The following is a 130619-nucleotide window of genomic DNA, read 5'->3' as shown; positions in this document are numbered from 1 at the left end:
TAGGCCATGTTTACTACAGTATGTACTGTAGACCATGTTTACTACAGTATGTACTGTCGGCCATGTTTACTACAGTATGTACTGTAGGCCATGTTTACTATGTACTGTAGGCCATGTTTACTACAGTATGTACTGTAGGCCATGTTTACTACAGAATGTACTGTAGGCCATGTTTACTACAGTATGTACTGTAGGCCATGTTTACTACAGTATGTACTGTAGACCATGTTTACTAGAGTATGTACTGTAGGCCATGTTTACTACAGTATGTACTGTAGGCCATGTTTACTACAGTATGTACTGTAGGCCATGTTTACTACAGTATGTACTGTAGGCCATGTTTACTACAGTATGTACTGTAGGCCATTTTTACTACAGTATGTACTGTAGACCATGTTTACTACAATATGTCCTGTAGGCCATGTTTACTACAGTATGTCCTGTAGGCCATGTTTACTACAGTATGTCCTGTAGGCCATGTTTACTACAGTATGTCCTGTAGGCCATGTTTACTACAGTATGTACTGTAGGCCATGTTTACTACAGTATGTACTGTAGGCCATGTTTACTACAGTATGTACTGTAGGCCATGTTTACTATGTACTGTAGGCCTGGTTTACTACAGTATGTACTGTAGGCCATGTTTACCACAGTATGTACTGTAGACCATGTTTACTATGTACTGTAGGACATGTTTACTACAGTTTGTACTGTAGACTGTTTACTACAGTATGTACTGTAGGCTCTGTTTACTATGTACTGTAGGCCATGTTTACTACAGTATGTACTGTAGACCATGTTTACTACAGTATGTACTGTAGGCCATGTTTACTACAGTATGTAATATAGGCCATGTTTACTACAGTATGTACTGTAGACCATGTTTACTACAGTATATACTGTAGGCCATGTGTACTACAGTATGTGCTGTAGGCCATGTTTACTACAGAATGTACTGTAGGCCATGTTTACTACAGTATGTACTGTAGGCCATGTTTACTACAGTATGTACTGTAGACCATGTTTACTACAGTATGTACTGTAGGCCATGTTTACTACAGTATGTACTGTAGGCCATGTTTACTACAGTATGTACTGTAGACCATGTTTACTACAGTATGTCCTGTAGGCCATGTTTACTACAGTATGTCCTGTAGGCCATGTTTACTACAGTATGTCCTGTATGCCATGTTTACTACAGTATGTACTGTAGGCCATGTTTACTACAGTATGTACTGTAGGCCATGTTTACTACAGTATGTACTGTAGGCCATGTTTACTATGTACTGTAGGCCATGTTTACTACAGTATGTACTGTAGGCCATGTTTACCACAGTATGTACTGTAGGCCATGTTTACTACAGTATGTACTGTAGGCCATGTTTACTATGTACTGTAGGCCATGTTTACTACAGTATGTACTGTAGGCCATGTTTACCACAGTATGTACTGTAGACCATGTTTACTATGTACTGTAGGCCATGTTTACTACAGTATGTACTGTAGACCATGTTTACTACAGTATGTAATATAGGCCATGTTTACTACAGTATGTACTGTAGACCATGTTTACTACAGTATATACTGTAGGCTCTGTTTACTATGTACTGTAGGCCATGTTTACTACAGTATGTACTGTAGGCCATGTTTACTACAGTATGTACTGTAGGCCATGTTTACTACAGTATGTACTGTAGGCCATGTTTACTACAGTATGTACTGTAGGCCATGTTTACTACAGTATGTACTGTAGGCCATGTTTACTACAGTATGTACTGTAGGCCATGTTTACTATGTACTGTAGGCCACGTTTACTACAGTATGTACTGTAGGCCACGTGTACTACAGTATGTACTGTAGGCCACGTTTACTACAGTATGTACTGTAGGCCACGTTTACTACAGTATGTACTGTAGGCCACGTTTACCACAGTATGTACTGTAGGCCATGTTTACTACAGTATGTACTGTAGGCTCTGTTTACTACAGTATGTACTGTAGGCCATGTTTACTATGTACTGTAGGCCATGTGTACCACAGTATGTACTGTAGGCCATGTGTACCACAGTATGTACTGTAGGCCATGTTTACCACAGTATGTACTGTAGGCCATGTTTACCACAGTATGTACTGTAGGCCATGTGTACTACAGTATGTACTGTAGGCCATGTTTACTACAGTATGTACTATAGGCCATGTTTACTACAGTATGTACTGTAGGCCATGTGTACTACAGTATGTACTGTAGGCCATGTTTACTACAGTATGTACTTTAGACTCTGTTTACTACAGTATGTACTGTAGGCCATGTGTACTACAGTATGTACTGTAGGCCATGTTTACTACAGTATGTACTTTAGACTCTGTTTACTACAGTATGTACTGTAGGCCATGTTTACTACAGTATGTACTGTAGGCCATGTTTACTATGTAATGTAGGCCATGTTTACTATGTACTGTAGGCCATGTTTACTACAGTACATACTGTAGGCCATGTTTACTAGAGTATGTACTGTAGGCCATGTTTACTAGAGTATGTCCTGTAGGCCATGTTTACTAGAGTATGTCCTGTAGGCCATGTTTACTAGAGTATGTCCTGTAGGCCATGTTTACTAGAGTATGTCCTGTAGGCCATGTTTACTAGAGTATGTCCTGTAGGCCATGTTTACTACAGTATGTACTGTAGGCCATGTTTACTACAGTATGTACTGTAGGCCATGTTTACTATGTACTGTAGGCCATGTTTACTACAGTATGTCCTGTAGGCCATGTTTACTACAGTATCTACTGTAGGCCATGTTTACTACAGTATGTACTGTAGGCCATGTTTACTACAATATGTCCTGTAGGCCATGTTTACTACAGTATGTACTGTAGGCCATGTTTACTACAGTATGTACTGTAGGCCATGTTTACTACAGTATGTACTGTAGGCCATGTTTACTACAGTATGTACTGTAGGCCATGTTTACTATGTACTGTAGGCCATGTTTACTACAGTATGTACTGTAGGCCATGTTTACTATGTACTGTAGGCCATGTTTACTACAGTATGTACTGTAGGCCATGTTTACTATGTACTGTAGGCCATGTGTACTACAGTATGTACTGTAGGCCATGTGTACCACAGTATGTACTGTAGGCCATGTGTACTACAGTATGTACTGTAGGCCATGTGTACCACAGTATGTACTGTAGGCCATGTGTACCACAGTATGTACTGTAGGCCATGTGTACCACAGTATGTACTGTAGGCCATGTTTACCACAGTATGTACTGTAGGCCATGTTTACTATAGTATGTACTGTAGGCCACGTGTACTACAGTATGTACTGTAGGCCACGTGTACTACAGTATGTACTGTAGGCCACGTTTACTACAGTATGTACTGTAGGCCACGTTTACTACAGTATGTACTGTAGGCCACGTTTACCACAGTATTTACTGTAGGCCATGTTTACTACAGTATGTACTGTAGGCTCAGTTTACTACAGTATGTACTGTAGGCCATGTTTACTATGTACTGTAGGCCATGTGTACCACAGTATGTACTGTAGGCCATGTGTACCAGAGTATGTACTGTAGGCCATGGTTACCACAGTATGTACTGTAGGCCATGTGTACTACAGTATGTACTGTAGGCCATGTGTACTACAGTATGTACTGTAGGCCATGTTTACTACAGTATGTACTGTAGGCCATGTTTACCACAGTATGTACTGTAGACCATGTTTACTATGTACTGTAGGCCATGTTTACTACAGTATGTACTGTAGACCATGTTTACTACAGTATGTAATATAGGCCATGTTTACTACAGTATGTACTGTAGACCATGTTTACTACAGTATATACTGTAGGCTCTGTTTACTATGTACTGTAGGCCATGTTTACTACAGTATGTACTGTAGGCCATGTTTACTACAGTATGTACTGTAGGCCATGTTTACTACAGTATGTACTGTAGGCCATGTTTACTATGTACTGTAGGCCATGTTTACTATGTACTGTAGGCCATGTTTAGTATGTACTGTAGGCCATGTTTACTACAGTATGTACTGTAGGCCATGTTTACTACAGTATGTACTGTAGGCCATGTTTACTATGTACTGTAGGCCACGTTTACTACAGTATGTACTGTAGGCCACGTGTACTACAGTATGTACTGTAGGCCACGTTTACTACAGTATGTACTGTAGGCCACGTTTACTACAGTATGTACTGTAGGCCACGTTTACCACAGTATGTACTGTAGGCCATGTTTACTACAGTATGTACTGTAGGCTCTGTTTACTACAGTATGTACTGTAGGCCATGTTTACTATGTACTGTAGGCCATGTGTACCACAGTATGTACTGTAGGCCATGTGTACCACAGTATGTACTGTAGGCCATGTTTACCACAGTATGTACTGTAGGCCATGTTTACCACAGTATGTACTGTAGGCCATGTGTACTACAGTATGTACTGTAGGCCATGTTTACTACAGTATGTACTGTAGGCCATGTTTACTACAGTATGTACTGTAGGCCATGTGTACTACAGTATGTACTGTAGGCCATGTTTACTACAGTATGTACTTTAGACTCTGTTTACTACAGTATGTACTGTAGGCCATGTGTACTACAGTATGTACTGTAGGCCATGTTTACTACAGTATGTACTTTAGACTCTGTTTACTACAGTATGTACTGTAGGCCATGTTTACTACAGTATGTACTGTAGGCCATGTTTACTATGTAATGTAGGCCATGTTTACTATGTACTGTAGGCCATGTTTACTACAGTACATACTGTAGGCCATGTTTACTAGAGTATGTACTGTAGGCCATGTTTACTAGAGTATGTCCTGTAGACCATGTTTACTAGAGTATGTCCTGTAGGCCATGTTTACTAGAGTATGTCCTGTAGGCCATGTTTACTAGAGTATGTCCTGTAGGCCATGTTTACTAGAGTATGTCCTGTAGGCCATGTTTACTAGAGTATGTCCTGTAGGCCATGTTTACTACAGTATGTACTGTAGGCCATGTTTACTATGTACTGTAGGCCATGTTTACTACAGTATGTCCTGTAGGCCATGTTTACTACAGTATGTCCTGTAGGCCATGTTTACTACAGTATGTACTGTAGGCCATGTTCACTACAGTATGTACTGTAGGCCATGTTTACTACAGTATGTACTGTAGGCCATGTTTACTACAGTATGTACTGTAGGCCATGTTTACTACAGTATGTACTGTAGGCCATGTTTACTATGTACTGTAGGCCATGTTTACTACAGTATGTACTGTAGGCCATGTTTACTATGTACTGTAGGCCATGTTTACTACAGTATGTACTGTAGGCCATGTTTACTATGTACTGTAGGCCATGTGTACTACAGTATGTACTGTAGGCCATGTGTACCACAGTATGTACTGTAGGCCATGTGTACTACAGTATGTACTGTAGGCCATGTGTACCACAGTATGTACTGTAGGCCATGTGTACCACAGTATGTACTGTAGGCCATGTGTACCACAGTATGTACTGTAGGCCATGTTTACCACAGTATGTACTGTAGGCCACGTTTACTACAGTATGTACTGTAGGCCACGTTTACTACAGTATGTACTGTAGGCCACGTTTACCACAGTATTTACTGTAGGCCATGTTTACTACAGTATGTACTGTAGGCTCTGTTTACTACAGTATGTACTGTAGGCCATGTTTACTATGTACTGTAGGCCATGTGTACCACAGTATGTACTGTAGGCCATGTGTACCAGAGTATGTACTGTAGGCCATGTTTACCACAGTATGTACTGTAGGCCATGTGTACTACAGTATGTACTGTAGGCCATGTGTACTACAGTATGTACTGTAGGCCATGTTTACTACAGTATGTACTGTAGGCCATGTTTACTACAGTATGTACTGTAGGCCATGTGTACTACAGTATGTACTGTAGGCCATGTGTACTACAGTATGTACTTTAGACTCTGTTTACTACAGTATGTACTGTAGGCCATGTGTACTACAGTATGTACTGTAGGCCATGTTTACTATGTACTGTAGGCCATGTTTACTATGTACTGTAGGCCATGTTTACTAGAGTATGTCCTGTAGACCATGTTTACTAGAGTATGTCCTGTAGGCCATGTTTACTAGAGTATGTCCTGTAGGCCATGTTTACTAGAGTATGTCCTGTAGGCCATGTTTACTAGAGTATGTCCTGTAGGCCATGTTTACTAGAGTATGTCCTGTAGGCCATGTTTACTACAGTATGTACTGTGGGCCATGTTTACTACAGTATGTACTGTAGGCCATGTTTACTAGAGTATGTCCTGTAGGCCATGTTTACTAGAGTATGTACTGTGGGCCATGTTTACTACAGTATGTACTGTAGGCCATGTTTACTACAGTATGTACTGTAGGCCATGTTTACTACAGTATCTACTGTAGGCCATGTTTACTACAGCATGTACTGTAGGCCATGTTTACTACAATATGTCCTGTAGGCCATGTTTACTACAGTATGTACTGTAGGCCATGTTTACTACAGTATGTACTGTAGGCCATGTTTACTACAGTATGTACTGTAGGCCATGTTTACTACAGTATGTACTGTAGGCCATGTTTACTATGTACTGTAGGCCATGTTTACTACAGTATGTACTGTAGGCCATGTTTACTATGTACTGTAGGCCATGTTTACTACAGTATGTACTGTAGGCCATGTTTACTATGTACTGTAGGCCATGTGTACTACAGTATGTACTGTAGGCCATGTGTACCACAGTATGTACTGTAGGCCATGTGTACTACAGTATGTACTGTAGGCCATGTGTACTACAGTATGTACTGTAGGCCATGTGTACCACAGTATGTACTGTAGGCCATGTGTACCACAGTATGTACTGTAGGCCATGTTTACTACAGTATGTACTGTAGGCCATGTGTACTACAGTATGTACTGTAGGCCATGTGTACTACAGTATGTACTGTAGGCCATGTTTACTACAGTATGTACTGTAGACTCTGTTTACTACAGTATGTACTGTAGGCCATGTTTACTATGTACTGTAGGCCATGTTTACTATGTACTGTAGGCCATGTTTACTATGTACTGTAGGCCATGTTTACTACAGTATGTACTGTAGGCCATGTTTACTACAGTATGTACTGTAGGCCATGTTTACTACAGTATGTCCTGTAGGCCATGTTTACTACAGTATGTCCTGTAGGCCATGTTTACTAGAGTATGTCCTGTAGGCCTTGTTTACTACAGTATGTCCTGTGGGCCATGTTTACTACAGTATGTACTGTAGGCCATGTTTACTACAGTATGTCCTGTAGGCCATGTTTACTACAGTATGTCCTGTAGGCCATGTTTACTAGAGTATGTCCTGTAGGCCATGTTTACTAGAGTATGTCCTGTAGGCCATGTTTACTAGAGTATGTACTGTAGGCCATGTTTACTAGAGTATGTACTGTAGGCCATGTTTACTACAGTATGTACTGTAGGCCATGTTTACTACACTATGTACTGTAGGGCATGTTTACTACAATATGTACTGTAGGCTGTAGGCTATGTTTACTACAATATGTACTGTAGGCCATGTTTACTACAGTATGTAATGTAGGCCATGTTTACTATGTACTGTAGACTGTGTGTACTACAGTATGTACTGTAGGCCATGTTTACTACAGTATGTGCTGTAGGCTGTGTTTTGAACCTCTGGGTGTTCATCATTAATACTGTGTCTCAGAAGTTTCTGTCCATGACTGATGGAGCCCAGAAAAATAATTGAAGACAGAGTTAATGAGTACTTGAGGTCAGAGATAAAGTCTGGACATGGCTTGCTCTCCCTTATGTAAGGAATTTAGCATGTTACCATGTTTACTATGTACTGTTGGCTATGTTAACTTGTTTACATGTCAGACGGCACAGTAGCTCAATAAACATACTGCATGCAGGAGGCTTTATCTTCAATATGATTTAAATGCTTTCACAATGTTTAAGGTGCTTGTGGGAAACCTCATGCAACTGCTAAATGTTGGATAAAGCACATATACATATACAGTACAGTAAAGCAGTGTACAGTATTTCTTCAACATCTTTATGCTTTCACCATAATATGAATCAAATTAATTAAGCTAAATTTGGTGCAGTGGTCTATAACACTGCACCTCAGTGCTTGAGGCGTCACTGCAGTTCAATTCCAGGCTGTATCACAACCGGCCGTGATTGGGAGCCCCATAGGGTGGCGCACAATTTTTAAAAATCTAATTCAATAATATAGTTGTCCTATTGTAAAGTGTAGCCTAACGGCCAAATGGGCCACGTATTTGATGCTTAATTAAGTACTCTAAAAGCAGATTTGCCCCAACAAAAAGATGCATCAACTAATATATTAATGTATTACTAACCCTTACTAACCCTGCATTATAATTGGATATGAATTTAGAATCCTCTAAATGTAATTTGATCTAGCTGTCCATCACTACTGAAAATAAAAACACAGAATACCTAAGGGGCTTTTATATAATTATAATGCAGGGTTAATAATAATAATAATAATAGTTGGGATAACAGATGGGGCACTATGACAATATTACAAACTTTAATAAAATCGCTTTAGTGCAGTTCATCTGATGGAGGAGCACATGGGCCTATTTATATAATGAATATGAGATCGGAGGGCAGAAATTATTTAAATATTATTACATTTTAAACAGCCACCACTAACATTGAGTGGCTGCTGCCAACACACTGACTCAACTCCAGCTAACTTTAATAATGGAAATTGATGGAAATGGATGTAAAAAAAAAAAGTATCACTACCTACTTTAAACTATGCCACTTAATATGTTTACATACCCTACATTTACTCATCTCATATGTATATACTGTACTCTATATCATCTACTGCATCTTGCCTATTCCGTTCTGTTCCATCACTCATTCATATATCTTTATGTACATATTCTTTATCCCTTTACACTTGTGTGTATAAGGTAGTAGTTTTGGAATTGTTAGGTTAGATTACTCGTTGGTTATTACTGCATTGTCGGAACTAGAAGCACAAGCATTTCGCTACACTCGCATTGACATCTGCTAACCATGTGTATGTGACAAATAAAATTTGATTTGATTTGATTTAAGTGTCAGCCATTGTTACTTTTAGTTAGTGCTAGTGTCACCACAAGAGGACATCTTTGAGAAGCAGTAGATTTTTTTAAATATTGTCTGTACTAGAGAATTTAAAACCTTTTTTTGTAAGAACATAGTATATGGGAATGATTTTAAGAAATGTAGCTTAATTCATTTGATTAATATTATGGTGATATTCTATTCCAAGAAAACAAAAATGAAACCTGCAGGGTTTCAAAACCCCTATGGCGCTGTACAACGTGACGGTCGGGAGTAGGCTACAGTACTAAGAGTAAAATAATCCTAACATTTCCACACCCTAATTGTAGTCTAACCAATACCTCAACAGAGATTAAGTGACAAATAAAATCTCATTTATTTATCAAGACCAGTCCCCCCATGCTTGTCTCAGAGCAGAGTGAAACGGCGGTGAAATAGTTGGCCACATGCCTTAAATGACATAATGTCACTAATAATTGAACACAGACCATTCTTTAAACTCTGGGAAGGGTGGTGATCTGCATAGTAAACTGCCATTCTTATTGCTACATTCCACACATTACTGTGTGTGTTTTGATACTCTCTCAGCTCACATGCAGCTCTCTCTCTCTCTCTCTCTGTCTCTCTTTCACTCACTTGCTGTCTTGAACTCTGAATGCTCGGCTATGAAAAGCCAACTGACATTTACTCCTAAGGTGCTGACCGGTTGCACCCTCTACAACCACTGTTTATATTATTAGACCCTGCTGGTCATCTATGAATGTTTGAACAGCTTGAAAAATGAATCTGGCCTTTATGGCCATGTACTCTTATAATCTCCTTTATGGCCATGTACTCTTATAATCTCCTTTATGGCCTTGTACTCTTATAATCTCCTTTATGGCCTTGTACTCTTATAATCTCCAACCAGTTCGGATTTAAGTTTACCTTTTGTATGACTGAAGCCTTTAGTGTGAGGTCTAATGCTTTAATAGTCTGATGGCCTTGAGATAGAAGCTGTTTTTCAGTCTCTTGGTACCTGCTTTGAAGCACCTGTACTGACCTCGCCTTCTGGATGATAGCGGGGTGAACAGGCAGTGGCTCGGGTGGTTGTTTTCCTTGATGATCTTTATGTCCTTCCTGTGACATCGGGTGGTGTAGGTGTCCTGGAGGGCAGGTAGTTTGCCCCCGGTGATGCATTGTGCAGACCTCACCACCCTCTGGAGAGCCTTACGGTTGTGGGCGGAGCAGTTGCCGTACCAGGCGGTGATACAGCCCAACAGGATGCTCTCGATTGTGCATCTGTAGAAGTTTGTGAGTGCTTTTGGTGACAAGCCAAATTTCTTCAGCCTCCTGAGGTTGAAGAGGCGCTGCTGCGCCTTCTTCACAATGCTGTCTGTGTGGGTGGACCAATTCAGTTTGTCTGTAATGTGTACGCAGAGGAACTTAAAACATACTAAATAATGAAATAACGTGCCATAGAATTCTGAGGCAGCCTGCAAGGTGTGCTGCAGTTCGACACAACGTTTACTGGAAGAACCACTGTAGCAAGCTTGGTAGCTGACCTAGCAAGCTTGGTAGCTGTCCTAACAAGCTTGGTAGCTGTCCTAGCAAGCTTGGTAGCTGTCCTAACAAGCTTGGTAGCCTGAACTTAGCATTCAGTCCTTATAAAGTAAAATATATCATTGTAATGTATTTTCTTTAAGATTTAATAGTAGCTTCAGACTAAACATGACTCACTCAGCTCCAGGTTGGACTTCAGACTAAACATGACTCACTCAGTTCCAGGTTGGACTTCAGACTAAACATGACTCACTCAGCTCCAGGTTGGACTTCAGACTAAACATGACTCACTCAGTTCCAGGTTGGACTTTAGACTAAACATGACTCACTCAGTTCCAGGTTGGACTTCAGACTAAACATGACTCACTCAGTTCCAGGTTGGACTTCAGACTAAACATGACTCACTCAGTTCCAGGTTGGGCTTCAGACTAAACATGACTCACTCAGTTCCAGGTTGGACTTCAGACTAAACTAAACTGGTGACATAGTGAATTTTATGTTGTGGAGGGTATGTCCTTGTGGAAAATGTCATGTTTATCTAACTCTAAATCTATCTTTTTGTAAAAACATGCTGAAAATGCTCACATGCAGCTGTGTCTCTTTGTCTTCATCTCTCTCTCTCTCTCTCTTTCCCCTCTCACATCTCAATTCAATGGGCTTTATTGGCATGGGAAACATATGTTAACATTGCCAAAGCAATTGAGGTAGATAATATACAAAAGTGAAATAAACAATAAAGATGAACAGTAAACATTACATTACACTCACAGAATTTCCAAAATAATAAAGACATCTCTCTCTCTCCTTCTCAAGAGGAAGTGTAGATGGGTAGAGAGGAGAGGTGGGTGGGGGGATGGACAGGCTACAAGTCACTAGAGTTTAGATACAGTTAGTGATCGACACATTGAGATGGAACGAGCATGTCTTCAACTCTGTGAGTTGAATACTATCTAAATGGATTGATATATATATGTGGTTTAAAATCTATATGTTTTTATATCTATATGGTTTAATATCTATATATAGTTTAATATCTATATAGTTTAATATCAATATAGTTTAATATCTATATAGTTTAATATCAATATAGTTTAATATCTATATGGTTTAATATCTATATAGTTTAATATCTATATAGTTTAATATCTATATGGTTTAATATCTATATGGTTTAATATCTATATGGTTTAATAACAATATAGTTTAATATCTATATAGTTTAATATCAATATAGTTTAATATCTATATGGTTTAATATCTATATAGTTTAATATCTATATAGTTTAATATCTATATAGTTTAATATCTATATGGTTTTGGAGAGTCTATCCTCTCCGAGTTATAAGAAAACGAAGGAAATATATTTGTATATTCCATTTATTACATGGGTAATAATTTACCTTCAGACGAGTCCCTTTAGTTTGTATCTGAGTATCCTCTTTCCATAGTGGGTCATATTAGTTTGTAGCTGAGAGTCTCCCTTTTCCATAGTGGGGTCATATTAGTTTGTAGCTGAGAGTCTCCCCTTTCCATAGTGGGGTCATATTAGTTTGTATTTGAGAGTCTCCTCTTTCCATAGTGGGGTCATATTAGTTTGTATCTGAGTCTCCTCTTTCCATAGTGGGGTCATATTAGTTTGTATCTGAGAGTCTCCCCTTTCCATAGTGGGGTCATATTAGTTTGTAGCTGAGAGTCTCCCCTTTCCATAGTGGGGTCATATTAGTTTGTAGCTGAGTCTCCTCTTTCCATAGTGGGTCATATTAGTTTGTATCTGAGAGTCTCCCCTTTCCATAGTGGGGTCATATTAGTTTGTAGCTGAGTCTCCTCTTTCCATGGTGGGGTCATATTAGTTTGTAGCTGAGAGTCTCCCCTTTCCATAGTGGGGTCATATTAGTTTGTAGCTGAGAGTCTCATCTTTCCATAGTGGGGTCATATTAGTTTGTAGCTGAGAGTCTCCTCTTTCCATAGTGGGGTCATATTAGTTTGTAGCTGAGTCTCCTCTTTCCATAGTGGGTCATATTAGTTTGTATCTGAGTCTCCTCTTTCCATAGTGTGGTCATATTAGTTTGTATCTGAGTCTCCTCTTTCCATGGTGGGGTCATATTAGTTTGTATCTGAGTCTCCTCTTTCCATAGTGGGGTCATATTAGTTTGTAGCTGAGTCTCCTCTTTCCATGGTGGGGTCATATTAGTTTGTATCTGAGTCTCCTCTTTCCATGGTGGGGTCATATTAGTTTGTATCTGAGTCTCCTCTTTCCATGGTGGGGTCATATTAGTTTGTATCTGAGAGTCTCCTCTTTCCATAGTGGGGTCATATTAGTTTGTAGCCCAAACAGTTCTGACTGAACAGCTGACTGACTTCAGACGAAAACCTTGACACTTTGGGGGTTGTCGAGCAAAATGCACTTTCCACTGCAGATGGAGTCCAACAGATTCTTACTAACTCTGACTACTAAGGAAATTAATATCTGTGGTCCAGCACTCTGTGTTTACATCATGTAGTTCTCTCTGTGTGTTTCAGTGCTGTTGAGTACATTGGTATACTGTAGCCTCGGACAAGGTGGAGGTGAGTACATTTCTCTATATTCATCACCTGTTCTATAATAGTAACATTTCTCTATATTCATCACCTGTTCTATAATAGTAACATTTATCTATATTCATCACCTGTTCTATAATAGTAACATTTATCTATATTCATCACTTGTTCTATAATAGTAACATTTCTCTATATTCATCACCTGTTCTATAATAGTAACATTTCTCTACATTCATCACCTGTTCTATAATAGTCACATTTCTCTATAATCATCACCTATTCTATAATAGTAACATTTCTCTATAATCATCACCTGTTCTATAATAGTAACATTTCTCTATATTCATCACCTGTTCTATAATAGTAACATTTATCTATATTCATCACCTGTTCTATAATAGTAACATTTCTCTATATTCATCACCTGTTCTATAATAGTAACATTTCTCTATATTCATCACCTGTTCTATAATAGTAACATTTATCTATATTCATCACCTGTTCTATAATAGTAACATTTCTCTATATTCATCACCTGTTCTATAATAGTAATATTTCTCTATATTCATCACCTGTTCTATAATAGTAACATGTCTTCCTGGTCTCGTCATTGGTTGTGACTTCATGTCAGTCTCCAGTCCTTATTCTCTTAGTAAAGAAGGTTCCATAATGGATCTCCACCTGTTCTAACTTTTTGACTATCTATGTTGACTATCACTCTGTGGGGAGTTTTACTAATCAGGTCTGCAGAATCTTAGATTCCATACTACAATAGGACAGTCTGACACCAACTGGCTCTCCCTCCCTCCCTCCCTCCCTCCCTCCCTCCCTCCCTCCCTCCCTCCCTCCCTCCCTCCCTCCCTCCCTCCCTCCCTCCCTCCCTCCCTCCCTCCCTCCCTCCCTCTCTGTCTCCCTGTTTCCCTCTCTCCCTCCCTCCCTCCCTGTCTCCCTCCCTGTCTCCCTCCCTGTCTCTCTGTCTGGAGATAGATCTATTGTCTCTATTATATTATGACAGACCAACTAGATCTACTGTCTCTGTTACATTATGACAGACCAGCTAGATCTACTGTCTCTATTATATTATGACAGACCAGCTAGATCTACTGTCTCTATTATATTTTGACAGAACAGCTAGATCGACTGTCTCTATTATATTATGACAGACCAGCTAGATCTACTGTCTCTACTATATTATGACAGACCAGCTAGATATACTGTCTCTATTATATTATGACAGACCAGCTAGATCTACTGTCTCTATTATATTATGACAGACCAGCTAGATTTACTGTCTCTATTATATTATGACAGACCAGCTAGATCTACTGTCTCTATTATATTATGACAGACCAGCTAGATTTACTGTCTCTATGTTTTCATCAAACGAAATGCAGATTTTCTCCTGAACAGGTTGTTTAAGATTTTTTTCAAATTATCTTTTTAAAATGTGTATTACATTTCAGGAGATAAATACCTCTGAGTCATATTTGGAGAACGAAGTCCTGCTCAGTCTCTAGTCACCTGAACCAAAGTGTTTCTCTGACCCTCCATGTTGTTCTATGATGTCCTGCACACTTATATAAAATGGTTCCAAAAGGTTTCTCCTTTGGTTTGGTTCCAGGTAGAACCGTTTTTGGTTCCAGGTAGAACCCTTTTTGGTTCCAGGTAGAACCCTTTTTGGTTCCAGGTAGAACCCTTTTTGGTTCCAGGTAGAACCCTTTTTGGTTCCAGGTAGAACCTTCTGTGGAAATGGAAATTGTCCCAATAATTACAGAGAACACCACATATACCATAATATCTACCCTAAACTACCTCCTATCTACCCCACACTAACCTTACCTACCCCATACTAACCCTACCAACCCCACACTAACCCGACCTACCCCAAACTAACCTTAAAGAGCCCACACTAACCCTACCAACCCCACACTAACCCGACCTACCCCAAACTAACCTTAAAGAGCCCACACTAACCCTACCTACCCCACACTAACCCTACCTACCCCAAACTAACCTTAAATAGCCCACACTAACCCTACCTACCCCACACTACCCCTACCTACCCCACACTAACCCTTCCTACACCTACACTAACCCCACCTACCTTACACTAATCCTACCTAACCCTACACTAACCCTACCTTCCTCAACATTAACCATACCTACCCCTACACTACCCCTACCTACCCCACACTAACCCTTCCTACACCTACACTAACCCCACCTACCCTAAACTACCTCCTACCTACTGCGCACTAAACCTACCAACCCTTCACTGTCCCAGTAATTACAGAGGACCCTGTATATACCACAGAATCTATGAACTACCCTAAACTACCTCCTACCTACCTACTCCTACGACAGAGATGTCAGTCCTTATTCTACTCTCCTACCTACCCTTCACTGTCCCAATAATTACAGAGGACACTGTATATTGGGGTGGCAGGTATCCTCCCCTCATCACTAGGTTAAACAGCTAGAGAATAGCCTCTCTGCTGTGTTTCAGTATCTCTGTTAGAATATAAAGCCTTGTCTCAGGATAGTATCCTACCCTCATCACCAGGTTAAACAGCTAGAGAATAGCCTCTCTGCTGTGTTTCAGTATCTCTGTTAGGGTATTTTAAAATTGACTTTAGACAATGAAACTCTCTCTCTCTCTCTCTCTCTGTCTCAGATCTCTCTCTTCCTGCCTCTCTGATCATCAGTCCTGACAGATCTCAGTTCTTTGAATTTGAGTCTGTCTCTCTGAGCTGTGAGGTTCAGGGGAACTCTGCTGGATGGAGAGTGGTGAGGACCACAGAGAGAGGGAACCATACAGAGTGTAATACTGACTGGGGAAAACCACAAGGGTCTTCATGCATCGTGTCACCAATACCATCAGACAGTGGAGTGTACTGGTGTGAGTCTGGGTCTGGAGAACACAGCAATGCTGTCAACATCACAGTACATGGTATGTCCACAAACACCATCTACTAACATTATAGTGTTTAGTGGTTCATCTGGTTTCAGATAGCTGATGTTATGTTTATATATGATGTTTATATATTATATACAGCTGGAGCTGTGATCCTGGAGAGACCTGTTTATATATGATGTTTATATATTATATACAGCTGGAGCTGTGATCCTGGAGAGACCTGTTTATATATTATATACAGCTGGAGCTGTGATCCTGGAGAGACCTGTTTATATATGATGTTTATATATTATATACAGCTGGGGCTGTGATCCTGGAGAGACCTGTTTATATATGATGTTTATATATTATATACAGCTGGAGCTGTGATCCTGGAGAGACCTGTTTATATATTATATACAGCTGGAGCTGTGATCCTGGAGAGACCTGTTTATATATGATGTTTATATATTATATACAGCTGGAGCTGTGATCCTGGAGAGACCTGTTTATATATGATGTTTATATATTATATACAGCTGGTGCTGTGATCCTGGAGAGACCTGTTTATATATTATATACAGCTGGAGCTGTGATCCTGGAGAGACCTGTCTATATATTATTTACAGCTGGAGCTGTGATCCTGGAGAGACCTGTTTATATATTATATACAGCTGGAGCTGTGATCCTGGAGAGACCTGTTTATATATGATGTTTATATATTATATACAGATGGAGCTGTGATCCTGGAGAGCCCTGCCCTTCCTGTGACTGAGGGAGATACTGTGACTCTGCGCTGCAGATATCAGGGAACTCTCTCTAACCTCACAGCTGATTTCTACAAAGATGGATCCCTCATCAGGACTGAGATTACAGGAGAGATGACCATCCCTGCAGTATCCAAGTCAGATGAAGGACTCTACAAGTGTACCAACTCCAGCTCTGAAGGAGAATCACCAGAGAGCTGGATGACAGTGACAGGTGAGAATATATATCTTGATATCTTGACACTGTTAAGAGGTGCTGAAACCTGCATTATAAACTGGGTGGTTCTTCTTTACACTGTTAAGAGGTGCTGAAACCTGCATTATAAACTGGGTGGTTCTTCTTTACACTGTTAAGAGATGCTGAAACCTGCATTATAAACTGGGTGGTTCTTTACACTGTTAAGAGGTGCTGAAACCTGCATTATAAACTGGGGGGTTCTTCTTTACACTGTTAAGAGGTGCTGAAACCTGCATTATAAACTGGGTGGTTCTTCTTTACACTGTTAAGAGGTGCTGAAACCTGCATTATAAACTGGGTGGTTCTTCTTTACACTGTTAAGAGGTGCTGAAACCTGCATTATAAACTGGGTGGTTCTTCTTTACACTGTTAAGAGGTGCTGAAACCTGCATTATAAACTGGGTGGTTCTTCTTTACACTGTAAAGAGGTGCTGAAACCTGCATTATAAACTGGGTGGTTCTTCTTTACACTGTTAAGAGGTGCTGAAACCTGCATTATAAACTGGGGGGTTCTTCTTTACACTGTTAAGAGATGCTGAAACCTGCATTACAGTCTCATTGAAGATCTTCTTCCCAAGATGGCATAGCAGTTCAGACTTATTTTTGTCCTCGTCTTGTCGTGTATATAAATATATAGATATATTTACAACTTTTTTTTTTTCACATACATTTTTAATTTTCCAAAAACTTTTCCAAAAACTCATCTTTAGAACACTCTCCTGCAATCCGTTTCACCAATTTATATTTATATAAAAAAGTATTATTTACCTCAGATCTGTAATCCTCCGAGAGGCTAGCCAGAAATTAGCCAGAAGCTAGCCGGGAGCTAGCCAGAAGCTGGTCCAGAAGCTACTCTGAAGCTGGTTCAGAAGCTAGTTAGCTTATTTACTGGCTAATCGTTAGTACTCAGCTAACCACGGTTTGTGGTCATCGGCTGTCCTTTGGCTCGAGAATCTATCGCCAGTTTTGTAAGGCGCGGTGCAGCGCAGCGCGGCTCGGAACGGAACATACCGGATTTCGGCCGCTGGCTCTGGACATCCATACCTGGATCTCACAGCTAGCTAGCTGCTATCCGTGTGACTATCGGCTTTCGTCGATTCCGGAGCTAACATCAATTGTTCCGGAGCTAGCCAGCTGAAGAGTTCCATCAATCACTCCTGGGCTGCAGTCACCTATCCGGACCCGTTTTGCTGCCTACGCGGAGCCCCACCGGGCCTTCACAGTTGGACTGCCGACGTTGTCTACCCGAGGGAATTGTCCGGCTGGCTCCTCCGGCGCAACGTTGCCTGGGCGCCCATCTGCGGCCTGCTAGCCGACCCAAAAAAACGACTCCGAAAGAGAGGGAAACGAGGCGGTCTTCTGGTCAGACTCCGGAGACGGGCACAGCGCGCACCACTCCCTAGCATTCTTCTTGCCAATGTCCAGTCTCTTGACAACAAGGTTGATGAAATCCGAGCAAGGGCAGCATTCCAGAGGGACATCAGAGACTGTAACGTCCTTTGCTTCACTGAAACATGGCTCACTGGAGAGACTCTATCCGAAGCGGTGCAGCCAACGGGTTTCTCCACGCATCGCGCTGACAGAAACAAACATCTTTCTGGTAAGAAGAGGGGCGGGGGCGTATGCCTCATGGCCAACGTGACATGGTGTGATGAAAGAAACATACAGGAACTCAAATCCTTCTGTTCACCTGATTTAGAATTCCTCACAATCAAATGTAGACCGCATTATCTACCAAGAGAATTCTCTTCGATTATAATCACAGCCGTATATATCTCCCCCCAAGCAGACACATCGATGGCTCTGAACAAACTTTATTTAACTCTCTGCAAACTGGAAACGATTTATCCGGAGGCTGCATTCATTGTAGCTGGGGATTTTAACAAGGCTAATCTGAAAACAAGACTCCCCAAATTTTATCAGCATATCGATTGCGCAACCAGGGGAGGAAAGACCTTGGATCATTGTTACTCTAACTTCCGCGACGCATATAAGGCCCTGCCCCGCCCCCCTTTCGGAAAAGCTGACCACGACTCCATTTTGTTGATCCCTGCCTACAGACAGAAACTAAAACAAGAGGCTCCCACGCTGAGGTCTGTCCAACGCTGGTCCGACCAAGCTGACTCCACACTCCAAGACTGCTTCCATCACGTGGACTGGGAGATGTTTCGTATTGCGTCAGATAACAACATTGACGAATACGCTGATTCGGTGTGCGAGTTCATTAGAACGTGCGTTGAAGATGTCGTTCCCATAGCAACGATTAAAACATTCCCTAACCAGAAACCGTGGATTGATGGCAGCATTCGTGTGAAACTGAAAGCGCGAACCACTGCTTTTAATCAGGGCAAGGTGTCTGGTAACATGACCGAATACAAACAGTGCAGCTATTCCATCCGCAAGGCTATCAAACAAGCTAAGCGCCAGTACAGAGACAAAGTAGAATCTCAATTCAACGGCTCAGACACAAGAGGCATGTGGCAGGGTCTACAGTCAATCACGGACTACAGGAAGAAATCCAGCCCAGTCACGGACCAGGATGTCTTGCTCCCAGGCAGACTAAATAACTTTTTTGCCCGCTTTGAGGACAATACAGTGCCACTGACACGGCCTGCAACAAAAACATGCGGTCTCTCCTTCACTGCAGCCGAGGTGAGTAAGACATTTAAACGTGTTAACCCTCGCAAGGCTGCAGGCCCAGACGGCATCCCCAGCCGCGCCCTCAGAACATGCGCAGACCAGCTGGCCGGTGTGTTTACGGACATATTCAATCAATCCCTATAACAGTCTGCTGTTCCCACATGCTTCAAGAGGGCCACCATTGTTCCTGTTCCCAAGAAAGCTAAGGTAACTGAGCTAAACGACTACCGCCCCGTAGCACTCACATCCGTCATCATGAAGTGCTTTGAGAGACTAGTCAAGAACCATATCACCTCCACCCTACCTGACACCCTAGACCCACTCCAATTTGCTTACCGCCCAAATAGGTCCACAGACGATGCAATCTCAACCACACTGCACACTGCCCTAACCCATCTGGACAAGAGGAATACCTATGCGAGAATGCTGTTCATCGACTACAGCTCGGCATTCAACACCATAGTACCCTCCAAGCTCGTCATCAAGCTCGAGACCCTGGGTCTCGACCCCGCCCTGTGCAACTGGGTACTGGACTTCCTGACGGGCCGCCCCCAGGTGGTGAGGGTAGGCAACAACATCTCCTCCCCGCTGATCCTCAACACTGGGGCCCCACAAGGGTGCGTTCTGAGCCCTCTCCTGTACTCCCTGTTCACCCACGACTGCGTGGCCACGCACGCCTCCAACTCAATCATCAAGTTTGCGGACGACACAACAGTGGTAGGCTTGATTACCAACAACGACGAGACGGCCTACAGGGAGGAGGTGAGGGCCCTCGGAGTGTGGTGTCAGGAAAATAACCTCACACTCAACGTCAACAAAACTAAGGAGATGTTTGTGGACTTCAGGAAACAGCAGAGGGAACACCCCCCTATCCACATCGATGGAACAGTAGTGGAGAGGGTAGCAAGTTTTAAGTTCCTCGGCATACACATCACAGACAAACTGAATTGGTCCACTCACACAGACAGCATCAACCTCAGGAGGCTGAAGAAATTCGGCTTGTCACCAAAAGCACTCACAAACTTCTAAAGATGCACAATCGAGAGCATCCTGGCGGGCTGTATCACCGCCTGGTATGGCAACTGCACCGCCCTCAACCGTAAGGCTCTCCAGAGGGTAGTGAGGTCTGCACAACGCATCACCGGGGGCAAACTACCTGCCCTCCAGGACACCTACACCACCCGATGTCACAGGAAGGCCATAAAGATCATCAAGGACATCAACCACCCAAGCCACTGCCTGTTCACCCCTCTATCATCCAGAAGGCGAGGTCAGTACAGGTGCATCAAAGCTGGGACCGAGAGACTGAAAAACAGCTTCTATCTCAAGGCCATCAGACTGTTAAACAGCCACCACTAACACTGAGTGGCTGCTGCCAACACACTGACACTGACTCAACTCCAGCCACTTTAATAATGGGAATTGATGGGAAATGATGTAAATATATCACTAGCAACGGCAAAAAATGCTACCTTATATAATGTTACTTACCCTATATTATACATCTCATATGCATACGTATATACTGTACTCTATATCATCGACTGTATCCTTATGTAATACATGTATCACTAGCCACTTTAAACTATGCCACTTTGTTTACATACTCATCTCATTTGTACATACTGTACTCGATACCATCTACTGTATCTTGCCTATGCTGCTCTGTACCATCACTCATTCATATATCCTTATGTACATATTCTTTATCCCCTTACACTGTGTACAAGACAGTAGTTTTGGAATTGTTAGTTAGATTACTTGTTATTACTGCATTGTCGGAACTAGAAGCACAAGCATTTCGCTACACTCGCATTAACATCTGCTAACCATGTGTATGTGACAAATAACATTTGATTGATTTGATTTGATTTGAACGCAAGAGTTGGCTAATAACAGACCTCCATTCTTTGCTAGCTTGCTCCTACGCTAGCTTGCTACCGATTTAGCTGTCTAAATCGCCGTGACCCCCAACCAACCTCTCCACTCACTGGACCCTTTTGATCACTCGACTGAGCATGCCTCTCCTTAATGTCAATATGCCTTGTCCATTGCTGTTCTGGTTAGTGTTTATTGGCTTATTTCACTGTAGAGCCTCTAGTCCTGCTCATTATACCTTATCCAACCTATTAGTTCCACCACCCACACATGCAATGACATCTCCTGGTTTCAATGATGTTTCTAGAGACAATATCTCTCTCTTCATCACTCAATACCTAGGTTTACCTCCACTGTATTCACATCCTACCTTACCTTTGTCTGTACATTATACCTTGATGCTATTTTATCACCCCCAGAAACCTCCTTTTACTCTCTGTTCCAGACGTTCTAAACGACCAATTCTTATTGCTTTTAGCCGCACCCTTATTCTACTCCTACTCTGTTCCTCTGGCGATGTAGAGGTGAATCCAGGCCCTGCAGTGCCTAGCTCCACTCCTATTCCCCAGGCGCTCTCTTTTGACGACTTCTGTAACCGTAATAGCCTTGGTTTCATGGATGTTAACATTAGAAGCCTCCTCCCTAAGTTTGTTCTATTCACTGCTTTAGCACACTCTGCCAACCCGGATGTTCTAGCTGTGTCTGAATCCTGGCTTAGGAAGACCACCAAAAATTCAGACATTTTAATTCCAAACTACAACATTTTCAGACAAGATAGAACTGCCAAAGGGGGCGGTGTTGCAATCTACTGCAAAGAGAGCCTGCAGAGTTCTGTCCTACTATCCAGGTCTGTACCCAAACAATTTGAACTTCTACTTTTAAAAATCCACCTCTCTAAAAACAAGTCTCTCACCGTTGCCGCCTGCTATGGACCACCCTCTGCCCCCAGCTGTGCTCTGGACACCATATGTGAACTGATTGCCCCCCATCTATCTTCAGGGCTTGTGCTGCTAGGCGACCTAAACTGGAACATGCTTAACACCCCAGCCATCCTACAATCTAAACTTGATGCCCTCAACCTCACACAAATTATCAATGAACCTACCAGGTACCTCCCCAAAGCCTTAAACACGGGCACCCTCATAGATATCATCCTAACCAACTTGCCCTCTAAATACACCTCTGCTGTTTTCAACCAGGATCTCAGCGATCACTGCCTCATTGCCTGCATCCGTAATGGGTCAGCGGTCAAACGACCTCCACTCATCACTGTAAAACGCTCCCTGAAACACTTCAGCGAGCAGGCCTTTCTAATCGACCTGGCCGGGGTATCCTGGAAGGATATTGATCTCATCCCGTCAGAAGAGGATGCCTGGATATTTTTTTTAAAATGCCTTCCTAACCATCTTAAATAAACATGCCCCATTCAAGAAATTTAGAACCAGGAACAGATATAGCCCTTGGTTCTTCTCCCCAGACCTGACTGCCCTTAACCAACACAAAAACATCCTATGGCGTTCTGCATTAGCATCGAACAGCCCCCGTGATATGCAGCTGTTCAGGGAAGCTAGAAACCATTATACACAGGCAGTTAGAAAAGCCAAGGTTAGCTTTTTCAAGCAGAAATTTGCTTCCTGCAACACTAACTCAAAAAAGTTCTGGGACACTGTAAAGTCCATGGAGAATAAGAACACCTCCTCCCAGCTGCCCACTGCACTGAAGATAGGAAACACTGTCACCACTGATAAATCCACCATAATTGAGAATTTCAATAAGCATTTTTCTACGGCTGGCCATGCTTTCCACCTGGCTACTCCTACCCCGTTCAACAGCACTGCACCCCCCACAACAACTCGCCCAAGCCTTCCCCATTTCTCCTTCTCCCAAATCTGCTCAGCTGATGTTCTGAATGAGCTGCAAAATCTGGACCCCTACAAATCAGCCGGGCTAGACAATCTGGACCCTTTCTTTCTAAAATTATCTGCCAAAATTGTTGCCACCCCTATTACTAGCCTGTTCAACCTCTCTTTCGTGTCGTCTGAGATTCCCAAAGATTGGAAAGCAGCTGCGGTCATCCCCCTCTTGAAAGGGGGTGACACTCTTGACCCAAACTGCTACAGACCTATATCTATCCTACCATGCCTTTCTAAGGTCTTCGAAAGCCAAGTCAACAAACAGATTACCGACCATTTAGAATCTCACCATACCTTCTCTGCTATGCAATCTGGTTTCAGAGCTGGTCATGGGTGCACCTCAGCCATGCTCAAGGTCCTAAATGATATCTTAACCGCCATCGATAAGAAACATTACTGTGCAGCCGTATTCATTGATCTGGCCAAGGCTTTCGACTCTGTCAATCACCACATCCTCATCGGCAGACTCGACAGCCTTGGTTTCTCAAATGATTGCCTCGCCTGGTTCACCAACTACTTCTCTGATAGAGTTCAGTGTGTCAAATCGGAGGGTCTGCTGTCCGGTCCTCTGGCAGTCTCTATGGGGGTGCCACAGGGTTCAATTCTTGGACCGATTCTCTTCTCTGTATACATCAATGAGGTCGCAGACGACACCATTCTGTATACTTCTGGCCCTTCTTTGGACACTGTGTTAACAACCCTCCAGGCAAGCTTCAATGCCATACAACTCTCCTTCCGTGGCCTCCAATTGCTCTTAAATACAAGTAAAACTAAATGCATGCTCTTCAACCGATCGCTACCTGTTCCTACCCGCCTGTCCAACATTACTACTCTGGACGGCTCTGACTTAGAATACGTGGACAACTACAAATACTTAGGTGTCTGGTTAGACTGTAAACTCTCCTTCCAGACCCATATCAAACATCTCCAATCCAAAGTTAAATCTAGAATTGGCTTCCTATTTCGCAACTAAGCATCCTTCACTCATGCTGCCAAACATACCCTTGTAAAACTGACCAACCTACCAATCCTCGACTTTGGCGATGTCATTTACAAAATAGCCTCCAATATCCTACTCAACAAATTGGATGCAGTCTATCACAGTGCAATCCGTTTTGTCACCAAAGCCCCATATACTATCCACCATTGCGACCTGTACGCTCTCGTTGGCTGGCCCTCGCTTCATACTCGTCGCCAAACCCACTGGCTCCATGTCATCTACAAGACCCTGCTACGTAAAGTCCCCCCTTATCTCAGCTCGCTGGTCACCATTGCATCTCCCACTTGTAGCACACGCTCCAGCAGGTATATCTCTCTAGTCACCCCCAAAACCAATTCTTTCTTTGGCCGCCTCTCCTTCCAGTTCTCTGCTGCCAATGACTGGAACGAACTACAAAAATCTCTGAAACTGGAAACACTTATCTCCCTCACTAGCTTTAAGCACCAACTGTCAGAGCAGCTCACAGATTACTGCACCTGTACATAGCCCACCTATAATCTAGCCCAAACAACTACCTCTTTCCCTACTGTATTTTATTTATTTATTTATTTTGCTCCTTTGCACCCCATTATTTTTATTTCTACTTTGCACATTCTCCCATTGCAAATCTACCATTCCAGTGTTTTACTTGCTATATTGTATTTACTTTGCCACCATGGCCTTTTTGCCTTTACCTCCCTTATCTCACCTCATTTGCTCACATCGTATATAGACTTGTTTATACTGTATTATTGACTGTATGTTTGTTTTACTCCATGGGTAACTCTGTGTCGTTGTATGTGTCGAACTGCTTTGCTTTATCTTGGCCAGGTCGCAATTGTAAATGAGAACTTGTTCTCAACTTGCCTCCCTGGTTAAATAAAGGTGAAATAAATAAAATAAAAAAAATAAACTGGGGGGTTCCTGAAAAGCTGATTGGCTGGAAGCCGTGGTATATCACAAGTATGACAAAGCATGTATTTTTAATTAAAATAAATTAAAATAAAATGTTATTAGTCACATGATGCTGCCACCACCATGCTTCAAGACAAATCAAACTGTATTTTTCTTTTTTTTTTTACGAATACAGTAGTAGACCTCCCAGTGAAATACTGACTGACCAGCCCTTAACCAACAGGTGTAGACCTCACAGTGAAATGCTGACTGACCAGCCCTTAACCAACAGGTGTAGACCTCACATTGAAATGCTGACTGACCAGCCCTTAACCAACAGGTGTAGACCTCACAGTGAAATGCTGACTGACCAGCCCTTAACCAACAGGTGTAGACCTCACAGTGAAATGCTGACTGACCAGCCCTTAACCAACAGGTTTAGACCTCACAGTGAAATGCTGACTGACCAGCCCTTAACCAGCAATGCATTTAAATAAATTAAATTATTAAAGAGCAGCAGTAAAATAACAATAACGGGACTATATACAGGGTATTACGGTACAAAGTCAATGTGGAGGCTAGCTTCTTCAGGCAGAAGTTTGCATCCTGTAGCTCCAACTCCAAAAAGTTCTGGGACACTGTGAAGTCAATGGAGAACAAGAGCACCTCCTCCCAGCTGCCCACTGCACTGAGGCTAGGTAACACGGTCACCACCGATAAATCCATGATTATCGAAAACTTCAATGAGCATTTCTCAACGGCTGGCCATGCCTTCCGCCTGGCTACTTCAACCTCGGCCTACAGCCCCGCCCCCCCCGCTGCTCCTCGCCCAAGCCTCTCCAGGTTCTCCTTTACCCAAATCCAGATAGCAGATGTTCTGAAAGAGCTGCAAAACCTGGACCCGTACAAATCAGCTGGGCTTGACAATCTGGACCCTCTATTTCTGAAACTATCCGCCACCATTGTCGCAACCCCTATTACCAGCCTGTTCAACCTCTCTTCCATATCGTCTGAGATCCCCAAGGATTGGAAAGCTGCCGCAGTTATCCCCCTCTTCAAAGGGGGAGACACCCTGGACCCAAACTGTTACAGACCTATATCCATCCTGCCCTGCCTATCTAAGGTCTTCGAAAGCCAAGTCAACAAACAGGTCACTGACCATCTTGAATCCCACTGTACCTTCTCCGCTGTGCAATCTGGTTTCCGAGCCGATCACGGGTGCACCTCAGCCACACTCAAGGTACTAAACGATATCATAACCGCCATTGATAAAAGACAGTACTGTGCAGCCGTCTTCATCGACCTTGCCAAGGCTTTCGACTCTGTCAATCACCATATTCTTATCGGCAGACTCAGTAGCCTCGGTTTTTCGGATGACTGCCTTGCCTGGTTCACCAATTACTTTGCAGACAGAGTTCAGTGTGTCAAATCGGAGGGCATGCTGTCCGGTCCTCTGGCAGTCTCTATGGGGGTGCCACAGGGTTCAATTCTCGGGCCGACTCTTTTCTCTGTATACATCAATGATGTTGCTCTTGCTGCGGGCGATTCCCTGATCCACCTCTACGCAGACGACACCATTTTATATACTTTCGGCCCGTCATTGGACACTGTGCTATCTAACCTCCAAACAAGCTTCAATGCCATACAACACTCCTTCCGTGGCCTCCGACTGCTCTTAAACGCTAGTAAAACCAAATGCATGCTTTTCAACCGATCGCTGCCTGCACCCGCATCCCCGCCTAGCATCACCACCCTGGATGGTTCCGACCTAGAATATGTGGACATCTATAAGTACCTAGGTGTCTGGCTAGACTGCAAACTCTCCTTCCAGACTCATATCAAACATCTCCAATCGAAAATCAAATCAAGAGTCGGCTTTCTATTCCGCAACAAAGCCTCCTTCACTCACGCCGCCAAGCTTACCCTAGTAAAACTGACTATCCTACCGATCCTCGACTTCGGCGATGTCATCTACAAAATGGCTTCCAACACTCTACTCAGCAAACTGGATGCAGTCTATCACAGTGCCATCCGTTTTGTCACTAAAGCACCTTATACCACCCACCACTGCGACTTGTATGCTCTAGTCGGCTGGCCCTCGCTACATATTCGTCGCCAGACCCACTGGCTCCAGGTCATCTACAAGTCCATGCTAGGTAAAGCTCCGCCTTATCTCAGCTCACTGGTCACGATGGCAACACCCACCCGTAGCACGCGCTCCAGCAGGTGTATCTCACTGATCATCCCTAAAGCCAACACCTCATTTGGCCGCCTTTCGTTCCAGTACTCTGCTGCCTGTGACTGGAACGAATTGCAAAAATCGCTGAAGTTGGAGACTTTTATCTCCCTCACCAACTTCAAACATCAGCTATCTGAGCAGCTAACCGATCGCTGCAGCTGTACATAGTCTATTGGTAAATAGCCCACCCATTTTCACCTACCTCATCCCATACTGTTTTTATTTATTTATTTTTCTGCTCTTTTGCACACCAATATCTCTACCTGTACATGACCATCTGATCATTTATCACTCCAGTGTTAATCTGCAAAATTGTAATTATTCGCCTACCTCATGCCTTTTGCACACATTGTATATAGACTCCCCCTTTGTTTTCTACTGTGTTATTGACTTGTTAATTGTTTACTCCATGTGTAACTCTGTGTTGTCTGCTCATACTGCTATGCTTTATCTTGGCCAGGTCGCAGTTGCAAATGAGAACTTGTTCTCAACTAGCCTACCTGGTTAAATAAAGGTGAAATAAAAAAATAAAAAAAATAAAAAAAAAATATACAGGGTATTACGGTACAGAGTCAATGTGGAGGCTATATACAGGGGGTACCAGTACAGAGTCAATGTGGAGGCTAAATACAGGGTATTACGGTACAGAGTCAATGTGGAGGCTATATACAGGGGGTACCAGTACAGAGTCAATGTGGAGGCTATATACAGGGTATTACGGTACAGAGTCAATGTGGAGGCTATATACAGGGGGTACTGGTACAAAGTCAATGTGGAGGCTATATACAGGGGGTACCGGTACAGAGTCAATGTGGAGGCTATATACATCGGGTACTGGTACAGAGTCAATGTGGAGGCTATATACAGGGGGTACCGGTACAGAGTCAATGTGGAGGCTATATACATCGGGTACTGGTACAGAGTCAATGTGGAGGCTATATACAGGGAGTACCGGTACAGAGTCAATGTGGAGGCTATATACAGGGGGTACCGGTACAGAGTCAATGTGGAGGCTTTATACAGGGGGTACCGGTACAGAGTCAATGTGGAGGCTATATACAGGGTATTACGGTAGAGAGTCAATGTGGAGGCTATATACAGGGGTAGTACGGTACAGAGTCAATGTGGAGGCTATATACAGGGGGTACCGGTACAGAGTCAATAAGGAGGCTATATACATGGGGTACCGGTACAGAGTTAATGTGGAGGCTATCCGGTACAGAGTCAATGTGGAGGCTATATACAGGGGGTACCGGTACAGAGTCAATGTGGAAGCTATATACAGGGGGTACTGGTACAGAGTCAATGTGGAGGCTATATACAGGTTGGTACTGGTACAGAGTAATTGTGGAGGCTATATACAGGGTATTACAGTACAGAGTCAATGTGGAGGCTATATACAGGTTGGTACTGGTACAGAGTAATTGTGGAGGCTATATACAGGGTATTACAGTACAGAGTCAATGTGGAGGCTATATACATGGGGTACCGGTACAGAGTCAATGTGGAGACTATATACAGGGGGTACCGGTACAGAGTCAATGTGGAAGCTATATACAGGGGGTACTGGTACAGAGTCAATGTGGAGGCTATATACAGGTTGGTACTGGTACAGAGTCAATGTGGAGGCTATATACAGGTTGGTACTGGTACAGAGTAATTGTGGAGGCTATATACAGGGTATTACAGTACAGAGTCAATGTGGAGGCTATATACATGGGGTACCGGTACAGAGTCATTGTGGAGACTATATACAGGAGGTACCGGTACAGAGACGACAATGTGGAGGCTATATACAGGGGGTACCGGTACAGAGTCAATGTGGAAGCTATATACAGGGGGTACCAGTACAGAGTCAATGTGGAGGCTATATACAGGGGGTACTGGTACATAGTTAATGTGGAGGCTATATACAGGGGGTACCGGTACAGAGTCAATGTGGAGGCTATATACAGGGGGTACTGGTACATAGTTAATGTGGAGGCTATATACAGGGGGTACCGGTACAGAGTCAATGTGGAGGCTATATACAGGGGGTACCGGTACAGAGTCAATGTGGAGGCTATATACAGGGGGTACCGGTACAGATTAAATGTGAAGGCTATATACAGGGGGTACCGGTACAGAGTAAATGTGAAGGCTATATACAGGTTAATATGGTACAGGGTCAATGTAGAGGCTATATACAGGGGGTACCGGTACAGAGTCAATAAGGAGGCTATATACAGGGGGTACCGGTACAGAGTCATTTTGGAGGCTATATACAGGGGGTACCAGTACAGAGTCAAGGTGGATACTATAAACAGGGGGAACCAGTATAGAGTCAATGTGGAGGCTATATACAGGGGGTTCCGGTACAGAGTCAATGTGCAGGCTATATACATCGGGTACCGGTACAGAGTCAATGTGGAGGCTATATACAGGTGGTACCGGTACAGAGTCAATGTGGAGGATATATACAGGTTATTATGGTACAGAGTCAATGTGGAGGCTATATACAGGGTGTACCGGTACAGAGTCAATGTGGAGGCTATATACAGGGGGTACTGGTACAGAGTCAGTGTGGAGGCTATATACAGGGGATACCGGTACAGAGTCAATGTGGAGGCTATATACAGGGGGTACCGGTACAGAGTCAATGTGGAGGCTATATACATATATATATCGGTCTATGCTGGCATGTAGACAGATACAGATGTAAACTCCCCCTAGGTAGATAGTGTGGTCTACAGCTTATCATGAGATACTCTACCTCAGGCGAGCAAAACCTTGAGACTTCCTTAGATATCGTACACCAGCTGTTGTTTACAAATATACATAGTCCGACCCCTCCCCCCTTGTCTTACCAGAACCTGCTGTTCTATCCTGCTGATACAGCATATAACGATCCCGCTGTATGTTGGTAATGTCGTCGTTCAGCCACGACTCAATGAAGGATGAGATATTACAGTTTTAATGTCCCGTTGGTAGTTTCATCTTCCTCGTAGGTCGTCAATTTTATTTTCCATTGATTGCATGTTAGCTGATTGCACTGGGGGTTTATTCAATCTTCCTCCAACTGCAGTTCCAACTCCCATTCCATCTCCAGCAGTCCCAGTGTTGTCCATGTCTCTCTCCAGCACCATCTTTAGTGTTGGCCATGTCTCCCCCCAGCACCATCCCCAGTGTTGTCCATCTCTCTGCCCAGCACCATCCCAGTGTTGTCCATATCTCTGCCCAGCACCATCCCAGTGTTGTCCATATCTCTGCCCAGCACCATCCCAGTGTTGTCCATCTCTCTGCCCAGCACCATCCCAGTGTTGTCCATCTCTCTGCCCAGCACCATCCCAGTGTTGTTCATGTCTCTCTCCAGCACCATCCCAGTGTTGTTCATGTCTCTCTCCAGCACCATCTCCAGTGTTGTCCATGTCTCTACCAGCACCATCTCCAGTGTTGTTCATGTCTCTCTCCAGCACCATCTCCAGTGTTGTCCATGTCTCTACCAGCACCATCTCCAGTGTTGTCCATGTCTCCCCCCAGCACCATCCCAGTGTTGTCCATGTCTCTACCCAGCACCATCCCAGTGTTGTCCATGTCTCTACCCAGCACCATCCCAGTGTTGTCCATGTCTCTGCCCAGCACCATCCCAGTGTTTTCCATGTCTCTACCAATACCATCTCCAGTGTTGTCCATGTCTCTACCAGCACCATCTCCACTGTTGTCCATGTCTCTGCCCAGCACCATCCCAGTGTTGTCTATGTCTCTCTCCAGCACCATCTCCAGTGTTGTCCATGTCTCTCTCCAGCACCATCTCCAGTGTTGTCCATGTCTCTGCCCAGCACCATCCCAGTGTTGTCCATCTCTCTGCCCAGCAACATCCCAGTGTTGTCCATGTCTTTGCCCAGCACCATCCCTGTGTTGTCCATCTCTCTGCCCAGCACCATCTCCAGTGTTGTCCATGTCTCTGCCCAGCACCATCCCAGTGTTGTCCATGTCTCTGCCCAGCACCATCCCAGTGTTGTCCATGTCTCTGCCCAGCACCATCCCATTGTTGTCCATGTCTCTGCCCAGCACCATCCCAGTGTTGTCCATGTCTCTGGCCAGCGTCATCCCAGTGTTGTCCATGTCTCTGCCCAGCACCATCCCATTGTTGTCCATCTCTCTGCCCAGCACCATCCCAGTGTTGTCCATCTCTCTGCCCAGCACCATCTCCAGTGTTGTCCATGTCTCTGCCCAGCACCATCCCAGTGTTGTCCATGTCTCTACCAGCACCATCTCCAGTGTTGTCCATGTCTCTGCCCAGCACCATCCCAGTGTTGTCCATGTCTCTACCAGCACCATCTCCAGTGTTGTCCATGTCTCTACCCAGCACCATCCCAGTGTTGTCCATCTCTCTGCCCAGCACCATCTCCAGTGTTGTCCATGTCTCTACCCAGCACCATCCCAGTGGTGTCCATGTCTCTACCCAGCACCATCCCAGTGTTGTCCATCTCTCTGCCCAGCACCATCTCCAGTGTTGTCCATGTCTCTACCCAGCACCATCCCAGTGTTGTCCATCTCTCTGCCCAGCACCATCCCAGTGTTGTCCATGTCTCTACCAGCACCATCCCAGTGTTGTCCATGTCTCTGCCCAGCACCATCCCAGTGTTGTCCATCTCTCTGCCCAGCACCATCCCAGTGTTGTCCATGTCTCTGCCCAGCACCATCTCCAGTGTTGTCCATCTCTCTGCCCAGCACCATCTCCAGTGTTAAATTGTTTTCTTTCTCCAACTGCAGTTCCAACTCCCATTCCATCTCCAGCAGTCCCAGTGTTGTCCATGTCTCTGCCCAGCACCATCCCAGTGTTGTCCATCTCTCTGCCCAGCAACATCCCAGTGTTGTCCATGTCTTTGCCCAGCACCATCCCTGTGTTGTCCATCTCTCTGCCCAGCACCATCTCCAGTGTTGTCCATGTCTCTGCCCAGCACCATCCCAGTGTTGTCCATGTCTCTGCCCAGCACCATCCCAGTGTTGTCCATGTCTCTGCCCAGCACCATCCCATTGTTGTCCATGTCTCTGCCCAGCACCATCCCAGTGTTGTCCATGTCTCTGGCCAGCGTCATCCCAGTGTTGTCCATGTCTCTGCCCAGCACCATCCCATTGTTGTCCATCTCTCTGCCCAGCACCATCCCAGTGTTGTCCATCTCTCTGCCCAGCACCATCTCCAGTGTTGTCCATGTCTCTGCCCAGCACCATCCCAGTGTTGTCCATGTCTCTACCAGCACCATCTCCAGTGTTGTCCATGTCTCTGCCCAGCACCATCCCAGTGTTGTCCATGTCTCTACCAGCACCATCTCCAGTGTTGTCCATGTCTCTACCCAGCACCATCCCAGTGTTGTCCATCTCTCTGCCCAGCACCATCTCCAGTGTTGTCCATGTCTCTACCCAGCACCATCCCAGTGGTGTCCATGTCTCTACCCAGCACCATCCCAGTGTTGTCCATCTCTCTGCCCAGCACCATCTCCAGTGTTGTCCATGTCTCTACCCAGCACCATCCCAGTGTTGTCCATCTCTCTGCCCAGCACCATCCCAGTGTTGTCCATGTCTCTACCAGCACCATCCCAGTGTTGTCCATGTCTCTGCCCAGCACCATCCCAGTGTTGTCCATCTCTCTGCCCAGCACCATCCCAGTGTTGTCCATGTCTCTGCCCAGCACCATCTCCAGTGTTGTCCATCTCTCTGCCCAGCACCATCTCCAGTGTTAAATTGTTTTCTTTCTCCAACTGCAGTTCCAACTCCCATTCCATCTCCAGCAGTCCCAGTGTTGTCCATGTCTCTACCCAGGCTGCTGTGTAGTCTACTGGTGGGGTCTCCCTACCTGCTGGTGACCATCATACTGCTGGTGAAAGGCTGCAGGAGCAGTGCTCAAGGTGAGATCCTGAGTTTATACAGGATTGCCTCATTTGTAAATCAGAATTATATTATTATGGCCATTGAAATGCTGGCTATTAAAATTAGATCCAACAAGAACAACAAGGGAAATCCAGGGGGAAAAACAAAAGTGTCAATGCATGTTGATGAGTCTAGTCTGGATCCCTGCAGAGTCTCAATGTATGTTGATGAGTCTAGTCTGGATCCCTGCAGAGTCTCAATGTATGTTGATGAGTCTAGTCTGGATCCCTGCAGAGTCTCAATGTATGTTTATGAGTCTAGTCTGGATCCCTGCAGAGTCTCAATGTATGTTTATGAGTCTAGTCTGGATCCCTGCAGAGTCTCAATGTATGTTGATGAGTCTGGATCCCTGCAGAGTCTCAATGTATGTTGATGACTCTAGTCTGGATCCCTGCAGAGTCTCAATGTATGTTGATGACTCTAGGCTGGATCCCTGCAGAGTCTCAATGTATGTTGATGACTCTAGTCTGGATCCCTGCAGAGTCTCAATGTATGTTGATGAGTCTAGTCCCCAATCTGGATCCCTGCACAGTCTCATTGAAGATCTTGGTCACTTTTCTAGCCTCTCTGGACTAAAACCTAATTATGACAAGTATGTATTGTATTGTGTATTGTATGTATTGGATCGTATTATGTATTGGATCATTAAAATACAGTGTTTACACCACCTTGTAGTTTACCAATAAAATGGGTGGATGGTGAAGTAGACATACTTGGTATTCACACCTACAAAAATTAAATTAACTGACCACAATTCATTTAAATCGATAGTTAACAAAAATAGAAACAATTCTGCAACCATGGAGAGGAAAATACTTGTCTATTTATGGAAAAATCACATTGATTAACTCTTTGGTCCTATCAATGTTAACTGACTAATGGTCCTATCAATGTTGACTGACTAATGGTCCTATCAATGTTGACTGACTAATGGTCATATCAATGTTGACTGACTAATGGTCCTATCAATGTTAACTGACTAATGGTCCTATCAATGTTGACTGTCTAATGGTCCTATCACTGTTGACTGACTAATGGTCCTATCACTGTTGACTGACTAATGGTCCTATCAATGTTGACTGACTAATGGTCCTATCAATGTTAACTGACTAATGGTCCTATCAATGTTGACTGACTAATGGTCCTATCAATGTTGACTGACTAATGGTCCTATCAATGTTAACTGACTAATGGTCCTATCAATGTTGACTGACTAATGGTCCTATCAATGTTGACTGACTAATGGTCCTATCAATGTTGACTGACTAATGGTCCTATCAATGTTGACTGACTAATGGTCCTATCAATGTTGACTGACTAATGGTCCTATCAATGTTGACTGACTAATGGTCCTATCAATGTTGACTGACTAATGGTCCTATCACTGTTGACTGACTAATGGTCCTATCAATGTTGACTGACTAATGGTCCTATCAATGTTGACTGACTAATGGTCCTATCAATGTTGACTGACTAATGGTCCTATCACTGTTGACTGACTAATGGTCCTATCAATGTTGACTGACTAATGGTCCTATCAATGTTGACTGACTAATGGTCCTATCAATGTTGACTGACTGATGGTCATATCAATGTTGACTGACTAATGGTCATATCAATGTTGACTGACTAATGGTCCTATCAATGTTGACTGACTAATGGTCATATCAATGTTGTATGACTAATGGTCCTATCAATGTTGACTGACTAATGGACCTATCAATGTTGACTGACTAATGGTCCTATCAATGTTGACTGTCTAATGGTCCTATCAATGTTGACTGACTAATGGTCCTATCAATGTTGACTGACTAATGGTCCTATCAATGTTGACTTACTCATGGTCCTATCAATGTTGACTGACTAATGGTCCTATCAATGTTGACTGACTAATGGTCCTATCACAGTTGACTGACTAATGGTCCTATCAATGTTGACTTACTCATGGTCCTATCAATGTTGACTGACTAATGGTCCTATCAATGTTGACTTACTCATGGTCCTATCAATGTTGACTGACTAATGGTCCTATCAATGTTGACTTACTCATGGTCCTATCAATGTTGACTGACTAATGGTCCTATCAATGTTGACTGACTAATGGTCCTATCAATGTTGACTGACTAATGGTCCTATCACAGTTGACTTACTCATGGTCCTATCAATGTTGACTGATAACTGTAGCTCTGATTGAACCATGTTGTAAAGTGTTGATAACTGTATCTCTGATTGAACCATGTTGTAAAGTGTTGATAACTGTATCTCTGATTGAACCATGTTTAAAGTGTTGATAACTGTATCTCTGATTGAACCATGTTGTAAAGTGTTGATAACTGTATCTCTGATTGAACCATGTTTAAAGTGTTGATAACTGTATCTCTGATTGAACCATGCTGTATCTCTGATTGAACCATGTTGTAAAGTGTTGATAACTGTATCTCTGATTGAACCATGCTGATAACTGTATCTCTGATAGAACCATGTTGATAACTGTATCTCTGATTGAACCATGTTGATAACTGTATCTCTGATTGAACCATGTTGTAGAGTGTTGATAACTGTATCTCTGATTGAACCATGTTGTAATGTGTTGATAACTGTATCTCTGATTGAACCATGTTTTAAAGTGTTGATAACTGTATCTCTGATTGAACCATGTTGTAGAGTGTTGATAACTGTATCTCTGATTGAACCATGTTGTAAAGTGTTGATAACTGTAGCTCTGATTGAACCATGTTGTAAAGTGTTGATAACTGTATCTCTGATTGAACCATGTTGTAGAGTGTTGATAACTGTAGCTCTGATTGAACCATGTTGTAATGTGTAGATAACTGTATCTCTGATTGAACCATGTTGTAAAGTGTTGATAACTGTATCTCTGATTGAACCATGTTGTAAAGTGTTGATAACTGTATCTCTGATTGAACCATGTTGTAATGTGTTGATAACTGTATCTCTGATTGAACCATGTTGTAAAGTGTTGATAACTGTATCTCTGATTGAACCATGTTTAAAGTGGTGATAACTGTAGCTCTGATTGAACCATGTTGTGAAGTGTTGATAACTGTATCTCTGATTGAACCATGTTTAGTGTTGATAACTGTACTCCCTGGTATTGATAAATAGTAAATAGTCCTGGTATTCATAAATAGTAAATGGCCCTGGTATTGATAAATGGTAAATAGCCCTGGTATTGATAAATAGTTAATTCCCCTGTTATTGATAAATGTTAAATAGCCCTGCTATTGATAATTCGTCATTTGCCCTGGTATTGACAAGGAGTAAATTGCCCAGGTATTGATACATAGTAAATATCCCTGGTATTGATAAATGGTAAATGCCCTGATATTGATAATTAGTAAATTGCCCTGGTATTGATAACGGAGAACTGGACATAAGCAGGACCCCCATTGGAAGAGATTTTGATTGAATTCTAAGTAACACAGTATCGACTAGTAAATCATTATATATGATTTAAATATCTAAATGTTACTGTATTGGAGAAGTAAATACATGGCCACACTGATGAACTACTTCTGTGTTGAACAGGTGATCGTGTTGAAGAAGAGTGAGGCTGAGATCACCTGATCACCATAACAACCATCAGAACGGAACTCATGGAATTCTAATATAGAACTGTGAGTCACAATGCTGTATGTTGTTACATTGTAGCTCCACCTGCTGGAACAATAGTGGCATTTGATCAAATGTGATCTATTAACTGATACATGTATTATTCTGATTGGAATGTGTTTTAATATAATGTGTGTTGTATTATTCATTCAGCAGCTGTCCTTTAACATCAGTCATATACTGGTCATATACTCTATAGCCTTATGGTTGATACATTGTAAATGCCTTAACTTTTCATGTCTATACAGATCAACTGATAGGTGTTGAGGTTCAGGCATTATTGTTACAGGTTCAGTATAATGTTATACCTTTACATGTTACAGAGATAGAAAACATACAGGAGAGGAGAATTCAATTATTACAATTATTTACTTTATTTTGTTTAAACATAACTAATGTAGGCTTTTGTTTTATAGTGCAAAATCATTATTTTTCAATGAATAATCCTGGTAAGATATTGCTTTTGTCTTTGTAGCATATAGAATTAAAATAATGATTTTCCTCAATCATGTAGTCTGTTTTTTTAATTAGTTCTGAATGACATCACAACCACTCTGTTTTTAATTTCACTCACTTCCCTTTATTTATCTTCTAAATACTCCATTCCAGGTTCCCCTACAGCCCCCAGGGCCTTGAGTATCTTCTAAATGCTCCATTCCAGGATTCCCAACAGCACCCAGGGCCTTGAGTATCTTCTAAATACTCCATTCCAGGTTTCCCCTACAGCCCCCAGGGCCTTGAGTATCTTCTAAATACTCCATTCCAGGTTTCCCCTACAGCCCCCAGGGCCTTGAGTATCTTCTAAATGCTCCATTCCAGGTTCCCCCTACAGCCCCCAGGGCCTTGAGTATCTTCTAAATACTCCATTCCAGGTTTCCCCTACAGCCCCCGGGGCCTTGAGTATCTTCTAAATGATCCATTCCAGGTTTCCCCTACAGCCCCCAGGGCCTTGAGTATCTTCTAAATACTCCATTCCAGGTTTCCCCTACAGCCCCCAGGGCCTTGAGTATATTCTAAATGATCCATTCCAGGTTTCCCCTACAGCCCCCAGGGCATTCTAAATACTCCATTCCAGGTTTCACCTACAGCCCCCAGTCATTTGTGCCATACTGCTCAACTATCTAGCTAATCCACAACATTTATTTTATATGATCAATTGTTACTTTCCCCAGTTTCTGTGTTTTGGGTTTGTAGTTTTTGTGTATCTGTGCGTTTCAGGAAATGGCTTTCTGGATTCCAAGCAGCTGATTGGTTCACCCCATTGATTGTAGCTCTGACCCCGCCCTCTCGCTAGGAGAGTTTCTATTACAATGAGGACTCCTTCTGCAGCTTGAAAAGCCAGTGTTCCTTTGTTAGGAGAGAGAGCTTCTTGGTACTGGGGGCATACATATATGTCCTGTGTTTTGTTGTTGGTCTGTAAGTGATTTTGTAGCAGGTCCTTCTGAGGTATGTGTGTGCCAATAGGACTGTTTGTTTTTGATTATCGAAATTGTTCACTCTAAGTGTGTATTATTCCGTTTCATTTGTTCCCGAAGGGGAAGGCACCTTGGGAGTGCTTAGGCAAGAGGCCTGCGGGCATACATATACCCGTAGTATGTACTCTGCCACAAGGTAAGACCTGGGCGGACCCTCCTCTGTATTTTGGTTAGCGCGTCAGGTGGTGCTAAGATAGGTAAGTAGTGGGTAGATAGGTAGGACCCTCCCCTGTATTTTGGCTAGCGTGCCAGGTGGTGCTAAGATAGGTCAGTAATGGGTAGATAGGTAGGACCCTCCCCTGTATTTTGGCTAGCGCGCCAGGTGGTGCTAAGATAGGTCAGTAGTGGGTAGATAGGTAGGACCCTCCTCTGTATTTTGGCTAGTGCGCCAGGTGGTGCTAAGATAGGTCAGTAGTGGGTAGATAGGTAGGAGGGGATTCCTTCACTTTTACTCTCTTTGCTTTGGTCCAGCCCCTTTTCCCCCAAATTACTGTGTGAAGGAAATAAATACCGGGTTAACGGTAATATATTCTGCCTCTGTCATCCTTACCCGCACATACAGTCCCATACCTCTATACCTCCACCTCCAACCACAGTCACCTACCTCTACCTACAGTCCCATACCTCTCTACCTCCACCTACAGTCCCATACCTCTATACCTCCACCTACAGTTCCATACCTCTATACCTCCACCTACAGTCCCATAACTCTATACCTCCACCTACAGTCCCATAACTCTATACCTCCACCTACAGTCCCATACCTCTATACCTCCACCTACAGTTCCATACCTAATTACCTTCAACCTACAGTCATATACCTCTTTACCTCCACCTACAGTCACATACCTCTATGTAGGGCGCTCTTACAGTATTCTCCCTAGTCACATACCTCTATGTAGGGCGCTCTTACAGTATTCTCCCTAGTCACACACCTCTATGTAGGCCGCTCTTACAGTATTCTCCCTAGTCACATACCTATATGTAGGGCGCTCTTACAGTATTCTCCCTAGTCACATACCTCTATGTAGGCCGCTCTTACAGTATTCTCCCTAGTCACATACCTCTATGTAGGCCGCTCTTACAGTATTCTCCCTAGTCACATACCTCTATGTAGGCCGCTCTTACAGTATTCTCCCTAGTCACATACCTCTATGTAGGCCGCTCTTACAGTATTCTCCCTGCACACCAAGTCTTAGAATAAAACGGGGGCATATAAGCAGACAATGAAAGCTCTTACTATATTTGATGATGACATTTCTCTTAAACAGGCTATAGGCTACATGTGCACCACCAAGTCAGAACAGTAGGATAAGAAAAGGGAGCATATAAGCAGACAATGAAAGCTCTTACTATATTTGATGATGACATTTCTCTTAAACAGGCTATAGGCTACATGTGCACCACCAAGTCAGAACAGTAGGCTACATTATGAGGGGGATATAGAACAAATTATTTGGGTGAGGAACAACTTATTACCCAACATACACGTAGGATGACTTTCTTAGCTACAGTATACATATCTAGTACCTGGCATGTTACATCATTTATGCAGCAGCATACAAAACAGTTTTGGAGGTGGCACGGCAGTCCTTCTTGGGGGCAAATTTTCTCATCAAAGTAATGGTGCTTTCAAGACAACTGGGAATTCTGAAAAAAAACAAGGTTGAATCATGACATAAGTTATCTTCAGGTCGGAGCTCTAGAAAGAGGCAGTAGATCCCGACTTGGAATGATCAGTGCAGCCAAAGCTATGGTAGATGTAACATGATTTGATGTCATTATATCTGTGGTCAATGACCTTGAGCCTTCTTGGATGGCACTTCTAATGTAACTCTATGGTAGCACCCAAGGGGCTTGAATTTTTGAGCTCTCCCTGTAGATTTTGCTGTGACGTTGTGTCCCTATGAGTGACAGAACACTGAGCCAATCACGGCGCAACTACAGAACATTACCAACCCCTACGCTATGTATTTTCTGCTGGCTGCCTCACCACCACCACAGAAAGCACTGAGCTGAAACACTTGCATTTTGGAGCTGCCTTATAGAAAGAAAAACATAGATATGTGGTTTTATTGACTGACTTTAATAACCTTTTGTGACTAGGGGGCAGTATTTTGATTTTTGGAAAAATAACGTGCCCGTAGTAAATGGGATATTTTGTCAGGACAAGATGCTAGAATATGCATATAATTGACAGTTTAGGATAGAAAACACTCTAAAGTTTCCAAAACTGTAAAGAAACTGTCTGTGAGTATAACAGAACTGATGTTGCAGGCGAAAGCCTGAGAAAAATCCACCCGGAAGTGCCTCATGTTTTGAAAGCTGCATTCCAATGTGTCCCTATTGAGCAGTGAATGGGCTATCAACCAGATTACTTTTTCTCTGTATTCCCCAAGGTGTCTACAGCATTGTGACGTAGTGTTACGCATTTATGTTGAAGAATACCCGTAAGGGGCGACATTGCGCAAGTGGTCACCTGATGCTCCCAGAGAGATTCTTGCGTAAAATACAGAGGTAGCCATTATTCCAATCGGTCCTACTGAAAAGCTAATTGTCCCGGTGGATATATTATCGAATAGATATTTGAAAAACACCTTGAGGATTGTTATAAACAACGTTTGCCATGTTTCTGACGATATTATGGAGCTAATTTGAAATATTTTTCGGCGTTTTTGTGACTGCAATTTCCGGTTGATTTCTCAGCCAAACGTGAAGAACAAACGGAGCTATTTCGCCTACAAAAATAATATTTTTGGAAGAAAGGAACATTGGCTATCTAACTGGGAGTCTCGTGAGTGAAAAAATCCGAAGCTCATCAAAGGTAAACGATTTAATTTGATTGCTTTTCTGATATCCGTGACCAAGTTACCTGCTGCTAGCTGGACAAAATGCTATGCTAGGCTATCGATAAACTTACACAAATGCTTGTCTAGCTTTGGCTGTAAAGCATATTTTGAAAATCTGAGATGACGGGGTGATTAACAAAAGGCTAAGCTGTGTCTCAATATATTTCACTTGTGATTTTCATGAATAGGAATATTTTCTAGGAATATGTACGTCCGTTGCGTTATGCTAATTAGTGTCAGTCGATGATTACGCTCCCTCATGCGTGATGGGGAGTCACTAGAGGTTTTAATGTCTTCAAGTAATGATGGACTGTTGTTTATTTTTGCTTATTTGAGCTGTTCTTTCCATAATATGGACTTGGTCTTTTACCAGACAGGGATATCTTCTGTATACCACCCCTACCTTGTCACAACACAACAATCAACACTGTTTCCATAAACACTGAGCAGACACTGTTGTCGGTGTCAAGATAGGAGAGGAGAATGGCTGCCGTTTTACAGTCCCCTAACCAATTGTGCTATTGTGTGTTTTTGTACATCCTCTCCTTGACCATGTCTGTAATACCCACGTTTCAAGCAGACCACCATCGTCCCTGTGCCCAAGAATGCGAAGGTAACCTGCCTAAAAGACTACCGCCCAGTAGCACTCATGTAGCCATGAAGTGCTTTGAAAGGCTGGTCATGGCTCACATCAACACCATCATCCCGGAAACCCTATACCTACCCAAATTGGAATATCGCCCCAACAGATCCACAGATGACGCAATCTCAATCGCACACCACACTGCCCTTTCCCACCTGGACAAAAGGAACACCTATGTGAGAATGCTGTTCATTGACTACAGCTCAGTGTTCAACACCATAGTGCCGCGCGTGGCAGATGTGTTGTTGCCTACCCTTACCACCTGGGTGTGGCCCCTCAGGAAGTCCAGGATCCAGTTTTAGAGGGAAGTGTTTAGTCCCCGGGTCCTTAGCTTAGTGATCCTCAACCCCGGGAACCCACAGCGGTGCATGCTTAGTCCCCTCCTGTACTCCCTGTTCACCCACAACTGATTGTCCAAGCAGGTCTCCAACACCATCATTAAGTTTGCTGACGACACAACGGTGGTAGGCCTGATCACCGACGACGATGAGACAGCCTATAGGGAAGAGGTCAGAGACCTGCAGTATAGTGCCAAGACAACAAGCTCCCCTCAATGTGAGCAAGACAAAGGAGAGGATCGTAGACTACAGGAAAAGTAGGGCAGAACAGGCCCTCATTAACATCGACGGGGCTGTAGTGCAGCGGGTGCATCCTGACTGGTTGCATCATTACCTAGTATGGCAGCTGATCGGCCTGCGACAGCAAGGCACTACAGAGGGTAGTGCGTATGGCGCAGTACATCACTGGGGAAGCAAGCTTCCTGCCATCCAGGACCTATATACCAGCCGTTGTCAGAGGAAAGCCCATAAAATGGGTTGAGACTCCAGTCATCAAGTCTTAGACTGTTCTCCATGTTACCACATGACAAGCAGTACCGGAGCACCAAGTCTGGGTCCAAAAGGCTTCTTTTAACAGCTTTTACCCCCAAGCTATGACTGCTGAAAAATTTATAAAATTGCCACCCGGACATTTACATTTGTTTTGCACTGCTGCTATTCACTGTTTATCATCTATATCATAGTCTCTTTACCCCTACCTACATGTACAAATTACCTGGTCTAACCTGTACTACTGTTTATTATCTATATCATAGTATCTTTACCCCTAGCTACAGTATAAATTACCTGGTCTAACCTGTACTACTGTTTATTATCTATATCATATTATCTTTACCCCTACCTACAGTACAAATTACCTGGTCTAACCTGTACTACTGTTTATTATCTATATCATAGTCTCTTTACCCCTACCTACAGTATAAATTACCTGGTCTAACCTGTACCACTGTATATTATCTATATATCATAGTCACTTTACCCCTACCTACAGTACAAATTACCTGGTCTAACCTGTACTACTGTTTATTATCTATATCATAGTCACTTTACCCCTACCTACAGTATAAATTACCTGGTCTAACCTCTATCTCCACATATTGACTTGGTACCGGCACCCCCTGCCTCGTTATTGTTATGTAATTTTATTGTGTTACTTTATATTTTCTTTTTTACTTTAGTTTATTTAGTAAATATTTTCTTAACTCTATTTCTTGAACTACATTGTTGGTTAGGGGCTTGTAAGTAAACTTTTCACGGTCAAGGTCGACACCTGTTGTATTCGGAGCATGTGACAAATACACTGTTATTTGATTTGATAGCATGGCATCGGGATTGTAGGTAGAGTAATCTGATCCTAGATCTGTGGTTAGGCACAACTTCTATTTAAAGTTTCATTCATGTCTGCAGCCAGGGAATGTAATAGATGCATCACAGTGTTCAGCATCACACCATTACAACACGTGGAACACTGCTATCTAGTGGACACATGGAGCACTGCCAACTAGTGGACATATCAGGATACAACACGTGGAACACTGCCATCTAGTGGACACATGGAACACTGCCATCTAGTGGACAGATCAGGATACAACACATGGAGCACTGCCATCTAGTGGACAAGTCAGAACACATGGAGCACTGCCATATAGTGGACATATCAGGATACAACACATGGAGCACTGTCATATAGTGGACATATCAGGATACAACACATGGAGCACTGCCATCTAGTGGACACATCAGGATACAACAAATGGAGCACTGCCATCTAGTGGACAAGTCAGGATACAACACATGGAGCACTGCCATCTAGTGGACAGATCATGATACAACACATGGAGCACTGCCATCTCGTTTTCGAATCCAAGATGGCGTAGCAGTCAGACGTCTTTTTCCTGTCGTGTCCCTTGTATATTTCGTTTTACATCAATTTTGTCTTATGTCCTTTAAAATATTTCCATAAACCTCAAAATCTAAATACTCTCCTGCATCCCGCCTCACCCAATGTGGTGTGGATCTGCTTTTTTTTCCTAAAGTATTTATATTTAAAGATACTTCGGATCTGGAATCCCTCAACTGAAGCTAGCCAGCTAACTACCAGCTATCAGTCAGCAAAACATTGCCAGCGGTCTTCAGCTAACCTTCAGCTCGGAAAGCTCTCGTCAGTTCGAACAACGTGACTCTAACCAGAGCATAACGGACCTGTTATTTTTATCCCCGGATTCCTACCGCAAACTGACCATTTTCATCTGGGTCTTCACAACTAGCTAACCGCAATACCGGATGACGACTCCTGGCTAGCGTTTCCATCCCAGAGCAAGCACCAATTAGCTTGAAGCTAGCCCGGCCAGGGCTCCTGTGCTACCACCGAAGTATACTCCTGGGCTACCACCGAAGTATACTCCTGGTCTACAATATCCGGGCCCCTTCTACAGCCGGTACGGGGCATGGAACCCCGCAGGTCCCCTACGACGGGAATACCGACATAGTCTGCCCAAGGACTCCCAACAGGCCCCTCAGGCGCGACGCCCGCTGAAGGCCCATTATGCTAACCAGCTAGGCCTGCTAGCTACCTAGAGCTACTTGGAACCCTACTAATTCCACGACTGGTCTATCGACGTCACCGCACGAAGAGGCAAAAACAGACTTACCCCCATCGCGACGTCCACCAAAGGCTAACTTTCTAGCCCCTGCTATCTGCTTGCTTGCTAACCTTGGTTGGCTAACTGCTAGCTTGCCTCCCCGGTCTGCTAACTGCCAGCCCTTGCTAACTGCTTGCTTGCTTGCTAAACCGGTCTGCTAACTGCTAGCCCCTGCTAACTGCTTGCCCCTGCTAACTGCTTCCTAACCCGGCCTGCTAACTGCTAGCTTGCCCCGGTCTACTAACTGCTAGCTGCCGTCCTGGCCTGCTAACTGCTAGCTTACCTGCCCGGTCTGTAACTGCTAGCCCATGCTAACTGCTTGCTTGCTAACCTGGCCTGCTAACTGCTAGCTTGCCCCGGTCTACTAGCTGCTAGCTTGTTTAGCCCCGGCCTACTAACTGTTAGCTTGTTAGCATCGGCCTGCTAACTGTCTGAATCGCTGTGTCCCCAGCCAGCCCAACCACTCACTGGACCCATATGTTCACTTGGCTACGCATGCGCCGCTCTAATATCAATATGCCTCGTCCATTACTGTCCATTACTGATTACTGTCTTATTTCACTGTAGAGCCTCTAGCCCTGCTCAATATGCCTTAACCAACCATGTTGTTCCACCTCCTACATATGCGATGACATCACCTGGTTTAAACATCTCCAGAGACTAAATCTCTCTCTTCATTACTCAATGCCTAGGTTTACCTCCAATGTACTCACATCCTACCTTACCTTTGTCTGTATACTATGCCTTGAATCTATGCTATTGTGCCCAGAAACCTGCTCCTTTTACTCTCTGTTCTGAACGTGCTAGACGGCCAGTTCGTATAGTCTTTAGCCGTACCCTTATCCTACTCCTCCTCTGTTCCTCTGGTGATGTGGAGGTTAATCCAGGTCCTGCAGTGCCTAGCTCCACTCCCATCCCCCAGGCTCTCTCATTTGTTGACTTCTGTAGACGTAAAAGCCTTGGTTTCATGCATGTTAACATTAGAAGCCTACTCCCTAAGTTTGTTTTACTCACTGCTTTAGCACACTCGGCCAACCCAGATGTCTGAAATCTGGTTTAGGAAAACCACCAAAAACGTTGAAATATCCATTCCTAACTATCCGCCAAGATAGAACTGCCAAAGGGGGCGGTGTTGCAATCCACTGCAAAGATAGCCTGCAGAGTTCTATATTACTATCTAAGTCTGTACCCAAACAATTTGAGCTTCTACTTCTAAAAATTCACCTTTCCAGAAACAAGTCTCTCACTGTTGCCACTTGCTATAGACCTCCCTCTGCCCCCAGCTGTGCCCTCGATACCATATGTGAATTGTTGCCCCCCATCTATCTTCTGAGCTTGTGCTACTAGGTGACCTAAACTGGGACATGCTTAACACCCCGGCCATCCTACAGACTAAGCTTGATGCCCTCAATCTCACACAAATTGTCAATGAACCTACCAGGTACAACCCCAAATCAGTAAACACGGCACCCTCATAGATGTCATCCTAACTAATTCGCCCTCCAAATACACCTCTGCTGTTTTCAATCGAGATCTCAGCGATCACTGCCTCATTGCCTGCAGTGGGTCTGCGATCAAACGACCACCCCTCATCACTGTCAAACGCTCCCTGAAACACTTCTGTGAGCAAGCCTTTCTAATCGACCTGGCCGGGGTATCCTGGAATGACATTGACCTCATCCCGTTAGTAGATGGCGCCTGGCTATTCTTTAAAAGTGCCTTCTTCACCATCTTAAATAAGCATGCCCCTCTCAAAATTTTTGGAACTAGGAATAGATATATTCCTTGGTTCACTCCAGACCGGTCTGCCCTTGACCAGCACAAAAACATCCTGTGGCGTTCTGCATTAGCATTGAATAGACCCCATGATATGCAACTTTTCAGGGAAGTTAGGAACAAATATACACAGGCAGTTAGGAAAGCTAAGGCAAGCTTTTTCAAACAGAAATTTGCATCCTGTAGTGCTAACGCAAAAAAGTTCTGGGACACTGTAAAGTCCATGGAGAATAAGAGCACCTCCTCCCAGCTGCCCACTGCTCTGAGGCTAGGAAACACTGTCACCACCGATAAATAAGCATTTCTCTATGGCTGGCCATGCTTTCCACTTGGCTACCCCTACCCCGGTCAACTGCCCGGCACCCTCCACAGCAACACGCCAAAGCCCCCACCATTTCTCCTTTACCCAAATCCAGATAGCTGATGTTGTGAAAGAGCTGCAAAATCTGGACCCCTACAAATCAGCCGGGCTAGACAATCTGGACCCTCTCTTTCTGAAAATTATCTGCCGAAATTGTTGCAACCCCTATTACTAGCCTGTTCAACCTCTCTTTCGTATCATCTGAGATTCCCAAAGATTGGAAAGCTGCCGCGGTCATCCCCCTCTTCAGAGGGGGTGATACTCTAGACCCAAACCGCTACAGACCTATATCTATCCTACCCTGTCTTTCTAAGGTCTTCGAAAGCCAAGTTAACCAACAGATTACTGACCATTTCGAATCCCACCATACCTTCTCCACTATCCGCTATGCAATCTGGTTACAGAGCTGGTCATGGGTGCACCTCAGCCACGCTCAAGGTTCTAAACGACATCATAACCACCATCGATGAGACATTACTGAGCAGCCGTATTCATCGACCTGGCCAAGCCTTTCGACTCTGTAAATCACAACATTCTTATTGGCAGACTCGACAGCAACTACTTCTCTGATAGAGTTCATTGTGTCAAATCGGAGGGCCTGTTGTCTGGACCTCTGACAGTCTCTATGGGGGTGCCCCATGGTTCAATCCTTGGGCCGACTCTTTTCTCTGTATACATCAATGACGTTGCTCTTGCTGCTGGTGATTCTCTGATCCACCTCTACGCAGATGACACCATTCTGTATACTTCTGGCCCCTCCTTGGACACTGTGTTAACTAACCTCCAGACGAACTTCAATGCCATACAACTCTCCTTCCGTTGCTTCCAACTGCTCTTAAACGCAAGTAAAACTAAATACATGCTATTCAATCGATCATTGCCCGCACCTGCTCGCCCGTCCAGCATCACTACTCTGGACGGCTCTGACTTAGAATACGTGGACAACTACAAATACCTGGGTGTCTGGTTAGACTGTAAACTCTCCTTCCAGACTCACATTAAGCATCTCCAATCCAAAATTAAATCTAGAATCGGCTTCCTATATCGCAACAAAGCATCCTTCACTTATGCTGCCAAACAAACCCTCGTAAAACTGATCATCCTACTGATCTTCGACTTCGGTGATGTCATCTATAAAATAGCCTCCAACACTCTACTCAACAAACTGGATGCAGTCTATCACAGTGCCATCCGTTTTGTCACCAAAGCCCCATACACTATCCACCATTGCGACCTGTACGCTCTCGTTGGTTGGCCCTCGCTTCATTCTCGTCGCCAAATCCACTGGCTACAGGTTATCTACAAGTCTCTGCTAGGTAAAGCCCCGCCTTATCTCAGCTCGCTGGTCACCAAAGCCAATTTCCTTCCAGTTCTCTGCTGCCCATGACTGGAACGAATTGCAAAAATCTCTGAATCTGGAGACTCAAATCTCCCTCACTAGCTTTAAGCACCAGCTGTCAGAGCAGCTTACAGATCACTGCACCTGTACATAGCCCATCTGTAAACAGCCCATCTATCTACCTACCTCATCCCCATACTGGTATTTATTTATATATGTATTTTGTTCCTTTGCAACCCAGTATCCCTACCTGCACATTCATCTTCTGCCGATCTACCATTCCAGTGTTGCAGTATTGTAATTACTTCGCCACCATGGCCTCTTTATTTCCTTAACTTACCTTATTTGCAGTCACTGTATATAGACTTTTTGTTTTATTTTGTTCTACTGTATTTTTGACTGTATGTTTTGTTTATTCTACGTGGAACTCTGTGTTGTTGTATGTGTCGAATTGCTAAGCTTTATCTTGGCCAGGTCACAGTTGCAAATGAGAACTTGTTCTCAACTAGCCTACCTGGTTAAATAAAGGTGAAATAAATAAATACATAAAATAGTGGACACATGGAGCACTGCCATCTAGTGGACAGATCAGGATACAACATATGGAGCACTGCCATCTAGTGGACAAATCAGGATAAAACACATGGAACACTGCCATCTAGTGGACAAATCAGGATAAAACACATCTTGGACACATCTTGGTCTTGGAAGCTATATTTGGCAAGTTGGCACCTATAAACTGGTGCTGCTCAAGATAATTGGTTCCATAGAAAAATGGTTCCAGTCAGTGGTGTCTATGTTCTCATGATAAACTAACTCATGTTGTTGATAGTTCCAGTCAGTGGTGTCTGTATGTTCTCATGATAAACTAACTCATGTTGTTGATAGTTCCAGTCAGTGGTGTCTGTATGTTCTCATGATAAACTAACTATTGTTGTTGATAGTTCCAGTTAGTGGTGTCTGTATTTATCATGATAAACTAACTCTTGTTGTTGATAGTTCCAGTCAGTGGTGTCTGTATTTATCATGATAAACTAACTCTTGTTGTTGATAGTTCCAGTTAGTGGTGTCTATGTTCTCATGATAAACTAACTCATGTTGTTGATAGTTCCAGTCAGTGGTGTCTGTATGTTCTCATGATAAACTAACTCATGTTGTTGATAGTTCCAGTCAGTGGTGTCTGTATGTTCTCATGATAAACTAACTATTGTTGTTGATAGTTCCAGTCAGTGGTGTCTGTATTTATCATGATAAACTAACTCTTGTTGTTGATAGTTCCAGTCAGTGGTGTCTGTATTTATCATGATAAACTAACTCTTGTTGTTGATAGTTCCAGTCAGTGGTGTCTGTATTTATCATGATAAACTAACTCTTGTTGTTGATAGTTCCAGTTAGTGGTGTCTGTATTTATCATGATAAACTAACTCTTGTTGTTGATAGTTCCAGTCAGTGGTGTCTGTATTTATCATGATAAACTAACTCTTGTTGTTGATAGTTCCAGTTAGTGGTGTCTGTATTTATCATGATAAACTAACTCTTGTTGTTGATAGTTCCAGTCAGTGGTGTCTGTATTTATCATGATAAACTAACTCTTGTTGTTGATAGTTCCAGTTAGTGGTGTATGTATGTTCTCATGATAAACTAACTCTTGTTGTTGATAGTTCCAGTTAGTGGTGTCTGTATTTATCATGATAAACTAACTCTTGTTGTTGATAGTTCCAGTCAGTGGTGTCTGTATTTATCATGATAAACTAACTCTTGTTGTTGATAGTTCCAGTTAGTGGTGTCTATGTTCTCATGATAAACTAACTCGAGGACAAGGCTGCAGCGTCTAAAGAGAAGTGCATGAAAAATTAGCTCTGTTGTGGAAATTTCACACCTCTCAGTTGCTGATGCTGTTGATGGCGGCCGCAGAGTCTAAAGATAAGTCCGTTGGTGTGAAAAGGGAAGGAGGGAGAGAGAAGAGAAAGGAGAAGTACAGAGATGGACTGACAGGGTTGTGGTTATTCACCACAGCTGAAGAGAGCATATTTTTCCTTCCACCATGACGTTCTGAGGAACAGGGTCACTAGGTAAAGAGAGAGGAGAAAGATGAGAGAGGGACAGTGGAGCTGATCCAGTCTACTACAATGAAGACCTCCAACACCACAGGAACAGTTATAGACCCCAACAGGTCTCAGTGTTTAATGTGTAGTTACAGTGCCTTGCGAAAGTATTCGGCCCCCTTGAACTTTGCGACCTTTTGCCACATTTCAGGCTTCAAACATAAAGATATAAAACTGTATTTTTTTTGTGAAGAATCAACAAAAAGTGGGACACAATCATGAAGTGGAACGACATTTATTGGATATTTCAAACTTTTTTAACAAATCAAAAACTGAAAAATTGGGCGTGCAAAATGATTCAGCCCCTTTACTTTCAGTGCAGAAAACTCTCTCCAGAAGTTCAGTGAGGATCTCTGAATGATCCAATGTTGACCTTAATGACTAATGATGATAAATACAATCCACCTGTGTGTAATCAAGTCTCCGTATAAATGCACCTGCACTGTGATAGTCTCAGAGGTCCGTTGAAAGCGCAGAGAGCATCATGAAGAACAAGGAACACACCAGGCAGGTCCGAGATACTGTTGTGAAGAAGTTTAAAGCCGGATTTGGATACAAAAAGATTTCCCAAGCTTTAAACATCCCAAGGAGCACTGTGCAAGCGATAATGTTGAAATGGAAGGAGTATCAGACCACTGAAAATCTACCAAGACCTGGCCGTCCCTCTAAACTTTCAGCTCATACAAGGAGAAGACTGATCAGAGATGCAGCCAAGAGGTCCATGATCACTCTGGATGAACTGCAGAGATCTACAGCTGAGGTGGGAGACTCTGTCCATAGGACAACAATCAGTCGTATATTGCACAAATCTGGCCTTTATGGAAGAGTGGCAAGAAGAAAGCCATTTCTTAAAGATATCCATAAAAAGTGTTGTTTAAAGTTTGCCACAAGCCACCTGGGAGACACACCAAACATGTGGAAGAAGGTGCTCTGGTCAGATGAAACCAAAATTGAACTTTTTGGCAACAATGCAAAACGTTATGTTTGGCGTAAAAGCAACACAGCTCATCACCCTGAACACTGTCAAACATGGTGTTGGCAGCATCATGGTTTGGGCCTGCTTTTCTTCAGCAGGGACAGGGAAGATGGTTAAAATTGATATGGAGATGGATGGAGCCAAATACAGGACCATTCTGGAAGAAAACCTGATGGAGTCTGCAAAAGACCTGAGACTGGGACGGAGATTTGTCTTCCAACAAGATAATGATCCAAAACATAAAGCAAAATCTACAATGGAATGGTTCAAAAATAAACTTATCCAGGTGTTAGAATGGCCAAGTCAAAGTCCAGACCTGAATCCAATCGAGAATCTGTGGAAAGAACTGAAAACTGCTGTTCACAAATGCTCTCCATCCAACCTCACTGAGCTCAAGCTTTTTTGCAAGGAGGAATGGTAAAAAATTTCAGTCACTCGATGTGCAAAACAGATAGAGACATACCCCAAGCGACTTACAGCTGTAATCGCAGCAAAAGGTGGCGCTACAAAGTATTAACTTAAGGGGGCTGAATAATTTTGCACGCCCAATTTTTCAGTTTTTGATTTGTTAAAAAAGTTTGAAATATCCAATAAATGTCTTTCCACTTCATGATTGTGTCCCACTTGTTGTTGATTCTTCACAAAAAAATACAGTTTTAAATCTTTATGTTTGAAGCCTGAAATGTGGCAAAAGGTCGCAAAGTTCAAGGGGGCCGAATACTTTCGCAAGGCACTGTAGATGCATTTATACACCCCAATCTGTCTGTGTGTGTTTGTGTGTTCGTCTGATTTCAGTGTGGCTCAGTTGGGTTTGATTCCCACGGGGACCAGTACAGGACAAAGTACAATAATGTATCAACTCACTACTGTAAGTTGCTCTGGACAAGAGTTAAATGACCAAAAATATATGTGAAATGTGTGACAGAGGAACAGAGGTGTTTAACAATGGGTGATGTTGTTCACATACAGCTACAACCTCACACAGACACAGATCTACTGCTCTGATACGTCTATGTGTGGGGTGGAGACAGCCTCTATTTTTAGTAATGCTATCAGTAAGGACATTTGGCATGATGGCTTTGGGTGTTCTGAGCATCATGCTATACTGTTTAAACGTCAGCAACTAGACCAGAGCATCATGTTATACTGTTTAAATGTCAGCCACCAGAACAGAGCATCATGTTAGACTGTTTAAATGTCAGCCTCCAGACCAGCTACTCTGGACCTGGTTATTACCAAGTGGCTTTCTACTGTGCCCACCCATAACCACAGCCATACTCTGGACCTGGTTATTACCAAGGGGCTTTCTACTGGGCCCACCCATAACCACAGCCATACTCTGGACCTGGTTATTACCAAGGGGCTTTCTACTGGGCCCACCCATAACCACAGCCATACTCTGGACCTGGTTATTACCAAGGGGCTTTCTATTGACATATCCTCTATTGTTGATGTTGCTTAATCTGATCACCACTTTTTACTAACTTTTTGCCAGTACAAACATTAATTAAATAAAAACACTGTAAATCAATGGCAAACATTGGTGCCTTAGTTGCAGTAAAGTTGAACAAGGTCACATCCAAATGGAGAGTCCCTTAGATGAGTGAGGAAACTAATACATTAAAGAGAAATTGCAGAAAGGCAGAGGGAAAGTGGGAGTCAAAGTTGCAGGTTCATTTTGATATTCTGGCCATTATAAATGCCAGATGGGCTCATTTTACTAACCTGATCACTAATAATCTGTCACTCCCTGACTGTAGAGAGCTTTTTATGTCTCTATTTTGGTTTGGTCAGGGTGTGATTTGGGTGGGCATTCTATGTTCATTTTCTATGTTTGTATTTCTTTGTGTTTGGCCGGATATGGTTCTCAATCAGAGGCAGCTGTCTATCATTGTCTCTGATTGAAAACCATACTTAGGTAGCTTTTTCCCACCTGGTTTTTGTGGGTAGTTGTTTTCTGTTTTGTGTTTGCACCAGACAGAACTGTTTCATTTTGATCTACTTTGTTATTTTGTTTCAGTGTTTCAGGTTTAATAAATTATTATGAACACGTACCACGTACCACTCCTTCATCAGACAAGCGTTACAGAACTACCCACCACAAATGGACCAAGCAGCGTGGTAACGAGGAGCAGAGGGTTCAGGACTCCTGGACTTGCGAGGAGATATTGGACGGACAGGGACCCTGGAGACTGGCTGGGGAATATCGCCGCTCGAAGGAAGAACTAGAGGCAGCGAAAGCTGAGGCGACGATAAGAGGTAAGGCAGCGCAGAGAGGCAGCAGGGAGATTGGCGGAGTCAGCAGACCTGCTTAACGGAAGCTGCGTAGTGAGCAAGGTGTCTCCAGTGTGCGCTCATAGCCCGGAGCGCTATATGCCAACCCCCCGCAAGTGCCATGCGAGAGTGGGCATCCAGCTAGGGCGGATTGTGCCAGCTCAGCGTGTTTGGTCTCCGGTGCGCCGTTTCGGCCTAGGGTATCCTCCACCGGCTCTGCGTACTGTGTCTCCGGGGCGTTGGGAGGGTTCAGTTCGTCCTATGCCTGCGCTCCGCCGGTGCTGGGCGAAAGTGGGCATTGAGCCTAATGGAGAGGTGCGAGTGTTAAGCACCAGATCTCCAGTGCTCTCCCACAGCCCGGTTCGACCTGTGCCTGCACTCTGGAGGGGCCGGGCTAAAGTGGTCATTCAGCCTGGAGGAGTGGTGCCAAGGCTGCGCACCAGAGCTCCAGTGCTCCCCCACAGCCCTGTTCATCCTGTGCCTCCTCTACACACCAGGCCTCCTGTAGTTCTCCCCAGCCTGGTGGGCCCTGTGGCAGCCCCACGCTCCAGGCTGTCTCGGCGTCTCCCCCCTCCAGAGTCCTCCTCCAGTTCGGACCCTCCAGAGTCGCCCTCCAGCCCGGATCCTCCAGCAACGCCCTCCAGTCCGGACCCTCCAGCGACGCCCTCCAGTCCACTACAAGGGTCCCCAATCCGGCCCCCGCAATGAGGGTCCCCAGTCCGAGGCCCGCTACGAGGGTTCGGCGGCGTGGGTCCCCGCCACCTAAGTGGGCCGAGCCAGAGGTGGAGCGGGGTCTACGTACCTCACCAGAGCTGCCACCGCTGAGAAATGCCCTATGGGTTCTGGTTGTTACATCATTCATAACAAACAACATGTTACATCATTCATAACATAACATGTTACACCATTCATAACATAACATGCCGCATCGTTCATAACAAACAAAACACACGACATGTTTTTTTTTCTCTCATTTTTTTTCTTTCACCTTTATTTAACCAGGTAGGCTAGTTAAGAACAAGTTCTCATTTGCAACTGCGACCTGGCCAAGATAAAGCTTAGCAATTCGACATACAACACCACAGAGTTACACATGGAGTAAACAAAACATACAGTCAATAACAATAATAAATGAGGTGAGTTAAGTTAAGGAAATAAATAGGCCACGGTGGCGAAGTAATTACAATATAGCAATTAAACACTGGAATGGTAGACCGGCAGAAGATGAACGTGCAGGTAGAGATACGGAGGTGCAAAGGAGCAAAATAATAAATACCAGTATTTACCAGTATGGGGATGAGGTAGGTAGATAGATAGGCTGTTTACAGATAGGCTAAGTACAGGTGATCTGGAAACTGCTCTGACAGCTGGTGCTTTAAGCTAGTGAGGGAGATGTGAGTCTCCAGCTTCAGAGATTTTTGCAATTCATTCCAGTCATGGGCAGCAGAGAACTGGAATGAAAGACTACCAAAGGAGGAATTGGCTTTGGGGGTGACCAGTGAGATATACCTGTTGGAGCGCGTGCTACGAGTGGGTGCTGCTATGGTGACCAGTGAACTGAGATAAGGCGGGCTATACCTAGCAGAGACTTGTAGATAACCTGTAGCCAGTGGGTTTGGCGACGAGTATGAAGCGAGGGCCAACCAACGAGTGCTTACGGGTCGCAATGGTGGGTAGTGTATGGGGCTTTGGTGAAAAAACGGATGGCACAGTGATAGACTGCATCCAGTTTGTTGAGTAGAGTGTTGGAGGATATTTTATAGATGACATCACCGAAGTCGAGGATCGGTAGGATGGTCAGTTTTACGAGGGTATGTTTGGCAGCATGAGTGAAGGATGCTTTGTTGCGATATAGGACGCCGATTCTACATAATTCATAACAAGCACAACATGCTACATTTCTTAACATGACTTGCTACATCATTAATTTTACAACATGCTCCATCATTGATAACACAACATGCTACGTAATTCATAACAAACACAACATGCTACATCATTCATAACACAACATGCTACATCATTAATAAAAAACAAAACATGCTACATCATTCATAACACAACATGCTACATCATTCATAGCAAACACAACATGCTACATCAACATAACACAACATGTGACATCATTCATAAAACAAAACACACTACATAATTCATAACAAGCACAACATGCTACATCATTCATAACACAACATGTGACATCATTCATAACACAACACGCTACATCATTCATAACAAGCACAACATGCTACATCATTCTTAACATAACTTGCTACATCATTAATATTACAACATGCTACATCATTGATAACAAACAAAACATGCTACATCATTCATAACATACACAAAATGCTACATCAATTGTAATAAAAACAACATGCTACATCATTCATAGCAAACACAACATGCTAAATCAACATAACACAACATGTGACATCATTCATAAAACAAAACACACTACATAATTCATAACAAGCACAACATGCTACATCATTCATAACACAACATGTGACATCATTCATAACACAACACGCTACATCATTCATAACAAGCACAACATGCTACATCATTCTTAACATAACTTGCTACATCATTAATATTACAACATGCTACATCATTGATAACAAACAAAACATGCTACATCATTCATAACATACACAAAATGCTACATCAATTGTGATAAAAACAACATGCTACATCATTCATAACAAACAAAACATGCTACATCATTCATAACAAACGCAACATGTTACATCAACACAACATGCTACATCATTCTTAACATAACTTGCTACATCATTAATATTACAACATGCTACATCATTGATAACAAACACAACATGCTACATCATTGATAACAAACAAAACATGCTACATCATTCATATCATACACAACTTGCTTCATCGTTCATAACAAACGCAACATGTTACATCAACACAACATGCTACATCATTCATAACACAACACGCTACATCATTAATAAAAAACAAAACATGCTACATTATTCATAACAAACAAAAGACACCATATAATTCATAACAAACACAACATGCTACATTATTCTTAACATAACTTGCTATATCATTAATATTACAACATGCTACATCATTGATAACAAACAAAACATGCTACATCATTCATAACATACACAAAATGCTACATCAATTGTAACAAAAACAACATGCTACATCAACACAACATGCTACATCATTCATAACACAACATGCTACATCATTGATAACAAACAAAACATGCTACATCATTCATAACATACACAAAATGCTGCATCAATTGTAACAAAAACAACATGCTACATCAACACAACATGCTACATCATTCATAACACAACATGCTACATCATTCATAACAAACACAACATGCTACATCGTTCATAATAAACACAACATGCTTCATCATTCATAACAAACACAACATGTGACATCATTCATAACACAACATGCTACATCATTCCTTAAATAACATGCTACATCATTCATAACAAACACAACATGCTACATCGTTCATAATGAACACAACTTGCTTCATCATTCATAACAAACACAACATGCTACATCATTCATAACAAACACAACATGCTACATCATTCATAACAAAACATGCTACATCATTCATAACACAACATGCTACATCATTCATAACACAACATGCTTCATCATTCATAACACAACATGCTACATCATTCATAACAAACACAACATGCTACATCATTCATAACAAAACATGCTACATCATTCATAACACAACATGCTACATCATTCATAGCACAACATGCTTCATCATTCATAACACAACATGCTACATCATTCATAACACAACATGCTACATCATTCATAACACAACATGCTACATCATTCATAACAAACAAAACATGCTACATCATTAATAACAAACAAAACATGCTATATCATTCATAACAACCACAACATGCCACATCACTCTTATTTAATTAACATTACAACATGCTATATCATTGATAACAATCTAAACATGCTACATCATTCATAACATACACAAAATTCTACATCAATTGTAACAAACACAACATGCTACATCATTCATAGCTTAACATGTTGCATCAATCATAACAAACACAACATGCTACATCATTCATAGCAAACAGAACATGCCATATCATTCATAACAACCACAACATGCTACATCATTCATAACACAACATAACACATCATTAATAACAACCACAACATGGTACATCATTCATAACACAACATGCCACATCATTAATAACAACCACAACATGGTACATCATTCATAACACAACATGCCACATCATTAATAACAACCACAACATGCTACATCATTCATAGCATAACATGCTACGTCATTCACAACAAACACAACATGCTACGTCATTCATAACAAACACAGCATGCTACATTTCATAATAAACACAACGTTCTACATCATTCATAGCATAACATGCTACATCATTCGTAACAAAGACAACATTTTACATCGTTCATAACAAACACAACATGCTACATTGTTCTTAACAAACACAACTTGCTACATCGTTCATAACAAACACAACATGCTACATTGTTCATAACAAACACAACTTGCTACATCGTTCATAACACACACAACTTGCTACATTGTTAATAACAAACATAACATGCTACATCAACATAACACAACATGCTACATCATTCATAACACAACATGCTACATCATTCAAAACAACCACAACATCCTACATCATTCATAACAACCACAAAATGCTACATCATTCATAACACAACATGCTACATCGTTCATAACACAACATGCTACATCATTCATAACAACCACAACATGCTACATCATTCATAACACAACATGCTACATCATTCATAACACAACATGCTACATCATTCATAACAACCACAACATGCTACATCATTCATAACACAACATGCTACATCACTCATAACACAACATGCTACATCATTCATAACACAACATGCTACATCATTCATAACACAACATGCTACATCATTCATAACACAACATGCTGCATCGTTCATAACACAACATGCTACATCATTCATAACACAACATGTTACATCATTCATAACACAACATGTTACATCATTATTAACACACACAACATGCTACATCATTCATAACACAACATGCTACATCATTCATAACACAACATGCTACATAATAATGATATAACATGTTGTGTTATGAATTAACAAACACAACATGCTACATCATTCATAATACAACATGCTACATATTCATAACACAACATGCTACATCATTCATAACACAACATGCTACATCGTTCATAACACAACATGCTACATCATTCATAACACAACATGCTACATCATTCATAACACAACATGCTACATCATTCATAACACAACATGCTACATCATTCATAACACAACATGCTACATCATTCATAACACAACATGTTACATCATTATTAACACACACAACATGCTACATCATTCATAACACAACATGCTACATCATTCATAACACAACATGCTACATCGTTTATAACACAACATGCTACATCATTCATAACACAACATGCTACATCGTTCATAACACAACACGCTACATCGTTTATAACACAACATGCTACATCATTCATAACACAACATGCTACATCATTCATAACACAACATGCTACATCGTTCATAACACAACACGCTACATCGTTTATAACACAACATGCTACATCATTCGTAACACAACATGCTACATCATTCATAACACAACATGTTACATCATTATTAACACACACAACATGCTACATCATTCATAACACAACATGCTACATCATTCATAACACAACATGCTACATCATTCATAACACAACATGCTACATAATTCATAACACAACATGTTATATCATTATTAACAAACACAACATGCTACATCATTCATAACACAACATGCTACATCATTCATAACACAACATGCTACATCGTTTATAACACAACATGCTACATCATTCATAACACAACATGCTACATCATTCATAACACAACATGCTACATCATTCATAACACAACATGCTACATCATTCATAACACAACATGTTACATCATTATTAACACACACAACATGCTACATCATTCATAACACAACATGCTACATCATTCATAACACAACATGCTACATCGTTCATAACACAACATGCTACATCATTCATAACACAACATGTTACATCATTAGTAACAAACACAACATGTTACATCATTCATAACACAACATGCTACATCATTCATAACACAACATGCTACATCATTCATAACACAACATGCTACATCGTTCATAACACAACATGCTACATCATTCATAACACAACATGTTACATCATTAGTAACAAACACAACATGTTACATCATTCATAACACAACATGCTACATCATTCATAACACAACATGTTACATCATTAGTAACAAACACAACATGTTACATCATTCATAACAACCACAACATGTTACATCATTCATAACAAACTATTCATTTTGAAGTTAAGGTTTAAGGGTTAGAGTTGAAATTAGGATTGGGCTTGAATTTAGGGACATAATTGAAGTTAGAGTTGAAGAAGGTTGAAGTTAGTGATACAGTAATCTGGACCTACCTTAGTCTGTACATTAGGGTTAGTGATACAGTGATCTGGACCTACCTCGGTCTGAGCATTAGGGTTAGTGATACAGTGATCTGGACCTACCTCAGTCTGTACATTAGGGCTAGTGATACAGTGATCTTCACCTACCTCAGTCTGTACATTTAAACCTTCTCTGATGGTGCTAAAACCCACCAGATATGTCTAAATTCAGAGGGACAATATCGCAAGACTTCGGGGAATGCTTGTAAAACAGACCAATCAGACCAGGCCGGGGTTTGGGGTTAGAGAAGTCACAAAGAGAAGTGAAACATACTTCCTTAGTCGTTCATTTTCTAGAAATTTAAAGGCACAACCCAGATCTCCAGTAGTGGAACATGTTATTACTCCACTAGATTAGAGACAATGTCTTCAGTAGTGGAACATGTTATTATTCCACTAGATTAGAGACAATGTCTTCAGTAGTGGAACATGTTATTACTCCACTAGATTAGAGACAATGTCTTCAGTAGTGGAACACGTTATTATTCCACTAGATTAGAGACAATGTATTCAGTAGTGGAACATGTTATTACTCCACTAGATTAGAGACAATGTCTTCAATAGTAGAACATGTTATTACTCCACTAGATTAGAGACAATTTCTCCAGTAGTGGAACATGTTATTACTCCAGTAGATTAGAGACAATGTCTTCAGTAATGGAACATGTTATTTCTCCACTAGATTAGAGACAATTTCTCCAGTAGTGGAACATGTTATTACTCCACTAGATTAGAGACAATGTCTTCAGTAATGGAACATGGTATTACTCCACTAGATTAGAGACAATGTCTTCAGTAGTGGAACATGTTATTACTCCAGAAGATTAGAGACAATGTCTTCAGTAGTGGAACATGTTATTACTCCACTAGATTAGAGACAATGTCTTCAGTAATGGAACATGTTATTTCTCCACTAGATTAGAGACAATGTCTTCAGTAGTGGAACATGTTATTACTCCATTAGATTAGAGACAATGTCTTCAGTAGTGGAACATGTTATTACTCCATTAGATTAGAGACAATGTCTTCAGTAGTGGAACATGTTATTACTCCATTAGATTAGAGACAATGTCTTCAGTAGTGGAACATGTTATTACTCCATTAGATTAGAGACAATGTCTTCAGTAGTGGAACATGTTATTACTCCATTAGATTAGAGACAATGTCTTCAGTAGTGGAACATGTTATTACTCCAAACTCATGAAAGTGACAAACTGACACATTTTCTAACACATTTTAGGAAGCTTTATTTGACAAGTTGGCAGCCATACAACGGTGTTGCTCAAGATAAACACCCACAACGACATTATAGAAAAATACACTTTCCAATTTCACATGAACAAACAGAATTTAACAGAGCAGCTCAATATAAAACACATTGAAGCCTTTACATCATTCATCATGGACAAAACACTACAACTGTCCTTCTGTTAGTAGTAATGAAGTCTTTACATCATTCATCATGGACATAACACTACAACTGTCCTTCTGTTAGTAGTAATGAAGTCTTTACATCATTCATCATGGACATAACACTACAACTGTTCTTCTGTTAGTAGTAATGAAGTCTTTACATCATTCATCATGGACATAACACTACAACTTTCCTTCTGTTAGTAGTAATGAAGTCTTCACATCAGAGAGAAGAGAAAGGAGAAGTACAGAGATGGACTGACAGGGTTGTGGTTATTCACCGCTGCTGAAGAGAGCATCTTTTTCCATCCACCATGACGTTCTGATGAACAGGGTCACTAGGTAAAGAGAGAGGAGAGAGATGAGTGAGGGACAGAGGAGCTGATCCAGTCTACTACAGTGAAGACCTCCAACACCATGATGTTCTGATGAACAGGGTCTCTAGGTAAAGAGAGAGGAGAGAGATGAGTGAGGGACAGAGGAGCTGATCCAGTCTACTACAGTGAAGACCTCCAACACCATGATGTTCTGATGAACAGGGTCTCTAGGTAAAGAGAGAGGAGAGAGATGAGTGAGGGACAGAGGAGCTGATCCAGTCTACTACAGTGAAGACCTCCAACACCATGATGTTCTGATGAACAGGGTCACTAGGTAAAGAGAGAGGAGAGAGAGATGAGTGAGGGACAGAGGAGCTGATCCTGTCTGCTACAGTGAAGACCTCCAACACCATGATGTTCTGATGAACAGGGTCACGAGGTAAAGAGAGAGGAGAGAGAGATGAGTGAGGGACAGAGGAGCTGATCCTGTCTGCTACAGTGAAGACCTCCAACACCACAGGAACAGTTATAGACCCCAACAGGTCTCAGTGTTTAATGTGTAGTTAGATACATTTATACACCCCAATCTGTCTGTGTGTGTTTGTGTGTTTGTCTGTTTCCAGTGTGGCTCAGTTGGTAGAGAATGGCCCTTGCAATGCAGGGTTGTGGGTTTGATTCCCACGGGGGACCAGTACAGGAAAAAGTTCAATAATGTATCAACTCACTGCTGTAAGTTGCTCTGGACAAGAGTTAAATGACCAAAAATATATGTGAAATGTGTGACAGAGGAACAGAGGTGTTTAACATGATGTTGTTCACATACAGCTACAACCTCTAACAGACACAGATCTACTGCTCTGATACGTCTATGTGTGGGGTGGAGACAGCCTCTATTTTTAGTAATGCTTTCAGTTGTAAGAATATTTGGCTTGGTGACTTTGGGTATTTTGAGCATGCTATACTGTTTAAATGTCAGCCACCAGAGCATCATGTTATACTGTTTAAATGTCAGCCACCAGACCAGAGCATCATGTTATACTGTTTAAATGTCAGCTACCAGAGCATCATGTTATACTGTTTAAATGTCAGCCTACCAGACCAGAGCATCATGTTATACTGTTTAAATGTCAGCCACCAGACCAGAGCATCATGTTATACTGTTTAAATGTCAGCCACCAGACCAGAGCATCATGTTATACTGTTTAAATGTCAGCTACCAGAGCATCATGTTATACTGTTTAAATGTCAGCCACCAAACCAGAGCATCATTGTCACACCCTGACCATAGTTTACTTTGTATATTTCTATGTTGTGGTTGGTCAGGGTGTGATCTGAGTGGGCATTCTATGTTACATGTCTAGTTTGTCTAGTTCTATGTTCGGCCTGATATGGTTCTCAATCAGAGGCAGGTGTTCGTCATTGTCTCTGATTGGGAACCATATTTAGGTAGCCTGGGTTTCACTGTGTGTTTGTGGGTGATTGTTCCTGTCCTTAGTGTTAGTTTGCACCAGTTTAGGCTGTTTCGGTTTTCATTACGTTTATTATTTTGCACTGTTTGTATTTAGATTCGTGTTGCTATAGTCACAATAAACATGGATCGTAATCTACACGCCGCATTTTGGTCCGACTCTCCTTCTCATAAAGAAAACCGTTACAATCATGTTATACTGTTTAAATGTCAGCCACCAGACCAGAGCATCATGTTATACTGTTTAAATGTCAGCCTACCAGACCAGAGCATCATGTTATACTGTTTAAATGTCAGCCACCAGACCAGAGCATCATGTTATACTGTTTAAATGTCAGCCACCAGAGCATCATGTTATACTGTTTAAATATCAGCCACCAGACCAGAGCATCATGTTATACTGTTTAAATGTCAGCTACCAGACCAGAGCATCATGTTATACTGTTTAAATGTCAGCCACCAGACCAGAGCATCATGTTATACTGTTTAAATGTCAGCCACCAGACCAGAGCATCATGTTATACTGTTTAAATGTCAGCTACCAGAGCATCATGTTATACTGTTTAAATGTCAGCCACCAAACCAGAGCATCATTGTCACACCCTGACCATAGTTTACTTTGTATATTTCTATGTTGTGGTTGGTCAGGGTGTGATCTGAGTGGGCATTCTATGTTACATGTCTAGTTCTATGTTCGGCCTGATATGGTTCTCAATCAGAGGCAGGTGTTCGTCATTGTCTCTGATTGGGAACCATATTTAGGTAGCCTGGGTTTCACTGTGTGTTTGTGGGTGATTGTTCCTGTCCTTAGTGTTAGTTTGCACCAGTTTAGGCTGTTTCGGTTTTCATTACATTTATTATTTTGCACTGTTTGTATTTAGATTCGTGTTGCTATAGTCACAATAAACATGGATCGTAATCTACACGCCGCATTTTGGTCCGACTCTCCTTCTCATAAAGAAAACCGTTACAATCATGTTATACTGTTTAAATGTCAGCCACCAGACCAGAGCATCATGTTATACTGTTTAAATGTCAGCCACCAGACCAGAGCATCATGTTACACTGTTTAAATGTCAGCCACCAGAGCATCATGTTATACTGTTTAAATGTCAGCCACCAGACCAGAGCATCATGTTATACTGTTTAAATGTCAGCCACCAGACCAGAGCATCATGTTACACTGTTTAAATGTCAGCCACCAGAGCATCATGTTATACTGTTTAAATGTCAGCCACCAGACCAGAGCATCATGTTATACTGTTTAAATGTCAGCCACCGGTGCTGGCCATAACACTGTATAGCCCACTATCTTTACTGATTTCTCTGAACTATTGTCTATTGTCCTTTAGATCTATGATAAAATCATTGTGTTGGGTGATTTTAATATTCATGTTGAAAAAGAGACTGACTGTTGAATTTAAGAATCTTTTTAGCTATATGGACTTTATCCAACATGTTACTGGGCCCGCCCATAACCACAGCCATACTATGGACCTGGTTATTACCAAGGGGCTTTCTACAGGGCCCACCCATAACCACTGCCATACTATGGACCTGGTTATTACCAAGGGGCTTTCTACTGGTCCCACCCATAACCACAGCCATACTATGGACCTAGTTATTACCAAGGGGCTTTCTACTGGGCCCACCCATAACCACAGCCATTCCCTGGACCTGGTCATTACCAAGGGGCATTCTACTGGGCCCACCCATAACCACAGCCATACTCTGGACCTGGTTATTACCAAGGGGCTTTCAACTGGGCCCACCCATAACCACACTCTGGACCTGGTTATTACCAAGGGGCCTTCTACTGGGCCAACCCATAACCACAGCCATACGCTGGACCTGGTTATTACCAAGGGGCTTTCTACTGGGCCCATCCATAACCACAGCCATACCCTGGACCTGGTTATTACCAAGGGGCTTTCTACTGGACCTGGTTATTACCAAGGGGCTTTCTACTGGACCTGGTTATTACCAAGGGGCTTTCTTCTGGGCCCACCCATAACCACAGCCATACTTTGGACCTGGTTGTTACCAAGGGGTTTTCTATTGACATATCCTCTATTTTTTATGTTGCTTTATCTGATGGATTTATACTACCTTGTTGCCCACAGCTCAGGGTAATACTGAATGAAAATCCTACCCCGCAAACCTATGTGAACTCTACACATCTAAATGCACCATATTTCAGAGATAAGATTCAACATTAGACTGGGTATCAGTCAAGACCTGACTAGAATTAGAACATAGAACATTGTTTTTTTTTAATTGCCAAATGTTTAAAAAAAAATCCTATCTAGTTTTGGTGCCCACCACAGCACAGAAACAGCCTTAGTTGAAGTGTTAAATGGTCTTAGAGCCAACACAGATGCCAAACAGCTCTCTGTCCTTGTACTCTTAAAAATGTTTATATATATAGCCTATCAATGTCTAGGCATACTGTGTAATAAAATCGATAATTGTGTACTAAAGACGTGAATGTGTTTTTGCAGAGCATACAACCATGCCGACAACCATCCGTGGAGATCAGTGGACAAAGGGCTGGACAACGGGCCGCACCGAAAAAAAACGCATGATTCCCAAGAAAGCAGTTAGTTTTGCTAGATTCTTAACATGTGTTTCTGTACTCAGCTTTTGTGTGTTGGAGTCACTTTTAATGCTTAATTGATCTACCATTTCTATCATAGGCCACTGTAATCAATGGTGGCTCAGGGAGGTACCATTCTGCTCATATGTGGCGAGATCGTCAGGTTCACCCTGACATTTCCATTCCTCTTCTGACAACAGAACTTGACGAACTGCGAAGCCAGGCACAGCAAGGGCCACTGTTGTGGATTAATCAGAATTAATTGGGTAACATAGATAAGATGTTTTATTTTCATGATATGCTTATGAGTTATTTCTCATAAGAATATATTTTGTTGTACTATAGTGGTGGCCATTTGCAGTTATCTGTTCTCTGTCAGGACTAAGTTGCTTGGGCCGCAGAGAGGGGAGAGGTCAAGGTGTCATCATGTGTAAACATATATTTTAAACCATGTGAAGGGATGGTTGATGGGGAACGAATTATCTCTTGGCTCCACTGTGTCTCTGTGCTGTCACGCCCTACTTTTCCCATTGGGGAGAGGAGGATGGCAGTGTCTGGAACCATTCCATTACTATGTACTGTAGGCCATGTTTACTACAGTATGTACTGTAGGCCATGTGTACTACAGTATGTGCTGTAGGCCATGTTTACTACAGTATGTACTGTAGGCCATGTTTACTACAGTATGTACTGTAGGCCATGTTTACCACAGTATGTACTGTAGACTGTTTACCACAGTATGTACTGTAGGCTGTAGGCTATGTACTGTAGGCCATGTTTACTACAGTATGTACTGTAGGCCATGTTTACTACAGAATGTACTGTAGGCCATGTTTACTACAGTATGTACTGTAGGCCATGTTTACTACAGTATGTACTGTAGACCATGTTTACTACAGTATGTACTGTCGGCCATGTTTACTACAGTATGTACTGTAGGCCATGTTTACTATGTACTGTAGGCCATGTTTACTACAGTATGTACTGTAGGCCATGTTTACTACAGAATGTACTGTAGGCCATGTTTACTACAGTATGTACTGTAGGCCATGTTTACTACAGTATGTACTGTAGACCATGTTTACTAGAGTATGTACTGTAGGCCATGTTTACTACAGTATGTACTGTAGGCCATGTTTACTACAGTATGTACTGTAGGCCATGTTTACTACAGTATGTACTGTAGGCCATGTTTACTACAGTATGTACTGTAGGCCATGTTTACTACAGTATGTACTGTAGACCATGTTTACTACAATATGTCCTGTAGGCCATGTTTACTACAGTATGTCCTGTAGGCCATGTTTACTACAGTATGTCCTGTAGGCCATGTTTACTACAGTATGTCCTGTAGGCCATGTTTACTACAGTATGTACTGTAGGCCATGTTTACTACAGTATGTACTGTAGGCCATATTTACTACAGTATGTACTGTAGGCCATGTTTACTATGTACTGTAGGCCATGTTTACTACAGTATGTACTGTAGGCCATGTTTACCACAGTATGTACTGTAGACCATGTTTACTATGTACTGTAGGACATGTTTACTACAGTTTGTACTGTAGACTGTTTACTACAGTATGTACTGTAGGCTCTGTTTACTATGTACTGTAGGCCATGTTTACTACAGTATGTACTGTAGACCATGTTTACTACAGTATGTACTGTAGGCCATGTTTACTACAGTATGTAATATAGGCCATGTTTACTACAGTATGTACTGTAGACCATGTTTACTACAGTATATACTGTAGGCCATGTGTACTACAGTATGTGCTGTAGGCCATGTTTACTACAGAATGTACTGTAGGCCATGTTTACTACAGTATGTACTGTAGGCCATGTTTACTACAGTATGTACTGTAGACCATGTTTACTACAGTATGTACTGTAGGCCATGTTTACTACAGTATGTACTGTAGGCCATGTTTACTACAGTATGTACTGTAGACCATGTTTACTACAGTATGTCCTGTAGGCCATGTTTACTACAGTATGTCCTGTAGGCCATGTTTACTACAGTATGTCCTGTATGCCATGTTTACTATGTACTGTAGGCCATGTTTACTACAGTATGTACTGTAGGCCATGTTTACCACAGTATGTACTGTAGGCCATGTTTACTACAGTATGTACTGTAGGCCATGTTTACTATGTACTGTAGGCCATGTTTACTACAGTATGTACTGTAGGCCATGTTTACCACAGTATGTACTGTAGACCATGTTTACTATGTACTGTAGGCCATGTTTACTACAGTATGTACTGTAGACCATGTTTACTACAGTATGTAATATAGGCCATGTTTACTACAGTATGTACTGTAGACCATGTTTACTACAGTATATACTGTAGGCTCTGTTTACTATGTACTGTAGGCCATGTTTACTACAGTATGTACTGTAGGCCATGTTTACTACAGTATGTACTGTAGGCCATGTTTACTACAGTATGTACTGTAGGCCATGTTTACTACAGTATGTACTGTAGGCCATGTTTACTACAGTATGTACTGTAGGCCATGTTTACTACAGTATGTACTGTAGGCCATGTTTACTATGTACTGTAGGCCACGTTTACTACAGTATGTACTGTAGGCCACGTGTACTACAGTATGTACTGTAGGCCACGTTTACTACAGTATGTACTGTAGGCCATGTTTACTACAGTATGTACTGTAGGCCACGTTTACCACAGTATGTACTGTAGGCCATGTTTACTACAGTATGTACTGTAGGCTCTGTTTACTACAGTATGTACTGTAGGCCATGTTTACTATGTACTGTAGGCCATGTGTACCACAGTATGTACTGTAGGCCATGTGTACCACAGTATGTACTGTAGGCCATGTTTACCACAGTATGTACTGTAGGCCATGTTTACCACAGTATGTACTGTAGGCCATGTGTACTACAGTATGTACTGTAGGCCATGTTTACTACAGTATGTACTGTAGGCCATGTTTACTACAGTATGTACTGTAGGCCATGTGTACTACAGTATGTACTGTAGGCCATGTTTACTACAGTATGTACTTTAGACTCTGTTTACTACAGTATGTACTGTAGGCCATGTGTACTACAGTATGTACTGTAGGCCATGTTTACTACAGTATGTACTGTAGGCCATGTGTACTACAGTATGTACTGTAGGCCATGTTTACTACAGTATGTACTGTAGGCCATGTTTACTATGTAATGTAGGCCATGTTTACTATGTACTGTAGGCCATGTTTACTACAGTACATACTGTAGGCCATGTTTACTAGAGTATGTACTGTAGGCCATGTTTACTAGAGTATGTCCTGTAGGCCATGTTTACTAGAGTATGTCCTGTAGGCCATGTTTACTAGACTATGTCCTGTAGGCCATGTTTACTAGAGTATGTCCTGTAGGCCATGTTTACTAGAGTATGTCCTGTAGGCCATATTTACTACAGTATGTACTGTAGGCCATGTTTACTACAGTATGTACTGTAGGCCATGTTTACTATGTACTGTAGGCCATGTTTACTACAGTATGTCCTGTAGGCCATGTTTACTACAGTATCTACTGTAGGCCATGTTTACTACAGTATGTACTGTAGGCCATGTTTACTACAATATGTCCTGTAGGCCATGTTTACTACAGTATGTACTGTAGGCCATGTTTACTACAGTATGTACTGTAGGCCATGTTTACTACAGTATGTACTGTAGGCCATGTTTACTACAGTATGTACTGTAGGCCATGTTTACTATGTACTGTAGGCCATGTTTACTACAGTATGTACTGTAGGCCATGTTTACTATGTACTGTAGGCCATGTTTACTACAGTATGTACTGTAGGCCATGTTTACTATGTACTGTAGGCCATGTGTACTACAGTATGTACTGTAGGCCATGTGTACCACAGTATGTACTGTAGGCCATGTGTACTACAGTATGTACTGTAGGCCATGTGTACCACAGTATGTACTGTAGGCCATGTGTACCACAGTATGTACTGTAGGCCATGTGTACCACAGTATGTACTGTAGGCCATGTTTACCACAGTATGTACTGTAGGCCATGTTTACTACAGTATGTACTGTAGGCCACGTGTACTACAGTATGTACTGTAGGCCACGTGTACTACAGTATGTACTGTAGGCCACGTTTACTACAGTATGTACTGTAGGCCACGTTTACTACAGTATGTACTGTAGGCCACGTTTACCACAGTATTTACTGTAGGCCATGTTTACTACAGTATGTACTGTAGGCTCAGTTTACTACAGTATGTACTGTAGGCCATGTTTACTATGTACTGTAGGCCATGTGTACCACAGTATGTACTGTAGGCCATGTGTACCAGAGTATGTACTGTAGGCCATGTTTACCACAGTATGTACTGTAGGCCATGTGTACTACAGTATGTACTGTAGGCCATGTGTACTACAGTATGTACTGTAGGCCATGTTTACTACAGTATGTACTGTAGGCCATGTTTACCACAGTATGTACTGTAGACCATGTTTACTATGTACTGTAGGCCATGTTTACTACAGTATGTACTGTAGACCATGTTTACTACAGTATGTAATATAGGCCATGTTTACTACAGTATGTACTGTAGACCATGTTTACTACAGTATATACTGTAGGCTCTGTTTACTATGTACTGTAGGCCATGTTTACTACAGTATGTACTGTAGGCCATGTTTACTACAGTATGTACTGTAGGCCATGTTTACTACAGTATGTACTGTAGGCCATGTTTACTATGTACTGTAGGCCATGTTTACTATGTACTGTAGGCCATGTTTAGTATGTACTGTAGGCCATGTTTACTACAGTATGTACTGTAGGCCATGTTTACTACAGTATGTACTGTAGGCCATGTTTACTACAGTATGTACTGTAGGCCATGTTTACTATGTACTGTAGGCCACGTTTACTACAGTATGTACTGTAGGCCACGTGTACTACAGTATGTACTGTAGGCCACGTTTACTACAGTATGTACTGTAGGCCACGTTTACTACAGTATGTACTGTAGGCCACGTTTACCACAGTATGTACTGTAGGCCATGTTTACTACAGTATGTACTGTAGGCTCTGTTTACTACAGTATGTACTGTAGGCCATGTTTACTATGTACTGTAGGCCATGTGTACCACAGTATGTACTGTAGGCCATGTGTACCACAGTATGTACTGTAGGCCATGTTTACCACAGTATGTACTGTAGGCCATGTTTACCACAGTATGTACTGTAGGCCATGTGTACTACAGTATGTACTGTAGGCCATGTTTACTACAGTATGTACTGTAGGCCATGTTTACTACAGTATGTACTGTAGGCCATGTGTACTACAGTATGTACTGTAGGCCATGTTTACTACAGTATGTACTTTAGACTCTGTTTACTACAGTATGTACTGTAGGCCATGTGTACTACAGTATGTACTGTAGGCCATGTTTACTACAGTATGTACTTTAGACTCTGTTTACTACAGTATGTACTGTAGGCCATGTTTACTACAGTATGTACTGTAGGCCTTGTTTACTATGTAATGTAGGCCATGTTTACTATGTACTGTAGGCCATGTTTACTACAGTACATACTGTAGGCCATGTTTACTAGAGTATGTACTGTAGGCCATGTTTACTAGAGTATGTCCTGTAGACCATGTTTACTAGAGTATGTCCTGTAGGCCATGTTTACTAGAGTATGTCCTGTAGGCCATGTTTACTAGAGTATGTCCTGTAGGCCATGTTTACTAGAGTATGTCCTGTAGGCCATGTTTACTAGAGTATGTCCTGTAGGCCATGTTTACTACAGTATGTACTGTAGGCCATGTTTACTACAGTATGTACTGTAGGCCATGTTTACTATGTACTGTAGGCCATGTTTACTACAGTATGTCCTGTAGGCCATGTTTACTACAGTATGTCCTGTAGGCCATGTTTACTACAGTATGTACTGTAGGCCATGTTTACTACAGTATGTACTGTAGGCCATGTTTACTACAGTATGTACTGTAGGCCATGTTTACTACAGTATGTACTGTAGGCCATGTTTACTATGTACTGTAGGCCATGTTTACTACAGTATGTACTGTAGGCCATGTTTACTATGCACTGTAGGCCATGTTTACTACAGTATGTACTGTAGGCCATGTTTACTATGTACTGTAGGCCATGTGTACTACAGTATGTACTGTAGGCCATGTGTACCACAGTATGTACTGTAGGCCATGTGTACTACAGTATGTACTGTAGGCCATGTGTACCACAGTATGTACTGTAGGCCATGTGTACCACAGTATGTACTGTAGGCCATGTGTACCACAGTATGTACTGTAGGCCATGTTTACCACAGTATGTACTGTAGGCCATGTTTACTACAGTATGTACTGTAGGCCACGTGTACTACAGTATGTACTGTAGGCCACGTGTACTACAGTATGTACTGTAGGCCACGTTTACTACAGTATGTACTGTAGGCCACGTTTACTACAGTATGTACTGTAGGCCACGTTTACCACAGTATTTACTGTAGGCCATGTTTACTACAGTATGTACTGTAGGCTCTGTTTACTACAGTATGTACTGTAGGCCATGTTTACTATGTACTGTAGGCCATGTGTACCACAGTATGTACTGTAGGCCATGTGTACCAGAGTATGTACTGTAGGCCATGTTTACCACAGTATGTACTGTAGGCCATGTGTACTACAGTATGTACTGTAGGCCATGTGTACTACAGTATGTACTGTAGGCCATGTTTACTACAGTATGTACTGTAGGCCATGTTTACTACAGTATGTACTGTAGGCCATGTGTACTACAGTATGTACTGTAGGCCATGTGTACTACAGTATGTACTTTAGACTCTGTTTACTACAGTATGTACTGTAGGCCATGTGTACTACAGTATGTACTGTAGGCCATGTTTACTATGTACTGTAGGCCATGTTTACTATGTACTGTAGGCCATGTTTACTAGAGTATGTCCTGTAGACCATGTTTACTAGAGTATGTCCTGTAGGCCATGTTTGCTAGAGTATGTCCTGTAGGCCATGTTTACTAGAGTATGTCCTGTAGGCCATGTTTACTAGAGTATGTCCTGTAGGCCATGTTTACTAGAGTATGTCCTGTAGGCCATGTTTACTACAGTATGTACTGTGGGCCATGTTTACTACAGTATGTACTGTAGGCCATGTTTACTAGAGTATGTCCTGTAGGCCATGTTTACTAGAGTATGTACTGTGGGCCATGTTTACTACAGTATGTACTGTAGGCCATGTTTACTACAGTATGTACTGTAGGCCATGTTTACTACAGTATCTACTGTAGGCCATGTTTACTACAGCATGTACTGTAGGCCATGTTTACTACAATATGTCCTGTAGGCCATGTTTACTACAGTATGTACTGTAGGCCATGTTTACTACAGTATGTACTGTAGGCCATGTTTACTACAGTATGTACTGTAGGCCATGTTTACTACAGTATGTACTGTAGGCCATGTTTACTATGTACTGTAGGCCATGTTTACTACAGTATGTACTGTAGGCCATGTTTACTATGTACTGTAGGCCATGTTTACTACAGTATGTACTGTAGGCCATGTTTACTATGTACTGTAGGCCATGTGTACTACAGTATGTACTGTAGGCCATGTGTACCACAGTATGTACTGTAGGCCATGTGTACTACAGTATGTACTGTAGGCCATGTGTACTACAGTATGTACTGTAGGCCATGTGTACCACAGTATGTACTGTAGGCCATGTGTACCACAGTATGTACTGTAGGCCATGTTTACAACAGTATGTACTGTAGGCCATGTTTACTACAGTATGTACTGTAGGCCATGTGTACTACAGTATGTACTGTAGGCCATGTTTACTACAGTATGTACTGTAGACTCTGTTTACTACAGTATGTACTGTAGGCCATGTTTACTATGTACTGTAGGCCATGTTTACTATGTACTGTAGGCCATGTTTACTATGTACTGTAGGCCATGTTTACTACAGTATGTACTGTAGGCCATGTTTACTACAGTATGTACTGTAGGCCATGTTTACTACAGTATGTCCTGTAGGCCATGTTTACTACAGTATGTCCTGTAGGCCATGTTTACTAGAGTATGTCCTGTAGGCCTTGTTTACTACAGTATGTCCTGTGGGCCATGTTTACTACAGTATGTACTGTAGGCCATGTTTACTACAGTATGTCCTGTAGGCCATGTTTACTACAGTATGTCCTGTAGGCCATGTTTACTAGAGTATGTCCTGTAGGCCATGTTTACTAGAGTATGTCCTGTAGGCCATGTTTACTAGAGTATGTACTGTAGGCCATGTTTACTAGAGTATGTACTGTAGGCCATGTTTACTACAGTATGTACTGTAGGCCATGTTTACTACACTATGTACTGTAGGGCATGTTTACTACAATATGTACTGTAGGCTGTAGGCTATGTTTACTACAATATGTACTGTAGGCCATGTTTACTACAGTATGTAATGTAGGCCATGTTTACTATGTACTGTAGACTGTGTGTACTACAGTATGTACTGTAGGCCATGTTTACTACAGTATGTGCTGTAGGCTGTGTTTTGAACCTCTGGGTGTTCATCATTAATACTGTGTCTCAGAAGTTTCTGTCCATGACTGATGGAGCCCAGAAAAATAATTGAAGACAGAGTTAATGAGTACTTGAGGTCAGAGATAAAGTCTGGACATGGCTTGCTCTCCCTTATGTAAGGAATTTAGCATGTTACCATGTTTACTATGTACTGTTGGCTATGTTAACTTGTTTACATGTCAGACGGCACAGTAGCTCAATAAACATACTGCATGCAGGAGGCTTTATCTTCAATATGATTTAAATGCTTTCACAATGTTTAAGGTGCTTGTGGGAAACCTCATGCAACTGCTAAATGTTGGATAAAGCACATATACATATACAGTACAGTAAAGCAGTGTACAGTATTTCTTCAACATCTTTATGCTTTCACCATAATATGAATCAAATTAATTAAGCTAAATTTGGTGCAGTGGTCTATAACACTGCACCTCAGTGCTTGAGGCGTCACTGCAGTTCAATTCCAGGCTGTATCACAACCGGCCGTGATTGGGAGCCCCATAGGGTGGCGCACAATTTTTAAAAATCTAATTCAATAATATAGTTGTCCTATTGTAAAGTGTAGCCTAACGGCCAAATGGGCCACGTATTTGATGCTTAATTAAGTACTCTAAAAAGCAGATTTGCCCCAACAAAAAGATGCATCAACTAATATATTAATGTATTACTAACCCTTACTAACCCTGCATTATAATTGGATATGAATTTAGAATCCTCTAAATGTAATTTGATCTAGCTGTCCATCACTACTGAAAATAAAAACACAGAATACCTAAGGGGCTTTTATATAATTATAATGCAGGGTTAATAATAATAATAATAATAGTTGGGATAACAGATGGGGCACTATGACAATATTACAAACTTTAATAAAATCGCTTTAGTGCGGTTCATCTGATGGAGGAGCACATGGGCCTATTTATATAATGAATATGAGATCGGAGGGCAGAAATTATTTAAATATTATTACATTTTAAACAGCCACCACTAACATTGAGTGGCTGCTGCCAACACACTGACTCAACTCCAGCCACTTTAATAATGGAAATTGATGGAAATGGATGTAAAAAAAAAAAGTATCACTACCTACTTTAAACAATGCCACTTAATATGTTTACATACCCTACATTATTCATCTCATATGTATATACTGTCCTCGATACCATCTACTGCATCTCTATGTAATACATGTATCACTAGCCACTTTAAACTATGCCACTTTGTTTACATACTCATCTCATATGTATATACTGTCCTCGATACCATCTACTGCATCTCTATGTAATACATGTATCACTAGCCACTTTAAACTATGCCACTTTGATTACATACCCTACATTTACTCATCTCATATGTATATACTGTACTCGATAGCATCTACTGCATCTTGCCTATTCCGTTCTGTTCCATCACTCATTCATATATCTTTATGTACATATTCTTTATCCCTTTACACTTGTGTGTATAAGGTAGTAGTTTTGGAATTGTTAGGTTAGATTACTCGTTGGTTATTACTGCATTGTCGGAACTAGAAGCACAAGCATTTCGCTACACTCGCATTAACATCTGCTAACCATGTGTATGTGACAAATAAAATTGGTGGTGAAATAGTTGGCCACATGCCTTAAATGCCACAATGTCACTAATAATTGAACACAGACCATTCTTTAAACTCTGGGAAGGGTGGTGATCTGCATATTAAACTGCCATTCTTATTGCTACATTCCACACATTACTGTGTGTGTTTTGATACTCTCTCAGCTCACATGCAGCTCTCTCTCTCTCTCTCTCTGTCTCTCTTTCACTCACTTGCTGTCTTGACCTCTGAATGCTCGGCTATGAAAAGCCAACTGACATTTACTCCTAAGGTGCTGACCGGTTGCACCCTCTACAACCACTGTTTATATTATTAGACCCTGCTGGTCATCTATGAATGTTTGAACAGCTTGAAAAATGAATCTGGCCTTTATGGCCATGTACTCTTATAATCTCCTTTATGGCCTTGTACTCTTATAATCTCCTTTATGACCTTGTATTCTTATAATCTCCAACCAGTTCGGATTTAAGTTTACCTTTTGTATGACTGAAGCCTTTAGTGTGAGGTCTAATGCTTTAATAGTCTGATGGCCTTGAGATAGAAGCTGTTTTTCAGTCTCTTGGTCCCTGCTTTGAAGCACCTGTACTGACCTCGCCTTCTGGATGATAGCGGGGTGAACAGGCAGTGGCTCGGGTGGTTGTTGTCCTTGATCTTTATGTCCTTCCTGTGACATCGGGTGCTGTAGGTGTCCTGGAGGGCAGGTAGTTTGCCCCCGGTGATACATTGTGCAGACCTCACTACCCTCTGGAGAGCCTTACGGTTGTGGGCGGAGCAGTTGCCGTGTAACGGCGTTCGTCTGTGGAGCGGACCAAAATGCAGCGACTCATGTTCTTTAATGTAGAAGAACAAACAAACAAATACAAAACAACAAACGTACCGCGAAAACCTATACAGCCTATCTTGTGACAACAGAGCCAGGAACAAGGACACTAAGGACAATCACCCACGAAACACCCAAAGAATATGGCTGCCTAAATATGGTTCCCAATCAGAGACAACGATAAACACCTGCCTCTGATTGAGAACCACTTCAGAAAGCCATAGACTTCACTAGAATACCTCACTAAGCTACAATCCCAACACACCACATACAAAAACCCATGCCACACCCTGGCCTGACCAAAATAAATGAAGATAAACACAAAATACTTTGACCAGGGCGTGACATGCCGTACCAGGCGGTGATACAGCCCGACAGGATGCTCTCGATTGTGCATCTGTAGAAGTTTGTGAGTGCTTTTGGTGACAAGCCAAATTTCTTCAGCCTCCTGAGGTTGAAGAGGCGCTGCTGCGCCTTCTTCACAATGCTGTCTGTGTGGGTGGACCAATTCAGTTTGTCTGTAATGTGTACGCAGAGGAACTTAAAACATACTAAATAATGAAATAACGTGCCATAGAATTCTGAGGCAGCCTGCAAGGTGTGCTGCAGTTCGACACAACGTTTACTGGAAGAACCACTGTAGCAAGCTTGGTAGCTGACCTAGCAAGCTTGGTAGCTGTCCTAACAAGCTTGGTAGCTGTCCTAGCAAGCTTGGTAGCTGTCCTAACAAGCTTGGTAGCCTGAACTTAGCATTCAGTCCTTATAAAGTAAAATATATCATTGTAATGTATTTTCTTTAAGATTTAATAGTAGCTTCAGACTAAACATGACTCACTCAGTTCCAGGATGGACTTCAGACTAAACATGACTCACTCAGTTCCAGGTTGGACTTCAGACTAAACATGACTCACTCAGTTCCAGGTTGGACTACAGATTAAACATGACTCACTCAGTTCCAGGTTGGACTTCAGACTAAACATGACTCACTCAGTTCCAGGTTGGACTTCAGACTAAACATGACTCACTCAGTTCCAGGTTGGACTTCAGACTAAACATGACTCACTCAGTTCCAGGTTGGACTTCAGACTAAACATGACTCACTCAGTTCCAGGATGGACTACAGACTAAACATGACTCACTCAGTTCCAGGTTGGACTTCAGACTAAACATGACTCACTCAGTTCCAGGTTGGACTTCAGACTAAACATGACTCACTCAGTTCCAGGTTGGACTTCAGACTAAACATGACTCACTCAGTTCCAGGTTGGACTTCAGACTAAACATGACTCACTCAGTTCCAGGTTGGACTTCAGACTAAACATGACTCACTCAGTTCCAGGATGGACTACAGACTAAACATGACTCACTCAGCTCCAGGTTGGACTTCAGACTAAACATGACTCACTCAGTTCCAGGTTGGACTTCAGACTAAACATGACTCACTCAGTTCCAGGTTGGACTTCAGACTAAACATGACTCACTCAGTTCCAGGTTGGACTTCAGACTAAACATGACTCACTCAGTTCCAGGTTGGACTTCAGACTAAACATGACTCACTCAGTTCCAGGTTGGACTTCAGACTAAACATGACTCACTCAGTTCCAGGTTGGACTTCAGACTAAACATGACTCACTCAGTTCCAGGATGGACTTCAGACTAAACATGACTCACTCAGTTCCAGGTAGGACTTCAGACTAAACATGACTCACTCAGTTCCAGGTTGGACTTCAGACTAAACATGACTCACTCAGTTCCAGGTAGGACTTCAGACTAAACATGACTCACTCAGTTCCAGGTTGGACTTCAGACTAAACATGACTCACTCAGTTCCAGGTTGGACTTCAGACTAAACATGACTCACTGTTGGTTGTTTGCCAGACCATTTGCTTTAAATCTTGGAAATAAGAATCTTTGGTTGTAGGAATACTTCCAGGTAGTTTTGTCCAAAATCAGGTTGTAGATTTGGAGTTTTGATTTGTAGTGAATGTTATATTATGGACGGTAGTATCCTATATATATCCTTGTGGAAAAATTCAAGTTTATCTAACTCTATTTTTTTGTTAAAAACATGCTGAAAATGTGTGAGCTCACATGCAGCTGTGTCTCTTTGTCTCCATCTCTTTCTCTATCTCTCTGTCGCGCTCTCTCTCTCTCTCTCTCTCTCTCTCTCTCTCTCTCTCTCTCTCTCTCTCTCTCTCTCTCTCTCCCTCCCCCCTCTCTCTGTATCTATCTATCAATTCAATGGGCTTTATTGGCATGGGAAAAACATGTTAACAAAGCAATTGAGGTAGATACAAAAGTGAAATAAACAATAAAGATGAACAGTAAACATTACACTCACAGAAGTTCCAAAAGAATAAAGCCATCTCTCTCTCTCCTTCTCAAGAGGAAGTGTAGATGGGTAGAGAGGAGAGGTGGGTGGGGGGATGGACAGGCTACAAGTCACTAGAGTTTAGATACAGTTAGTGATCGACACATTGAGATGGAACGAGCCTGTCTTCAACTCTGTGAGTTGAATATTATCTAAATGGTTTGATATATATGGGGTTCAATGTCTAGATATAATTTTTATATCTGTGTGGTTTAATATCTATAATGTTTAACATCTGTATAGTTTAATATCTATATGGTTTAATATCTATATGGTTTAATATCTTTATGGTTTAATATCTATATAGTTTAATATCTATATGGTTTAATATCTGTATGGTTTAATATCTATATAGTTTAATATCTATATTGTTTAATATATGTTTAGTTTAGTATCTGTATAGTTTCATATCTATATGGTTTAATATCTATATAGTTTAATATCTATATTGTTTAATATATGTATAGTTTAGTATCTGTATAGTTTCATATCTATATGCTTTAATATCTATATAGTTTAATATCTATATGGTTTAATATCTATATGGTTTAATATCTATATAGTTTAATATCTATATAGTTTAATATCTAATATCTGTATAGTTTAATATCTATATAGTTTAATATCTGTATAGTTTAATATCTATATAGTTTAATATCTACATAGTTTAATATCTATATAGTTTAATATCTATATAGTTTAATATCTAATATCTGTATGGTTTAATATATATATAGTTTAATATCTATATGGTTTAATATCTATATAGTTTAATATCTATATAGTTTAATATAGATATAGTTTAATATCTATATAGTTTAATATCTATATAGTTTAATATCTGTATGGTTTAATATCTATATAGTTTAATATCTACATAGTTTAATATCTATATGGTTTAATATCTATATAGTTTAATATCTATATGGTTTAATATCTATATAGTTTAATATCTATATAGTTTAATATCTATAACGTTCATTATCTATATGGTTTAATATCTATATATATATATATATATATATATATATATATATATATATATATATATATATATAGTTTAATATCTATATGGTTTAATATCTGTATAGTTTAATATCTGTATGGTTTAATATCTATATAGTTTAATATCTATGTGATTTAATATCTATATGGTTTTGGAGAGTCTATCCTCTCCGAGTTATAAGAAAGCTAAGGAAATATAATAATTTACCTTCAGACGAGTCCCTTGACACTTGTAGTGGTCGCAGAGTCTCCTCTTTCCATAGTCTGGTCATATTAGTATGTAGCTGAGAGTCTCCACTTTCCATAGTGGGGTCATTGTAGTTTGTAGCTGAGAGTCTCCTCTTTCCATGGTGGGGTCATATTAGTTTGTATCTGAGGCTCCTCTTTCCATAGTGGGGTCATATTAGTTTGTAATGAGAGTCTCCTCTTTCCATAGTGAGGTCATATTAGTTTGTATCTGGGAGTCTCCTCTTTCCATAGTGGGGTCATTGTAGTTTGTAGCTGAGTCTCCTCTTTCCATAGTGGGGTCATATTAGTTTGTATCTGAGAGTCTCTCCTTTCCATACTGGGGTCATATTAGTTTGTAGCTGAGAGTCTCCTCTTTCCATAGTGGGGTCATATTAGTTTGTAGCTGAGAGTCTCTCCTTTCCATAGTGGGGTCATATTAGTTTGTACCTGAGTCTCCTCTTTCCATAGTGGGGTCATATTAGTTTGTAGCTGAGAGTCTCCCCTTTCCATACTGGGGTCATATTAGTTTGTAGCTGAGAGTCTCGTCTTTCCATAGTGGGGTCATATTAGTTTGTAGTTGAGAGTCTCCTCTTTCCATAGTGGGGTCATATTAGTTTGTATCTGAGTCTCCCCTTTCCATAGTGGGGTCATATTAGTTTGTTGCCCAATCAGTTCTGACTGAAGAGCTGACTAACTTCAGATGAATCCCTTGACACTTTGGGGGTCGTAGAGCAAAATGCACTTTCCAATGCAGATGGAGTCCAACAGATTCTTACTAACTCTGACTACTAAGGAAATTGATATCTGTGGTCCAGCCCTGTGTTTCAGTGTTTCCATCATGTACCATAGTGATAGTTCTCTCTGTGTTTCAGTGTTTCCATCATGTACCATAGTGATAGTTCGCTCTGTGTGTTTCAGTGTTAACATCATGTACCATAGTGATAGTTCTCTCTGTGTGTTTCAGTGTTAACATCATGTACCATAGTGATAGTTCTCTCTGTGTGTTTCAGTGTTTCCATCATGTACCATAGTGATAGTTCTCTTTGTGTGTTTCAGTGTTTCCATCATGTACCATCGTGATAGTTATCTCTGTGTGTTTTAGTGTTTACATCATGTACCATAGTGATAGTTCTCTCAGTGTGTTTCAGTGTTTCCATCATGTACCATAGTGATAGTTCTCTCTGTGTGTTTCAGTGCTGTTGAGTACACTGGTATACTGTAGCCTCGGACAAGGTGGAGGTGAGTACATTTCTCTATATTCATCACCTGTTCTATAATATTAAAATTTCTCTATATTCATCACCTGTTCTATAATAGTAAAATTTCTCTATATTCATCACCTGTTCTATAATAGTAACATTTCTCTATATTCATCACCTGTTCTATAATAGTAACATTTCTCTGTATTCATCACCTGTTCTATAATAGTAACATTTCTCTATATTCATCACCTGTTCTATAATAGTAACATTTCTCTATATTCATCACCTGTTCTATAATAGTAACATTTATCTATATTCATCACCTGTTCTATAATAGTAACATTTCTCTATATTCATCATCTGTTCTATAATAGTAATATTTCTCTATATTCATCACCTGTTCTATAATAGTATCATGTCTTCCTGGTCTCGTCATTGGTTGTGACTTCATGTCAGTCTCCAGTCCTTATTCTCTTAGTAAAGAAGGTTCCATAATGGATCTCCACCTGTTCTAACTTTTTGACTATCTATGTTGACTATCACTCTGTGGGGAGTTTTACTAATCAGGTCTGCAGAATCTTAGATTCCATACTACAATAGGACAGTCTGACACCAACTGGCTCTCCCTCCCTCCCTCCCTCCCTCCCTCCCTCCCTCCCTCCCTCCCTCCCTCCCTCCCTCCCTCCCTCCCTCCCTCCCTCCCTCCCTGTCTCCCTCCCTGTCTCCCTCCCTGTCTCTCTGTCTCCCTGTCTCCCTCCCTGTCTCCCTGTCTCCCTCCCTGTCTCCCTCCCTATCTCCCTCCCTATCTCCCTCCCTATCTCCCTCCCTGTCTCTCTGTCTGGAGATGGATCTACTGTCTCTATTATATTATGACAGACCAGCTAGATCTACTGTTTCTATTATATTATGACAGACCAGCTAGATCTACTGTCTCTATTATATTATGACAGACCAGCTAGACCTACTGTCTCTATTATATTATGACAGACCAGCTAGATCTACTGTTTCTATTATATTATGACAGACCAGCTAGATCTACTGTCTCTATTATATTATGACAGACCAGCTAGATCTACTGTCTCTATTATATTATGACAGACCAGCTAGATCTACTGTTTCTATTATATTATGACAGACCAGCTAGATCTACTGTCTCTATTATATTATGACAGACCAGCTAGATCTACTGTTTCTATTATATTATGACAGACCAGCTAGATCTACTGTCTCTATTATATTATGACAGACCAGCTAGATCTACTGTTTCTATTATATTATGACAGACCAGCTAGACCTACTGTCTCTATTATATTATGACAGACCAGATAGATCTACTGTCTCTATTATATTATGACAGACCAGCTAGACCTACTGTCTCTATTATATTATGACAGACCAGCTAGACCTACTGTCTCTATTATATTATGACAGACCAGCTAGACCTACTGTCTCTATTATATTATGACAGACCAGCTAGACCTACTGTCTCTATTATATTATGACAGACCAGCTAGATCTACTGTCTCTATTATATTATGACAGACCAGCTAGACCTACAGTCTCTATTATTTTATGACAGACCAGCTAGATCATCTGTCTCTATTATATTATGACAGACCAGCTAGATCATCTGTCTCTATTATATTATGACAGACCAGCTAGATCTACTGCCTCTATTATAGTATGACAGACCAGCTAGATCATCTGTCTCTATTATATTATGACAGACCAGCTAGACCTACTGTCTCTATTATATTATGACAGACCAGCTAGATCATCTGTCCCTATTTTATTATGACAGACCAGCTAGACCTACTGTCTCTATTATATTATGACAGACCAGCTAGACCTACTGTCTCTATTTTATTATGACAGACCAGCTAGACCTACTGTTTCTATTTTATTATGACAGACCAGATAGATCTACTGTCTCTATTATATTATGACAGACCAGCTAGACCTACTGTCTCTATTTTATTATGACAGACCAGCTAGACCTACTGTCTCTATTTTATTATGACAGACCAGATAGATCTACTGTCTCTATTATATTATGACAGACCAGCTAGACCTACTGTCTCTATTTTATTATGACAGATCAGCTAGAACTACTGTCTCTATTTTATTATGACAGACCAGCTAGACCTACTGTCTCTATTATATTATGACAGACCAGCTAGATCATCTGTCTCTATTATATTATGACAGACCAGCTAGATCTACTGTCTCTATTATATTATGACAGACCAGCTAGATCATCTGTCTCTATTATATTATGACAGACCAGCTAGATCATCTGTCTATATTATATTATGACAGACCAGCTAGACCTACTGTCTCTATTATATTATGACAGACCAGCTAGACCTACTGTCTCTATTATATTATGACAGACCAGCAAGACCTACTGTCTCTATTTTATTATGACAGACTAGATAGATCTACTGTCTCTATTATATTATGACAGACCAGCTAGACCTACTGTCTCTATTTTATTATGACAGATCAGCTAGACCTACTGTCTCTATTTTATTATGACAGACCAGCTAGACCTACTGTCTCTATTATATTATGACAGACCAGCTAGATCATCTGTCTCTATTATATTATGACAGACCAGCTAGATCTACTGTCTCTATTATATTATGACAGACCAGCTAGATCATCTGTCTCTATTATATTATGACAGACCAGCTAGACCTACTGTCTCTATTATATTATGACAGACCAGCTAGATCTACTGTTTCTATTATATTATGACAGACCAGCTAGATCTACTGTCTCTATTATATTATGACAGACCAGCTAGATCTACTGTCTCTATTATATTATGACAGACCAGCTAGATCTACTGTTTCTATTATATTATGACAGACCAGCTAGATCTACTGTCTCTATTATATTATGACAGACCAGCTAGATCTACTGTTTCTATTATATTATGACAGACCAGCTAGATCTACTGTCTCTATTATATTATGACAGACCAGCTAGATCTACTGTTTCTATTATATTATGACAGACCAGCTAGACCTACTGTCTCTATTATATTATGACAGACCAGATAGATCTACTGTCTCTATTATATTATGACAGACCAGCTAGACCTACTGTCTCTATTATATTATGACAGACCAGCTAGACCTACTGTCTCTATTATATTATGACAGACCAGCTAGACCTACTGTCTCTATTATATTATGACAGACCAGCTAGACCTACTGTCTCTATTATATTATGACAGACCAGCTAGATCTACTGTCTCTATTATATTATGACAGACCAGCTAGACCTACAGTCTCTATTATATTATGACAGACCAGCTAGATCATCTGTCTCTTTTATATTATGACAGACCAGCTAGATCATCTGTCTCTATTATATTATGACAGACCAGCTAGATCTACTGCCTCTATTATAGTATGACAGACCAGCTAGATCATCTGTCTCTATTATATTATGACAGACCAGCTAGACCTACTGTCTCTATTATATTATGACAGACCAGCTAGATCATCTGTCCCTATTTTATTATGACAGACCAGCTAGACCTACTGTCTCTATTATATTATGACAGACCAGCTAGACCTACTGTCTCTATTTTATTATGACAGACCAGCTAGACCTACTGTTTCTATTTTATTATGACAGACCAGATAGATCTACTGTCTCTATTATATTATGACAGACCAGCTAGACCTACTGTCTCTATTTTATTATGACAGACCAGCTAGACCTACTGTCTCTATTTTATTATGACAGACCAGATAGATCTACTGTCTCTATTATATTATGACAGACCAGCTAGACCTACTGTCTCTATTTTATTATGACAGATCAGCTAGAACTACTGTCTCTATTTTATTATGACAGACCAGCTAGACCTACTGTCTCTATTATATTATGACAGACCAGCAAGATCATCTGTCTCTATTATATTATGACAGACCAGCTAGATCTACTGTCTCTATTATATTATGACAGACCAGCTAGATCATCTGTCTCTATTATATTATGACAGACCAGCTAGATCATCTGTCTATATTATATTATGACAGACCAGCTAGACCTACTGTCTCTATTATATTATGACAGACCAGCTAGACCTACTGTCTCTATTATATTATGACAGACCAGCAAGACCTACTGTCTCTATTTTATTATGACAGACCAGATAGATCTACTGTCTCTATTATATTATGACAGACCAGCTAGACCTACTGTCTCTATTTTATTATGACAGATCAGCTAGACCTACTGTCTCTATTTTATTATGACAGACCAGCTAGACCTACTGTCTCTATTATATTATGACAGACCAGCTAGATCATCTGTCTCTATTATATTATGACAGACCAGCTAGATCTACTGTCTCTATTATATTATGACAGACCAGCTAGATCATCTGTCTCTATTATATTATGACAGACCAGCTAGATCATCTGTCTCTATTATATTATGACAGACCAGCTAGATCTACTGCCTCTATTATAGTATGACAGACCAGCTAGATCATCTGTCTCTATTATATTATGACAGACCAACTAGACCTACTGTCTCTATTATATTATGACAGACCAGCTAGATCATCTGTCTCTATTATATTATGACAGACCAGCTAGACCTACTGTCTCTATTATATTATGACAGACCAGATAGATCATCTGTCTCTATTATATTATGACAGACCAGCTAGATCATCTGTCTCTGTTATATTATGACAGACCAGCTAGACCTACTGTCTCTATTATATTATGACAGACCAGCTAGACCTACTGTCTCTATTTTATTATGACAGACCAGCTAGACCTACTGTCTCTATTTTATTATGACAGACCAGATAGATCTACTGTCTCTATTATATTATGACAGACCAGCTAGACCTACTGTCTCTATTTTATTATGACAGACCAGCTAGACCTACTGCCTCTATTTTATTATGACAGACCAGATAGATCTACTGTCTCTATTATATTATGACAGACCAGCTAGACCTACTGTCTCTATTTTATTATGACAGATCAGCTAGACCTACTGTCTCTATTTTATTATGACAGACCAGCTAGACCTACTGTCTCTATTATATTATGACAGACCAGCTAGATCATCTGTCTCTATTATATTATGACAGACCAGCTAGATCTACTGTCTCTATTATACTATGACAGACCAGCTAGATCATCTGTCTCTATTATATTATGACAGACCAGCTAGATCATCTGTCTATATTATATTATGACAGACCAGCTAGACCTACTGTCTCTATTATATTATGACAGACCAGCTAGACCTACTGTCTCTATTATATTATGACAGACCAGCTAGACCTACTGTCTCTATTATATTATGACAGACCAGCTAGACCTACTGTCTCTATTATATTATGACAGACCAGATAGATCATCTGTCTCTATTATATTATGACAGACCAGCTAGATCATCTGTCTCTATTATATTATGACAGACCAGCTAGACCTACTGTCTCTATTATATTATGACAGACCAGATAGATCATCTGTCCCTATTATATTATGACAGACCAGCTAGATCATCTGTCTCTATTATATTATGACAGACCAGCTAGATCTACTGTCTCTATTTTATTATGACAGACCAGCTAGACCTACTGTCTCTATTATATTATGACAGACCAGCTAGACCTACTGTCTCTATTTTATTATGACAGACCAGCTAGACCTACTGTCTCTATTTTATTATGACAGACCAGATAGATCTACTGTCTCTATTATATTATGACAGACCAGCTAGACCTACTGTCTCTATTTTATTATGACAGACCAGCTAGACCTACTGTCTCTATTTTATTATGACAGACCAGATAGATCTACTGTCTTTATTATATTATGACAGACCAGCTAGACCTACTGTCTCTATTTTATTATGACAGATCAGCTAGACCTACTGTCTCTATTTTATTATGACAGACCAGCTAGACCTACTGTCTCTATTATATTATGACAGACCAGCTAGATCATCTGTCTCTATTATATTATGACAGACCAGCTAGATCTACTGTCTCTATTATATTATGACAGACCAGCTAGATCATCTGTCTCTATTATATTATGACAGACCAGCTAGATCATCTGTCTATATTATATTATGACAGACCAGCTAGAACTACTGTCTCTATTATATTATGACAGACCAGCTAGACCTACTGTCTCTATTATATTATGACAGACCAGCAAGACCTACTGTCTCTATTATATTATGACAGACCAGCTAGACCTACTGTCTCTATTATATTATGACAGACCAGCTAGATCTACTGTCTCTATTATATTATGACAGACCAGCTAGATCTACTGTCTCTATTATAATATGACAGACCAGCTAGATCTACTCTCTCTATTATATTATGACAGACCAGCTAGATCTACTGTCTCTATTATATCATGACAGACCAGCTAGATCTACTGTCACTATTATATTATGACAGACCAGCTAGATCTACTGTCTCTATTATATTATGACAGACCAGCTAGACCTACTGTCTCTATTATATTATGACAGACCAGATAGATCATCTGTCTCTATTATATTATGACAGACCAGCTAGATCATCTGTCTCTATTATATTATGACAGACCAGCTAGATCTACTGTCTCTATTTTATTATGACAGACCAGCTAGACCTACTGTCTCTATTATATTATGACAGACCAGCTAGACCTACTGTCTCTATTTTATTATGACAGACCAGCTAGACCTACTGTCTCTATTATATTATGACAGACCAGCTAGACCTACTGTCTCTATTATATTATGACAGACCAGCTAGACCTACTGTCTCTATTATATTATGACAGACCAGCTAGATCTACTGTCTCTATTATATTATGACAGACCAGCTAGACCTACAGTCTCTATTATATTATGACAGACCAGCTAGATCTACTGCCTCTATTATAGTATGACAGACCAGCTAGATCATCTGTCTCTATTATATTATGACAGACCAGCTAGACCTACTGTCTCTATTATATTATGACAGACCAGCTAGATCATCTGTCTCTATTATATTATGACAGACCAGCTAGACCTACTGTCTCTATTATATTATGACAGACCAGATAGATCATCTGTCTCTATTATATTATGACAGACCAGCTAGATCATCTGTCTCTATTATATTATGACAGACCAGCTAGACCTACTGTCTCTATTATATTATGACAGACCAGATAGATCATCTGTCTCTATTATATTATGACAGACCAGCTAGATCATCTGTCTCTATTATATTATGACAGACCAGCTAGATCTACTGTCTCTATTTTATTATGACAGACCAGCTAGACCTACTGTCTCTATTATATTATGACAGACCAGCTAGACCTACTGTCTCTATTTTATTATGACAGACCAGCTAGACCTACTGTCTCTATTTTATTATGACAGACCAGATAGATCTACTGTCTCTATTATATTATGACAGACCAGCTAGACCTACTGTCTCTATTTTATTATGACAGACCAGCTAGACCTACTGTCTCTATTTTATTATGACAGACCAGATAGATCTACTGTCTCTATTATATTATGACAGACCAGCTAGACCTACTGTCTCTATTTTATTATGACATATCAGCTAGACCTACTGTCTCTATATTATTATGAAAGACCAGCTAGACCTACTGTCTCTATTATATTATGACAGACCAGCTAGATCATCTGTCTCTATTATATTATGACAGACCAGCTAGATCTACTGTCTCTATTATATTATGACAGACCAGCTAGATCATCTGTCTCTATTATATTATGACAGACCAGCTAGATCATCTGTCTATATTATATTATGACAGACCAGATAGACCTACTGTCTCTATTATATTATGACAGACCAGCTAGACCTACTGTCTCTATTATATTATGACAGACCAGCAAGACCTACTGTCTCTATTATATTATGACAGACCAACTAGACCTACTGTCTCTATTATATTATGACAGACCAGCTAGATCTACTGTCTCTATTATATTATGACAGACCAGCTAGATCTACTGTCTCTATTATAATATGACAGACCAGCTAGATCTACTCTCTCTATTATATTATGACAGACCAGCTAGATCTACTGTCTCTATTATATCATGACAGACCAGCTAGATCTACTGTCACTATTATATTATGACAGACCAGCTAGATCTACTGTCTCTATTATATTATGACAGACCAGCTAGACCTACTGTCTCTATTATATTATGACAGACCAGCTAGACCTATTGTCTCTATTATATTATGACAGACCAGCTAGATCTACCTTCTCTATTATATTATGACAGACCAGCTAGATCTACCTTCTCTATTATATTATGACAGACCAGCTAGATCTACTGTCTCTATTATATTATGAGAGACCAGCTAGACCTACTGTCTCTATTATATTATGACAGACCAGCTAGATCTACTGTCTCCATTATATTATGACAGACCAGCTAGATCTACTGTATCTATTATATTATGACAGACCAGCTAGATCTACTGTCTCTATTATAATATGACAGACCAGCTAGATCTACTGTCTCTATTATATTATGACAGACCAGATAGATCATCTGTCTCTATTATATTATGACAGACCAGCTAGATCTACTGTGTCTCTATTATATTTTGACAGACCAGGTAGATCTACTGTCTCTATTATATTATGACAGACCAGATAGATCATCTGTCTCTATTATATTATGACAGACCAGCTAGATCTACTGTCTCTATTATATTATGACAGACCAGATAGATCTACTGTCTCTATTATATTATGACAGACCAGCTCAATATACTGTCTCTATTATATTATGACAGACCAGCTAGATCTACTGTCTCTATTATATTATGACAGACCAGCTAGATCTACTGTCTCTATTATATTATGACAGACCAGCTAGATCTACTGGCTCTATTATATTATGACAGACCAGATAGATCATCTGTCTCTATTATATTATGACAGACCAGCTAGATCTACTGTGTCTCTATTATATTATGACAGACCAGGTAGATCTACTGTCTCTATTATATTATGACAGACCAGATAGATCATCTGTCTCTATTATATTATGACAGACCAGCTAGATCTACTGTCTCTATTATATTATGACAGACCAGATAGATCTACTGTCTCTATTATATTATGACAGACCAGCTCAATATACTGTCTCTATTATATTATGACAGACCAGCTAGATCTACTGTCTCTATTATATTATGACAGACCAGCTAGATCTACTGTCTCTATTATATTATGACAGACCAGCTAGATCTACTGTCTCTATTATATTATGACAGACCAGCTAGATCTACTGTCTCTATTATATTATGACAGACCAGCTAGATCTACTGTCTCTATTATATTATGACAGACCAGCTAGATCTACTGTCTCTATTATATTATGACAGACCAGCTAGATCTACTGTCTCTATTATATTATGACAGACCAGCTAGATCTACTGTCTCTATTATATTATGACAGACCAGCTAGATCTACTGGCTCTATTATATTATGACAGACAAGCTAGATCTACTGTCTCTATTATATTATGACAGACCAGCTAGAACTACTGTCTCTATTATATTATGACAGACCAGATAGATCATCTGTCTCTACATTTTCATCAAACAGATTTAACGAACAGATTTAATTAATTAAGATTTGCTTAAAATGATATATATTTTTACATCTTTATTATATTTCAAGAGATAAATTCCTCTGAGTCATATTTGGAGAAGGAAGTCCTGCTCAGTCTCTAGTTAAGCATTTCTCTGACCCTCCATGTTGTTCTATGATGTCCTGCACACTTATATAAAACGGTCCAAAAGGTTTCTCGTCTGTCTGGTTTGGTTCCAGGTAGAACCCTTTTTGGTTCCAGGTAGAACCCTTTTTGGTTCCAGGTAGAACCCTCTGTGGAAATGGAAATTGTCCCAATAATTACAGAGAACACCACATATACCATAATATCTACCCTAAACTACCTCCTATCTACCCCACACTAACCTTACCTACCCCACACTAACCCTACCAACCCCACACTAACCCGACCTACCCCAAACTAACCTTAAAGAGCCCACACTAACCCTACCAACCCCACACTAACCCGACCTACCCCAAACTAACCTTAAAGAGCCCACACTAACCCTACCTACCCCACACTAACCCTACCTACCCCACACTAACCCTACCTACCCTAAACTAACCCTACCTACCCTACACTAACCCTACCTACCCCTACACTAACAATACCTACCCTACACTAACCCTACCTACCCTACACTAACCCTACCTACCCTACACTAACCCTACCTACCCTACACTAACCCTACCTACCCCTACACTAACCCTACCTACCCCTACACTAACCCTACCTACCCCTACACTAACCCTTCCTACCCTACACTAAACCTACCTACCCCTACACTAAACCTACCTACCCCTACATTAACCCTACCTACCCCTACACTAACCCTATCTTCCCTACACTAAACCTACCTACCCCTACACTAGCCCTACCTACCCCTACACTAACCCTACCTACCCTACACTAAACCTACCTACCCTACACTAAACCTACCTACCCCTACACTAAACCTACCTAGCCCTACACTAACCCTACCTACCCTACACTAACCCTACCTACCCTACACTAAACCTGCCTACACTAACCCTACCTACCCTACACTAAACCTACCTACCCTACACTAAACCTACCTACCCCTACACTAACCCTACCTACCCTACACTAACCCTACCTACCCTACACTAAACCTACCTACCCTACACTAAACCTACCTTCCCCTACACTAACACTACCTAAACTTAGTTATTACTGACAGAGATGTCAGTCCTTATTCTGTATATTGGGGTGGCAGGTATCCTACCCTCATCACTAAGTTAAACAGCTAGAGAATAGCCTCTCTGCTGTGTTTCAGTATCTCTGTTAGAGTATTTAATAATTTACTTTAGACAACGAAACTCTCTCTCTCTCTCTCTCCCTCTCTTTCTTTGATCTCTATCTTCCAGCCTCTCTGAGTGTCAGTCCTGACAGATCTCAGTTCTTTGAATTTGAGTCTGTCTCTCTGAGATGTGCGGTTCAGGGGAAATCTGCTGGATGGAGAGTGAAGAGATCCATAGTCTCTGGGGAGCGTTCAGATTGTGGAAGAAAATGGGGAAAACCAGAAGGATCTTCATGCAACGTGTCACTAATAAAATCATACAGTGGAGTGTACTGGTGTGAGTCTGGATCTGGAGAACACAGCAACTCTGTCAACATCACAGTACCTGGTATGTCCACAAACACCATCTACTAACATTATAGTGTTTAGTGGTTCATCTGGTTTCAGATAGCTGATGTTACGTTTATATATGATGTTTATATATTATATACAGCTGGTGCTGTGATCCTGGAGAGCCCTGTTTATATATGATGTTTATATATTATATACAGCTGGAGCTGTGATCCTGGAGAGACCTGTTTATATATGATGTTTATATATTATATACAGATGGAGCTGTGACCCTGGAGAGACCTGTTTATATATGATGTTTATATATTATATACAGCTGGAGCTGTGATCCTGGAGAGACCTGTTTATATATGATGTTTATATATTATATACAGCTGGAGCTGTGATCCTGGAGAGACCTGTTTATATATTATATACAGCTGGAGCTGTGATCCTGGAGAGACCTGTTTATATATTATATACAGCTGGAGCTGTGATCCTGGAGAGACCTGTTTATATATGATGTTTATATATTATATACAGCTGGAGCTGTGATCCTGGAGAGACCTGTTTATATATTATATACAGCTGGAGCTGTGATCCTGGAGAGACCTGTTTATATATTATATACAGCTGGAGCTGTGATCCTGGAGAGACCTGTTTATATATTATATACAGATGGAGCTGTGATCCTGGAGAGGCCTGTTTATATATTATATACAGCTGGAGCTGTGATCCTGGAGAGACCTGTTTATATATTATATACAGCTGGAGCTGTGATCCTGGAGAGACCTGTTTATATATTATAAACAGCTGGAGCTGTGATCCTGGAGAGACCTGTTTATATATTATATACAGATGGAGCTGTGATCCTGGAGAGACCTGTTTATATATGATGTTTATATATTATATACAGCTGGTGCTGTGATCCTGGAGAGACCTGTTTATATATTATATACAGCTGGAGCTGTGATCCTGGAGAGACCTGTTTATATATGATGTTTATATATTATATACAGCTGGAGCTGTGATCCTGGAGAGACCTGTTTATATATTATATACAGCTGGAGCTGTGATCCTGGAGAGACCTGTTTATATATTATATACAGCTGGAGCTGTGATCCTGGAGAGACCTGTTTATATATGATGTTTATATATTATATACAGCTGGAGCTGTGATCCTGGAGAGACCTGTTTATATATGATGTTTATATATTATATACAGATGGAGCTGTGACCCTGGAGAGACCTGTTTATATATGATGTTTATATATTATATACAGCTGGAGCTGTGATCCTGGAGAGACCTGTTTATATATGATGTTTATATATTATATACAGCTGGAGCTGTGATCCTGGAGAGACCTGTTTATATATTATATACAGCTGGAGCTGTGATCCTGGAGAGACCTGTTTATATATTATATACAGCTGGAGCTGTGATCCTGGAGAGACCTGTTTATATATGATGTTTATATATTATATACAGCTGGAGCTGTGATCCTGGAGAGACCTGTTTATATATTATATACAGCTGGAGCTGTGATCCTGGAGAGACCTGTTTATATATTATATACAGCTGGAGCTGTGATCCTGGAGAGACCTGTTTATATATTATATACAGATGGAGCTGTGATCCTGGAGAGGCCTGTTTATATATTATATACAGCTGGAGCTGTGATCCTGGAGAGACCTGTTTATATATTATATACAGCTGGAGCTGTGATCCTGGAGAGACCTGTTTATATATTATAAACAGCTGGAGCTGTGATCCTGGAGAGACCTGTTTATATATTATATACAGATGGAGCTGTGATCCTGGAGAGACCTGTTTATATATGATGTTTATATATTATATACAGCTGGTGCTGTGATCCTGGAGAGACCTGTTTATATATTATATACAGCTGGAGCTGTGATCCTGGAGAGACCTGTTTATATATGATGTTTATATATTATATACAGCTGGAGCTGTGATCCTGGAGAGACCTGTTTATATATTATATACAGCTGGAGCTGTGATCCTGGAGAGACCTGTTTATATATGATGTTTATATATTATATACAGCTGGTGCTGTGATCCTGGAGAGCCCTGTTTATATATTATATACAGCTGGAGCTGTGATCCTGGAGAGACCTGTTTATATATGATGTTTATATATTATATACAGCTGGTGCTGTGATCCTGGAGAGCCCTGTTGATATATTATATACAGCTGGAGCTGTGATCCTGGAGAGACCTGTTTATATATGATGTTTATATATTATATACAGCTGGAGCTGTGATCCTGGAGAGACCTGTTTATATATTATATACAGCTGGTGCTGTGATCCTGGAGAGACCTGTTTATATATGATGTTTATATATTATATACAGCTGGAGCTGTGATCCTGGAGAGACCTGTTTATATATGATGTTTATATATTATATACAGCTGGAGCTGTGATCCTGGAGAGACCTGTTTATATATGATGTTTATATATTATATACAGCTGGTGCTGTGATCCTGGAGAGACCTGTTTATATATTATATACAGCTGGAGCTGTGATCCTGGAGAGACCTGTTTATATATGATGTTTATATATTATATACAGCTGGAGCTGTGATCCTGGAGAGACCTCCCCTTCCTGTGACTGAGGGAGATACTGTGACTCTGCGCTGCAGATATCAGGGAACTCTCTCTAACCACACAGCTGATTTCTACAAAGATGGATCCCTGATCAGGACTGAGACTACAGGAGAGATGACCATCCCTGCAGTATCCGAGTCAGATGAAGGACTCTACAAGTGTACCAACTCTGAAGGAGAATCACCAGAGAGCTGGATGACAGTGACAGGTGAGAATATGAGAAACCTTGACATTCAGATTATCTGTTTCTTCTTTACACTGTTAAGAGGTGCTGAAACCTGCATTATAAACTGGGTGGTTCCAGCCCTGAATGCTGATTGGCTGGAAGCAATGGTATATGAGAAACGTATAGCACGGGTATGACAAAGCATTTATTTTTATGCTAAACGGAGCTCTTCTTCTCATGATCTCTCTCTCTCTCTCCTCCTTCCAACTTCCTCTCTCTTTCTTCCTCTCTACCTTCCTCTCTCTCTCTCTCTCTCTCTCTCTCTCTCGCTCCCTCTCTCCTCCAGCCTCTCTCTCTCCTCCAGCTTCTCTCTCTCCTCCAGCCTCTCTCTCTCCTCCAGCCTCTCTCTCTCCTCCAGTATCTCTGAGTGTCAGTCCTGACAGATCTCAGTTCTTTGAATTTGAGCGTGTCTCTCTGAGCTGTGAGGTTCAGGGGAACTCTGCTGGATGGAGAGTGGTGAGGAACACAGAGAGAGGGAATGTTTCAGAGTGTAATATTGACTGGGGAAAACAACAAGGGTCTTCATGCATCAAGTCACTAATACCATCAGACAGTGGAGTGTACTGGTGTGAGTCTGGGTCTGGAGAACACAGCAATGCTGTCAACATCACAGTATCTGGTATGTCCACAAACACCATCTACTGACATTATAGTGTTTAGTGGTTCATCTGGTTTCAGATAGATTATATTATGTTTATATATGATGTTTATATATTATATACAGCTGGAGCTGTGATCCTGGAGAGTCCTGTTTATATATGATGTTTATATATTATATACAGCTGGAGTTGTGATCCTGGAGAGACCTGTTTATATATTATATACAGCTGGAGCTGTGATCCTGGAGAGACCTGTTTATATATGATGTTTATATATTATATACAGCTGGAGCTGTGATCCTGGAGAGACCTGTTTATATATTATATACAGCTGGAGCTGTGATCCTGGAGAGACCTGTTTATATATGATGTTTATATATTATATACAGCTGGAGCTGTGATCCTGGAGAGACCTGTTTATATATGATGTTTATATATTATATACAGCTGGTGCTGTGATCCTGGAGAGACCTGTTTATATATGATGTTTATATATTATATACAGCTGGAGCTGTGATCCTGGAGAGACCTGTTTATATATGATGTTTATATATTATATACAGCTGGTGCTGTGATCCTGGAGAGACCTGTTTATATATTATATACAGCTGGAGCTGTGATCCTGGAGAGCCCTGCCCTTCCTGTGACTGAGGGAGATACTGTGACTCTGCGCTGCAGATATCAGGGAACTCCCTCTGACCTCACAGCTGATTTCTACAAAGATGGATCCCTCATCAGGACTGAGATTACAGGAGAGATGACCATCCCTGCAGTATCCAAGTCAGATGAAGGACTCTACAAGTGTACCAAATCCAGCTCTGAAGGAGAATCACCAGAGAGCTGGATGACAGTGACAGGTGAGAATATATATCTTGATATCTTGACACTGTTAAGAGGTGCTGAAACCTGCATTATAAACTGGGTGGTTCTTCTTTACACTGTTAAGAGGTGCTGAAACCTGCATTATAAACTGGGTGGTTCTTCTTTACACTGTTAAGAGATGCTGAAACCTGCATTATAAACTGGGTGGTTCTTTACACTGTTAAGAGGTGCTGAAACCTGCATTATAAACTGGGTGGTTCTTCTTTACACTGTTAAGAGGTGCTGAAACCTGCATTATAAACTGGGTGGTTCTTCTTTACACTGTTAAGAGGTGCTGAAACCTGCATTATAAACTGGGTGGTTCTTCTTTACACTGTTAAGAGGTGCTGAAACCTGCATTATAAACTGGGTGGTTCTTCTTTACACTGTTAAGAGGTGCTGAAACCTGCATTATAAACTGGGGGGTTCTTCTTTACACTGTTAAGAGATGCTGAAACCTGCATTACAGTCTCATTGAAGATCTTCTTCCCAAGATGGCATACCAGTTCAGACTTATTTTTGTCCTCGTCTTGTCGTGTATATAAATATATAGATATATTTACAACTTTTTTTTTTTTCACATACATTTTTAATTTTCCAAAAACCTTTCCAAAAACTCATCTTCAGAACACTCTCCTGCAATCCGTTTCACCAATTTATATTTATATAAAAAAGTATTATTTACCTCAGATCTGTAATCCTCCGAGAGGCTAGCCAGAAATTAGCCAGAAGCTAGCCGGGAGCTAGCCAGAAGCTGGTCCAGAAGCTACTCTGAAGCTGGTTCAGAAGCTAGTTAGCTTATTTACTGGCTAATCGTTAGTACTCAGCTAACCACGGTTTGTGGTCATCGGCTGTCCTTTGGCTCGAGAATCTATCGCCAGTTTTGTACGGCGCGGTGCAGCGCAGCGCGGCTCGGAACGGAACATACCGGATTTCGGCCGCTGGCTCTGGACATCCATACCTGGATCTCACAGCTAGCTAGCTGCTATCCGTGTGACTATCGGCTTTCGTCGATTCCGGAGCTAACATCAATTGTTCCGGAGCTAGCCAGCTGAAGAGTTCCATCAATCACTCCTGGGCTGCAGTCACCTATCCGGACCCGTTTTGCTGCCTATGCGGAGCCCCACCGGGCCTTCACAGTTGGACTGCCGACGTTGTCTACCCGAGGGAATTGTCCGGCTGGCTCCTCCGGCGCAACGTTGCCTGGGCGCCCATCTGCGGCCTGCTAGCCGACCCAAAAAAACGACTCCGAAAGAGAGGGAAACGAGGCGGTCTTCTGGTCAGACTCCGGAGACGGGCACAGCGCGCACCACTCCCTAGCATTCTTCTTGCCAATGTCCAGTCTCTTGACAACAAGGTTGATGAAATCCGAGCAAGGGCAGCATTCCAGAGGGACATCAGAGACTGTAACGTCCTTTGCTTCACTGAAACATGGCTCACTGGAGAGACTCTATCCGAAGCGGTGCAGCCAACGGGTTTCTCCACGCATCGCGCTGACAGAAACAAACATCTTTCTGGTAAGAAGAGGGGCGGGGGCGTATGCCTCATGGCCAACGTGACATGGTGTGATGAAAGAAACATACAGGAACTCAAATCCTTCTGTTCACCTGATTTAGAATTCCTCACAATCAAATGTAGACCGCATTATCTACCAAGAGAATTCTCTTCGATTATAATCACAGCCGTATATATCCCCCCCCAAGCAGACACATCGATGGCTCTGAACAAACTTTATTTAACTCTCTGCAAACTGGAAACGATTTATCCGGAGGCTGCATTCATTGTAGCTGGGGATTTTAACAAGGCTAATCTGAAAACAAGACTCCCCAAATTTTATCAGCATATCGATTGCGCAACCAGGGGAGGAAAGACCTTGGATCATTGTTACTCTAACTTCCGCGACGCATATAAGGCCCTGCCCCGCCCCCCTTTCGGAAAAGCTGACCACGACTCCATTTTGTTGATCCCTGCCTACAGACAGAAACTAAAACAAGAGGCTCCCACGCTGAGGTCTGTCCAACGCTGGTCCGACCAAGCTGACTCCACACTCCAAGACTGCTTCCATCACGTGGACTGGGAGATGTTTCGTATTGCGTCAGATAACAACATTGACGAATACGCTGATTCGGTGTGCGAGTTCATTAGAACGTGCGTTGAAGATGTCGTTCCCATAGCAACGATTAAAACATTCCCTAACCAGAAACCGTGGATTGATGGCAGCATTCGTGTGAAACTGAAAGCGCGAACCACTGCTTTTAATCAGGGCAAGGTGTCTGGTAACATGACCGAATACAAACAGTGCAGCTATTCCATCCGCAAGGCTATCAAACAAGCTAAGCGCCAGTACAGAGACAAAGTAGAATCTCAATTCAACGGCTCAGACACAAGAGGCATGTGGCAGGGTCTACAGTCAATCACGGACTACAGGAAGAAATCCAGCCCAGTCACGGACCAGGATGTCTTGCTCCCAGGCAGACTAAATAACTTTTTTGCCCGCTTTGAGGACAATACAGTGCCACTGACACGGCCTGCAACAAAAACATGCGGTCTCTCCTTCACTGCAGCCGAGGTGAGTAAGACATTTAAACGTGTTAACCCTCGCAAGGCTGCAGGCCCAGACGGCATCCCCAGCCGCGCCCTCAGAACATGCGCAGACCAGCTGGCCGGTGTGTTTACGGACATATTCAATCAATCCCTATAACAGTCTGCTGTTCCCACATGCTTCAAGAGGGCCACCATTGTTCCTGTTCCCAAGAAAGCTAAGGTAACTGAGCTAAACGACTACCGCCCCGTAGCACTCACATCCGTCATCATGAAGTGCTTTGAGAGACTAGTCAAGAACCATATCACCTCCACCCTACCTGACACCCTAGACCCACTCCAATTTGCTTACCGCCCAAATAGGTCCACAGACGATGCAATCTCAACCACACTGCACACTGCCCTAACCCATCTGGACAAGAGGAATACCTATGCGAGAATGCTGTTCATCGACTACAGCTCGGCATTCAACACCATAGTACCCTCCAAGCTCGTCATCAAGCTCGAGACCCTGGGTCTCGACCCCGCCCTGTGCAACTGGGTACTGGACTTCCTGACGGGCCGCCCCCAGGTGGTGAGGGTAGGCAACAACATCTCCTCCCCGCTGATCCTCAACACTGGGGCCCCACAAGGGTGCGTTCTGAGCCCTCTCCTGTACTCCCTGTTCACCCACGACTGCGTGGCCACGCACGCCTCCAACTCAATCATCAAGTTTGCGGACGACACAACAGTGGTAGGCTTGATTACCAACAACGACGAGACGGCCTACAGGGAGGAGGTGAGGGCCCTCGGAGTGTGGTGTCAGGAAAATAACCTCACACTCAACGTCAACAAAACTAAGGAGATGTTTGTGGACTTCAGGAAACAGCAGAGGGAACACCCCCCTATCCACATCGATGGAACAGTAGTGGAGAGGGTAGCAAGTTTTAAGTTCCTCGGCATACACATCACAGACAAACTGAATTGGTCCACTCACACAGACAGCATCAACCTCAGGAGGCTGAAGAAATTCGGCTTGTCACCAAAAGCACTCACAAACTTCTACAGATGCACAATCGAGAGCATCCTGGCGGGCTGTATCACCGCCTGGTATGGCAACTGCACCGCCCTCAACCGTAAGGCTCTCCAGAGGGTAGTGAGGTCTGCACAACGCATCACCGGGGGCAAACTACCTGCCCTCCAGGACACCTACACCACCCGATGTCACAGGAAGGCCATAAAGATCATCAAGGACATCAACCACCCAAGCCACTGCCTGTTCACCCCGCTATCATCCAGAAGGCGAGGTCAGTACAGGTGCATCAAAGCTGGGACCGAGAGACTGAAAAACAGCTTCTATCTCAAGGCCATCAGACTGTTAAACAGCCACCACTAACACTGAGTGGCTGCTGCCAACACACTGACACTGACTCAACTCCAGCCACTTTAATAATGGGAATTGATGGGAAATGATGTAAATATATCACTAGCAACGGCAAAAAATGCTACCTTATATAATGTTACTTACCCTATATTATACATCTCATATGCATACGTATATACTGTACTCTATATCATCGACTGTATCCTTATGTAATACATGTATCACTAGCCACTTTAAACTATGCCACTTTGTTTACATACTCATCTCATTTGTACATACTGTACTCGATACCATCTACTGTATCTTGCCTATGCTGCTCTGTACCATCACTCATTCATATATCCTTATGTACATATTCTTTATCCCCTTACACTGTGTACAAGACAGTAGTTTTGGAATTGTTAGTTAGATTACTTGTTATTACTGCATTGTCGGAACTAGAAGCACAAGCATTTCGCTACACTCGCATTAACATCTGCTAACCATGTGTAAGTGACAAATAAAATTTGATTGATTTGATTTGATTTGAACGCAAGAGTTGGCTAATAACAGACCTCCATTCTTTGCTAGCTTGCTCCTACGCTAGCTTGCTACCGATTTAGCTGTCTAAATCGCCGTGACCCCCAACCAACCTCTCCACTCACTGGACCCTTTTGATCACTCGACTGAGCATGCCTCTCCTTAATGTCAATATGCCTTGTCCATTGCTGTTCTGGTTAGTGTTTATTGGCTTATTTCACTGTAGAGCCTCTAGTCCTGCTCATTATACCTTATCCAACCTATTAGTTCCACCACCCACACATGCAATGACATCTCCTGGTTTCAATGATGTTTCTAGAGACAATATCTCTCTCTTCATCACTCAATACCTAGGTTTACCTCCACTGTATTCACTTCCTACCTTACCTTTGTCTGTACATTATACCTTGATGCTATTTTATCGCCCCCAGAAACCTCCTTTTACTCTCTGTTCCAGACGTTCTAAACGACCAATTCTTATTGCTTTTAGCCGCACCCTTATTCTACTCCTACTCTGTTCCTCTGGCGATGTAGAGGTGAATCCAGGCCCTGCAGTGCCTAGCTCCACTCCTATTCCCCAGGCGCTCTCTTTTGACGACTTCTGTAACCGTAATAGCCTTGGTTTCATGGATGTTAACATTAGAAGCCTCCTCCCTAAGTTTGTTCTATTCACTGCTTTAGCACACTCTGCCAACCCGGATGTTCTAGCTGTGTCTGAATCCTGGCTTAGGAAGACCACCAAAAATTCAGACATTTTAATTCCAAACTACAACATTTTCAGACAAGATAGAACTGCCAAAGGGGGCGGTGTTGCAATCTACTGCAAAGAGAGCCTGCAGAGTTCTGTCCTACTATCCAGGTCTGTACCCAAACAATTTGAACTTCTACTTTTAAAAATCCACCTCTCTAAAAACAAGTCTCTCACCGTTGCCGCCTGCTATGGACCACCCTCTGCCCCCAGCTGTGCTCTGGACACCATATGTGAACTGATTGCCCCCCATCTATCTTCAGGGCTTGTGCTGCTAGGCGACCTAAACTGGAACATGCTTAACACCCCAGCCATCCTACAATCTAAACTTGATGCCCTCAACCTCACACAAATTATCAATGAACCTACCAGGTACCTCCCCAAAGCCTTAAACACGGGCACCCTCATAGATATCATCCTAACCAACTTGCCCTCTAAATACACCTCTGCTGTTTTCAACCAGGATCTCAGCGATCACTGCCTCATTGCCTGCATCCGTAATGGGTCAGCGGTCAAACGACCTCCACTCATCACTGTAAAACGCTCCCTGAAACACTTCAGCGAGCAGGCCTTTCTAATCGACCTGGCCGGGGTATCCTGGAAGGATATTGATCTCATCCCGTCAGAAGAGGATGCCTGGATATTTTTTTTAATATGCCTTCCTAACCATCTTAAATAAACATGCCCCATTCAAGAAATTTAGAACCAGGAACAGATATAGCCCTTGGTTCTTCTCCCCAGACCTGACTGCCCTTAACCAACACAAAAACATCCTATGGCGTTCTGCATTAGCATCGAACAGCCCCCGTGATATGCAGCTGTTCAGGGAAGCTAGAAACCATTATACACAGGCAGTTAGAAAAGCCAAGGTTAGCTTTTTCAAGCAGAAATTTGCTTCCTGCAACACTAACTCAAAAAAGTTCTGGGACACTGTAAAGTCCATGGAGAATAAGAACACCTCCTCCCAGCTGCCCACTGCACTGAAGATAGGAAACACTGTCACCACTGATAAATCCACCATAATTGAGAATTTCAATAAGCATTTTTCTACGGCTGGCCATGCTTTCCACCTGGCTACTCCTACCCCGTTCAACAGCACTGCACCCCCCACAACAACTCGCCCAAGCCTTCCCCATTTCTCCTTCTCCCAAATCTGCTCAGCTGATGTTCTGAATGAGCTGCAAAATCTGGACCCCTACAAATCAGCCGGGCTAGACAATCTGGACCCTTTCTTTCTAAAATTATCTGCCAAAATTGTTGCCACCCCTATTACTAGCCTGTTCAACCTCTCTTTCGTGTCGTCTGAGATTCCCAAAGATTGGAAAGCAGCTGCGGTCATCCCCCTCTTCAAAGGGGGTGACACTCTTGACCCAAACTGCTACAGACCTATATCTATCCTACCATCACTTTCTAAGGTCTTCGAAAGCCAAGTCAACAAACAGATTACCGACCATTTAGAATCTCACCATACCTTCTCTGCTATGCAATCTGGTTTCAGAGCTGGTCATGGGTGCACCTCAGCCATGCTCAAGGTCCTAAATGATATCTTAACCGCCATCGATAAGAAACATTACTGTGCAGCCGTATTCATTGATCTGGCCAAGGCTTTCGACTCTGTCAATCACCACATCCTCATCGGCAGACTCGACAGCCTTGGTTTCTCAAATGATTGCCTCGCCTGGTTCACCAACTACTTCTCTGATAGAGTTCAGTGTGTCAAATCGGAGGGTCTGCTGTCCGGTCCTCTGGCAGTCTCTATGGGGGTGCCACAGGGTTCAATTCTTGGACCGATTCTCTTCTCTGTATACATCAATGAGGTCGCAGACGACACCATTCTGTATACTTCTGGCCCTTCTTTGGACACTGTGTTAACAACCCTCCAGGCAAGCTTCAATGCCATACAACTCTCCTTCCGTGGCCTCCAATTGCTCTTAAATACAAGTAAAACTAAATGCATGCTCTTCAACCGATCGCTACCTGTACCTACCCGCCTGTCCAACATTACTACTCTGGACGGCTCTGACTTAGAATACGTGGACAACTACAAATACTTAGGTGTCTGGTTAGACTGTAAACTCTCCTTCCAGACCCATATCAAACATCTCCAATCCAAAGTTAAATCTAGAATTGGCTTCCTATTTCGCAACTAAGCATCCTTCACTCATGCTGCCAAACATACCCTTGTAAAACTGACCATCCTACCAATCCTCGACTTTGGCGATGTCATTTACAAAATAGCCTCCAATATCCTACTCAACAAATTGGATGCAGTCTATCACAGTGCAATCCGTTTTGTCACCAAAGCCCCATATACTATCCACCATTGCGACCTGTACGCTCTCGTTGGCTGGCCCTCGCTTCATACTCGTCGCCAAACCCACTGGCTCCATGTCATCTACAAGACCCTGCTAGGTAAAGTCCCCCCTTATCTCAGCTCGCTGGTCACCATTGCATCTCCCACTTGTAGCACACGCTCCAGCAGGTATATCTCTCTAGTCACCCCCAAAACCAATTCTTTCTTTGGCCGCCTCTCCTTCCAGTTCTCTGCTGCCAATGACTGGAACGAACTACAAAAATCTCTGAAACTGGAAACACTTATCTCCCTCACTAGCTTTAAGCACCAACTGTCAGAGCAGCTCACATATTACTGCACCTGTACATAGCCCACCTATAATCTAGCCCAAACAACTACCTCTTTCCCTACTGTATTTTATTTATTTATTTATTTTGCTCCTTTGCACCCCATTATTTTTATTTATACTTTGCACATTCTCCCATTGCAAATCTACCATTCCAGTGTTTTACTTGCTATATTGTATTTACTTTGCCACCATGGCCTTTTTGCCTTTACCTCCCTTATCTCACCTCATTTGCTCACATCGTATATAGACTTGTTTATACTGTATTATTGACTGTATGTTTGTTTTACTCCATGGGTAACTCTGTGTCGTTGTATGTGTCGAACTGCTTTGCTTTATCTTGGCCAGGTCGCAATTGTAAATGAGAACTTGTTCTCAACTTGCCTCCCTGGTTAAATAAAGGTGAAATAAATAAAATAAAAAAAATAAACTGGGGGGTTCCTGAAAAGCTGATTGGCTGGAAGCCGTGGTATATCACAAGTATGACAAAGCATGTATTTTTAATTAAAATAAATTAAAATAAAATGTTATTAGTCACATGATGCTGCCACCACCATGCTTCAAGACAAATCAAACTGTATTTTTCATTTTTTTTTTACGAATACAGTAGTAGACCTCCCAGTGAAATACTGACTGACCAGCCCTTAACCAACAGGTGTAGACCTCACAGTGAAATGCTGACTGACCAGCCCTTAACCAACAGGTATAGACCTCACATTGAAATGCTGACTGACCAGCCCTTAACCAACAGGTGTAGACCTCACAGTGAAATGCTGACTGACCAGCCCTTAACCAACAGGTTTAGACCTCACAGTGAAATGCTGACTGACCAGCCCTTAACCAGCAATGCATTTAAATAAAATAAATTATTAAAGAGCAGCAGTAAAATAACAATAACGGGACTATATACAGGGTATTACGGTACAAAGTCAATGTGGAGGCTATATACAGGGTATTACGGTACAGAGTCAATGTGGAGGCTATATACAGGGGGTACCAGTACAGAGTCAATGTGGAGGCTAAATACAGGGTATTACGGTACAGAGTCAATGTGGAGGCTATATACAGGGGGTACCAGTACAGAGTCAATGTGGAGGCTATATACAGGGTATTACGGTACAGAGTCAATGTGGAGGCTATATACAGGGGGTACTGGTACAAAGTCAATGTGGAGGCTATATACAGGGGGTACCGGTACAGAGTCAATGTGGAGGCTATATACATCGGGTACTGGTACAGAGTCAATGTGGAGGCTATATACAGGGGGTACTGGTACAAAGTCAATGTGGAGGCTATATACAGGGGGTACTGGTACAGAGTCAATGTGGAGGCTATATACATCGGGTACTGGTACAGAGTCAATGTGGAGGCTATATACAGGGGGTACCGGTACAGAGTCAATGTGGAGGCTATATACAGGGGGTACCGGTACAGAGTCAATGTGGAGGCTTTATACAGGGGGTACCGGTACAGAGTCAATGTGGAGGCTATATACAGGGTATTACGGTAGAGAGTCAATGTGGAGGCTATATACAGGGGTAGTACGGTACAGAGTCAATGTGGAGGCTATATACAGGGGGTACCGGTACAGAGTCAATGTGGAGGCTATATACAGGGGGTACCGGTACAGAGTCAATAAGGAGGCTATATACATGGGGTACCGGTACAGAGTCAATGTGGAGGCTATATACATGGGGTACCGGTACAGAGTCAATGTGGAGGCTATATACAGGTTAATATGGTACAGAGTCAATGTGGAGGCTATATACAGGGGGTACCGGTACAGAGTCAATGTGGAGGCTATATACAGGGGGTACTGGTACAGAGTCAATGTGGAGACTATATACAAGGGGTACTGGTACAGAGTAAATGTGGAGACTATATACAGGTTGGTACTGGTACAGAGTCAATGTGGAGGCTATATACAGGGGGTACTGGTACAGAGGCAATGTGGAGGCTATATACAGGGGGTACCGGTACAGAGTCAATGTGGAGGCTATATACAGGGGGTACCGGTACAGAGTCAATGTGGAAGCTACATACAGGGGGTACTGGTACAGAGTCAATGTGGAGGCTATATACAGGTTGGTACTGGTACAGAGTCAATGTGGAGGCTATATACAGGTTGGTACTGGTACAGAGTAATTGTGGAGGCTATATACAGGGTATTACAGTACAGAGTCAATGTGGAGGCTATATACATGGGGTACCGGTACAGAGTCATTGTGGAGACTATATACAGGAGGTACCGGTACAGAGACGACAATGTGGAGGCTATATACAGGGGGTACCGGTACAGAGTCAATGTGGAAGCTATATACAGGGGGTACCAGTACAGAGTCAATGTGGAGGCTATATACAGGGGGTACTGGTACATAGTTAATGTGGAGGCTATATACAGGGGGTACCGGTACAGAGTCAATGTGGAGGCTATATACAGGGGGTACTGGTACATAGTTAATGTGGAGGCTATATACAGGGGGTACCGGTACAGAGTCAATGTGGAGGCTATATACAGGGGGTACCGGTACAGAGTCAATGTGGAGGCTATATACAGGGGGTACTGGTACAGATTAAATGTGAAGGCTATATACAGGGGGTACCGGTACAGAGTAAATGTGAAGGCTATATACAGGTTAATATGGTACAGGGTCAATGTGGAGGCTATATACAGGGGGTACCGGTACAGAGTCAATAAGGAGGCTATATACAGGGGGTACCGGTACAGAGTCATTTTGGAGGCTATATACAGGGGGTACCAGTACAGAGTCAATGTGGATACTATAAACAGGGGGAACCAGTATAGAGTCAATGTGGAGGCTATATACAGGGGGTTCCGGTACAGAGTCAATGTGCAGGCTATATACATCGGGTACCGGTACAGAGTCAATGTGGAGGCTATATACAGGTGGTACCGGTACAGAGTCAATGTGGAGGATATATACAGGTTATTATGGTACAGAGTCAATGTGGAGGCTATATACAGGGTGTACCGGTACAGAGTCAATGTGGAGGCTATATACAGGGGGTACTGGTACAGAGTCAGTGTGGAGGCTATATACAGGGGATACCGGTACAGAGTCAATGTGGAGGCTATATACAGGGGGTACCGGTACAGAGTCAATGTGGAGGCTATATACATATATATATCGGTCTATGCTGGCATGTAGACAGATACAGATGTAAACTCCCCCTAGGTAGATAGTGTGGTCTACAGCTTATCATGAGATACTCTACCTCAGGCGAGCAAAACCTTGAGACTTCCTTAGATATCGTACACCAGCTGTTGTTTACAAATATACATAGTCCGACCCCTCCCCCCTTGTCTTACCAGAACCTGCTGTTCTATCCTGCTGATACAGCATATAACGATCCCGCTGTATGTTGGTAATGTCGTCGTTCAGCCACGACTCAATGAAGGATGAGATATTACAGTTTTAATGTCCCGTTGGTAGTTTCATCTTCCTCGTAGGTCGTCAATTTTATTTTCCATTGATTGCATGTTAGCTGATTGCACTGGGGGTTTATTCAATCTTCCTCCAACTGCAGTTCCAACTCCCATTCCATCTCCAGCAGTCCCAGTGTTGTCCATGTCTCTCTCCAGCACCATCTTTAGTGTTGGCCATGTCTCCCCCCAGCACCATCCCCAGTGTTGTCCATCTCTCTGCCCAGCACCATCCCAGTGTTGTCCATATCTCTGCCCAGCACCATCCCAGTGTTGTCCATATCTCTGCCCAGCACCATCCCAGTGTTGTCCATCTCTCTGCCCAGCACCATCCCAGTGTTGTCCATCTCTCTGCCCAGCACCATCCCAGTGTTGTTCATGTCTCTCTCCAGCACCATCCCAGTGTTGTTCATGTCTCTCTCCAGCACCATCTCCAGTGTTGTCCATGTCTCTACCAGCACCATCTCCAGTGTTGTTCATGTCTCTCTCCAGCACCATCTCCAGTGTTGTCCATGTCTCTACCAGCACCATCTCCAGTGTTGTCCATGTCTCCCCCCAGCACCATCCCAGTGTTGTCCATGTCTCTACCCAGCACCATCCCAGTGTTGTCCATGTCTCTACCCAGCACCATCCCAGTGTTGTCCATGTCTTTGCCCAGCACCATCCCAGTGTTGTCCATGTCTCTACCAATACCATCTCCAGTGTTGTCCATGTCTCTACCAGCACCATGTCCACTGTTGTCCATGTCTCTGCCCAGCACCATCCCAGTGTTGTCTATGTCTCTCTCCAGCACCATCTCCAGTGTTGTCCATGTCTCTCTCCAGCACCATCTCCAGTGTTGTCCATGTCTCTGCCCAGCACCATCCCAGTGTTGTCCATCTCTCTGCCCAGCAACATCCTAGTGTTGTCCATGTCTTTGCCCAGCACCATCCCTGTGTTGTCCATCTCTCTGCCCAGCACCATCTCCAGTGTTGTCCATGTCTCTGCCCAGCACCATCCCAGTGTTGTCCATGTCTCTGCCCAGCACCATCCCAGTGTTGTCCATGTCTCTGCCCAGCACCATCCCATTGTTGTCCATGTCTCTGCCCAGCACCATCCCAGTGTTGTCCATGTCTCTGGCCAGCATCATCCCAGTGTTGTCCATGTCTCTGCCCAGCACCATCCCATTGTTGTCCATCTCTCTGCCCAGCACCATCCCAGTGTTGTCCATCTCTCTGCCCAGCACCATCTCCAGTGTTGTCCATGTCTCTGCCCAGCACCATCCCAGTGTTGTCCATGTCTCTACCAGCACCATCTCCAGTGTTGTCCATGTCTCTGCCCAGCACCATCCCAGTGTTGTCCATGTCTCTACCAGCACCATCTCCAGTGTTGTCCATGTCTCTACCCAGCACCATCCCAGTGTTGTCCATCTCTCTGCCCAGCACCATCTCCAGTGTTGTCCATGTCTCTACCCAGCACCATCCCAGTGGTGTCCATGTCTCTACCCAGCACCATCCCAGTGTTGTCCATCTCTCTGCCCAGCACCATCTCCAGTGTTGTCCATGTCTCTACCCAGCACCATCCCAGTGTTGTCCATCTCTCTGCCCAGCACCATCCCAGTGTTGTCCATGTCTCTACCAGCACCATCCCAGTGTTGTCCATGTCTCTGCCCAGCACCATCCCAGTGTTGTCCATCTCTCTGCCCAGCACCATCCCAGTGTTGTCCATGTCTCTGCCCAGCACCATCTCCAGTGTTGTCCATCTCTCTGCCCAGCACCATCTCCAGTGTTAAATTGTTTTCTTTCTCCAACTGCAGTTCCAACTCCCATTCCATCTCCAGCAGTCCCAGTGTTGTCCATGTCTCTACCCAGGCTGCTGTGTAGTCTACTGGTGGGGTCTCCCTACCTGCTGGTGACCATCATACTGCTGGTGAAAGGCTGCAGGAGCAGTGCTCAAGGTGAGATCCTGAGTTTATACAGGATTGCCTCATTTGTAAATCAGAATTATATTATTATGGCCATTGAAATGCTGGCTATTAAAATTAGATCCAACAAGAACAACAAGGGAAATCCAGGGGGAAAAACAAAAGTGTCAATGCATGTTGATGAGTCTAGTCTGGATCCCTGCAGAGTCTCAATGTATGTTGATGAGTCTAGTCTGGATCCCTGCAGAGTCTCAATGTATGTTTATGAGTCTAGTCTGGATCCCTGCAGAGTCTCAATGTATGTTTATGAGTCTAGTCTGGATCCCTGCAGAGTCTCAATGTATGTTGATGAGTCTGGATCCCTGCAGAGTCTCAATGTATGTTGATGACTCTAGTCTGGATCCCTGCAGAGTCTCAATGTATGTTGATGACTCTAGGCTGGATCCCTGCAGAGTCTCAATGTATGTTGATGACTCTAGTCTGGATCCCTGCAGAGTCTCAATGTATGTTGATGAGTCTAGTCCCCAATCTGGATCCCTGCACAGTCTCATTGAAGATCTTGGTCACTTTTCTAGCCTCTCTGGACTAAAACCTAATTATGACAAGTATGTATTGTATTGTATGTATTGTATCGTATTATGTATTGGATCATTAAAATACAGTTTTTACACCACCTTGTAGTTTACCAATAAAATGGGTGGATGGTGAAGTAGACATACTTGGTATTCACACCTACAAAAATTAAATTAACTGACCACAATTCATTTAAATCGATAGTTAACAAAAATAGAAACAATTCTGCAACCATGGAGAGGAAAATACTTGTCTATTTATGGAAAAATCACATTGATTAACTCTTTGGTCCTATCAATGTTAACTGACTAATGGTCCTATCACTGTTGACTGACTAATGGTCCTATCACTGTTGACTGACTAATGGTCCTATCAATGTTGACTGACTAATGGTCCTATCAATGTTGACTGACTAATGGTCCTATCAATGTTGACTGACTAATGGTCCTATCAATGTTGACTGTCTAATGGTCCTATCACTGTTGACTGACTAATGGTCCTATCAATGTTGACTGACTAATGGTCCTATCAATGTTGACTGACTAATGGTCCTATCAATGTTGACTGACTAATGGTCCTATCAATGTTGACTGACTAATGGTCCTATCAATGTTGACTGACTAATGGTCCTATCAATGTTGACTGACTAATGGTCCTATCAATGTTGACTGACTAATGGTCCTATCACTGTTGACTGACTAATGGTCCTATCAATGTTGACTGACTAATGGTCCTATCAATGTTGACTGACTAATGGTCCTATCACTGTTGACTGACTAATGGTCCTATCAATGTTGACTGACTAATGGTCCTATCAATGTTGACTGACTAATGGTCCTATCAATGTTGACTGACTAATGGTCCTATCAATGTTGACTGACTAATGGTCCTATCAATGTTGACTGACTGATGGTCATATCAATGTTGACTGACTAATGGTCATATCAATGTTGACTGACTAATGGTCCTATCAATGTTGACTGACTAATGGTCATATCAATGTTGTATGACTAATGGTCCTATCAATGTTGACTGACTAATGGACCTATCAATGTTGACTGACTAATGGTCCTATCAATGTTGACTGACTAATGGTCCTATCAATGTTGACTGACTAATGGTCCTATCAATGTTGACTTACTCATGGTCCTATCAATGTTGACTGACTAATGGTCCTATCAATGTTGACTGACTAATGGTCCTATCACAGTTGACTGACTAATGGTCCCATCAATGTTGACTTACTCATGGTCCTATCAATGTTGACTGACTAATGGTCCTATCAATGTTGACTTACTCATGGTCCTATCAATGTTGACTGACTAATGGTCCTATCACAGTTGACTGACTCATGGTCCTATCAATGTTGACTTACTCATGGTCCTATCAATGTTGACTGACTAATGGTCCTATCAATGTTGACTTACTCTTGGTCCTATCAATGTTGACTGACTAATGGTCCTATCAATGTTGACTGACTAATGGTCCTATCACAGTTGACTTACTCATGGTCCTATCAATGTTGACTGATAACTGTAGCTCTGATTGAACCATGTTGTAAAGTGTTGATAACTGTATCTCTGATTGAACCATGTTGTAAAGTGTTGATAACTGTATCTCTGATTGAACCATGTTTAAAGTGTTGATAACTGTATCTCTGATTGAACCATGTTGTAAAGTGTTGATAACTGTAGCTCTGATTGAACCATGTTGTAAAGTGTTGATAACTGTATCTCTGATTGAACCATGTTTAAAGTGTTGATAACTGTATCTCTGATTGAACCATGCTGTATCTCTGATTGAACCATGTTGTAAAGTGTTGATAACTGTATCTCTGATTGAACCATGCTGATAACTGTATCTCGGATAGAACCATGTTGATAACTGTATCTCTGATTGAACCATGTTGATAACTGTATCTCTGATTGAACCATGTTGTAAAGTGTTGATAACTGTATCTCTGATTGAACCATGTTGTAAAGTGTTGATAACTGTATCTCTGATTGAACCATGTTGTAGAGTGTTGATAACTGTAGCTCTGATTGAACCATGTTGTAATGTGTTGATAACTGTATCTCTGATTGAACCATGTTGTAAAGTGTTGATAACTGTATCTCTGATTGAACCATGTTGTAAAGTGTTGATAACTGTATCTCTGATTGAACCATGTTGTAATGTGTTGATAACTGTATCTCTGATTGAACCATGTTGTAAAGTGTTGATAACTGTAGCTCTGATTGAACCATGTTGTAAAGTGTTGATAACTGTATCTCTGATTGAACCATGTTTAAAGTGGTGATAACTGTAGCTCTGATTGAACCATGTTGTGAAGTGTTGATAACTGTATCTCTGATTGAACCATGTTTAGTGTTGATAACTGTACTCCCTGGTATTGATAAATAGTAAATAGTCCTGGTATTCATAAATAGTAAATGGCCCTGGTATTGATAAATGGTAAATAGCCCTGGTATTGATAAATAGTTAATTCCCCTGTTATTGATAAATGTTAAATAGCCCTGCTATTGATAATTCGTCATTTGCCCTGGTATTGACAAGGAGTAAATTGCCCAGGTATTGATACATAGTAAATATCCCTGGTATTGATAAATGGTAAATGCCCTGATATTGATAATTAGTAAATTGCCCTGGTATTGATAACGGAGAACTGGACATAAGCAGGAGCCCCATTGGAAGAGATTTTGATTGAATTCTAAGTAACACAGTATTGACTAGTAAATCATTATATATGATTTAAATATCTAAATGTTACTGTATTGGATAAGTAAATACATGGCCACACTGATGAACGACTTCTGTGTTGAACAGGTGATCGTGTTGAAGAAAAGAGAGGCTGAGATCACCTGATCACCATAACAACCATCAGAATGGAACTCATGGAATTCTAATATAGAACTGTGAGTCACAATGCTGTATGTTGTTACATTGTAGCTCCACCTGCTGGAACAATAGTGGCATTTGATCAAATGTGATCTATTAACTGATACATGTATTATTCTGATTGGAATGTGTTTTAATATAATGTGTGTTGTATTATTCATTCAGCAGCTGTCCTTCAACATCAGTCATATACTGGTCATATACTCTATAGCCTTATGGTTGATACATTGTAAATGCCTTAACTTTTCATGTCTATACAGATCAACTGATAGGTGTTGAGGTTCAGGCATTATTGTTACAGGTTCAGTATAATGTTATACCTTTACATGTTACAGAGATAGAAAACATACAGGAGAGGAGAATTCAATTATTACAATTATTTACTTTATTTTGTTTAAACATAACTAATGTAGGCTTTTGTTTTATAGTGCAAAATCATTATTTTTCAATGAATAATCCTGGTAAGATATTGCTTTTGTCTTTGTAGCATATAGAATTAAATTAATGATTTTCCTCAATCATGTAGTCTGTTTTTTAATCAGTTCTGAATGACATCACAACCACTCTGTTTTTAATTCCACTCACTTTTTTTTTATTTATCTTCTAAATACTCCATTCCAGGTTTCCCCTACAGCCCCCAGGGCCTTGAGTATCTTCTAAATGCTCCATTCCAGGTTCCCCCTGCAGCCCCCAGGGCCTTGAGTATCTTCTAAATGCTCCATTCCAGGTTCCCCCTACAGCCCCCAGGGCCTTGAGTATCTTCTAAATGCTCCATTCCAGGTTCCCCCTGCAGCCCCCAGGGCCTTGAGTATCTTCTAAATGCTCCATTCCAGGTTCCCCCTACAGCCCCCAGGGCCTTGAGTATCTTCTAAATGCTCCATTCCAGGTTCCCCCTACAGCCCCCAGGGCCTTGAGTATCTTCTAAATGCTCCATTCCAGGTGTCCCCTACAGCCCCCAGGGCCTTGAGTATCTTCTAAATGCTCCATTCCAGGTTTCCCTACAGCCCCCAGGGCCTTGAGTATTTTCTAAATACTCCATTCCAGGTTCCCCCTACAGCCCCCAGGGCCTTGAGTATCTTCTAAATGCTCCATTCCAGGTTTCCCCTACAGCCCCCAGGGCCTTTAGTATCTTCTAAATACTCCATTCCAGGTTTCCCCTACAGCCGCCAGGGCCTTGAGTATCTTCTAAATACTCCATTCCAGGTTTCCCCTACAGCCCCCAGGGTCTTGAGTATCTTCTAAATGCTCCATTCCAGGTTCCCCCTACAGCCCCCAGGGCATTCTAAATACTCCATTCCAGGTTCCCCCTACAGCCCCCAGGGCCTTGAGTATCTTCTAAATGCTCCATTCCAGGTTTCCCTACAGCCCCCAGGGCCTTGAGTATCTTCTAAATACTCCATTCCAGGTTCCCCCTACAGCCCCCAGGGTCTTGAGTATCTTCTAAATACTCCATTCCAGGTTTCCCCTACAGCCCCCAGGGCGTTCTAAATACTCCATTCCAGGTTCCCCCTACAGCCCCCAGGGCCTTGAGTATCTTCTAAATGCTCCATTCCAGGTTCCCCCTACAGCCCCCAGGGCCTTGAGTATCTTCTAAATACTCCATTCCAGGTTTCCCCTACAGCCCCCAGGGCATTCTAAATACTCCATTCCAGGTTCCCCCTACAGCCCCCAGGGCCTTGAGTATCTTCTAAATGCTCCATTCCAGGTTTCCCCTACAGCCCCCAGGGTCTTGAGTATCTTCTAAATACTCCATTCCAGGTTTCCCCTACAGCCCCCAGGGCATTCTAAATACTCCATTCCAGGTTTCACCTACATCCCCAGTCATTTGTGCCATACTGCTCAACTATCTAGCTAATCCACAACATTTATTTTATATGATCAATTGTTACTTTCCCCAGTTTCTGTGTTTTGGGTTTGTAGTTTTTGTGTATGTGTGCGTTTCAGGAAATGGCTTTCTGGATTCCAAGCAGCTGATTGGTTCACCCCATTGATTGTAGCTCTGACCCCGCCCTCTCGCTGGGAGAGTTTCTATTACAATGAGGACTCCTTCTGCAGCTTGAAAAGCCAGTGTTCCTTTGTTAGGAGAGAGAGCTTCTTGGTACTGGGGGCATACATATATGTCCTGTGTTTTGTTGTTGGTCTGTAAATTATTTTGTAGCAGGTCCTTCTGAGGTATGTGTGTGCCAATAGGACTCTTTGTTTTTGATTATCGAAATTGTTCACTCTAAATGTGTATTATTCTGTTTCATTTGTTCCCGAAGGGGAAGGCACCTTGGGAGTGCTTAGGCAAGAGGCCTGCGGGCATACATATACCCGTAGTATGTACTCTGTCACAATGTAAGACCTGGGCAGACCCTCCCCTGTATTTTGGTTAGCGCGCCAGGTGGTGCTAAGATAGGTAAGTAGTGGGTAGATAGGTAGGACCCTCCTCTGTATTTTGGTTAGCGCGCCAGGTGGTGCTAAGATAGGTAAGTAGTGGGTAGATAGGTAGGACTCTCCCCTGTATTTTGGTTAGCGCGCCAGGTGGTGCTAAGATAGGTCAGTAGTGGGTAGATAGGTAGGACCCTCCTCTGTATTTTGGTTAGCGCGCTAGGTGGTGCTAAGATAGGTAAGTAGTGGGTAGATAGGTAGGACCCTCCTCTGTATTTTGGCTAGCGCGCCAGGTGGTGCTAAGATAGGTAAGTAGTGGGTAGATAGGTAAGACCCTCCCCTGTATTTTGGCTAGTGCGCCAGGTGGTGCTAAGATAGGTCAGTAGTGGGTAGATAGGTAGGAGGGGATTCCTTCACTTTTACTTTCTTTGCTTTGGTCCAGCCCCTTTTCCCCCAAATTACTGTGTGAAGGAAATAAATACCGGGTTAACGGTAATATATTCTGCCTCTGTCATCCTTACCCGCACATACAGTCCCATATTCTATACCTCCACCTCCACCTACAGTCCCATACCTCTATACCTCCACCTACAGTCAGATACCTCCACCTGCAGTCACATACCTCTTTACCTCCACCTACAGTCCCATACCTCTATACCTCCACCTACAGTCAGATACCTCCACCTGCAGTCACATACCTCTATACCTCCACCTACAGTCCCATACCTCTATACCTCCACCTACAGTCCCATACCTCTATACCTCCACCTACAGTCCCATACCTCTATACCTCCACCTACAGTCCCATACCTCTATACCTCCACCTACAGTCCCATACCTCTATACCTCCACCTCCACCTACAGTCCCATACCTCTATACCTCCACCTACAGTCCCATACCTCTATACCTCCACCTACAGTCCCATACCTCTTTACCTCCACCTACAGTCACATACCTCTTTACCTCCACCTACAGTCCCATACCTCTCTACCTCCACCTCCAGTCACATACCTCTTTACCTCCACCTACAGTCACAAACCTCTTTACCTCCACCTACAGTCAGATACCTCCACCTACAGTCCCATACCTCTTTACCTCCACCTACAGTCAGATACCTCCACCTACAGTCCCATACCTCTTTACCTCCACCTACAGTCAGATACCTCCACCTACAGTCCCATACCTCTTTACCTCCACCTACAGTCAGATACCTCCACCTACAGTCACATACCTCTTTACCTCCACCTACAGTCACATACCTCTATACCTCCACCTACAGTCACATACCTCTATACCTCCACCTACAGTCCCATACCTCTATACCTCCACCTACAGTCCCATACCTCTCTGCCTCCACCTACAGTCCCATACCTCTATACCTCCACCTACAGTCCCATACCTCTATATCTCCACCTACAGTCCCATACCTCTATACCTCCACCTACAGTCACATACCTCTATGTAGGCCGCTCTTACAGTATTCTCCCTAGTCACATACCTCTATGTAGACCGCTCTTACAGTATTCTCCCTAGTCACATACCTCTATGTAGGCCGCTCTTACAGTATTCTCCCTAGTCACATACCTCTATGTAGGCCGCTCTTACAGTATTCTCCCTAGTCAAATACCTCTATGTAGGCTTATTTGGGTGAGGAACAACTTATTACCCAACATACACGTAGGATGACTTTCTTAGCTACAGTATACATATCTAGTACCTGGCATATTACATAATTTATGCAACAGCATACAAAACATTTTTGGAGGTGGCACGGCAGTCCTTCTTGGGGGCAAATTTTCTCATCAAAGTAATGGTGCTTTCAAGACAACTGGGAATTCTGAAAAAAAACAAGGTTGAATCATGACATAAGTTATCTTCAGGTCGGAGCTCTAGAAAGAGGCAGTAGATCCCGACTTGGAATGATCAGTGCAGCCAAAGCTATGGTAGATGTAACATGATTTGATGTCATTATATCTGTGGTCAATGACCTTGAGCCTTCTTGGATGGCACTTCTAATGTAACTCTATGGTAGCACCCAAGGGGCTTGAATTTTTGAGCTCTCCCTGTAGATTTTGCTGTGACGTTGTGTCCCTATGAGTGACAGAACACTGAGCCAATCACGGCGCAACTACAGAACATTACCAACCCCTACGCTATGTATTTTCTGCTGGCTGCCTCACCACCACCACAGAAAGCACTGAGCTGAAACACTTGCATTTTGGAGCTGCCTTATAGAAAGAAAAAAATAGATATGTGGTTTTATTGACTGACCTTAATAACCTTTTGTGACTAGGGGGCAGTATTTTCATTTTTGGAAAAATAACGTGCCCGTAGTAAATGGGATATTTTGTCAGGACAAGATGCTAGAATATGCATATAATTGACAGTTTAGGATAGAAAACACTCTAAAGTTTCAAAAACTGTAAAAAAACTGTCTGTGAGTATAACAGAACTGATGTTGCAGGCGAAAGCCTGAGAAAAATCCACGTGTTTTGTGCCTCATGTTTTGAAAGCTGCATTCCAATGTGTCCCTATTGAGCAGTGAATGGGCTATCAACCAGATTACTTTTTCTCTGTATTCCCCAAGGTGTCTACAGCATTGTGACGTAGTGTTACGCATTTATGTTGAAGAATACCCGTAAGGGGCGACATTGCGCAAGTGGTCACCTGATGCTCCCAGAGAGATTCTCGCGTAAAATACAGAGGTAGCCATTATTCCAATCGGTCCTACTGAAAAGCTAATTGTCCCGGTGGATATATTATCGAATAGATATTTGAAAAACACCTTGAGGATTGTTATAAACAACGTTTGCCATGTTTCTGTCGATATTATGGAGCTAATTTGAAATATTTTTCGGCGTTTTTGTGACTGCAATTTCCGGTTGATTTCTCAGCCAAACGTGAAGAACAAACAGAGCTATTTCGCCTACAAAAATAATATTTTTGGAAGAAAGGAACATTGGCTATCTAACTGGGAGTCTCGTGAGTGAAAAAATCCGAAGCTCATCAAAGGTAAACGATTTAATTTGATTGCTTTTCTGATATCCGTGACCAAGTTACCTGCTGCTAGCTGGACAAAATGCTATGCTAGGCTATCGATAAACTTACACAAATGCTTGTCTAGCTTTGGCTGTAAAGCATATTTTGAAAATCGGAGATGACGGGGTGATTAACAAAAGGCTAAGCTGTGTCTCAATATATTTCACTTGTGATTTTCATGAATAGGAATATTTTCTAGGAATATGTAAGTCCGTTGCGTTATGCTAATTAGTGTCAGTCGATGATTACGCTCCCTCATGCGTGATGAGGAGTCACTAGAGGTTTTAATGTCGTCAAGTAATGATGGACTGTTGTTTCTTTTTGCTTATTTGAGCTGTTCTTTCCATAATATGGACTTGGTCTTTTACCAGATAGGGATATCTTCTGTATACCACCCCTACCTTGTCACAACACAACAATCAACACTGTTTCCATAAACACTGAGCAGACACTGTTGTCGGTGTCAAGAGAGGAGAGGAGAATGGCTGCCGTTTTACAGTCCCCTAACCAATTGTGCTATTGTGTGTTTTTGTACATCCTCTCCTTGACCATGTCTGTAATACCCACGTTTCAAGCAGACCACCATCGTCCCTGTGCCCAAGAATGCGAAGGTAACCTGCCTAAAAGACTACCGCCCAGTAGCACTCATGTAGCCATGAAGTGCTTTGAAAGGCTGGTCATGGCTCACATCAACACCATCATCCCGGAAACCCTATACCTACCCAAATTGGAATATCGCCCCAACAGATCCACAGATGACGCAATCTCAATCGCACACCACACTGCCCTTTCCCACCTGGACAAAATGAACACCTATGTGAGAATGCTGTTCATTGACTACAGCTCAGTGTTCAACACCATAGTGCCGCGCGTGGCAGATGTGTTGTTGCCTACCCTTACCACCTGGGTGTGGCCCGTCAGGAAGTCCAGGATCCAGTTTTAGAGGGAAGTGTTTAGTCCCCGGGTCCTTAGCTTAGTGATCCTCAACCCCGGGAACCCACAGCGGTGCATGCTTAGTCCCCTCCTGTACTCCCTGTTCACCCACAACTGATTGTCCACGCAGGTCTCCAACACCATCATTAAGTTTGCTGACGACACAACGGTGGTAGGCCTGATCACCGACGACGATGAGACAGCCTATAGGGAAGAGGTCAGAGACCTGCAGTATAGTGCCAAGACAACAAGCTCCCCTCAATGTGAGCAAGACAAAGGAGAGGATCGTAGACTACAGGAAAAGTAGGGCAGAACAGGCCCTCATTGACATCGACGGGGCTGTAGTGCAGCGGGTGCATCCTGACTGGTTGCATCATTACCTAGTATGGCAGCTGATCGGCCTGCGACAGCAAGGCACTACAGAGGGTAGTGCGTATGGCGCAGTACATCACTGGGGAAGCAAGCTTCCTGCCATCCAGGACCTATATACCAGCCGTTGTCAGAGGAAAGCCCATAAAATGGGTTGAGACTCCAGTCATCAAGTCTTAGACTGTTCTCCATGTTACCACATGACAAGCAGTACCGGAGCACCAAGTCTGGGTCCAAAAGGCTTCTTTTAACAGCTTTTACCCCCAAGCTATAAGACTGCTGAAAAATTTATAAAATTGCCACCCGGACATTTACATTTGTTTTGCACTGCTGCATATTATCTTTACCCCTACCTACAGTACAAATTACCTGGTCTAACCTGTACTACTGTTTATTATCTATATCATAGTCTCTTTAACCCTACCTACAGTATAAATTACCTGGTCTAACCTGTACCACTGTATATTATCTATATATCATAGTCTCTTTACCCCTACCTACAGTATAAATTACCTGGTCTAACCTGTACCACTGTATATTATCTATATATCATAGTCACTTTACCCCTACCTACAGTATAAATTACCTGGTCTAACCTGTACCACTGTATATTATCTATATATAATAGTCAATTTACCCCTACCTACAGTATAAATTACCTGGTCTAACCTGTACCACTGTTTATTATCTATATCATAGTATCTTTACCCCTACCTACAGTACAAATTACCTGGTATAACCTGTACTACTGTTTATTATCTATATCATAGTATCTTTACCCCTAGCTACAGTATAAATTACCTGGTCTAACCTGTACTACTGTTTATTATCTATATATCATAGTCACTTTACCCCTACCTACAGTATAAATTACCTGGTCTAACCTGTATCTCCACATATTGACTTGGTACCGGCACCCCCTGCCTCGTTATTGTTATGTAATTTTATTGTGTTACTTTATATTTTCTTTTTTACTTTAGTTTATTTAGTAAATATTTTCTTAACTCTATTTCTTGAACTACATTGTTGGTTAGGGGCTTGTAAGTAAACTTTTCACGGTCAAGGTCGACACCTGTTGTATTCGGAGCATGTGACAAATACACTGTTATTTGATTTGATAGCATGGCATCGGGATTGTAGGTAGAGTAATCTGATCCTAGATCTGTGGTTAGGGACAACTTCTATTTAAAGTTTCATTCATGTCTGCAGCCAGGGAATGTAATAGATGCATAACAGTGTTCAGCATCACACCATTACAACACGTGGAACACTGCTATCTAGTGGACACATGGAGCACTGCCAACTAGTGGACATATCAGGATACAACACGTAGAACACTGCCATCTAGTGGACACATGGAGCACTGCCATCTAGTGGACATATCAGGATACAACACATGGAGCACTGCCATCTAGTGGACACATGGAACATTGCCATCTAGTGGACAGATCAGGATACAACACATGGAGCACTGCCATCTAGTGGACAAGTCAGAACACTTGGAGCACTGCCATATAGTGGACATATCAGGATACAACACATGGAGCACTGCCATATAGTGGACATATCAGGATACAACACATGGAGCACTGCCATATAGTGGACATATCAGGATACAACACATGGAGCACTGCCATCTAGTGGACACATCAGGATACAACAAATGGAGCACTGCCATCTAGTGGACAAGTCAGGATACAACACATGGAACACTGCCATCTCGTTTTCGAATCCAAGATGGCGTAGCAGTCAGACGTCTTTGTCCTGTCGTGTCCCTTGTATATATCGTTTTGCATCAATTTCGTCGCATGTCCTTTAAAATATTTCCATAAACCTCAATCTAAATACTCAACTGCAACCCGCCTCACCCAATGTGGTGTGGATCTGCTTTTTTTTCCTAAAGTATTTATATTTACTTCGGATCTGGAATCCCTCAACTGAAGCTAGCCAGCTAACTACCAGCTATCAGTCAGCAAAACATTGCCAGCGGTCTTCAGCTAACCTTCAGCTCGGAAAGCTCTCGTCAGTTCGAACAACGTGACTCTAACCAGAGCATAACGGACCTGTTATTTTTATCCCCGGATTCCTACCGCAAACTGACCATTTTCATCTGGGTCTTCACAACTAGCTAACCGCAATACCGGATGATGACTCCTGGCTAGCGTTTCCAGGGCTCCTGTGCTACCACCGAAGTATACTCCTGGGCTACAATATCCGGGCCCCTTCTACAGCCGGTACGGGGCATGGAACCCCGCAGGTCCCCTACGACTGGAATACCGACATAATCTGCCCGAGGACTCCCAACAGGCCCCTCAGGCGCGACGCCCGCTGAAGGCCCGTTATGCTAACCTGCTAGGCCTGCTAGCTACCTAGAGCTACTTGGAACCCTACTAATGCCACGACTGGTCTATCGACGTCACCGCACGAAGAGGCAAGAACAGATTTATCCCCATCGCGATGTCCCCCAAAGGCTAACTTTCTAGCCCCTGCTATCTGCTTGCTTGCTAACCCGGTTGGCTAACTGCTAGCTTGCCGGGCCCGGTCTGCTAACTGCTAACTTGCCTCCCCGGTCTGCTAACTGCCAGCCCTTGCTAACTGCTTGCTTGCTAAACCGGTCTGCTAACTGCTAGCCCTTGCTAACTGCTTGCCCCTGCTAACTGCTTGCTAAACCGGGCCTGCTAACTGCTAGCTTGCCCCGGTCTACTAACTGCTAGCTGCCGGCCTGGCCTGCTAACTGCTAGCTTACCTGCCCGGTCTGTAACTGCTAGCCCATGCTAACTGCTTGCTTGCTAACCTGGCCTGCTAACTGATAGCTTGCCCCGGTCTACTAGCTGCTAGCTTGTTTAGCCCCGGCCTACTAACTGTTAGCTTGTTAGCATCGGCCTGCTAACTGTCTGAATCGATGTGTCCCCAGCCAGCCCAACCACTCACTGGACCCATATGTTCACTTGACTACACATGCCTCTCTCTAATATCAATATGCCTTGTCCATTACTGTCCTGGTTAGTGATTACTGTCTTATTTAACCGTAGAGCCTCTAGCCCTGCTCAATATGCCTTAACCAACCATGTTGTTCCACCTCCTACATATGCGATGACATCACCTGGTTTAAACATCTCCAGAGACTAAATCTCTCTCTTCATTACTCAATACCTAGGTTTACCTCCAATGTACTCACATCCTACCTTACCTTTGTCTGTACACTATGCCTTGAATCTATGCTATCGTGCCCAGAAACCTGCTCCTTTTACTCTCTGTTCCGAACGTGCTAGACGGCCAGTTCGTATAGTCTTTAGCCGTACCCTTATCCTACTTCTCCTCTGTTCCTCTGGTGATGTGGAGGTTAATCCAGGTCCTGCAGTGCCTAGCTCCACTCCCATCCCCCAGGCTCTCTCATTTGTTGACTTCTACAACCGTAAAAGCCTTGGTTTCATGCATGTTAACATTAGAAGCCTACTCCCTAAGTTTGTTTTACTCACTGCTTTAGCACACTCGGCCAACCCAGATGTCTTAGCCGTGTCTGAAATCTGGCTTAGGAAAACCACCAAAAACGTTGAAATATCCATTCCTAACTATCCGCCAAGATAGAACTGCCAAAGGGGGCGGTGTTGCAATCCACTGCAAAGATAGCCTGCAGAGTTCTATATTACTATCTAAGTCTGTACCCAAACAATTTGAGCTTCTACTTCTAAAAATTCACCTTTCCAGAAACAAGTCTCTCACTGTTGCCACTTGCTATAGACCTCCCTCTGCCCCCAGCTGTGCCCTCGATACCATATGTGAATTGTTGCCCCCCATCTATCTTCTGAGCTTGTGCTACTAGGTGACCTAAACTGGGACATGCTTAACACCCCGGCCATCCTACAGACTAAGCTTGATGCCCTCAATCTCACACAAATTGTCAATGAACCTACCAGGTACAACCCCAAATCAGTAAACACGGCACCCTCATAGATGTCATCCTAACTAATTCGCCCTCCAAATACACCTCTGCTGTTTTCAATCGAGATCTCAGCGATCACTGCCTCATTGCCTGCAGTGGGTCTGCGATCAAACGACCACCCCTCATCACTGTCAAACGCTCCCTGAAACACTTCTGTGAGCAAGCCTTTCTAATCGACCTGGCCGGGGTATCCTGGAATGACATTGACCTCATCCCGTTAGTAGATGGCGCCTGGCTATTCTTTAAAAGTGCCTTCTTCACCATCTTAAATAAGCATGCCCCTCTCAAAATTTTTGGAACTAGGAATAGATATATTCCTTGGTTCACTCCAGACCGGTCTGCCCTTGACCAGCACAAAAACATCCTGTGGCGTTCTGCATTAGCATTGAATAGACCCCATGATATGCAACTTTTCAGGGAAGTTAGGAACAAATATACACAGGCAGTTAGGAAAGCTAAGGCAAGCTTTTTCAAACAGAAATTTGCATCCTGTAGTGCTAACGCAAAAAAGTTCTGGGACACTGTAAAGTCCATGGAGAATAAGAGCACCTCCTCCCAGCTGCCCACTGCTCTGAGGCTAGGAAACACTGTCACCACCGATAAATAAGCATTTCTCTACGGCTGGCCATGCTTTCCACTTGGCTACCCCTACCCCGGTCCACTGCCCTGCACCCTCCACAACAACCCGCCAAAGCCCCCACCATTTCTCCTTTACCCAAATCCAGATAGCTGATGTTGTGAAAGAGCTGCAAAATCTGGACCCCTACAAATCGGCCGGGCTAGACAATCTGGACCCTCTCTTTCTGAAAATTATCTGCCGAAATTGTTGCAACCCCTATTACTAGCCTGTTCAACCTCTCTTTCGTATCGTCTGAGATTCCCAAAGATTGGAAAGCTGCCGCGGTCATCCCCCTCTTCAAAGGGGGTGACACTCTAGACCCAAACTGCTACAGACCTATATCTATCCTACCCTGTCTTTCTAAGGTCTTCGAAAGCCAAGTTAACCAACAGATTTACTGACCATTTCGAATCCCACCATACCTTCTCCGCTATCCGCTATGCAATCTGGTTTCAGAGCTGGTCATGGGTGCACCTCAGCCACGCTCAAGGTCCTAAACGACATCATAACCACCATCGATGAGACATTACTGAGCAGCCGTATTCATCGACCTGGCCAAGGCTTTCGACTCTGTAAATCACATCATTCTTATTGGCAGACTCGACAGCCTTGGTTTCTCAAATGATTGCCTCGCCTGGTTTACCAACTACTTCTCTGATAGAGTTCATTGTGTCAAATCGGAGGGCCTGTCGTCTGGACCTCTGACAGTCTCTATGGGGGTGCCCCATGGTTCAACCCTTGGGCCGACTCTTTTCTCTGTATACATCAATGACGTTGCTCTTGCTGCTGGTGATTCTCTGATCCACCTCTACGCAGATGACACCATTCTGTATACTTCTGGCCCCTCCTTGGACACTGTGTTAACTAACCTCCAGACGAACTTCAATGCCATACAACTCTCCTTCCGTTGCTTCCAACTGCTCTTAAACGCAAGTAAAACTAAATACATGCTATTCAATCGATCATTGCCCGCACCTGCTTGCCCGTCCAGCATCACTACTCTGGACGGCTCTGACTTAGAATACGTGGACAACTACAAATACCTGGGTGTCTGGTTAGACTGTAAACTCTCCTTCCAGACTCACATTAAGCATCTCCAATCCAAAATTAAATCTAGAATCGGCTTCCTATATCGCAACAAAGCATCCTTCACTTATGCTGCCAAACAAACCCTCGTAAAACTGATCATCCTACTGATCTTCGACTTCGGTGATGTCATCTATAAAATAGCCTCCAACACTCTACTCAACAAACTGGATGCAGTCTATCACAGTGCCATCCTTTTTGTCACCAAAGCCCCATACACTATCCACCATTGCGACCTGTACGCGTCTCGTTGGTTGGCCCTCGCTTCATACTCGTCGCCAAATCCACTGGCTACAGGTTATCTACAAGTCTCTGCTAGGTAAAGCCCCGCCTTATCTCAGCTCGCTGGTCACCAAAGCCAATTTCCTTCCAGTTCTCTGCTGCCCATGACTGGAACGAATTGCAAAAATCTCTGAAGCTGGAGACTCAAATCTCCCTCACTAGCTTTAAGCACCAGCTGTCAGAGCAGCTTACAGATCATTGCACCTGTACATAGCCCATCTGTAAACAGCCAATCTATCTACCTACCTCATCCCCATACTGGTATTATTTTTTAGCTCCTTTGCACCCCAGTATCTCTACCTGCACATTCATCCTCTGCCGATCTACCATTCCAGTGTTTAATTGCTATATCGTAATTACTTCGCCACCTCTTTGAAGGCATGGCAGATTTACGCCCCCTTTGGAGAAATTGGGTACCCCTAGTAAACTGAACAAAAAATTGTCAAAAATTGCTAATATATGCATATAATAATTATTATTGGATAGAAAACACTCTAAAGCTTCTAAAACCGTATGTCTGTAAGTATAGCAGAACTCACAGGGCATGCATTCTTCCAAACTAGTTTTTGTGGTCATGAAAGTTGGAGCAACTTTGACGTCATGGCCCCCACCCTTCCCGACCACTTATGGATCTGGGGACACTTTCCATCTCTTCCACTAGATGTCCTCTTTCTTTCAATCGTTCAAATCGCGCGAGAATTGGCCCTATGGGAGTGATTTGAGTAAGTGTCGCGAGAAAAAAACCTGTGCGTTAGGGCGCGAATTGGTCACAGCCATTCCTTTGTTCCAGCACTCCTGGGAAGAGCAAACGATGCCCGGTTGAATTGAAATTTGTTTTGTGTGTTAAAAACATCATAAAGCTTGCTTCTGCACTTAGTTTGACCTGTTTAGTCGACATATAATATGTAATTTTGAAGTTTTGATGCGCAGCGTTTCCGGACCAGAGGACGTTTTGGGTGCATTTCAGCTGATGTTATTAGCAGTAGCTAATACAAAGACGCAAGACTTGAAACCAAACGATGTATTGGGTAAGTATGAACCCTTCCAGAACATTCTGAACGAAGACCATCGAAGGTAAGGGAATATTTATGCTTAAATCTGTGTTTCTGTTGACTCCAACATTACGTGGAAATGTAGCTTGGAACTGAGCGCTGTCTCAGCATATGGAATAGTGTGCGATTTCTGTAACGTTAAAAATAAATCTAACACAGCGGTTGCATAAAGAAGCAGTGTATCTTTCTAACTATATGTAGAACATGTATATTTAGCCAAAGTTTATGATGTCTATTTACGTTATCTTGCCGAGCTACCTAGATTTCCTGCGGGCATTTTTGAGTAATTTCTGAACATGAGCACATTGTAAATGGACATTTATGGATATATATGGCATATTATTGAAAAAAAAAAATGTACTGTGTAACATGTCCTATCACTGTCATCTGATGAAGATTTTCAAAAGGTTAGTGAGCGATTTATTTTTTAATCCTGCTTTTATAATTTTATATTTTCTGGGACAAAATGGCTGCCGCTTGTCTTGGTTTCGGTGGTGGTCTAATATAAATGTGTGGTGTGTTTTCGCCGTAAAACATTTAAAAAATCTGACATGCTGGGTAGATGAACAAGGTGTTTATCTTTCATTTGAGCTATTGGACTTGTTAATGTGTGGAGGTTAAATATTTCTAAGAATATTTTTGCGTTCCATGCGCCACGGTTTGAGCTGAACGGGGGGAGGGTGTTCCTCTAGAGGAACTCCTGGCATCAACTAGTTTTAACTTACCTCATTTGCACTCACTGTATATAGCATTTTTGTTTTCTTTTGTTCTACTGTATTATTGACTGTATGTTTTGTTTATTCTATGTGTAACTCTGTGTTGTTGTATGTGTCGAATTGCTAAGCTTTATCTTGGCCAGGTCACAGTTGCAAATGAGAACTTGTTCTCAACTAGCCTACCTGGTTCAATAAAGGTGAAATAAATAAACACATAAAATAGTGGACACATGGAGCACTGCCATCTAGTGGACAAATCAGGATACAACACATGGAACACTGCCATCTAGTGGACAGATCAGGATAAAACACATAGAACCTCCAGGTCTCTGAAGCTTTATTTGGCAAGTTGGCACCCATAAACTGGTGCTGCTAAAGATAATTGGTTCCATAGAAAAATGGTTCCAGTCAGTGGTGTCTATGTTCTCATGATAAACTAACTTGAGGACAAGGCTGCAGCGTCTAGAGAGAATGAAAAGATGCATGAAAAATTTGCTCTGTTGTGGAAATTTCACACCTCTCAGTTGCTGATGCTGTTGATGGCGGCCGCAGAGTCTAAAGATAAGTCCGTTGGTGTGAAAAGGGAAGGAGGGAGAGAGAAGAGAAAGGAGAAGTACAGAGATGGACTGACAGGGTTGTGGTTCGTCTGATTCCAGTGTGGCTCAGTTGGTAGAGAATGGCCCTTGCAATGTAGGATTGTGGGTTTGATTCCCACGGGGGACCAGTACAGGACAAAGTACAATAATGTATAAACTCACTACTGTAAGTTGCTCTGGACAAGAGTTAAATGACCCAAAATGTATGTGAAATGTGTAACAGAGGAACAGAGGTGTTTAACAATGGGTGATGTTGTTCACAAACAGCTATAACCTCAAACAGACACAGATCTACTGCTCTGATACGTCTATGTGTGGGGTGGAGACAGCCTCTATTTTTAGTAATGCTATCAGTAAGGACATTTGGCATGATGGCTTTGGGTATTTTGAGCATCATGTTATACTGTTTAAATGTCAGCCACCAGAGCATCATGTTATACTGTTTAAATGTCAGCCACCAGATCAGAGCATCATGTTATACTGTTTAAATCTCAGCCACCATAACCACAGCCATACTCTGGACCTGGTTATTACCAGGGGGCTTTCTACTGGGCCCACCCATAACCACAGCCATACTCTGGACCTGGTTATTACCAAGGGGCTTTCTACTGGGCCCACCCATAACCACAGCCATACTCTGGACATGGCTATTACCAAGGGGCTTTCTACTGGGCCCACCCATAACCACAGCCATACTCTGGACCTGGTTATTACCAAGGGGCTTTCTACTGGGCCCACCCATAACCACAGCCATACTCTGGACCTGGTTATTACCAAAGGGCTTTCTACTGGGCCCACCCATAACCACAGCCATACTCTGGACCTGGTTATTACCAAGGGGCTTTCTATTGACATATCCTCTATTGTTGATGTTGCTTTATCTGATCACCACTTTTTACTAACTTTTTGCCAGTACAAATGTTAATTAAATAAAAACATTGTAAATCATTGGCAAACATTGGTGCCATAGCTCCAGTAAAGTTGAACAAGGTCACATCCAAATGGAGAGTCCCTTAGATGAGTGAGGAAACTAATAAATTAAAGAGAAATTGCAGAAAGGCAGAGGGAAAGTGGAAGTCAAAGTTGTAGGTTCATTTTGATATTCTGAGAGAGCAACTTTGCATATATTACAAGGCCATT

The 130619-nt window shown here is 42.2% G+C and overlaps 1 protein-coding gene and 1 long non-coding RNA gene across 2 annotated transcripts; one reads left to right on the top strand and one right to left on the bottom strand.

Annotated features, from left to right (window-relative positions):
* Positions 1-61862: 61862 nt before the first annotated feature.
* LOC149980715 (uncharacterized) lies at positions 61863-79606 on the bottom strand. The gene is made up of 2 exons (XR_016483010.1): positions 77243-79606; positions 61863-62391 (listed from the first exon to the last, which is right to left on the bottom strand). It is a non-coding gene; the product is annotated as an uncharacterized LOC149980715 (long non-coding RNA).
* Positions 79607-79888: 282 nt separating this feature from the next.
* Positions 79889-114984, top strand: LOC110518222 (Fc receptor-like protein 5). Its single transcript, XM_090183315.1, has 8 exons — positions 79889-79979; positions 82271-82315; positions 93325-93585; positions 96124-96366; positions 96671-97003; positions 97592-97840; positions 110895-111035; positions 114402-114984. Exons 1-8 carry the CDS (start codon positions 79955-79957, stop codon positions 114428-114430), a joined length of 1326 nt encoding a protein of 441 aa, XP_090039441.1. The 5' UTR covers positions 79889-79954; the 3' UTR covers positions 114431-114984.
* The last annotated feature ends 15635 nt before the right edge of the window (positions 114985-130619 follow it).

The sequence above is a fragment of the Oncorhynchus mykiss genome, chromosome 9, assembly GCF_057628025.1.
Source record: "Oncorhynchus mykiss isolate SJ-2025 chromosome 9, ASM5762802v1, whole genome shotgun sequence".
NCBI lineage: Eukaryota > Metazoa > Chordata > Actinopteri > Salmoniformes > Salmonidae > Oncorhynchus > Oncorhynchus mykiss.
Note: the sequence above shows the minus strand (reverse complement) of the source record. Positions and strands in the feature narration are given on the sequence as shown.

What these genes read in the sequence shown, in the direction of transcription:
- LOC110518222 (XM_090183315.1), top strand. Translation starts at nt 79,955, where the DNA reads ATGGAACGAGCCTGTCTTCAACTCT. An exon ending in GAGCTGGATGACAGTGACAG is followed by an intron (nt 96,367 to 96,670) that starts GTGAGAATATGA and finishes TCTCTCCTCCAG; the next exon opens with CCTCTCTCTCTCCTCCAGCT. An exon ending in CTGCAGGAGCAGTGCTCAAG is followed by an intron (nt 111,036 to 114,401) that starts GTGAGATCCTGA and finishes TGTGTTGAACAG; the next exon opens with GTGATCGTGTTGAAGAAAAG.